General features: G+C 43.4%; 1 protein-coding gene across 1 annotated transcript; it reads left to right on the forward strand.

Annotated features, from left to right (window-relative positions):
- Positions 1-16,636: 16,636 nt before the first annotated feature.
- On the forward strand, positions 16,637-96,796 carry FZL (FZO-like protein). The gene is made up of 11 exons (XM_086799057.1): positions 16,637-17,797; positions 17,934-18,517; positions 34,850-34,918; positions 41,668-41,865; positions 42,024-42,155; positions 52,277-52,363; positions 68,592-69,032; positions 69,886-70,053; positions 95,285-95,530; positions 95,631-95,746; positions 96,104-96,796. Exons 1-11 carry the CDS (start codon positions 17,041-17,043, stop codon positions 96,384-96,386), a joined length of 3,081 nt encoding a protein of 1,026 aa, XP_086655183.1. The 5' UTR covers positions 16,637-17,040; the 3' UTR covers positions 96,387-96,796.
- Positions 96,797-144,179: the final 47,383 nt, after the last annotated feature.

Consider the following 144,179-nt stretch of genomic DNA (forward strand, 5'->3'; position numbering starts at 1 on the left):
CAAAGCAAACGGATTGTAACATGAATGCTTACCCAACCCTTTGGCATCTTCCTAGAGCGAAGGTGTCCTCCACCAAACACTTCATACACACAATGATGTAGAAGCCATAGCTTGTTGCATTAGTGAAGTTCTTTGAGGAACTCGCATAGGTTTTTGTGGACGATGTTGTGGAGTACTCTTCTTCTACCTTGGCCTCCGAGTGCTGCGTTGAGGAAGAGGTTTTGACTGTTGAGGCACCCAAATTTTATTGGCACCATCATAGTAGCCTTGAGCTATAAGTAGCTGATTTTCCACCCACATTTTGATACTATTAAGATATCGTGATTGTGGTAATCTTGGTGGGGTTTTCCTTTGGGTTAGTGTGGAAGGTTTGGGACCCTCCTTGACTTTGGTTAGCACTGAGGCTGCAAGTTTGAGACTCATGGGCATTGTTGATGATGATGAGGTTAGAGTCTCTTGTAGAGTGGATGTCGATGAGACGAGGCCTTTGAGCATGTGGTTGTCTCTTTTGGTGAGGTTTGTCGATGAAGATGCATAGGCTCCAGGATCTTTCCTTTGATTTCCTTGTTAGAGATAGATGGTTTGGCTCTGGGAACTTCTTCAGGAATAGCTGCTGATTGCAAGGTTTCGGCATCAAACTTCATAGGTGAGGATGGGGTTGAAGGAGTAGATGCTTTATCGGAGTCGGTCGTCGACGCACGTGGTAGGTCATTGTGTAGAGGGGCTTTTGTGGAAGAGGCTTGTATCCTTTTGCATTTAGCATCATAGATATCCATTAAAGTTGGATCCTATTCCTTGCAGTATGGTATTGTCAACTTTTTGTCATTGACCATCATGATGACTCTATCGCTAGTAAAGCATAGTGGTGATTGGGTAGCAATAGTTCATTTATGCCCCAAGATCAAATCTGCTTCTAACACATACTCAACCACAAAAAACTTGCAAGTAAGGGGGTTAGTTTCAACATACATTGTATGTTCAAAGTACCCCAAACATGGCATGTTCAAGTCTTGTGTAAATTTTATTCTTTCAGGATGGGCCGGCGTGAGTATTGGTTGACCTAATAAATCCCATAGCTCTAGGGTCATGAGATTGTGTTCTCGTGTTGGATAAAGCTGTGCTTGAGCTGTGGTGATTTTATTTGAAATTTCCAATCCAATTAAAATCCTAGGGATCTTTTTAGTAAGATATGTTGGTAGTTCCAGCTCTTGCAAGGTTTCTTCTTCTCGTAATAGCAATTGTACATTGCCTGCAGGAGTGTTCAAGGTGATTATTTGCATGGATTCATCTAGTGAATACGATGATTCACTTATCTAAGTTCCACCAAGGACGACATCATACTCAAGGGAATCTAGGGTAACATGGAATGTAAATTCCATATCGCCACCATCGATTGTTTGAGTAGTGTATCTAAAGTAACCTGGAGCTTCAATGTTTTGTCCATTGGTTCCTTTTGCAAGACTATTGCTTGTAGGGGCGAGTTTAGGTTGTTCCACGATGACACCCAAGTGTCTACTGTCACAATGTTATGACTAGCTCGAGGGCTAATCAATGTGCGTTTGCGCTTAACATCATTGCCTATAGGGAAATCCAACCATACCATGATAGAATCTTCCAAAGGAACCATGGGTGTTTCGGTTATTGTTTCGGCTTCAGAACTTGTTTTTGTTTCATACTCCCATTCACTTTCATCCTCATTTTGGCTTTTAGCTTTTTCAAGAGTACCCAATGCGTACACTCGCACACTTGGCCCTCAGACAATTCTTAATGAGTTCTGTTTGGAAACTTGCGAATCCTCACAATCCTGTTCTATGGAGTTCGTTATGTTCTTGTATAACTCAGGTTTAGCCCTTAAAGGTGTAAGTACTGATGTGATGCTAGCTTTATCATGAGAGAATATCATTCCTTCAAATGAGGTTTTGAGAGACTGTTTTAATCTTATAAGGGAATTATTGAATTCCTAACATGCTTTCTCAAGCATATAGTTCATACAATCTGTTCCAAATGACTCTTCTGTAGAGAGCATGTTTTCCTCTTGAAAGGGGAAGCAATACTCCTCTTGAAAGGGGAAGCAATACTCCTCTAGGCTTTGTATTTTGGTTGCTGTTTTAGGATTGGCATTATGAGGCTCAATCACAACCGGTGACCTTGTAAGACATTCAACCAAGCTAAGAATGCTCCCCTGAGCTTGCTTTTTGCATTCTGCATATGTCATGTGATCATTATTATCTTTTTGGGGTGGTTTGGGTAGGTTCTAGTTTCTTGATTGGTCTATGTGGTGCATTGAGCAAAGAGTAAGAACTTGTTTCATCCTCACTTAGTGATTCACTAGAACTTGTTTCATTCTCAGACTTTCTGGATGGTCGTAGTGATTGCACTCAACATAAGGCATTTTGTTCCTCACTTTTAGAGGCATTAAGAAAGTTTGGTTTTGAAGGTTTTCATCCTCTCTTAGAGATGTTTGCTGTAAGGTTTTAAGCAAGGCTACATAAAATTCGAGAAATGTCAATTGCGAGATCGATCTTTCTTTTGCCATTGCTTCACTTGGTTTAGATGAGGAACACCTCATAGCATAATCATCTTCTAGCATGTTGTCATCTAAACGTATTGCTTCTTTACAACATTGATCGAATGTTTCCGGATTGGATACAATGATCAAGTTGTAAAAGCTGTTATTCTTCAAGTCCATCATGAAACATCTCTTTAATTGAACATCGTTTAATTTTTCCCATGACTCACAACGTGAGTCCAAGAGTTTTATCCTAAGGATAAAATCTCTAATGGATTCATTTGGTTGACGCTCAATTGAATAGAGTTCTGTCACTGCACTCCACCGATCACCTTGTCTGGAAAAGCCATGTATGACGGTTGATTTTAAGGTTTTGAAGTTGGTCTTGATCACCGGCATCAATGTGATGAACCATCAACTAGCTTTTCCCTTTAGGCATAAGTTCAACGCATGTACCTTAGTGGAGCAGTTGGGATTTCCAAAGGCTTCACATCTCTGTTCAAACATTTGAATGAATTGAATAGGGTCTGTTGTTCTATCATATTTTCCCATAATTTTGAAAATTTGTACGGCCGTATTTCTATATGAGTCAGTGAGTGAGTGCTCTTGTTGGAAGAGACTCAGTGAGTCCTTAGGCCACCCCTCTTCCTAGACTAGTCAGTATGTCCAAGGTGTGGGCATCCAGGAAAGGGTTGATACTTATAGGATTTGCGAGAATGTTAGGTAAGGGACCAAAGCTTGGTGGGATGGAAGTGATAGGGGGTGTAAAACCCGCTGATACGCTTGTTATAGGCATAGGCAATGGCATTGGAAGATGAATTTGTGGCATAGATCTCAATGGCTCGAAGATGTCATCCATTGGGTTTAGTCCTTGTGTGATACCTGGCAATCCCTCTATCGAGGCCATGTCAGTGTCTAAATGCTCCTTAATGAGAAATCAAAGGTTTTTTTTTTTGCTTTTTATACTTTCCTATAGCCCCTTACAGCCTCAAGAGACTTGGTGTAATCTTCGTTGGATCAAACGAGTGTTCGTTCGCTCTAATTAGCTTAGGCGTTACACGCACGTGAACGACCTCTAGATATTTTTCCAGAAAAAGCGTATGCTAGGAACTTCCCAGATGGAAGAGGAGGTCCTAAAACCTATTTTCCATCACTGTCTCAAGATGATTTTTTTAAAAAAATTCTTTCCTTGTTTCGCATGTTTTTGAGGGTGTTCTAAAAAGAATTTTCAAAAATTCTGTATAAGAGAGTTGTTGTATTTTTGGAGTCCTACAACTTTGTTTCCCTGAATCGTCTGTGATTTTGTCGTTTAGGCCCTCAAAATGTAGCCCAAATATGACTCGTCGTCGTTTTGTGATTTTTCGTGATTTTTGGGTTGTTTTTTGCCTCAATTTTCGAGTTAAATTTTGAGGCTGTTGGTCGGAGGCCAAAATGGTTGATTTTGACTTTGGATGACCAAGTCCAAAGTCGAAGAGCTAGGTGTCAACTTTTCGATGAGCCCTAGAGCGCCTTCATCAAACAAGGGTGTTTTTTCTGAGTTTTTTTTTTGGGATCGGACTCCTTTTCACGTTGACGAATTTCACAAGTTTAATAAATTTTGATTTTTTTATTTTTTTAATTAATTATTTTTTTAAACGCCATGAAACCTTAAGTTTTCATGCCGTGAAATGTTAAATGGTTCACACCGTGTACCGGACTTCACGGAATATTAAATCTGATTTATTTTTTTATGCTGTGAAACGTTAAATGGTTCACGTCGTAAACCGGACTTGACGGAATATTAAATCTGATTTTTAAAACGCCGTGAAACCTTAGGTTTTCACTCCATGAAGTGTTAAATGGTTCACGCCGTGAACCGCACTTCACGGAATATTAAATCCATTTTTTTAAACGTCATGAAACCTTAGGTTTTCACACCGCCGTGAGATGTGAAATGGTTCATGCCGTGAACCGGACTTCACGGAATATATTAAATCTGATTTTTTTAAACATCGTGAAACCTTAGGTTTTCACATCGTAAAACGTTAAATGGTTCACGTCGTGAACCGGACTTCACAGAATATTAAATTTTATTTTATTTATTTATTTATTTTTCTTCACATCTGACTTTTCAAGGCCTGAACTTTCACGGTCAGACTTTTTCATGCCGGACTTTTTCACGGCCTGAACTTTCACCGTCGGACTTTTTCATAGCCTGAACTTTCACAGCAGAACTTTTTCACCGGAATTTCTTTCATGGCCGGATTTTTTTTAATATAATCTAGTTGGGAAATACGAATTTCTCTTTTTTGGGGATAAATATTTTTTGAATTTAAAATGAAAGGGGTATAGGCATTTTCTCAAAAAGGTAAGTAGGAATCAAAACCTTTTAATGGCACCTCTTACATCCTTCATAAATGACCCCCAAAATGGACACTTTGAAAACTCATGAGCATCTACTCTCATCAGCCTTAACATTAGTTATGTAAAAAAGTGATTAAGGATTAATCTAAGATTAATTCTTACATTAATTTTTTTCTCTTTTGTACTAATCAAGGACTCTAATTAACCACTAATCCCTAATTAATTCACACAATTGAGCACATTATTGGATAGAACAAGGGAATGCTAATCTTTTTGCATCAACAATTGTGTAAATTAATCTAAAATAGGAGATTAATTAGACTCTTAATTATAGTCTCCTCTTTTAAGATAAAATTAAACAAAGAGAGTCAAATTTCTCCAATTGATGAAAAATTTGATATAATTAGGTGTTTTAATGCATCTAGATGCTCTCAAAGCACTCAAAAATACCAATTTAGACTACTCATATGATCAATTTAGATCCCAATTAATACATTTTCTAAAATTTTTAGCCTCTTGAACAAGATTAATCACCCTTAATGACAAAAACCAGTCCATTAAGAGAAATTAATCAAATTCAAGGGTTTTTTAATGGTTGTAAGAAATTTTTTGAAAGATTAAGCTACTCTTAATGCTTGCTAACAATCTAATCCAAACAATTTCAACAATAAACACACAATTAAACAACTAAAATTAATGATCTTAGTTCTATGTTTAACATTAAAGAGAGCTAACATTCACTAAAAATTGCATTCTATTGCATTGTTTGATGCAATGGATGCAAACTAAGCCTAATACAACCTATGTGCAAGCCCTAAGAACATGAAAAATCATAAAAATAATAACAAAAACAATAAATTAATCTAAAAATTAAGCAAAAATCATTCTTTTCAAAAACAAAAAAGAGAGCTATTCTACACCAAATCTCACACAATTCACCATCAAATCCACATCTTTTTCATAGAAAACCATTAATCAAGATAATAGGAAATGGGTTATGCGTAGATTAGAGGCAAAATGATGGAAAAAGCCAAGGGATGGCTCCCCGACAGCGGCGCCAAAAATGTTATGGCTCACCCTAACCCTCCTTGAAACACATCCAAAAAGAGATTACCTATAGTGAACCGCAACTACGTGACGATCTTCCCAACGGCCGAGCTCGTAACCCTTGAGGACTCCAAGCTCTATAACTCTTTGAGAAACAATTCCACCACGTCTCCCGCGAGCATTGTCACACTGTCGCTTTGCACTACGGGCCCTCATCCCTCCTCTCACCTCACTTCACTCACTAGCATGCATTAGGGAGAGAGATTAGCAAGAGGATTAGCAAGAGCAAGACTCCATTACACAATGGGAGAGTATCTTGTATTATGAGAGAAATTCATTTATGTACATGGCCATAAGTGTTCACACTCACTTAAACTGTGGCTGGCTGCACCGGACACTTTAGGCTCATAAGAGGCCTAATGCTATTACAATGACTACTCTCATAATATATCCATGAAGTACATCACTTAGGACTTCATCCTAACTTGCTACCACACGCTCTTGAAGAGGGAATTGCCATGAATACTCCATCACACCATTACGGGTGTCCATCCAAGTTGTAGCTTTGGACACTATTGTTTCATATCTTAAATGTATGACCCTTTGGTGTATCTACCATGGCTCCTTGATGTAAGATAATGCCGGTAGCTCTTGTTAATCCTAGAATTGGATTAACAAATACCCAAGGTAACACATTTATTTGAGAAGAAGAACTCCCAGCCAAAGCCAACACGATTGACATAGCCAAAAACCAACATTACACAACAGGCTAAGTGAGTTTGTGTAACTCCCATGATCGCGGTCCTTTTATACCCACAAACGCACCAAGGATGCCAACTACCACTGCCATGAAATATTAAGGTGAATCTATCTGCGAACTTTTTGTAGAGCTCCAATCTTCGAATATTGCCAGTCATACGAGTAATTCCCAAGAATGGGGGTACCGCCAAAGATAATAGGTCCAGTAATAAAGCCACAGGTAACGTTTATCTAAAAAAACCCTTAAGTCGGTTAAGTTAAGAAACCATAGGAACTTCATGTGTGTGTGTGTTGAAGCCTAACAAGATAAAGAAAATTTGAAAAGCCCCAAGCTTTTGTAAACTGTTAATGCTTATGGGTTAGGAGTGGAAAGAAAGAGAGTTTAGCAATTATAAACTTCTCTTTTTTTTGGAAAAAACTTAGTGTCTATATTGTTTTGAAAAAAGCTAAGTGAATTAAGCGTATAAAATAAAGCTTTTAACATTTTTAAAGCTTTAAAGGTAACAAAGTTTAACAAAACAACGAAAGAAAAACAAAAGAAAATGACTGCCAATGGTTCGGTACAAATGGCGAGGGGTGAGGGGGGATAAAAGGAGCTTGCGGTTCAGCAAAAAAAACAACGAAGAGAGAGAATAAGGAGAAGGCATAGGCAGGCTCAGCACTACAAGGAGATAGAGAGGGAATATTTAAAAAATAAAAATAAAAATCAGACTTTAAATCCAAACTTTGTAAATCCCCAGGGGATTCACAAGCCATATCTTATAGTATCACGTGAGTGTAAGGTAGGGGGGGTTTGGAAGTGGGGCTTAGGCTTATAAGTTAGGGGGTGAAGGGGATTTATGGTGGTGGGGGGGGGGGGGGAGAGACAAGGGAGCAGGGGGAGAATGAAAGTCGGGATTTCGTTTCTTCTTGTAGTTTACAGTATGTCATCTAGTGGTGTAGTTTGAAAACTTGATTAGTTTACTACTCTTTTAAGCTAACCACACATGGAATAATTTTTGGAGTGTGCATGTAGGTCTTTATGCTTCTAGAAAGGGAGAGTCGGCCAGTCGTGGCTCGGCCGCCTTTGCCTAGGCGACTCTCTCTCTATGCTTACCCACCACAGGCGACTGTTCCACAAGAGTGAGCAAACGCTTCCTCTTGTTGTACTTATATATATTTCATCGGTAACCTTTGGGGCTAAAAAATATTATACTTTACAAAAGTGTCGACTTGTTCAAGAATAGTATTCTTCAAAAGTGCCTTACTTTAAAAAATAACTTTCTTGAGTGTGCAAGCTAGGCTTCTTTTAAAAATAGGTGCAAGCTAGGCTTCTTTTAAAAATAGGTGCGAGCCTTGAACTTTATAAGAGTGCACATGTCTTGAAAAATAAAATATACACTAGGGAGATTTTACATGTTCCAATTAACATATACACATTGTTAATAAATATGAATAGCATCCAAATAGATTTATAGCGCTTATTGTCATAAATCAAATATTATTTATCGATATTCAAAATTTATCATCTCAAAATATATTTCCTAACCAACACCAGCTCGCCTCCATAATCTCGTCGAATGATCTACACTTGCATCAACTAGCCAATCAAGCAATAAATTAATTGATTAAAAATAAACATCTATATAAAATTTCATATCAAGGAGACGATGCAACCAATACTTCCCACACATGTACGAATTCACCCGCGTACATGTAAAGTAAGCTATGATCGCCCAAATTTAGAAAGGTGTCCCAATCTAAACCTATCTACGAGAATTCATAACATAAAAAACCTGGGAATAAAAATATTCCATGAATTCTTTTAACTATCCATTATTACACAACATGGGAATATATATAATATTGCAATGCATACATCCTCATCCATATTAAGTTCTATACCAACAAGTTGGGTAAGTGAGCTCTTCATATAGTTTAAATGATAAATGTGCAGGCATAGAATCTATAGAGTTCATTTTTTTTTCAAAATATTTGAATTAAAAGACTGATTTTGGAACTCTTTGCTTGTGTACCAAAGAGTTTTTCTAGATCTTCCCAGGCCTCAAATGCAATGTCCTTGACACATAAGTGATGAATAAATTAATCATGTAATCCCAAAGGCAATGATGCAAGAACCTTCTTCTCTACCCTCACCATGTGTGGCATCTTCACCTACCTGAACTACAGTGTCACCCACGAGTTGTGTCACATAGTAGAGGTTCCCTTTAATGGCCTACGATGCATGGAGTATCGCCGGCAGCTACGCCTCTCAAATTATGCTGCAACATAAGATTAAGTAGGGGTGGCATCTTGTTGAAAGAAAGTCTATCTTTGTGGTCTAGTATTACATCACTACTCTTGATGAGAAAAGATAAAGCTGCATCACGAGGATCAAATCCCATATATTGGGCATATTTCTTCTTCCACATCAGTCTGGTTTAGGCAGAGTTGCAGGTTGAGGCGAGCGGCCATAAAGCCTAAAGATGAGTGCACTCCAACAATCTCCACCAGGAAAGAAGGTTGGGCATTTCTTCTTTGATATGTTTTCTTCTAATTAGCTAGAAACATTTAATGGTTACATCTTCATTACTTTTGTCATTAGAGATTGCTATCTTATTTATTCCACCATTTTACTTTTTCCTTGCAAGTAGAAAACCATGGATAAAGAGCCTAAGGGACACTAGAGAAGGGTGTGATTGATTACTTTCTTTGGATGTGTAGATTGTAGTAACTTGTTGTGGAGCTACTATTGCCGAGAGAGAGAGAGAGAGAGAGAGAGAGAGAGAGAGAGAGAGAGAGAGAGAGAGAGAGAGAGAGAGAGAGAGAGAGAGTAGTGTAACTATTGAATAGGAAAACTAAGACATGGATGACTTTATTATGATTTATATGACCATAGCTAGAACCAAAAGATATAAATCGTAATAATGGGGAAACTAAGACATGGATATACAATAGAGAGCTAGACTATTGAATAGGCCAACTGAGACATGGATACCCTTACTATCAATGATAAGATTGCAAGTAGTAGCAACACATACAACTAGAAACAAGAAAGGATAAGAATAAAAAGTTTTTCATTTTATAGGCAAGGTTACATCACACCTCTCTCTCTCTAAGTGTGAGGCTACCTTCAACCTTAAGGGAAGATGGTGGGAATGAGCTACTTTACAAGGGGACTAATGTGGGTCACCAAACTGGGAGAGTATTACCAAGATCACATGTATGTGATTTGGGGGTAGGCTAAGATAAATGGATGAGCAACACTAATTGAAGCAACACTAATTGAAGCAATGTATATATCTATTAGAGTGTGTACATTTCCCATATGCAGAAAGCATGTAGAGGGTAGCCAATAAAAGTTAATGTAGTAAGACTAAGATGGAATCCATGATAGTGAGAATACCCATAAGAGAGTGATATCTAGAGAGAATAGAGGCAAAATAATCTACATGTGAATGAACATATGGCCTTCAAGATAAGGCATTTTGGGGATTTTCCAACTAGGATATGGTGTGATAAAACTGGTAGGGTATGCTAATTAGAGAGGTCTAAAAAGAGTTGTGGTGATGGTTAAGATTGACCAATAAAGGGCAAGGCACATTAGATGTTAACCATGCATGGAGCTAGATGAGCTTGAGTTACTTATGTTGAGTTGAGTCTATTGGTTTTCATAGGAGTGCCATGAAGATATCATTGGCATCTATAATGAGGATTGGGTGGAGATAGGACTACAGGTACATAGCCATTGGGGGTGGCATACTACCTTTTAAAGACTCTAAGATATCTTGAGCACTATTAGGGGAGTAGAAGAAAATGTGATGAAAGCATAAGCTTGGCATGGTTGATAGATAAGAGCGTGTATATAGTGATGGAAGCTTCTACATAACTCTACGAATGGGATTATAGATTAGGGGAAACTGAGGATAATAGCATCTACATAGAGGAGGATGATTGGGTGAGGCATAGGCAGTGGCATAAGGCATGCCGAGAGTTTGTGACTTGCTGAGATTCTAATATATCTATTGATGAGGTTAAGGATTTGAAAGAGAAGGTCATGTCTTGGCTTGTGCAGGATGGAGAAGCTGGTGGGACAACTAGGCTACTACTAGACCATGATTTAAAATTAAAGGTTCTAAGCCCATATTCCACACCTCAAAATCTGAGTAGAAAAAGATTAGCCCATATTCTACACTTCAAAATGTGAGTCCAGAAAGATTAGTCCATAGGACTAATCTTTCTGGATTAGCCCATATTCTACACTTCAAAATGTGAGTCCAGAAAGATTAGTCCATAGGACTATAGAATAGATACCAAATGTTGGAGTCATGGTGGCTCATACACAATGGCGAAACTCATGGTTTAGATATAGTCATCATGGTTAAGGTGTTAAACCACAAGGATTATGACTTAGCAAAAAATATTAACATAATGATGCCATAGATGAGGAAAAAACGTGTTGATCTTGTTCATTAGAAGATACCTCTTATATAGGCTGAGTACAATTATCAAACAACATCATTGATGAGGTCACAAGCTTCCTCAATCAACTTCCTCATTCTCTCCTAGATTCTCGGTACAAAAGTCAACATGTGTGGCCCATCATAAATGCTCTTGGCTACTTCTAAGGCCTTGGAACCATGGTGAGAGATGCTCATTGTTAACTTACACATGAGATGCTCTCTCTACACATGAGAGAAAGAGAGAGAGCGATCGGTCAGATTTTCAGCTTGTATAATGTTTGTGTTTGCCCTAATTTCTCTATGGGTGAGCCTGAAGTAGTTCCACCAGTCGTGCTTGAGTTTTACCCCCCTTTCAGAGCCATTCGTGTGCAGACAAATTTTCCATCCAGGTAATGGAGAATTCGCAATCGCGGTTGCGTGCAGATTTTCAGCCTGCACAGTGTTTGTGTTTGCCCTAATTTCTTTGTGGATGAGCCTGAAGCAGTTCCACCAACTATGCTAGCGTTTTACCTGCCTTTTAGAGCCATTCGTGTAGATAAATTTTCCATCCAAGCAGTGGAGAATTTACAATCATAGTCGCGCGTAGATTTTCACCCTGCACAGTGCTTGTGTTTGCTCTAATTTCTCTATGGGTGAGCCTAAAAGCGGTTACCAGCTGTGCTAGAGTTTTACCCCCCTTTCAAAGCCTTTCGTACACAGACATATTTTCCATCCGGGCAGTGGATCCTCTCCTCTTTGTTTGCAAGGTTGAAACATAACTCTTCTCCTGCTTCTCTGGTGGAAGCATTAATTTTCGGTGTTGAGCAGGGGAAATAAGTCAGGGAACCATAGATATGGATTTGTAGAGGCACATGTCTCAACATAAGATGCAGAGAAGTTTGAGGGTGGAGGCCAGAGCCAGAGTCTGAAGATCAGGCTAAAAGGTAGAGATTCATCAGAGGTGAATATAAAGGGAAAGAGGCTGGTCAGATGCTTCACGATACCGTGCTTCTTGATGCACCTCAGGATGAGAACCATGAGGTGGCTTTTGACTTTTGAGTTGCACAAGCTAATCAGATTTTGTAGCCATATGTGATGGCAAATCATGTTAGGGCTACCAAGTTTCCAATAGAGGAAGTGGTAGATGCCCGAGTGGAAACATGGCGGTTTGTGGCACAAGTGGAATCCTTTCATAACAAGGCTACAATTTTCTTTTTTACTAGATAAATTCCATTCTTCTACAAGATTACAGATTGGTTACATGATTTATTAGATGGTAATTTTGTGGAGAAGATCTTTGACGGTCCTCTCAGAGGATTCTATGAGGTTATATTCTCATCCAAAGAAGTTCGTCGAGATTTCTAGATCGATAGTTAGTGCATGTTGTACCCTGGCGCTCTATGGCAGAGTATAGAGATATGTTGCACCATGCATGCCCTATTTGGTGGGAGGTTGTAGACTTTCCATCAACTATGTGGGAATTGTTATCATTGGCCATGCGTACTATTGGGGAGGTGTTGGTGGAGCCTAGAATGTCGTCCAAGAATAAAAATAGGGTTTGCATGTTGTGGGATACTTGGAAGCCTCGACTTCAACAATTGAGGTTATGTGTGGATGGATTTGACCCTTTGTATTTTGAATTAAAGTGGGGATCATTTGCAGGTCATTGCTTCCATTGTGGGGAGATGGGTCACTTCATTTCAAAGTTTCCAGAGGAGGCAAATGCTCAGCCACAACTGAATGTGTCCCAGGGTCTGACTCATAAGGATACATTAAGTCCTACTTTGCCATTTGGTTTGAATATAAAGAAGGGAAAACAAGTTGCAAAATAAAGTGAGCAAGTGATACATAAAGGTAAACAAGTTTTGGTAGATAAACGTAAACAAGTTTTGGCAGATACAGAAGATATACCTTTGCTTGTGGTGGCGAAGAGAGGTGCTCACTAGACGGCTACTTCTAGTGGTAATCAAAATGTGGGTGCTGGTCATGGTGCCTCTTCATCATTTCATCCTAGTGCCACAAGATGGACTCAAGAGAAAGAAAACCAAGGCAAGGTATCACACTATCAGTAGAATTTGAGACCTCGAGTTACGTTAGAAAATCAGATAAATTTTCCTCTTCTATTTGATAAAAAAGGGGCTATGGTCTCAACCTAGTACAAGAAGTATCCAGATGTTAAGTGGAAACACGATAAATCATCTAGTGATGTCCGTACTTTAGGTGGGAAGGAACGGGTGGATATTTTGCTGCGTGAAGAGTATGGGAACAGATGGAGAGAGAAGGCATCAAGGCTATTGTGCAATATTTTAAGGAAAGAGAGGCCGATGGTGGTACCTCTCATTGATTGGCTTTCTGTTTTGATGGATTATAAAGATTGATCTTTGGAATGTAAAAGGTGTGTGTTCACTGTCCAAAAATTATCGCATGTGGTGTACTGTGTTTCAAGGTCAATGGGATATGTTTTGTGCTATGGAGCATAAACAACATTCCATGGTTGGACAAGTATATGATTACAAGGAATTTCATGTGTTTTATAGTGGGCACCCCACTACACAATCAAGGGCAATGAAATCTTAGTTTAAGCCATCATTGGCTATGCAGGATGTTCGAGGGTGGTTCATTGTTGTGGAAATGGAGTTTATGGATGCAACATTATGGCTTGTGGGGTTGTATGCACCTAATGGTGTTGCACATTGTCGTCAGTTAATGGGACAATTTATTGTGTTTGTGTAACATTAAGCCTGGCTTTGTGTTGGAAGATTTTAATGTATGTGAATTGCCGGAGCATGCATCTACACCTCACTCTGTTATGGATGGGCCGGAGAGGCTCAGCTAATCAAGTTTTGAAACAAGATATGTGGTCATGGCTACATCCACATAAGAGAGGATTTATATATGCCTCTTAACAGTACGTGGATACAAGAGCTCGTATGGACCGAATGTATATTTGCCTGCATGATTTGTTTCTACCAGAGATATTGTCCATGCAGGTGAAATATAATCATATTTTGTCAGATCATTTCCCTTTGGTATTGGAGATGCATAGCTATTTTATGGATGCTTATAGGCCATTATTGGGAAAGGCTCCTCTTAAACTTTCTTGGATCATACTATTTTCCATCATTTTATGTTGCATGTGTTACAAAACTTTTGAGGCCATGTAATCTCTGTTGGGGTGTCAGCTTGGGAGTGTTGTATGTTTAATATTCAAAAGCTTGCTTGCCAGTATGGGATTCATAATGCATCATATTTTAGGGAGAAGTTGCAGAACCTAGAATGGTTATTGGTTGATTTGAGCCAGGTGGTTCAAGAGGACGGTTCTTGGCCTGACATTGAGATAGATATTGATTGATTGTCCCATCAGGTTACAGCATTGCATGAGAATGAATACGTGAGATATAAGCTTATGGCTCGAATGGATGCCCTAATGGATTCTAATTGTCCAGTCACATACGTTCTTTGCTCATTTGCAGCAAAAGCATGCACGCGAGAATATTGTCAAGATGCAAGATAGGCAAGGATTATTGATTACTGCTCCTGCTTGTGTTTTAGATGTGTGTATGGACTTTTATCGCCATTTGTTGGGTCCGCAGGAGGTCACATCTCTTGATGTCATTGTAGCTAGAGAGTCTTTGTTTCACCTGGTTCGTCATCACTAGGTATCAGATGTTTCTGCAAATGAATCGAAAAAAGATATTTTTGAGGATGAGGTGAAAGCTGTGTTGAAGCATTTGCCTAAAGGGAAAAGTCCAGGATGGGATGGGCTCCCCAATGAGCTTTTCACGAAGTATGTTGATGAGTTGAAGGCCCCTCTCGCTTCTATTTTTCAGGAGGTGTGGAATACAAGTATCATGCATGCGAGTTGGAATATTGGGCTTGTACGTTTACTGCCTAACATTCCATCCCCAGCTAATCTACGTCAATGGAGACCAATCACATTGATGGGGGCCATGCATAAGATATTTGCAAAGGTCTTACTGAGAAGGCTAATAGGGTATGTAGCATCAGGAAGCGTAGGGCTTGGTGGAAGGAAGTAATCTTACAGGGTTGGTGGTCTAAGATTCCATATCAAGGAAAGGTGTTCCTATGGTGCATGCTAGTTGGAGGCCTACCATTGGGGGACCAGTTGCGAAAGCGACGGATTGCTTCTGGTAATTGTGTGTTTTGTACTACATGCTTGGAAACATGCATGCATCTTTCATTTCATGTCTGGTGGCAAAGAAGGTGTGGGATTTCCTTTCTCGCATATGGACTTCATTGACAGATAAGCCTGTAAAGGTTAAAGCCTGGATTTTTGGCAAGATTCCGAATGGGCCAGATAACTAAGAACATTCAGTTTTCTTTCATTTTTTTAGGTGGCCAGGTTTGTGGCATGTCTGATTAACTAGGAATGCCTTCATATTTGATGCAAAAGTTGGTATTACAGCTCACATAGGTTATAAAGGGATACTATTGTGGCGAGTCTCTTCCTTATGGTGGTCAACTCATTTGGTGGAGAATGACATGGTTATATATTGGATGAGGGTACTTCGAACTACACCTGTGGTTCGTAGTAATTAGTGAGGGAAAGCTAGTACATCACATGGCGGCCATGTGCCCATATGCAAAGTAATTTTGGTAATATATCTTCTATTTACGGAGAGAGAGAGAGAGAGAGACAGAGAGAGAGAGAGAGAGAGAGCGTCTGATGGCTGTCTTTGTGCACATCAGAATAACATCTCCTACAAGCCCACCCTACTTCGTATCTGTCTCTTCATAAACTCCATAGCTCGACTACAAAAGTTATCACACTTAGGCACACACTTAGGCGGCTCCCATTGGAATAGATACCCGGCTTCCATTGTTATCAAGTGGAGGTCTTTGCAGATGCAAAGAGTGAATGTGTAAAGGTTGTGAAGATGTGTGTGAGAGATATCTATACATATATGTTGAGATGTAAATATGGCATAGCAAACACGTAAGTAGAGGGGCATTTTTTATATACATAAAAGGTGATTTCAATAAAATCATTAAAACTAAGGATAAAAAGCATAGGAACGGAAACCTTACCAACATTTAGGTTCAATAGTGTTAATTATTTAATGAAGAGAAAAAGATGGCATGACGGAAAAGGGTCCATGTAGCGCTAAGACAATTTGACACCCACTCACATAAACAAATTAGCATAGCCCGAGTGGTTAGAGCTCTTGGCCGGATGTGTCGGGTTATGGGTTTAAACCTTGTTCTATAGCTTATGTCATCCATGGATTTAAATGAACCAACTTTTGCCGCCTTAGGTACGATGCTTTTTGGCTGCTCACATTTGAAGGTAGCCTTAGGGGCAGGTTCACAAGCAGCTCACATTTGAAGGTAGCCTTAGGGGCAGGTTCACAGCAGCTCGTGGTGGGACAAACCATTTTGAGAATGCAAGCAGTGGGGTTTGAACCCAAGTCTCAGCTAGAGTAAAGCCATTTGTTGATGAACATGACCGTTGCTTTTGTGTGAACGTAATTCTCAGATGTCCGTGCCCACAATGTGAACCGGCACTAAGTGGGTGGACCAAGAGTGCAAAGAATTCGTGGCCAACGTGCCATTTTACCGTCCAAAAGCTGTAATCTCTAATCCTCGAGCGATTGTGGCGAGCTGACGTGTCGTAAAATAGCGTGCTTGTACAGATAAGCTGTGAACATGATGATGGAAAGGTGCTGGAAAATGGCGTCCACACAAGCAGGTGGAAGCACCCCAGCATCATTTACAAGCTTTGAAGAGCTAGCACAGTGTTTTCTTGCCACCGAAGAAATTTGCAATGTGGTCGCTCCAGAATTTGTCTTTTGATTAATGGCACACCTGCATGCTCATTGAATCACCTGGAGAAGGCGCACGTGTGGTGATTCTTCACACACTTGGGCTTGGACCATGAACATCTATCACATCATGAGCACGTACACCGGCTGCTACTTCGGCAGGGAGTAATATTGCGTCATGGCTAGCTGCAGCAAAATTTTAGACATGAGCCACGTGCGTTGCCGTACAGTCGCACGTGATGGTGTGGCTAGGCATGATAATGCCAGTAGGTTGGAGCAGAAATGGCCCAGTAAGTCTGCCAGGATGTTGTGCAGAACTAGGTCAAGGGGCTGGACTAAGTGTCCCCATGCATCAGCTACATCATCCTTGCTTAAGAATCGGATTCTGCAAAGTACAGTCATGGAACGAACCAAAAGCATGCGTACCCGTGCTAATGCACCAGAGCTATGGAAAACAGGTGCTGTTCCAGTACACGCCGCGGACACAGATGTCTCTTCTGCATCCTGGGATGTATCGGACACTGAAGAGGCCGCTTTGGGGCCAGCAAAAGTGCGAGGACAAGGTCAAATCCAGCAAGTTTCGGATCAAGCCGAGAAAGGTCTGGCTTTGAAGGGTATATTTCCTGGAGGCTTGCGAAGGGCTGAGGTCCGCCTTCCCGGCCTTGCCATGATAGTAAGAGTTGGGGATGTTCTTGGCCCAGGAGCAAAGGATTTCTTGGACATGGTGGATTCTGCAGTTGCAGGTGGATTCACAATGGTCGTTCTAGAAACAAGAGGAGGGGCAGGTGGGGACGAAGGCAGTGGTGGAGCCCGCCTGTATGAAGCTGCATGTCTCCTCAAGGCCATACTTCGCGGCAGAGCAGAGCTTTTGGTAGCAGAGCGAGTGGACATTGCGGCAGCAGCTGGAGCCAGTGGTGTACTTCTATCAGATGAAGGTAGAGTCCGATTAAACTTGAAACCTCCTGTATCTATAGTCATACAAGAATCTTTCCTTTTGCAGTTGCAGAGATGATTGACCCTATTGTTTGGTGAGTATATATAGTTTTATTTACAATGTTTTGACATCTGTAGGTTTACCTGCTGTTGTTGCTCGAAGCATGATGCAGAATGTCAGCCCAGAGAATCCCGTGCTGCCTCTAGTAGCAAGAAGTGTGAGCTCAGTTCAATCAGCTCTGCTTGCAACTGCCAGTGAGGGAGCTGATCTTTTGATTCTTCAAGCCCCAGATGAAGGAGACACCAAAATTGTCATTAGTAGTGTTTGTGAAGGAGTCAGCATTCCAATCTTTTCACAAGAATCGGTTGGAAGTCTTCCATCAACTCTTAAAGCTGAGAGGACAGCTTTTCCCTCATTGGAGGCAGGGGCTAGTGGACTTATATATAACGGCATTGACTTGAAAAGTCTAGCTGCTGATGACATAGGGGTTTTGGCTTCGACTCTACTCACTGCCATGAGCAACAGTTTTCAACCTAGGTCTGCTGGTGCTGCAAGATCTTCTCTGCTGAGTGAGGTGCGGAATCTCCCTAACACTAGAACAGCTAAAGACACAGCCACCCCGAAAACATTGTCCTTAGATCTTCAAGTCAGAACAATACTGGATGAAGAACGAAGTTTACTGACATCGTTGATCAAGCTTGTACAAGAAGCATCTCCTGAGGTAGACTTCACCCCCCTTACATACACAAGATTTTGAAGCTATTAATCTTCTCTTTAGAGTACATAGTATGCACCGCACAGATGGATTTATCCCATGTGACTACGACAAGTCTCGCTCTCTCTATGATGTGGGGCTAGGCATGGTCTGAAGCCATGCAAGGATCCGACTACATGTTTCAGATTAAACTGTACTGATACCTGTACTATTATGTTTCCATGGCTTCCAAGGGTGGATAACTCTTTTTAAAATTGCCATTGTTTTTAACATCAAATGTACCTAGATCTCTTTTCTTTGTGTCACAGAGCAATTTAAAAGACGACTCCCATCTAGTATTTGTAAGAGCTAGGGACTGAAGCTGTGGTGGGTAGAAAAAGCTCCTAGTACTAAACTTACAAGTGCAACTTTCTGCTGTCTTCTCTTTGATAGTTCCATCTAGCAGTTGTATGAGCTACGGAAGGTCTTGTAAGCTGCTAATGCTGAATTTCAAGCTAATGTTGACAGCCTTCTATGCTTGAAAGGTTTGGAACAAGGCAAATTTTTCTGTATTACTGCATGAGATTCTATGTGAGCAACACATGGCCCAAAATGCAATCACCTTCGGTAGTTCACACTGTACGCACAAGCACAGTCCCATCAGGCCTGAAGCTATTTAATGCTAGCATCAACTGTAGAGAAAACGTGACAACATTGGAAAGTGGTGAAAAACTGTAACTACAGGAGGATGTAGGGCCTAAGGCTGGTCAGAAAAAAAAAATCTTTAAAAGGTAGAAGCGGGGGGGGGGGGGGGGGGGGGAGGGGGGTGTGGGGGCGCGTTTTATCCACTTTTACGTGATGCCACCGAGGAAGTACCTTGTGGGGTTTTGAACCTAGGATCTCTTGGTCCTAGACAAACACCTTCACCACATGGGCTATCACCTCATTGGCTACCTTTTAAGGATTTTATTCCAAAAGGAATCTGCTCCGAATACAAGATCATGGGTGCCTGGGGTTCACCACTTGTCTGCAACTAACCCATCCAAGTAGCAATGAATACAACCAAACAAGCAAGCCTCCGTGATTCTCAATCGCCTAGCTTGTCAATTTTTTGCTGCACAAGAACCTCCTTGGAAACCAAAAAACAATCCTCGTCGGAAGTGGAGTCTTCAAGATGTCTTCACATGAAGACTTCACACACACAAGTGTGCAACAACCCGGAAAAGCCTCTTTCGTTTAGAAACACTTTTAGGGTTTCATTGGCAACCAAATTTGCAAATCTCTCGTGTAGAACACCCTTTCACGCGAGAAGAAACTGTCCCAAACTAGGGTTTTTTCTGTTTTTAAGGTCTATGCCAAAAATTAGTGTTTTTGGCAGCAATTTCAAGTTTTTGCTAGTTTTCTGGCAATATGTCCACCATATGTGTACACTGTCCTACAACAATCTATACAGTGATGACATTGGAGCTATGTCGACGTCCGTACAGCCTTGGTCGTATAGTTCCAAGCGATGGGAGTGAGAGAGAAAGTAGGCACCTTCTAATGTGTGCATGAGAGTCACCAAGCATGTGTATTTATATGTTGCCAAACTTGCTTTGAGTTGAGCTTGAGGGGGAGTGTTGAGATGTCAAGCTCAACATGAGTTGACACTCACGTGACATTAACATTTACATCACTGGCGGGTTTGGTAGCTAGCACCGACATATCTTCACCAGAGATTCTACAACTGGACTAGACCAACTAGTCCACACCTGGCCATCATTGCTCAGGTGCTTACACTAATAAAAATTCCATAACCTTGATAAGTGTGTAAAATATTGATTAATGCCTTTAAATTCCATAAACTTTAGAAAAGGTGACATCACCCCTCTCTTTGAAACAATTGTCCTCAACTATAAGTGGAGTAAATTTCGTGAATAATCCAAAGATCCAAGACCATCATGTCTCGCATAGTTCAACTTCAACAAAACAGACGCATATTATTCTAGGAGTCCTTGATGTCAGAGGGCATTGGAAAAATGTAGATGAATGACAAAAACGTTGAAGCTCCAAGAGAGATGAGAGAAAACAACAAATCGCTAATGCACTAATCTCAAGAAAAGAGTGGATATAACCAACCCATAGGTGAGGAGTGGACTCCGTAGGCAGAGGACTGATCAACAAGAACGATCAAGGAATGATCATAAAATGAGGAGGGTAGCATGTATATACACTCCTACATGAGCTGGCCGACTGTTAAATTGACGAGAAGTAAACTCGCCTTCTTTGTTGGCTTGTAATGTCAAGGCAGAGTGTCCTGACTGCTTCTTCGCCAAGGTTCTCCATGTTTGGAATTTGTCGAAAGTTTCATCTTTGGACTTGAGAAAATAGGCCTAGGTATACCAGCTAAAATCATCAACCAAGAGAAAAACATAACTGGTAGAACCAAGAGACAGAATGTGCATCGGGCCGCACAAATCCACATGAACCAATTCCAGAGCTGCCGTAGCTCGTCGTGTAGCTTTCTTTGGAAAGGCCTCCCCATGTTTTCCTTTAAGATGAGTGATAAGGGCCCTCACGTGTGCCAACATCTAGTAAATCCATCCACGAGCTGCTCCCGAAAAGCCTTCCGCAAGGCCTCCAAATGAAGATGTCCAAATCTAGCATGCCAGAGATCCCCTGTGCGGGTACCTATGTGAGAGTAAAGAGCCGTGAGTTTTTAGAGGCCATGGTCCTCGATGCCTTGCCAAAGGATCTTGTCACTGAGAGGGTCCCGAATGATCACCGAGTCCTACAAAAATTCCACCTTAGTGCCCAATTTGAAAATCTCATGTGCAGAAAGGAGATGAAATCCTAAAGCTGGCACATATAGCACTCTCGAGGTGTACTTCCTTCCTTTGCCATTCGAAATGAGAGGCATTGTCCCTTTGCCAAGAATGGGGACAATAGAGTTATCTCCAATGGCAACTTTGCCGTGGCATCGCTACAGTTCTTCAAGCCAATCCTTGCGATAAGTCATATGCTGTGTGGCACCGCTAAATCCACCGGCATTGTCGCCACAAGTGCCCTTGTTTGGAGCAATAATCACAAACCTTCTAGTTGCCAGAAGAATTAGAAGTTGAAGATCCCCTTGGCTTTGCATCCTTGGAGTCCTTAGAATCCTTCGAAGGAGGTGCCCCACCATTGCCTTTGTTAGGCTGCCCTCCTCTCTGTCCAATGAAAGCCTGGTTACCGTTCTGGAAATGCCCCCCATAAACACCAGAAAAGCCACCAATAGGAGATGATATATGCTAACACTTGATGCTAATCCATAATAGATAGTACAATGGCTAGGCTAAAACTGGCCAATGTAGCATCATTTCTGTAAACAGAAGGGCAACTGTACACGAAAAATCTTATCAATCATGAAATCTGAAAATACACATAAGCATGCCAGATAAAACCAGATGACAAATCTGCACAGTACACCACACTAGGGGCCAGAAGATGGGCTGACCCCCCCCCCCTCCCCCTTTATGGTTAGATTCCCAAAAAGGAATCTGCTTCCAATACAACTTTGCGGGTGCTCAGGGTTCACCACTGGCTGCACCTGTTTCTACCAATACAATATGAAAACAAGAAAACATAACATAAACTGAATTTACTAACAATTCTCAGCACAAGTGAGCATTCCTGGCATCAAGCACATGCAGGACAACTATGGACAGCCCATAGCACTCCCACATCAGCCCAGGACAACTCAACATCATCGTCTTCTTCGTGTTTGGCGCATAGAGCAAGTCGACCAGCCTTCAATGGCTGTTTACATCAGTCGATCAGCCCCCAGTAGCCACAGAAAGATGCAACCAGCAGCAGTACACAAGCCTGCAAGCCCCCGGTCCGAAGGAAAACTCTCCAGATGCACTCGCCCAGCTCTTCCTCTCTGTTTTTATGATCTGTCCAGCCTTTGTTCAAGCTGTAAATCAGCCGGCCAGCAATGGAGAACATGTAGAAGGGGTCAGCCAGCACCTCCCATGCACCATCTGTTAGGTTTTTGTCGTGGTAGAAGTCTGTAAACAGCCTGTAGAAGCAGTCGACCAGCTCCCATGCACTAGGAAAAGCAGGCGCCTCACATAAAAGTGGAGTCTTACTCAAGATTAGAGCTCCTTCGTCAATTTTAGCTTGACACCAATGTTATTGTTGTAAGCAAGGAGGCTTTTCTACTGAGTGCATCTTCTACCACATTTTCTTTCCGTGGCCGGTACTTAATGTCAAAATCAAATTCCTATAGGGTCTGCATCCACCTTCTTTGACACATGTTGAGATCCCTTTGGGTGAAGATCCACTTCAAACTTTGATGATCTGTCTCATCAGGGTGAATCTCTATCCCAAGAGATAATGTCTCCACAACTTTAGAGCATAAACTACTGAGAGAAACTCCAAGTCATGGACATCATAATTTCTCTCATGCATTCTAAGTTTTTTAGATTCATAGGCTACTGCATGACCTTCCTGCATAAGTGCACCTCCTAGGGCAAAACCATTAGCATCTGTCACTCGCTTTTTAGGTCCTGAAGGGGGCACGTACTTGAAGGAGGTTCAAATATTGTCCAGTGCCCAGCTTTTGGCCGCCACGTGTATTAAATAAGTCCTGCTCGATGTGTAGTCACTTATAAGTTGTCCGGTCACTTATAAGTGAGTGTGAACCTGCACCAATAATTATTAGCATATGTGAACTCATAAAGCTGTAAATTGAGTTTTTGGGGGATACTTACCACCTGCAAAACACATGACCACATGTCAGTCCCAAACAGGTGTGCACATACACGTCCACAGGGTGCCCAGGCATTTCCGGCCCCATGGACAACGCATGCAGAAATCTCAGGCATTGTCCAGGCAAACAAAACAAGTCATCCAAAGATAAAATCAAAGTCATGCACACACATGAGTGCAGCTAGATCGGAAGAAACACCCATCTGCTCAGTTGTATTCAATAAAATGTCTAGGGCTCATGATCCTTCTGAAACCTTCCGAGAACATAAATACAAAAGATCTCCAGGATAGCTAGTCCTATACATAACACTTGAGCAAATCAAGCATAGCTGAATTTGCAATTTCACTCTGACCATCCATTTGAGGATGATAAGATGATGAAAAACTCAGCTTTGTGCCCATATTAAACAATGCCTGCCAAAATAAACTGGTAGTCCGAGGATCTCTATCCCCCACAATAGACTCGGGCATGCCATGATGTTTGAAAATTTGAGCTAAGAATAACTTTGCCATGTGCTCTGGCTTGATTGTTTTCCTCACAGGAATAAAGCGTGCTTGCTTTCTAAAACAATCTATAATAGTCCATATAGCATCATTTTCATGTGCCGATTTCGGCAAATCCATAATGAAATCCATAGCAATGCTTTCCCATGGTTCCTGTGGAATGGGTAAGGGCTGAAGCAAACCAGGTGTCTTGTGTCTGCCAAACTTGACTTTCTGACACACTATGCACTCTCGCACATAAGCTTCAATATCCTTGCGTAGAGCTGGCCAAAAGAAATATCTTTCCAAAGCCTGTGTAGTAGCCAGAATACCACAATAACCAGCATATGGTGGACCTCGATGACAAGCATATGGCGGAGCATGACAGTCTTCCATAACCTTTTGGCGTAATTCACGCACTACACAAATACGATTCTGCATCATTAGAAACCCATCTCTAATCGAATAAGATGAGACAGCAGTACCATTATTCAAATCAGCCCAAATAAGCTGAAAATCTGTGTCCAAAGCATACATATCTCGCATCCCTGATAAGTCCTGACGATAGGCGGTAGTTACGGCATGCATTTGAGGCCTGCATGACAAAGCATCTGCCACCAAATTCTTCTTTCCTGGGGTATGCGAAATCTGAAAATGAAACATGGACAAGAAGTTTGCCCACCTTAGATGCTTTTCCGAGAGTTTAGGCTGTGTAAGAAAGTGCCGTAAACTCTGGTGATCTGTTTTTACCATAAATTCAGTCCCCAAAAGATAATGATTCCATGTTTGAAGAGCATGAATAACGGCTAACAACTCTTTCTCATAAACCTGCAAATACAATTCCGCATGTTGCAAGTGGCGGCTTTCAAAAGCCACTGCATGTCCCTTTTGGTTCAAAATAGCCCCCAAACAATCTCCACATGCATCACACTCGACCACAAAAGGTCTATGGAAATCTGGAATAATAAGAACAGGCCTTGATATGATGGCATCCTTCAACTTTTGAAAAGCTGTCTTTTCGGGATCCGATCAACAGAATGTTACTTTCTTCTTCGTTAGATCATGTAACGACGAAGCTAAGAAAGCAAAGTGTCGAATAAATCAGCGGTAATAAGAGCATAAACCAATAAAGCTCCTAACTTGATTCACATTCTGCAGTTCTGGTCAATCCTTGATGGCTTGAATCTTTGCGGGATCCATGAGTACTCCATCTTTGGAGACAATATGCCCTAAATAGTGAATTTTTGACAAGAAGAAGTCACTCTTCTTCCCATTGATGAAAAGTTTATGTTTCCTTAACTCTTCAAAAACAATGGCAAGATGCTCTTTATATTCAGCCTCACTCTTTGAAAAAATGATAATATCATCAAAGAAAGTTCCTGTGAACTTGTGGTGAGGTCTAACAATTTTTTCCATCATTCTATTGAAAGTGGCGGGAGCATTCGTGAGTCCAAATGGCACAATCAAATACTCATATAATCCAAATGATGTTCGAAAAGCCGTTTTGTGCACATCTTGAGGTCCCACTCGAATATGATGGTAGCCACTCGAATATGATGGTAGCCACTCTTAAGATCAATGCGACTGAAACAAGCAGCTCCCTCAAGTTTATCAAGAATATCATCGATTCGAGGAATCGAAAACCTGTTCTTGATAGTAATCTTGTTAAGGGCCCTATAATCAACACACATTCTGTATGTTCCATCCTTTTTCTGCACAAGTAAAATTGGAGAACAATAAGGCAAAGAATTTGGCCTTATCAACCCCTTCTCAAGCAAATCATTTACTTGAATCATGATTTTCCCCTGTTAGGCATAACTCACCCTATAAGGAGGTTGGTTAGGAGGAGAGCTCCTAGGGATTATGTCAATTCAACGATCCTCTGGCCTCTCTGGGGGTAACCCTGGTAGTGAATCAGCAAAACAATCAGCATATTGACTTAAGAAATCAATCTTGTCTTGATCTACGGGAGTTACAGCATCATGCTCAACATTATCACGTACAAAGACCAAGTAAGAACAAACTGATTTCTTTATTGCCTTTGAAATAGATATATGGCTTACAACGGGTATGGTACTCCTGGTAGGACCCACATCAATACAAACTTCCCTACCCCTATGAGTAAACATAACTTTCTTTTCTTTGTGCAAAATCTTGGAATTCAAATGATAATGCCAACTTCCAAGGCATCCCAAGTATCACATCACATCCCGTAAGTGGTGCCACGAGGAAGTCTTCATGATCCAAATATCCCTGTATCTGTATACGAAGCTTCCCAATGATGGGAGTGACCTTAACTTCCTTGCCCTCAAAGGCAGCATCTGCATGAAAGTCCATGCCCAATTCCTCGAGCTTTAACCCAAGAGGAGTAGCCATCTGTATGGATATGAAGTTATCTGTTGAGGCATTATCAAAAAGGAATAAAGCTGTTTGGTCCTTTAACTTCCCCCAAGCTTTGCATAAGATTCTGCTCTTTGGTTCATGTGCAGTGTTACCCTGAACATCGGGTATAACATTCACACTCGGTTTGGCATCCTGCACATTATTCTTTTTGAGATTTTGGGGGCATTGAGCTTTATGTGATCTTTGCTCCCACATGTGAAGCACTTTCCCTCTCTCATGCAATCAAGAATATGCTGTCTGGACAGCTTAGGATCATCCTTTTTACCCCCCGGCTTCTTTTTTGAGCCCCCTTTTGCATCCTTGGACTCATTAGGCATAAACTTAGGTGGCTGTCCACCCTTTTTTTGCTCATTTCTAGCTCTGAATTTTCCCTTGTATGAGCTGAATTCTTGTCTTTTTGACGCTCCCTCGCCATGCAACTCAGAAATAGTGGCCAAGTATATAAGCTCCTCTAAGGTGTTGTGGGGATACACTGCAAGGCTCTTATGAATGATTCGTTTCAGCCCTGACTCAAACTTTCTTTTCTTCTTGTCCTCACTAATCGTCAATTGCCTGCAAATAGTGCCAATTTCTGCAAAATCCCCAAATTTCTAGTGCATTTATGCACCAAATCTGCTAAAATCAATGCCAATGTGTGCCAATGTTGCAATTGCAAGCTCAATGGTGAAAAGCCCCAAATTTCAATAGGCAGATCTGAGATTTTAACAGGTCAAAAATTTGCAAATCCCACAAACCTGAAATCTTGGAGTTGCAGAGCTGGGCAGCATGTGCAATAGGCAGGTAGATCTGAGGCAGGGGCGTGCAGATCTGAGGCGGCGGTACCGGGGCGGCGCCAGATCTGAAGTGGATTAGCACCGTATAGGCGCTGGCGGGCAGGCGACGGGCGGCGTACGATGCAGGCGGCGACAGTTGCGAACATAGATTTGTTGGGCGACACAGATTTGAGCGGCGGCGGATAGCAACGGTACTTAGCACAGAGAGTACAGGCAGATCCAACTAGAGAGATAGTGTGGCGTGTCTAAAGTATGCAATAGGCTGAAGCTCAAGGCTGAAGGGCTGCAGGGGGCAAACCCTAACCCTAATGTTGGGGGCAGCAGGGTGTAACCTAACCCTAACTAGGCTTTGATACCAATGTTGGGTAGGAGAGTAGCTAGCCTGCACACACACACACACACACACACAACCTCAAGCACAGAGAAACGTGAGAGTGCTAGAAAAGATGTACTCACTAAGGATATGAGAAATGAAAGTACAAGTGAGTACTAAAAAGCCTAGGGCTAAGTGCCCAACACACATAAGTGTGTTCACACGGGAAAAAACCTATGTCCAGTCACAGGGAAAAAGTGCCCGTGAGTAAGCTGGGTTCACACTTGAACTAGCTGGCAGTGGACATGACCAACACTTCTTTGATGACATTTTGGTGTTTTCGAAAAATGAGGAAGAACACAACATGCACTTGAGAGTGGTCTTTAAAGAGTTGAGGAAACACGAGTGAATTCTTTCTTTCAGAGATTCACTATCTTGGTCACATAGTGTCTAAAGATGGCACATGAATGATCCTGCAAAGATCTACAAAGATCCAAGCCATTAAGGATTGGCCGGAACTCAAATCTATCCATGAGATACATAGATTCCTTGGTCTATGTTCATACTACAGGAGTTTCATATTTCACTTTGCAATGATTACTTCGCCAATGCTTACATTGGTATTGAATATGTGAAATATACTCGGTAGGATGTACTCATAATGTAGATAGAAAAAGCATTTGAAAATATGGGGTTTGGGCCTAAGATGAGAATATTATTTATTGGCTTTATGAAGGAGGCACTTGTCGATGTATATTACACGAGGGTCTTTTGGATACTTGGTCTCTAGGCAAATCAGTGCGACAAGGTTGCCCCCTCAGTGCATTGCTCTATGCAATAGCCACTCATCTCATGCTCTTATTAATGGACAAACTGCTTGTAGAGAACATGCTACATGGCATATAGATTTCGGATGTAAATCACTTTGTTAGCCAAGCTTATGCAGATGACTCATTTTTCTTTCCAAGGAATACTCAAGATGATGTTAAAATATTCATGGATGCTCTCGATCTTTATGGTCTCGTAGCAGGTTTGAAAAATTAATTTCCAAGCTTCTACCGCTTAAGCATTGTGATTGGCACTCTATTCTTTCATGGGGGCAGATAATCTCACCAGAACAGATAGTCAAACATTTTGGGTATTCTCTTGGCAAGAATGTCTCTCGGAAGCGAGAACAACAGTGAGTGTTGGACAAGCTGAATTTCAAACTTCAATATTGGAAATTATCTACCTGGCCGTTGCATATTAGTTTGAAAATGCAAACCGTTTTAATGGCGTATATTCAATTTTTTTTGGCTCTTGTTCTGTGGTCTTCAGTAGATTTGGATAGTTTCATGTTTATAGCATTAGCATGTTTGTGGCATACCAAGGTGGTTAGAAAACCCATTAGGCTACTCAAAAAGCATTTGGTCTGTACTCCAAGAATGCATTGTGGCCTCAATATACTGAATTTACACTTTCATGCTATTGCTAGGAAAGCTTCTCTTCTTTTGAGTTTCTTGGAGCGAAAACAACCTCGGAGTTTAATGTTATCAAGTCTTGTTGTAGCAATGAAAACTCCAACCTTTGGGCGTTGGATGATTACTCATGTTGAGGTTATATTTGGATGCTTAGATGGGCGCATTCCTAGATGCCCATTTTCCGCAAAATTGATTCAAGACTGGCAGACTCTGATGGCTCAAATGAAATGGTCTGGTAGACTGCTTGATCAAGGAAACTCCCTTCGCAAAGAGAGCATTCATTGGAGTTGTGCATTTTAGCAACCTCTGGCTCTTTTACAGTCGAGATAGGCTTATTTTCTACCAAAGCAGTCAGATATGTTGAAGATGTGGTGAATGATAGGGACTATGTACTTTCTTTTTTCACAAGCTATGACACTTTACGATCTAGGTCTACATCACAGATCGATATGGCGAACCATACTTCTTTATGGCATGATTTTCAGCCTGTACCTCTAGAATTGAGTCATAGCTTGAAAGATTGGATATTGGTGTAGGCTGTTGTGTGGTGCCCTTTCACAATCTGACTACAGCTAGTGTGTACAAATTGCTTCTTCCTCTACCTTGGATAGAGGCTCATGGAAATACACTACGGCACATTAACAAGCCTTCTGGTTGGTGGAGGGTGTCTCTTTCGAGAGTTATTATATATAGAGTGGCTCTGAATACAGACAAGATTCATCATCATCTTATTAGAGTGTTGAGAGTGAAGAAGTGCAACATAAGTGAGCTGTTGACGATGGAAAAGCTCCTATAGAATGCAGATTGACAACATAAACGCTTGGCTGGATATTCAAATGCAATCAAAGATAAACACTGGATTAAAGAAGCCCAATGCGTGGTTGAGGAAGTCCAAGCCAAACTTGAACCTAATGTGTTGGAAGGTTGTCCTTCCAGCTACCACATGTGCATTAAATATCCCATAAATCCTAGCATAAGGTTCCCAATCCTTAGAGCATAAAGGGTAAAAAAAGACCCTTGGCCTCTCTCATCCCTCTAACACACCCTTTGGTGTGAGTGGGTGCTCGGGATAGGAGGGAGAGAGCCTCAGACCCATAAGAGTAAATTACCCCTCAAACAGAAAGTCTTCTTCTGGAGATGCTGTCATTGGTGCTTAACTGGTTGGTAATTTTCTGGCTGAAAGACGTATTGCTCCTGCATCTTGTAGAAGGTGTTCACATCTATAAGAGACAAGTCTGTCATCTTCTATGGTCTTGCTCCTATTCCTGTGCTCTTCTAGAGAGATTGTCAAGACACCTTCGTGTGAGATTTATGGCCAGATCTTTTGGCAATTTTTTTTTGGTTATTTGGCAACATTTCCCTCACTTTGCCAGAATTTAATACTTTCATTGCAATGTCCATATACTAGGTTTTGGGTCCTATTGTCCATTTATCATGCAAGAAATTAGTTGATCTTTGCCACACAAGATATTCCCTGTTTTGCTTTTTTCAGGAGATCTCTCCTTTTCTCTCTTCGGGATTCTTTTGACCTTGGAGATCTTCCCTTGCACCAGCAACAAGTGTTCTTTGATTGCTTTTGAATTTTAGCTGTCTCAAAATTGGATAGTTGGGCTTGTAACTTACCTCATGTTTTATTTCGATTGTGGGTTTTCTCCTCCACTTGGAGGTTTCCCACTAGTAATATAACGTATTACAAAAGAAAAGAAGTATGTATCACGAGTCAAAAGGCTCCGATTCGCTTCAGTTTTTGCCAATTTCGAACCAGCCATGGGAAAGCATTGTTACGGATTTTATCATGGATTTGCCTTGTACACATAATCGCAATGATGCAATCTATTGTGGAGAGGTTTAGTAAGCAAACACACTTCTTGCTTGTTAGAAAGACCATAAAAGCTAAGCATACGGTCAGAATGTTTATGTCATAGGTGTTTAAGCATCATGATATGCCCAAGTCAATTGTGGGGACCATAGATCCCATGACATTGAGTCTCTTTTGGAGAGCTCTTTTTGGTGAATTTTTCATCAGCTATTTTCCTTAAACAGATGGACAAAGTGAAGCTGCAAATTCAGGCGTGTTGGATTTGCTTAAATGCTATATGGTTGATCAAATTTTTTTTGGGAGAAGTATTTGCCTCTTGTGGAATTTTCATACAACACAGTGCATGCTTCTATAAAAAAGGCTCCATTTGAGATCATGTATGGCAAAGTGGTATTGCCACCCATCCTTTGCACAAAGGATGAAACTTTTGCCACCAATGAATTTGTCGAAGACCTTGATATTACCTTTGCACAGGTGTGGACAGCCATTGAGCATTCCCAAGAGAAGCATAAAAAGAATGTAAATAAGCATAGAAGGCAATTGGATATCAAAGAAAATGATTGGGTATTGCTAAAATTCGAGAAAGCCAGACTTAGAAAGAGGCCTAGAAAAGAGGGGATGTGTCCTAAGCTCTCCACTAGGTACTATGGACCATTCAAAGTCATTGAGCAGATCAATGAAGTGGCTTTTTGATTAGCTTTCCAAATTATTGGAAAATTCACAATGCATTCCATGTAATCCTCTTGCGCAAGTACGTGGGACCTGAGTCTACAGAGCCTATTATGGAAGATCCACTGGAAGTCGATGAGCTCTAAGAGGTGTTACAACTTGAGTAAATTGCGTTTCATAAGGAGCGTAAGCTTGCTGGTGGCAAACTTCAGAGACGCTACCTTGTGAAGTTATAGAACTATTCACCTATGGATGTAAAGTGGATGAAAGAAGTATACTTTCAGGAGTATCCACAGCTCCTAGTAGCATACTTGGAAGCTTTCCGATTGCGGTCAACTATTTAGAAGCCGGGGAGGATGTCACCATTTGGGAACTCTCTACGCTTTCAACCTGTGAACGAGCTTTGGACCTATGGACGAGTTCCATAGTGCACATGATGCCTTATGGCAAGGGACTTATGTCTACGCCAAGGGTCATGTGAATTGGCACCTCATGGCAGGGGACTTATGTCTATGCCAAGGGCCAATAGGCTGGATATGTGATGATGGAGATTTCTGTCCATGCCCATATTTAGAGTACGGTATTGCGGTTGGCTCAAGGTTAATTCTGAGTGTTAGGAGGCAATAGGTTCATACTTTGATTTGTTAGGTCTTCCCTTTACTGGATAGAAACATGACTCTGCAAGAGCATCTGCATATGGATTGAGATTAGCCATTCCTTCAAAGAGAAACCTCTAATGTCATGTAAGAAAACACACCATGTGATGTAACACAATTCAAATTCACACTATGAGGATCAAACGTAAATTGAAGCATTGCTTATTCAGTAGATGATAAGAAAACAATTCTGTTTGCCTTTGAGTCGACTACAAATGATGGCGCCATCCTTCGGCAATGCATTTGTTACATGCGCGGAAGCCTTCTTCCATGATCCAACCCCAAGCCTGATTATGGAATTCTTGTAGATGCTTAAGGAAATGATTAGAGAGAGAGAGAGAGAGAGAGAGAGAGAGAGAGAGAGAGAGAGATGGCTGTTGGTATTCAATATATTACTATGTTACAAAAAGATGTACGACTCTACAACTTCATGAGGCCTTTGGCTTGATCTAAGCCCAAAAGAGGGACTAGATGATGTGTGCAAATGATGTCTAATGCTTATATATGCCTAGGGGGAGGAGGTCAGCCAACAGAAAGGCTATCCGCCTGTTATATATCCATGATTGAGGAAAAACAGCATTAAATGCTGGCGGTTGTTCACAGAAGGGGCCCTTGATGCTGTTCACGCTGTCAACCGTGCCCATATTGCTGCCGACTGCTCATAAGACCTTGTAATATGCTTGCTAATGCCCTAAATGCTGTCTGAACCAAGGAATATACTGAATATGCTGAGTTTTGTGCCATGGCACAGGTGTGCACGTGACATCCCCTCCTGCTAAACTTGTTGACTCGGAGGACAATTTGTCATCCTTCCTTCCTCCTTGGATTACTAACTTGACTTACTGTTTCGATTGCTACATTTTGACACTCTGATTGAACACCAGCATCTATTCCAGTGCTGTCCCCATTCCCGCTATTCCTTTCCCTTAACACAGTGGCGGGTCACTTGCTGGAACTGATCATGCCTGTTGCTAGGCCTTTGGAAGTGATCTAAGAGAGTGATGTATTGGTTCTGAGTACATACTCCCAAAGAATGCCTTCCTCTAGCTTCGCCTATTTGCAGACCACTCCATCTGCTACCTTGGTTGCATTCTTGTAATGGATCTATGCACCTTCTTGGGACTATGCTTAGTGGCTTAGCGTGAATGCTCTAATACCAATGTTGCATGCGCGGAAGCCTTCTTCTGTGATCCAACCCTATGCCTGATTATGGAACACCTGTGGATGCTTAAGGAAATGATTAGACAGAGAAGAGAGAGAGAGAGAGAGAGAGAGAGAGAGAGTGAGAGATGGCTGTTGGTATTCAATATATTACTATGCTACAAAAAGATGTATGACTTTACAACTTCATGAGGCCTTTGGCTTGACCTAAGCCCAAAAGAGGGACTAGATGATGTGTGCAAATGATGTCTAATGCTTATATATGCCGAGTAGGTCAACCAACAGAAAGGTTGTCGGCCTGTTTATATATCCATTATTGAGGAAAAACAGCATTGAATGCTGGCGCTTGTTCACAGGAGGGGCCCTTGATGCTGTTCATGCTGTCGACTATGCCCATATTGCTGCCGGCTGCTCATAAGACCCTGTAATATGCTTGCTAATGCCCTAAATGCTGTCTAAACCAGGTAATATGCTGAGTTTTATGGCATGGTACGGGTGTGCATGTGACAACATTCTTAAGGGGAAAAACTAGGGTTGGATACTTGCTTCAACAAGATGTGATATTTGAATGACCTGTAGAATGAACGAGGGATTACAGTGCCTCTATATGAATGACTTGTAGAATGAGTGAGGGATTACTAGGCCTTTATATGAATCCGTTGGGAATTGAGGAGCCGATCCATATGGCTAGCTCATATCACTAATATTTCTCATAAGACACCTACGTTGCTGGCTGCCACTACCATCCCTGGTTACACATGATCTCATTCGGTGTCCAAACCAAGATGTCGGGTCCAAACCAGGATACCGGGTGCCTGACTGCTCATACATGGCTACTTTGCATAAAGGGGACGTACGAACTAGAGTGGGTCAAAAACCGCATTACAATGTGAATGGCAATTGAATCTCGGATAAGGGATTCTTGTGTTCTCTAAACCTAATCTACATCCACATTCTTGGCCATTTAAGGTTTCCTATGTCTCGACCTGGCACACACTTGAATGTGTATGGATGCCAATGGAGCATAGCTGCTTGTGGCAAGATACTAGGGATTGGGGAGTGAGGTCCTTCGTGATGGAAGCTGTGGATTCAACTCCTAACATGTTTGAAATTGATTTCATCTGCACGAATGTTGTTGTAAATTTGGCAAGCATTGCCCATGGAGCTTGTATGTAAAATTCCTTGATAATACAAATCATATTACAAGGGGGATTGGTCCTTTGCAACCCTATTGAAGTGTCATTTCAATTTTCAGCATTGCTATCTTGTTTTGTGTTGTGCCAAATCACCTTGTTTACGAGATTGTGCTCAACCCGACCGGAATTAGAGGGAGAATTGGTTTCTAATAGAGTCATACAATAGATTGGAACAAGCTTCAATGGAAGCCCTTACATTGTATCCTAACTATCCTAGGATGCTCTTTTAAGAGCAAAGGAAGTAGACTCTTAGTTGAAGAGTAAAGTAGGGAACATATCATGTGCATATCGTGGTTGATAATGCAAGCAATCATAGTTTCATCAAGTGGAGACCTTACATGCGGTTGAACTCCTTGCAATGGCATGTCAAGAATAAAGGAAGTAAATGGACAGATCACATATCCATTGATATCTTGAGGAGATGATTGACCTTTTAATGCATAAAGCACAAATAAATAGTAACAGTCTGAAGTAAATGGACAGAACACATCCATTGATACCTTGAGGAGATGATTGATCTTTTATTGCATAAAGCACAAATAAATAGCAAAAGTTTGAAGGAAAGGACTTCTTGCAATCACAACACAACAGCATCACTATCTGCAAGCAGAAGGAATCAAAGTTTTTGGTATAATTTTTGACATTGATCATGCACATACATCTAATAGGAGAGATGTTCTGGTTTTTACCTACAGATGGAGGAGGTTTCACTGCTGATCGATGCAGTTGCTCAACTGGACGAGCCATTTTTGCTGATGGTTGTGGTATGTATTGTGGTTCTACTGGTTTTGTTGGACATGTTATGAGCAATAGGTTGTTTCGGGGTGTTTTAATTATCAATAGCCTTAGAAGTTAAGCAATGCAAAATGTTTCTTTTAATCAATTTGGATGCCTCTAGGGAACTTAATTCTTGCTTAACCATGTGCCATAATCATTAAATGCTTTCATTAGTGGAAACATGTCTGTATGTAGCTCATCAAAACAGGTTGCTTCTTGGGGATGATTGACATGTTCCAGTGGCTGTCATTTTTAGCTTATAATCATGTGTCCCAATAAAAAAGGTTGATTGCTTCTTGAATGCACATTAAGCTTGCATTAGCTTCAGTGCATTTTACTGGGGTTATTTTGAGGATCAAGCGAGATGGCGGGAAGGAAAAGCAGACAGACGGGACTATGAGGAAGCCCAACGCAAGCTTGAAGAAGACCGGCATTAGGCTGAACTCGCCGCTCGGAATCACCAACGAAATCTCGATCGAGAGGGAATGTTACTTGAATACCAATGGGAAAAGGAGGCCTTGTATATGAAATATCAGCACCGCTCTTTAATTTCCTCACCCGTAGGTGCCACTAGCAAGAATCACGCGACAAAGCTGAGATCCTCAAGACAAAGTCCACGTGGTGGCTTCCCACCGCACGCGTGAGACGGTCACTTAGTGGCAGCATTGGTCTAGTATTCATACAGACCACATCACAGGTGTCACAGCTTTTCGCTGGGATACCTTTGTCCATGACCTTAAGACCAGATTTTTCCCTCTCCAGTATTTGACCAACCTGGCAGATGAGTTCTATGGACTCAGATAGAACGGGTCACCCGTGCTTCAGTTTTCCGGTAAGGTTATAACTTTAGCACAACAGTTAGGGTTATTTGAGCAGGCCAAAATGGATGAATTCATTCGTGGATTGGATCTTAACACGCGTTCACAGTTCATAACTTTGAACCCAACAGATATGATTGGGCTTTGACTCTGGCTCAAAATGAAGAAAAGAAGATGAACGGAGGCAAGCCTAAGCCATCTCAGTCTAGTATCAAACCCCAGCAACAGCAATTTGCTTTGCAGTCGGGGAAAGGTAATGTGTCTTCTAAAGACGCTAAGAAGGATGTCAATTCTAGCTCTAGTCAGGGGGTAAGAAGAATAAGGAATTCAAACCTAAGAAAACTGCTGAGAAAAAGGCTGAAGTAGGCGTCACTGGAGGCTATCTTCCTCTAGAGGAGCAAAGAAAGTACCAGTCAGAGAATATATATTTTTTCTGTCATACCATTGGGCATGGTAAGAAGGATTGCCAGAAATGGCAAACGGAGCAAGCCTCCAAACCACCTTCTTCCACAGGTGTCACAACATCTCCTACTCCTCCAGCCCTGCCTACTACTACCAACGCAGTTCAGCTTTTATCTTCTATTTATCCTATGCCATCCATGATATTTGATGCTAAGGAGGAGGGTGAGAATGATGCTGCACAGAAAAGCCTGACCCGAACTTATGGCTAAGCCAGGGACCGCCAGTTTGTAGTCCTCTTTGACATGGGCAGTTCTGAGGACGCCATCTCTTCCCATTTGGCTACCAAATGAGCTGTACATTAGTGCCTTATCATTTGGATGTGGACGGGTTCACACCTGGTCTTCGCACCCACATATCTCAAAAGGCATAACAATTTTCCTTTGTAGTTCAAAAGGCCTCATTCCAACAAGTTTTTCGTTAGTATGAGCCTATTCTCGATTGGGGGTAGGATACTTTTACTATTTGTAAAGGTTTTCTGAGCCCGTCATGATTCATGGGGATAGAAGCATACTTGGCATTCCGTTGATTTCTCATCTCCAGGTCCGACGAGCTATCTGGAAGGGAGAGAAAGGAGCATTGATTTATGTTCGTGATGAGATATCCTCTATCTCTTCGATAGCAGCTATCTTATCTTCATCCCTAGTCTCACAGTTAGTAGACCTCCTGTCTAGACACCACAACATTATGCTTAGAGACAATCTCCCGCCCAGTCTTCTCCCATCCCGTCTTGAGGACCATCATATCTATTTGGTCCCTGGATTAGAACCTCCTGGCAGCTTTCCCTATCATCTTTCCAAGAATTTAGAGGGCGAGCTAGAAAAGCAGTTATTTGAACTTCTCCGAGCTAGATTCGTTCGGCCATCTTCCTCACCGTTTGCTGCACGCATTCTATTTTTCCAAAAGAAGGACAAGTCTGCACGCCTTTGTGTAGATTACAGGGCATTAAACAAATTCACCATTAAGAATAAGTTTTCTATGCCAAGGATTAAGTACATTTGGAGTGTTTAGATGGTGCAAAATTTTTCACTAAGATCGACCTCAAGAGTGGTTACCATTAGGTCTGTATTTTTGAAGCTAACATTCCAAAAACAGCTTTCCAGACAGAGCGTGATCACTATGAGTTCGTAGTCATGCCCTTTGGGATTACCAATGCACCCGCAACCTTTTAAAAAATGATGTCCAAGATTTTTGAAGTCTTCATTGGTAATGTGTTTTCATATTTCTTGATGACATCCTTATATTCTCAGCCACTGCGGAGCAGCATGAGAAAGATGTGGAGAAAGTCTGGAAATTTTGCAAGATAATGGGTTCTACATAAATGCCAAAAAGTCTATCTTCGACGTTTCAGAGGTTTAATACTTGGGCTATATCATGGGTTCCACTGGGACTCGATTTCACCCCTCAAAGGCTCGAGAGATCTTGGATTGGGACATCCCTTAGCTGCCCAAGAGATTTTTTCTTTCGTAGGTCTTTGCCAAGCCTACAATACGCATGTTCACCAGTTTTCCAACCTTACAGCATCTCTCACCGACTTGCTCAAGGGGGTGAAAACTTGTAGACAAAAAGTCACAGTTATATGCAAGGCACTTGATGCATTCCGTGCACTCGAGAAAGCAGCCTTAGAAGCACCTGTTCTGAAGTTAACATCTTGGGATGAACCTTTCGAGGTCATTATTACTGATGCTAGCAATGTAGCCATAGGTGCAATTCTTCAGTAGGACTAGATCCGTGGCCTACTACAGTAGAAAGTTGGATGTTTGTTCTCTTGAGGCTAACAAAACGACGGAAGCATTTTCCGAAATCATTGAGTCAGTTAAAGGCCGGTTGACCAAAGCAGTGGAAGCTTATAGCAGACAAGCAAATAAATCGAGAGACGAGATGTCCACTTCAAGGAAGGGGATTGGGTCCATTTGCGCATCATGGATCAGAGATTGAAACAAGTAGGCAAACGCTGACCCAAGCTTTCTTTCCGTAGTTTTGGACTCTTTCCTATAGTTAAAAAGTTAAGTGATGTTTCCATGAAATTGAAGTTGCCTAACAGTTGGACAATGCATGATGTTTTCCATGTTTCTTGGCTAAAACCATATGTTGGACCAGAAGTGTTTGATGTTTGAGATGATCAGCAGCCAGACGTGGTAGCCGAATCAGAGATCATTGAGCGTGAGTAGATCCTTCTTCATCGTTGGAAGCATGGTTCCGGTTGTGGATTCCATCAATTCTATAAGAAGTTCTGAGATCGAGATATCCACAAAGCAGTTTGGTTGGACAAAGAGTTCTTTCAAGAGTACCCCCAGTTATTGTCAGACTACGTGGAAGCCATGAACCTACCGCCAAGCTAAGGAAGAGGAAATGTCACATGCACTCTGCACTGTAGTGCATGGTGACAAGATGGCTCATTATCAGTGCAACACTATATAGCAGTAGAAACCTTAAGGATTTGATATTTGTCGTACGCCGTGACCCCATTGTAATCTTCAGTCCTGGATATGTCAGGCACGAGCTACGCAGCTCATTCCTCAGTCTTAGTCAGTCAGTCAATCAAGTCCCTTAACCCACTTGGAGAGAATCATTTATGCATATAGAGTTAGTAGAAGCCTTAGGGTTTGCATCAGAACATGGTTGCATATTGCATATCATTCATCCCATATGCACATAGACCACATAGACCACTGCAGAAGCCTTGGAGTATCATCTAGTATTTTTACCATATTTTACAACATTTATTTCAGCATTATCCAATTATTCTAGTAGTGTAGCATATTATGTAGTACTTGGCAAGCTTCACAGCCAGCCGACCAGCAGCCAAGTTCATATAAATAGCATAGCTAGCATTCCATCATATCATTCATCATCAATTGGAGCAAGCATTTCAGTCCTACAACACTAGGAGCATCATCGCTTGTACCTGCAGCCTCCCATCAGATAAACTCAGCATCTTAGCATTCAGCCAGCAACCTTGCTTCATCCACCTTGCGTTTTCAGCATACAACAGAATTCAGCAGTCATACATCTCATTGTTTTGCTACAGCCACTTTGGTGAAAGTAAAAGGTAGCATTCTCATTCATTCATAGTGCATAACACAGCCTAGAAACAGTCCCAATTAGCCCCTTCTATCAGCATTAGATTTGCAGCCTTCCTACATTCCATTGGAAGAGTGCATAGGCTTGAGATCAGTCATCATTGGTGCTTCTACAGCCGTGTACAGTTCAGCCCGACTCTTGGACTTTCAAAGGTCTTGAGTTTGGCTTATTTACAATTCCAAGTTAGTCCTTCATTCATTGTCTTAAAAGATAATAAAGCAAATACCCCTAGCAATAGGAGGGGGCCCTTCAGTGGGTAATTTGGGACCCAATAAGGTGTACAAATCTCTCTCTCTCTCTCTCTTAGTTATGTGGCTTACTATGAGATACGGGGGAGATTCCATTGCCTCTTCTGAGGGGGATTCGAACCACTCACACAGGTGATACAGTTTGAGGATCAGAGGTGCTTGGGCATGTACTTGATGGAGCTCAAATGACACAGGGATGTTGTGTTGAGGCAGCATGCTGAGAGACAGCCTCGGCTCCGACAAGACACCTCACAGAGAGCCATCACAAATTTCTTTGTGGTACATACATCCACATCGAAATCCACTGCCCACAACAATTCCTCTACTATGACATCAGAGCCCACCACCCGTACCCACGCTTTAGCTCCATGTCCCAGAGGAGTTCTTAGTGAGAGAGCTTGATCCATTGTGCGAGCCAGACGTCCTCGACCCAGAGCTGCAGGACCCTCCACCACAGAGACGGATTCGTGAGGTTCTCCGCCGACATGTCACGCTCCCATCACAGAGGCCTGACATTCACTCCACCATCAGATCTGTTCTGGCCGAGGCGGGTATCGTCATTAGCCCATCACAACATATCTCACTCTACACATGATCATCTGCTGATCGCATGTACTGTCAGATGTTTTCATTTTACTTTTTCTTTCAGTTTTCCATGGCTCAGTCTATCCATGGTACCATTGTATTACTTTTGGTCATATAGGCCCTTGGGGTCTTCCGTAGACATTAATATAACTTTCTTTCTTTCTTTCTTTCTCTCTCTCATATGTTAAAGTTTGAAGTGATAAAGTGGATTGCTAAAGACTCGTGAAACTCAGGATAAAGAAGGCGGTGTGAGACTTTGTGTGACAGGATCCTTCATTATGCATAATTCTGCTGCATGTTACGTGGGGGGGGGGGGTCGTGGAAGATATAACAACATTGATGGAGATAAAGTGACGGTCGTGGCATGACTCAGATGTCAGACAGTGGGGAAGCTTATAATCATGTAACCCAATAAAGAAAGTTGATTGCTTCTTGAATGCACATTAAGCTTGAAATAGCTTCAGTGTATTTTACTGCTTGGGTTATTTTGATGTTGAGGGTTTCCATTCAATCCTGAATAATTACAATGGCTTCATTCTAGTTGTATTTGAATGCAATCTGAGAAAATGATTCAATGAATGTCTAGTTAAATGCATCTTTAAGGCATGGCCCTTGGTGCTAATGTATTTGAAGATGGAAAAGAGGAAGACGGTAAGACGGAGTTTTGAAGAGAGAGAGAAGGGGAAGGTGGGGGATTGTGTGGGGAAGATAAAACAGCATTGATGGAAATAAAGTGAGGGTTGTGGCATGACTCAGATGCCAGACAAAGGGGAAGCTGTAGGCAAGAAATTGATCTAGGTAAAGAGTGTGGAGAAGGATGGGGACAGGAGGAGGCACAGAGTGAAACATGTATGGCAGCATTGACATTGCATGGAGGGTACTGGAATCAGGCTGATTAAGGTAGGCACGAAATATGAAAGGTCAATCAAATCAAACAATAAACAAAGATTCCACTATTTGAACAGTACCAGATATCAAGCTTCTTGAGAGGATTTACAGACTATGGGAGGCACAATGTGAGAGAGAAGATGCAGGCGGAGGCCATGCAAAGTGTAAGGCACACTGTTTAAGCTTGAAAGGAGAAAAGTTAAAAAATAACTGAAATTCAATGGTTTTTCTAGCCTTCCTATTGGAGGACTTCAATTATTTAGGAAAAGATTGGGTAAAATAATAAACGGGGAATTAACTTTTGGAATTCAGAAGCTGGGGAAAGGATTAGGGGGCTTTGGGGAAGGGAAATCATTTTTGCCACAGCTTTGCAACAGTAGGTTCACAGATTATAGAAGTGCGTAGGTAGGTCTATCTCCAATCACAAGTCAAACCAAGCTCCATAGGTTTCACTCCCATGACGCAATTGTTTGGTCTTGTGCTTGTGTGTGGTCAGAAGATTAAGCAAGTTTGGTGTTGTGGGATGCATGGTACATGGATGATACTTGCCCTTACCTTTGTCTCTAAACTTGTGCTACTTTAAAAAAAATTCTTACCATAGACTGTAAGAGCTGCTGACTGAAGTAACAGTGCCTTATCTTGTGATGGACTCAGGGTGAATTTAACTCTGGCAAGTCATCTGTAATAAATGCTCTGCTTGGCAAAAGATACTTACCTGAGGGCGTGTTGCCAACTACAAACGAAATAGCTCTTCTCAAGCATGTGGGTGATGGTGCCAATGGAAAGGAGAGATCAGAGAGGCATCCCGATGGCCATTTTATGTACTATCTGCCAGCAGAACTCTTGAAAGAAGTCAGTTTCATTCCTCGGTTTGTTGACACTATGATTAATCTAGTGTTAGGGAGCATGATGTATAATTGGTTTATAGTTACGCATCATCAGTGCTTTTCTCTTGGTGGAGTGCCCTTGTGTTTGTCTCATGTTACTTGAATTTCTTTGGGTCAGTGCAGATAAACCTTGTTGATACTCCGGGTACCAATGTTATACTGAAGCGACAACAAAGACTCACCGAAGAATTTGTGCCCCGAGCAGACTTGGTGCTTTTTGTCCTATCAGCGGATAGACCTTTCACTGAAAGTGAGGTACTCAATTAATGCTACCCTCTTGCAGTACGAGTCTCATAATCTAATTTTTTAACAAACATAATATCCTTGTCTTCTCATGGTTTAGATACGTAACCAAGAATCATTCATTACAATTTGGTTTATATATCATGGGCATAGTTTACAAGCGTTTCAGAAAGCATGTTTCAAAAACGTTTTGGAAACGTTTCAAAAATGTTTCATACCTTTACGAAATGCTTTGAAAACGTTTCGTACCTTTAAGGGGTGTAAATTGCCTAAAAGATCCCGTAGTTGGTCTAAAAACATGTTAAAATCCTTGTTAATGTATAGAACATGTAAAATTCACCTACCTTTGCGCTCTTCCATCATGAAAATTACACATTTTGTGTTGGCAAAGCTGATTCTTGATTTTTAATCCTCATTATAGATTTGAATAGAGTTACAGCTAGAGAGCCCATGGACCAAACTTCACTCTATAGTGCCTCCGAGGTGAATTTTCTTTGTTTCCTTGTATGAGGCAGGTCAGCAAACACATTAAAAAATGGAGCTCTAAAAGGAGGTATGAAACGTTTAAAATGTTTTGTACTTTTTCTGGGGTATGAAACGGGTTTCTTGGCAACTATGAATTCTTGGGAAATAGGTGAGGTAAGTGGTTTTTTGGAAATGGTGCTGCAGCCATCAAGCTAAAATCTGAATGAGAGATTAATTATTGGCATTTCGTAGTAATAGGAAATGACTGTTTCCTAGCCAAAATGTGGAAGCGTCTTTCCTCTATAGTTGTTGTTTTTGTTTTTGTTTCCTCTTTCCTAATCTCTTCTTAAGAACACACCGCAAGCCCCCGCGGCCCCTTAATTTCTCCTTGATGTTTTGGTTTTCCCCAAATTTCCTCACTCTCTCCTCAAAATCATTATCTGTCCCAAGTTTCTCCTCTATCTCTCACCTTTTTCATTTATTTCTAAAATTTTTCAATTTTAAGCTTTCATCTATACCATGTATATTGTTGAAGACCTGCTGCTTCCTCTGGACTGTCTCCATTGCGGCGGAGACATCAGCCGTTCCTGTTTCCGTTTTCGTAATGCATTTGAACTAGGTCAGATCACTGGAAACAGGATGGAACTTATCTTTTGCAAGTGCTTTTCATTGCTAGGGAGAGTTTCAAGTGGGATGTATATCATAGGGGAAAGATTGAGCAATTGGACAACCTTACTAATGTGTGTTGAGATTATAGATCAGTACATTGCAATGCTCTTTTTAACTCACGAAAGGTGTCTCTGCACTCATCTTTAACTTAAGCTCTACATGTTTTAGCGAGCATGGTTGATAAGATTATTGGACCCGAGCTTTGACAACAGTGGCAGTAGTGTTGATGTTCTAGACCTACGAGAAGTCATTAGGCATGTGTGCCACTTAAAGATCTAGAAAGGTTTCTGTCAGATCTGGAAGGGCTGGTGTTGGCAGGCTGCACGTGACAGGGATACAGGGAACTTAAGGAGAGGAATTTGGGAAAGCATGGTCTATAATGCCTGGTGGGCTCACCAATCAGCTCTTTTGGAAGGGGATTTCTGGCCAGCAGTGTTTCTTGGCAGCATGGCAGCATTGATGTGTAAAGTTGAGCTCATTAGGGGTTAATGGATAGAGAAGTGGCACTTATCCTCCACAGCAGCTGTATGGTTGCATTTTTTCTTTCTTTTTGTTTTTTTTCCCAAAAGAAAGATCCTTCTAAAAACCAGCTGTTTGGCTGAATACAACACTGCTAAAAAGCAGTCCAAATATACATATGAGATAAGGAAGGGGGGCTCCCTTCTTGGCTCGCCTCTATCGGAGGGAGGCTGCAACTGGAGGCGGAGGAAAAAGCCACACTGGGGGCGTGTAGTGCCAAGAAACTACACTGTATTACCTGGGTAGGATGGGTCTGTGGGTCTAGGCATGGAAGAAAGCCTTATGCCGCTGCTGCATGCGCTTTGAATCACCGGTCAAGTGATTAAAACGGCCCCGAAGGGTGTGTACAAGGTCCACAGAATGGATGACCTCAGCCGCCGGGGGTTTGGGGGGGGGGGGTGCTAATCAAGCCGTTGATGGCCTTGCTGCACCGGGTACGCCAAATGTGTTAAGCTGCTCACTGCAAACTGGTCCTCAAACCAGTGCTGATATTGCAGAGGGGGGTCTTTGAGAAGACTCATCATATCCCTAGTGTCTAGGGGCGTCCGTGGGTAGGAAGATGCGTGGAAATGTTTCTGATTAGGAAATCCTTCCAGGGTTCCTCCGCGGGCTGCAGTCCTTGCATGATCAGCTTGCGCCAAATGGGCCCTGCTTTGGGTCATGGGATCTATCATGTCGAAGGCATCCTGGGCTGAATCCATACATGCCTCGCCACCTTTGCGTGAGCTGGGTGACCATCTTCTCCAAACCAAAAGAAGTTCCGGATCAAACGCTGCACCTGCCCAATGCAAGAACGATGGAAGGCCCATCATGAAGTGATGTACCACATGGTAGCTAGAAGAACCAGGTTTGGTACTACGGCTTGCCCTGCAGGGTAGAGCTCCAATATAAAAGCTTCCTTCAAATGCTCAGGAGGAGCAGGGCTATCTGTTGCTATGTGAAATATCAATGCCCATCTGGCATCAAAGATACCGCACAGCCTTGCTGTGAGGGATCCATCTGAACTGGGCGGCAAGTCAAGCTGGGAGTGTTACTAACCTAGAAGCCACACGGCTTGTGCCAGTTGATCCTCGCCCCTGAAGCTAGGCAGAATTCCTCAACCCCTGCTGCAAAGCGGCGGAGTCTGCAAAACCTCATTGAAAGCTGCCTGAAAGTCTGCTCCCATGAAGTCCCAATGGAGAAGGAAGAGGGAAGCGGGCAAACCATCCTCTCCTGTGCACTTCCTGCGCAGAAAATGGCTGAACATGCCTTCAAACTCGCTATCAAGCCGCCTCTTGCTGAGGGGAATCTGTATAAGCAGAGAGCTGTGAAAGGTCAAGGCTACCTCCTGGACCTGCTGAACATGCCTCCAAACTCGCTCTCAAGCCGCCTCTTGCTGAAGGGAACATGGGGAGTCCTTGTCGCAATCGAAGCCAGAGGGTCGTGCACTCAACGGCCCCATTGGGGGCATAGATGTCGAGGAGCCGAGTCGGGCTTCCCCAATATGTAGAACCTGGCGCGATTGGGGATGATCCTGCCTAGCTCTTCCACTAAGGAAACAAGAGTCTGGCTCACCAACATGCATACTCCTCCCTGGTTCCTCTAGGGGCCAAAAGCTGGGACCAGAATGTGTGGCTCCTGCTAGGAAGAATCTTCCCGCTGCAGCTGTCGGTCCTGCCTGCTGTGAGATGATGCTCCTAAACCATGAGAATATCACGATCACCACCAACCAGTAATGTATGAAGCTCCTCTCGGATCCTTTGCATGCCTCACTGAAAGTAGGCATGGCCCAGGCTCCAAATGTTCCATGAGGCAGTGATAGGAGGCCTGCCTGGGCCAAGGTGGCGTGGAGAGTGATCATACAGCCGCGCCACAGAGGGGGCTTGGGCATCATCGACCCGGCCAGCTGTGCCCTTCTAAGCAAGCTGATTGTTAGAGGACTTCTTTGAGGCAGCGAGCCATGGAAGGATTTCCTCCTGGCCAAGTTATTCGCTTGTACACCGAGTCTCAGGGGCCCTTGGCCACAGAGCACTAGATGGATTTTGAGGACAGATTTGCAGCCAATCTATTTCGAGCTTGGGATCACCTCAGGCCAGCCCTCCAACAGTCTGTTTTGGTAGCCTCCCAGAGCGTCTCTGACAGCCCTTGATTTGGAATCCGTTTGTCTGTTTACCTAATGGTCACATGCTAGGGGATCGGCCTCATGTATCCTAGGGAGCATTGAGCACGAGCCCTGCTAGGTCCCTTGGAGATTGGCTTGCATTCAGACAGCGCCTCCGAGTGGCACAAGAGATGCATGACTGAGATTCGAGGCACAGACCCAGTGACTCAGCCTCGGCATCGACTCTATCATTCCTCTAGAGTGGCTGACCCTGATCCCTGACCCTATTCCCCCGCAGAGGTTGGGAGTGTTTATCGGGCATGATATTTTCTAGTTCATGGCGTGGTTGCTTACCTTTTCGATTGGACCTCATGGTAGATTAGTGAGATGAGAGCCCCCTTGGAGGACTTCAGGGGATGCATGTTATAGATGGTGAGGGTGATGGGATTCCAGGCACATTGACCCACCATCGGTTAAGGTGGCCATGGAGAGAGACTGGGATTTATGGATTTGGGAGACCCGAACCATCACGGGCCTCAAGTGGCACCCGGGGGAGTGGACTTTGCGTGATGGGAGGAGACTCTGGGTTCCCCATTTTTTGCATACACTGCATGGCTTGGCCATAGAATCCAATTGCTTGATAACGTGGGCCCTCCGGCAGCTGGAGGACACTGGCAGTCTTAGGGCCTCTCACCGCACTTTTTGTCAGATTTGTGGAAGAGGCTCTAGGACAGTTTTCGACCTCGGAAGATTACTCTCTTCTTGTGGTTGCTGGAAAATATGAGTTTGGCAGTGGGCATGCGGTTGGCCATTAGGGGTCGACCAACATCATGTTTGAGATGTGGCCATCCCCAGGAGTCTCAGCGACATTGTCTTTGGGATTGCCCGAAGGCTCAACAGGTTTGGCAGAGGATTCTCCACATTTTCACTATGGACAGGGCCTCTTCCCGTACTATTACATGGAGCACTGTCGCTTGGGCCACTCAGGGCGACGATGTCATGGCTTATGAGGAGGAAGGTGGGGGCTAGCCCTTCAGGTCTCTCACCTTTGCATTTCGGTAGTGTGAGTCCCAACCCCATCTACTGGTCACTAGACTCCTAAATCGAGCTAGAGATGGGAGATTTGTAGTAGCATTGCGGCATGGCGCATCTGGAGAGCTTGATGCAGCGAAGCCATCGAACGCACCAACACCCCGCCTAGGGAGTCCAACTGTGTCTAGTTGGAGGAAGCTTCAGGATGGTTTTGAGCGTGTGTGGAAGCGTTGGAAAGTCTTCTTAAGGCTTTGGCAACTCAGTCCTTTTCTCACAGACCACATGTGTGGTTATTCCCTCCCCCACCTATTGTATGAGATAGCCTTCTCCTCATAGAGTGGCTGGGGGTGAGGCAAGCGCAGAGTGGCAGATGAAGGGGAGAACCTGAGAACTTGTGTTGTGGGGGGCCGAGGCGGGGATTTAGCGGAGCGGCAAGAGTGGGTCAAGAGGAGGGACAAAGGGAGAGAATAGGGGGAAAGTAGGAAGATGGAAACAAGAGAAAAAAGCGAGGGAAAGAGCTTTCACCCCGAACGTTGGTATGGGAAGGAGAAGGTTGAGGGGTTTTGGGAAGAAGAGTGCGCCGCGCGGAGAGGTGCACTCTGGAGGGCCGCCACGGGGAGAGGAGTGTGCAGGAGGAGGGGAGGCAGGCAGGAGGGGGGTGATGGGTTGCTCTTTTTTGTTAGGCCCTCTGTGCGAGCCATTGTGTGGAGAGTGATGCTAAATGGTATAGATATTGTCATTGAAATCGGGGGACCAGGAATGATGGACCAACACTTCAAATATACTAGACAAAACTTTGAAAACACAGCTGAAGAAACACAAATAAAATAATGATACCACACTAAGCCGGAATGGCCGCCCCCCGTAGGAACTTCTTTAATACGTAGAAGCTTTACAAAGAATCCAAAGTGAGGGTGCAGTGCAGAAAGCACCATATTTTCCACACATGTCCTGGTCAGCTTTTTTCACAAAGCATACAAGAGATTCTGGCAAAGCCCTCTTGAGAACAGACAGGCCAAGTTGGTGCCACAAATCAATCCCAAAAACAGTCCTGTTCCGTGCGAGGTAACCCAGAGGACAGCTCACTACTTTACGGCCAGTATTGAGAGAGGGAGAAAGAAAGAAAGAAAGAAAGAAAGATTTTATTAACGTCTTCCAAAAGACCGAACTCGGCCTATGAGACAAATCGGAGTACCTGTATGGGGTATCCTCTGTCATCCCAACAAAATGAGAAAGTACTGAACAAAAAAGCTGAATCTGGGTGTGCAGGGGATGGAGCTCTACTACTAGGAGAATGCAAAGCTATATGCATGGAGTATACAATCATGAGACACAGCTGTACGACCTGTTTGGAGAGTAGCCTGTAGGGAGAAAACACTCAACTGTGCTGTACGAGCAGTTTACAGGCCGCCAAATATAGAAGACAGTGCTGCTGCTGTATGGCCAGTCTTCTGCAGTAGCCAGCTGAGAGACAGAGACAATACACACAGTGGCTGTCAGCCAACCTCTGGGAGACCAGCAAAAACACCAGCTTAGCAATGTCGTTGGGAGAGATACTAGGTGTAACAATCTATATGAGTTATTACCGTTTTTTGCTCAGGCCGTTGTTGACACTAGCAGCTGTGGCATGAGAGTGAACATGTAGCCCAGTAGACATTGCCACCAATTGTAGTGCTGCAGCCTCCGGCTTCGATGTCGAAGTGGAGGCCCACACGTATTCCACAAGAGGTAGAATCTGAAGGCGAAGATGACAGGCCTGCTGAATCATGGAGGAAAGTGCCATATTCGAAGTGGGTGAAGTAGGTTTTGAGGGAAAGCCCTCCCATGACGAGCTAGCAGGCTAGATTGATTAGCCGAGCAGGAGAGAGCACATGCACACATTATCAATATGGCCTTGATGGCTGAGATAATGAAGGTGCAAGAGCCAGCAAGTTGGAGGAAGTAGTGGCAGAGCCAAAGTGGAAGAGCATGATTATGTCTCCATCATGAGGAATGACACTTGGGATCTAGTGGACCGTCTGGCCGTCCAGAGAGATGCAAGGTCATTGAACCAAGTGGGTTTGGATGGATGGTACATTGTAGAAGTACAAGGCATGGCTAGTGACAAAAGTGCTTTGCATAGGTCGAGGGATTTGCCTTTTTTTAAAACCACAATTCGTACATAACTAGCTTTGGTTGCTCATGGAAAATGGCTAGTAATGTAGATAGATATGAAGTCTGCCTTTTTGAATGGAATTCTTAAGGAGGATTTGTATGTTGAACATCCCCTAGGATTTGTGATGCCCAATTCAGAAGGCAAGGTATGTAGACTTTGGAAAGTAATGTATGGGCTGAAACAAGCCTCTCGAGCTTGGTATGAGCGGATCGACTTATATTTCGTGAGTATTGGTCTTTTTAAAAGCCCATCATATGCAAAATATACATTTTCTCGCCAATGAGGTGATATATAGCTCAAGTGGTGAAGGTGTTTGCCTAGGACCAAGAGGTCTTGGGTTCAAAATCCCGTTGGTGCTTCCACGGCGGCATCGCCTACAGGTGGATAAATAAGCGCCTACAAGTGGCTGTCTACGGATGGTGAAATTTGGTAACTATGGGAGGATCTTGGGTTAAAAGGCCAGTAAGTACATGATCATCATCAATTATGTGGACGGCCTCATTTCGACGGGGAACCACGAGGAGAAGGATCCAGTAGGCTAAGGAAATGTTGTGTTCAGAGTTTGAAATGACATACCTTGGACTTATGCATTTTTTGTTTGGGGATTACATCTTCATTCTCAACAAAAATATGTAGGAGAAATACTAAAGGCATTGGAATGGCCGACTGCATGTTAGTTGGCATCCTATGGAGGTTGATACGAAGTTGTCTGCAGAAGACACTTGTCAACTTGTGGATACAGAGGAGTACAGGAGATTGGTGGGGAGTTTGATCTTCTTGTGGTGCAATACACGGCTAGACATCAGTTTTGCAGTTGGTGTATTGACTGAGCTGGTTCTCAAATCTAACCCGGAGAACCATTATACTGCAGGGATACGTGTGTTGAAATACATCCAAGGTACACTTGGGTATGGCATTACCTACCCCACGGGCAAGTCTTTGATTGGATATCGTGGCTCAGATTGGGCAGGAGATTGTGACAGTAGGAAGTCAGTTTCTAGTTATTGTTTTCACTTGGGTGGTTCACGCTTTGAGCTTTGTGGGTGTTGGTGCGTCATTCACACCTTAACGATGACAAAACATTATCTTGTAGGTGTTGAATTTCAGTCAAAGCCGACCATGAGAGTCTTACCTTCTTTCAGATGGAGACTAAGGTGCTTCAAAAGCATACGAGATGGGAAAATTTCTTTTCTATGTTTCATTTTCAGACTTTATGCACACCTAGAAAGAAGAGTGTAGTCGCAAATGCCTTATCCAAGAGGCCTCAGGAGTCAGGTTTTTGCAGTTTCAATTACTCATTAGGACCTTTTGTTTGTGGGACTCTTACTATTTAGATGCTAATTTTTCCCTTGTATATCCAAGAGGCCTCTGGAGTCCGGTTTATGCAGTTTCAATTACTCATCAGTACCCTTTTTTGTTGGGATTCTTAGTATCTAGATGCTAATTTTGCCCTTGTATGGACAGCTCTATTGCAAAGGACAACAGATCTGTCCTACACAGTGCAAGAAGGGTATCTTATGATGAGGAATCATCTTTGAAAATCTCAATGTGATGGAGGAGTGTCATGCACCTCCGCATGTAAAGCTTAAGAGTGATTTTGCCAACTATGCAAGCTTTACAACGGTATTTCTATTAGCCAAGCATGCAAAGGGATTTTGAGGAGTATCTGAGACATTGCTTGCTTTGCCAGAGGTGAAATTTGACAGGTCTAAATGTCGGGTTTACTACAGCCATTGTGTATTCTTGTCAGCCTTGGGAGTATAAAAAAAATGAATTTTGTTATAGATTTTCCAAGATGCATGATGCCATCTGGACCATCATTGTTATGTTTCCTAAAGACATATGTGGTTTATCTTTATTGGTGAGGTTAGCTTAATAAAGGGTTAGCCCTAAGTTATAATTACAGAAGTTTATGATAATAATGACTGTAGACCCTATACTATAAATACAGGGTGTGAGGTTCATTTATGATTAATTGAAATTTGGTAGTCATCCAAAGCTTTTGCCTTTGGTTGTGCCCTCTAGCCGAATCTCCTGAAGGACACCTTGGAAAAGGTTGTGGTATGGGACATGTAGCTCCCACTTGGGAGATGCTATGCTCTTGGTGCCTAATTTGTGCAAGATTCAGCTTAATGGAATGTGCGAGTGAGCACAAGATTAATATATGTGCAAATGTGCATAAAGTTATTATGCGCAGATTAAGGCTAGAGAACAAGAGCAATAAGAGCCAGCAGTTACAAATAAGAAGCTTTGTGTTTCATAAAAAACTGATCATTGACAGGTGCATTTCATCCCTATTTGTAAGCTTATCAAGGAAAAACATATGGTTTATATATACTGGCACAAGTGTTTAAGTGTCATGGCGGCATATCTGAGTCTATTGTGGGAGATAGGGAAATGGCTGTCGTGGAGGGAACCGGGGGGGGGGGGGGGGGGGGGGGGGGGGGATGGTGCGCAAAAAATAATGAATTGGATTAGCTATGAAACTTCAAGCAAGAACTGATTCATTGACAGGTGCATTTCATCCCTATTTGTAAGCTTATCAAGGCAAAACATATGGTTTGTATATTACTGGCACAAGTGTTTAAGTGTCATGGCGGCATATCTGAGTCTATTGTGGGAGATAGTAGGGAAATGGCTGCCGTGGAGGGAACTGCCGCGGGGGGGGGGGGGGGGGGGGGGGGGGAAATGGCGGCGTAGGCGGGGCGCACAAAATAATGAATTGGATTAGCTATGAAACTTCAAGCAAGAACTGATTCATTGACAGGTGCATTTCATTCCTATTTGTAAGCCTATCAAGGCAAAACATATGGTTTGTATATTTGTGGCACAAGTGTTGTGTTTCATTAAAAACTGATTCATTGACAGGTGCATTTCATCCCTATTTGTAAGCTTACCAAGGCAAAACATATGGTTTGTATATTTCTGGCACAAGTGTTTAAGTGTCATGGCAGCATATCTGAGTCTATTGTCGGAGATAGGGAAATGGCTGCCGTGGTGGGAAAGAGGAGGGGGGGAGGGGGGGGTGAGGAGTGACAAAAAATAATGAATTGGATTAGCTATGAAACTGCAAGCAAGAAGGCACCCATAAATATGACAAAAACAGCTTTTGATGAATATGTATGACCTTTTTTCTGTTTTTGTTCTATGATAACTTTCAAGTGAAAAACTTTGCAACTCAAAACAAGTAATTATCATTTGGTTTTTGTGCAGATGGTCTTTCTTCAATATATTAGGCAGTGGGATAAAAAGATAATCTTTTTGCTGAATAAATCTGACATATACTCAGACAAGAAAGAGGTATGCTTGGCTTGGCCATTTGTAAATATGAACATAATATTGCCTGATCGTTTTACTTGATATCTATCTACAGCTGTTTCTTTTTCCAACTGAGTAGGCAATCTTATCAAGCAGTTGAAATCCATGTCAAAATCATGATAATTTGCACTCTTGTGGGTAAGCAGAGTATAACTCCCTCTATTATCTAGCCAATGTGTTGAGTTTGGATCACCAATACATGGAAAAATTGCCCATAATGAGGCTCAATTAGAAGCTATGGACAGCTCTCCATTTAGAAACCTTAATCACTGATGTGGTGGACAGGGATGGCACCTAGTTTATTTTACGTGTCAGGGCAGTACCAAAACTTGAACCTACCCCTTCAACCCACCCATAGTTTGGTAGATCTTTTTAAAGTGGAGTGCTCGCCCTGGGTAAGTCTGCTGCTGTCAACCAACTGAGCTGCCGCCGCCTCTTGAAGTGCCCAATCTAGTCTTAGCACAATGAAGTAGTTTTTTTCAGTGCTTATGCACCATGTGCGAGATGGAGATTTTAAGACCGGCCTTCAAACCAAGAAAACCTTGTAGCTCTTCTGGTCACACTTATTATTCTCCTCGGGCCTACTAGTTTCATCTGATGCTAGCTCTCTATATCTGCTCGCTAGATCTCAAATGCTTGGATTGAGGAATTGGCACAATGAAATTGTGCACCATGGGTATATACAGTTCATGGCTAATATCTTAGCCACCATTCTTTTGTTGTGTAGTAAAGACAATTAACATGGTGTTGAGTGTGTACTAAAATTAATGTATTTGAATTATGAATTGTGCTAAAACCACTTCGTTGGTTAAAATGGTTTCGCTCGCCCGACCTACCGTAAAGCCCTTTGCCATCTTACTGGCACCTCTCTTTGGCAAGACGACGTTGGAACATATAAAGTGGCCTTACCTTATGCTTAATGTCATATTTGGGGAAATGTAGAACTTGGTGTACATACTTGCTTAGGACTAGTAATAATGGCCGGACTTAAGTTTTGCTACCTATCCCTAGGGATACCTAAAGATTATCACCAACTTGCCTTGCATCTGGGTGCAGTTCAGTCCTGAATGTACCACTAAACCTCGCACGCCACCTTCACGGCATATCCAGGACTATCCAGACCTCTCCGTAGTACTGATAGCAGCTTCATCACCGACTTGGGTGATGCAAGGATGCGATCACCATTAGGAAGGGGGGTATGTTTACCACTTTTTCTGGGTAACATGGTTTTGCGCGCCTGTTCTAGCAAAAAGCTCTTTGCCATCTTATGGTAAGATGGCGTTGGAACATATAAAGCGGCCTTATCTTGAACTTAATGGCAAATAGGGGAAGTCTAGAACTTCGTGTACTTAATTGCTTAAGACTAGTAATAGTGGTCGGACCATTTTTTAAGTTTTGGTCGACCTAGTGTGAAAACTTAGTCACTTGTCGATGCGGAGCACCTTATAAGACTAAATAGCGTGCGCTCTGAGCTCCCCCCCGCTTGTTTTTTTTTTCCTGTGTGACCCCACCCCCTCCCCCCCGCCTCCTTCCTGCCCCCCTACGCCCGCCGTCCTCTCTCCCCCTTCGCCGTTTCGCCCCCCTCCCTTGCACACCCTGGTCGAGGTTGCTGTTGTTTGCTTGTCTTTTTCCGGAGCGGTCCTTTAGATCCTCACTTTGATTGTTGCAGTATTAGAGGCCTCCACCTTGGTTTGCAAAATTGTTGGTAGCCGCCCTGCTCACGGACAACTCAGAGATCTCTTACAGGCGAGCCTCATTGGTGAGCTTGCGAAGATCGCAGACATTGAGCCTCTAGGGCATGGCTACTACCAGGTGGAGTTTGACATATCAGCGGCGTCAGACCGAGTCATGCAGCTAAGCCCCGTCGCATTGCGTACGCCGCAGGCCTTCTTTGCACGGTGGCAGCACGGTTTCGACCTTGCGTCTGATCCACTTGTTGGCATGTCGGGCTTCCCAGTGACAGTTTGCTTCCTAGGCCTTAGGAAGGAATACCTTCCTCTTCTTCCGGTGATTGGTGGTGCCATCGGGAGAGTGATGGAATCCCCCCCCCCCCCCCATTGCTGCCTCAGCCCTCGTGCGAGCAACTGGGATTCTATCCATCCGCATCTATGTTGCCTCGCCAGATTCTGTGCCACATGTCATATTTATTCCATGCCTTCGGGGAGACCCCATCCTTCCGCAAGTGGAGTATTCAAGCCTTCCAAGCCAATGTTTCATTTTCTTGCCCTCGGCGGCGGTTTAGGAGACTGCCTCCAGTGGTCTCCCCCCCCCCACCCCCTCTCCTATCCCGTCTTGATCTTCATGAGGGGGTAGAGAGAGAGGCAGGCTCTCAGGCAGCGGAGCACAAGGTCGCGACTGCCGGACGACACAGTTGATGGTTGGCCTGCGCTCAGGCTGTCAGCCCACCACCAGGGCAGAGCGTCGTCGCCAGGCTGGTAGAGCCTAGGAGGATTCAGTTCTGTCAGAGAACATTATGAGCATTCATTGCAGCACCCACCTATTGGCGCGACGAGCCCCTCCAGTTGTTGCTGAGCGGGCTCCTCTGGCCCCTTCATTTTGGCGGCCAATTCCCTGTGAGATCCCTCCCTAGATTCTTAGTGCCTAGTGAGGCTAGTAGACCCCACTGTGCCCCCGATGAGCCTCTCCTAGCAGCCTTCCTCCTCGAGGGATGTCTCCCAGTAGCACCCCTCTTCGGCCTCTCTGCCCCCCCACCCCCACCCCCTCCTCCATGCTCGCCCTCGTCTCTACCCACAACATTTCTTTCAGCCCCGTCCTCTGCATCAGAGCCCACCCTCCTTCCCTCCCCCCCCTCCTCTCTGCTTCTTGAGAGCACTCCCGTCGACCCCCAACAGTCCCTGACCCAAAGCAAAGATAGCCGGCGAGTTCCACCTGCCGCTTGATTCACTGCTTCTTTGAGCCATTGGAGATGACCATTGCCGCCTCTCTGGTGAGGGCTTTCCAGCTGGAGTCCCAAGGTGGGCCCGCAAGGATCTTGGGGCAGCTTGTGGATTATAGTTTCTTCCGATGTGTCCCGGTAGAAGGGACATATATGTTTGAGGAGACAGTAGCACCTATTCGGGTATGTGTGGTTTTTAACCACTCCAAACCCTCTACGCTAGAGAATGGCGTGATGATCTTCTCTTTCCCTTTGAGTGCAGCCCTGGGGACAGAGTGGGATTTAGAGTCTGTGACTTCCACCATCCAAGGCTAGGCAGTTGAGCTCTCCCATCATCTTCATGACCTTTGCATCATCGACGTACTCACCCATCTTTGGCGATTGACTAGGATGGAGCTTGGAGGCTCAGGCCATAGAGACCAGGACGGGGAGATGGTGGCCTCCAACTTAGAGGTGCTGCTTTTTGTATTCATGCATACTTTTGTCGCAATACCTCTTCCCCCTTCATATAGGTACCTGCATTGTGATTGATGGAGTCTGGAGTACGCATACTCTCGCGCTTGGACATAGTGGCGTTACATGGAGGACATGATCCGCACGCACATGGCGCGCCTTAACCCTAGGACGGATTGTGATTATTCCCCATCTAAACCCTCGCCCAAGACCCTTCGAGTGGAGGGCAGTTCCGTGAGTTCCGCCTCCCACAGAGATTGATATGTGGATAGTCTCGGGGAACATACAGGGTTTAGGGGGGCCTAAGTGCTTTCAGAGACAAAGTGTCTTCAGAGGAGAGCTTTAGAGAGCCATAGTGGGGGGATCTATCGACATTCTTTTCCTCCAAGAGCATCACCTCTTTGAGGGGCACTGGCTGATGCGGGAAGATTTTACTTGGCATGAGCCATACTTTCTGGTCTTCATCCTTCGGCCCTTCAAGGACACAGTGGGGAGTTTGTGTTTTTGTCAGTGAACAGCTTTTGCCGACAGTGACATGTTCAGGAGTTATAGTCTAGGGGCGAGCACAGTGGGTTACCATTTTGATTGGAGAGGATAGCGTTGGCTTCCTCAATGTCTATGCCCTGAACGTCATTGCGGGTAGAGCCCTCTTTTGGAGCACAGTTCGGCTGGCCCTTCCCTAGTTCGGCTGGCCCTTCCCTAGGCTGACTTTTGGTGCATGGGTGGTCACTCTAACATCATACATGATAGAGGCTACAAAGGATAGACTTGGAGGAGGCAGGACCACAGTCTCACGAGTAGAGTACTCTACCATGGAGGAGATGATACTGGTACTTAGGGGACAGGACCCTTGGCATCTTCCAGAGTTGTTTGGGCACAGCCCCGGGAGCATTAGCTTCTCGCGATCGGATAGGAGGAGCATTGGCCCCAACCTCTCTAGACTTGACAGGTTATACATTGATGAGTGGGCTTGGAGCCGTGGGGGCATGATTGGTATCTTGGCAGGCACTACTTTTTCATATCATGCCCTGTTTATTCTGTCCCTAGAGGACCCATGGAGGCACGAGAGGCATGCAAGCTCTAGGATTCCGGACAGCCTCATTCAGGACCCCAAGATCTTCAAGCTGGATAGAGAAGATTTGGGCGGGATTGGACTCTACTAGGCTCTGTTGCGTGCACATTGGATGCTAGCCTAGGGGTGATCAGCGGTTTCTTGGAGGAGGCAGCCCAGAGTAGATTGGAGGGCTTTAGGGAGCAAGAGAGGAGTTTGAGGAGGGGTTTGGCATCTTTACAGCGGCTTCAAAAGCGTTCTATAGATAGCCCATGGATCGAGAGTTAGCTTGCTGCCACCCGCACGGAGATTAGATCCATTGAGGAGAGAAGGGTGGAGTACAGATACCACGCTAGAGCTTCATTCTGGACTCAGGCCAGTAATAGAGGTACATGAGATTTCTTTGAGATAACCGCCTCCCACAGGAGGAGAGATCGTATTAGCTGGTTGCGTGGCCAGGATGGAGCTATTGTTTCTGATCTTCCCCAGGTGAGAGCCATTGCCATTGATTTCTTCAGATCACTTCAGGTGAGAGCCATTGCCCCATTATCCCCACAAGTGATGGATGTGCGCGAGAGGGCCTGGCGGCACACGATAGAGGTGGTTGCCCCCTCTCTTTGGTCCTCCTTATTGACTTCATTCACTCTGGAGGAGTTCGCGGAGTCGGTGGTGGCGCTACCCAGGGGCAAATGCCCGGGGGCGGACGGGCTTCCAGTCTCTTTCTTTCTTCGTCTCATTGGGACCTCTTGAAGGGCATTCTTCGAGCTTCCTTCAATGAGATTATGATCACAAGTGCCATGCTAGAGAGGCTCTCAGAGGGTTTGATACACTTGATTTACAAGGAGAGTGGTGACAGATTGGAGATCCGGCAGCGTGGATCCATCACTCTTATAGGAACCGCCTATAAGATCCTGGCAAAGGCCATCAGCAGGAGACTTTAACCCCTTTCTCTCGGACTTGATTCAACACACTTAGACCGGCTTTGTTCAGGATGGGAGCATTCTGGACAATATTTTCACCTTCTGGGAGGCAACGGCTTCTGCGAGGAAGGGGTAGCAAGACCTCATAGTGCTACTCCTAGACTTTGAGAAAGCTTATGATAGGGTGGATTGGAGCTTTCTGGAGGGCATGATGAGCCGGATGGGATTCCTTGTGGAGTGGATTTGTGGAGTCTTAGGACTCTATTCAGCCAGGTTCTCATTCAGGGAGACCGTGGTGACAGGTTTCCCCTTTCCCACTTGATTCGGTCCTTTGGCACTTTACCTCCTCTTATTCGTCGCTAAGCCTAGGAGACTAGACTTCAAGGATTGCATCTCCCCCTTTGCACATAGGAGGAGCTATTTGACTCAGAGTTTGCAGATGACACATTAGCTTTCATTTCCGGAGATGTGGGGAATCTCCAGAGATTTGTGAAGGTGATCGAGGTTTTTTGTCACGCATTAGAAGCACATATTAATTGGCACTAGTCGTGTGGTTTTTGGGTAGGCTCTCCACTCGTCCCGACTTGGCGCCCAGTTGAGGCTTTCTAGTGGATCTCGAGGGGCACTGCAGTTCGCTATCTTGGTTGCCAGGTTGGTATTGATATCTTTCTTGAGCAGCAGCTCGCCCCTCTTCTTCTGAGGATTCGAAAGGAACTTTTATACTGGAGTTCTGTCAGGCTCTCCCTAGTAGGTAGAGTGGTGGTGGCGAACTAGGTTCTTCTTGCCACCATGTGGTACGTCACTTTGTGTAGGGCCTTCTCTCGGGCATGTTTTGGCTAGGTACAACGGTTGATCAAGAACTTCCTATGGGCCGACAGTGATGGGAGGCCAGCCAGGGCCAAGGTGGCATGGAGATTGATTATTCAACCACATAGTAGAGGGGGGCTAGCCTCATTGACCTGGCTATTTAGAGTTGTGTCCTGTTGGGCAAGCTGATCATTAGAGGACTCCTTCTTGGTGGTGAGCCCTGGAAGGATTTTCTCTTGGCCCGAATTTTAGCCCGCACTTTGAGTCTAAGGGACTCTTGGCCATAGAGTACCAGATGGATTTTCACAGAGATGCGGGCCCGCAGTTTTAGCCTAGCTTTTGAGGACAGATTTGTAGCCAGCTTACTTCGAGCTTGGGATCACCTCAGGTCGCCCTTAGGCAGATAGCTTCGGCAACGGCTTTGGTGGCCTTTGATCTGGAACCCTCTGATCTGTTTACTCAATGGCAGATAATGTATCATGGGGCGCCTTGAGCATAGGAACAGTCAAGTCTCTTGGAGATTGGATCGCACATAGGAAGTTAGCTCCGGAGGCGCAAGAAAGAGGCTTGGCAAGGGTCCGAGGTAGATCCAAGCTCAGCATTGACATCAACTTAGCTATCCCTCAGGAGTGGCTGACCCCTATCCCTAACCCAACTCCCCTACTAGTGTCACCAGATGTGTTTACTAGACATGACATTCTCGTGGTGGTCCATGGAGCAAATGAGGGCTGTGGTCTGCTCACTTTTTCTATTGGATCCCATGGCAAACTAGAGAGATCCGAGCTTCCCTTAGAGGATTTCAGTGGCTGCACCTTGCAAAGGGTGAGGGTGATTGGTTTGCAAGCATGGGAGTGACAAATAGACCCATCATTGGCCAAGGTGGCTAGGGAGAGCTTTTGGCGGCTATGGATATGGGGGTGCCGACGTTTTATGCGCTTATAGTGGGATCCGAGAGAGTGGACTTGGCATGATCCCACGGATCAGGAGAAGAGTCTGGATGCCCCCCCCTTCTTACAGCGTGGCTAGGCGGTAGGATCCAGATGCCAGAGATTAATGGCACCTCGGTAGCAGCAGCACATTGGCAGTCACCGGGCTGCTCATAGCGTTTCCTTTTCAGATTTTTGGAAGAGGCTTTGGGACAAGTTTCGGCCTAGAAAGATCACCCTCTTTCTTTGGTTGATGGCACACAAAAGCTTGGCGGTCGGTACTTGGTTGGTAGTTGGAGGTCAGCCAGCAGCTTGCCTGCGGTGCGCGGCCACCCTCAGGAGTCTTAGTGACATTATCTTTGGGATTGCCCGAAGGCTCTGCAGATTTGGCAGTGGATTCTCTGCATCTTTACTATGGATAGGGCCATGACCTGGATTATTACATGGGGAACTGTCGCTTGGGCCATAGAGATTGGACGTGGTCAGGGCTTACGAGGAGGATGGGGGAGGGCTAGCCCTTCAGGTCTCTCACCATCGTATTTCGGTAGCGGATTCTCTGCATCTTTACTATGGATAGGGCCGTGACCCGGATCATTACATGGGGCACTGTCGCTTGGGCCACAAAGATTGGAGTGATCAGGGCTTATGAGGAGGATGGGGGAGGGCTAGCCCTTCAGATCTCTCACCATCGTATTTTGGCAGCCCTTCAGGTCTCTCACCATCGTATTTCGGTGGGCCATCCTCAGGAGTCTTAGCGACATTGTCTCTGGGATTGCCCGAAGCTCTGCAGATTTGGCAGTGGATTCTCTGCATCTTTACTATGGATAGGGCCGTGACCCGGATCATTACATGGGGCATTGTCGCTTGGGCCACAGAGACTGGAGTGGTGAGGACTTATGACGAGGATGGGGGAGGGCTAGCCCTTCAGGTCTCTCACCATTGTATTTTGGCAATACTAGTCACAGCCCCACCTACTGACCAGTGGCGACCAAGCTCATGCCAGAGATGGAAGATTTGCAGTAGCATCGCAGCGGGTAGCTTTCTTGAGGCTCTAGAGGCCTGGTCCATTCCTCACAGATAGAGGTGGTGACCCCACTTGGCATTATCGACCACCTGTGTGGTTATCCCCCCCCCCCCCCTATGAGATAGCCTTCTCCTCACAGAGCACGCGATAACTCCCCCCCCCTCCCTCCAACATTAAGCTGCCCTCTCTCTCTCATGCTCCCCAAGGTGCACCCCATGCTTATGCTGCTGATGATGATCAGATAGGCCTACTACTAGTCTATCTTTTTTTATTTGTTTTTTTTTCAGTTTTGTTAGTCTTATCCTTGTTCCAATACCACATGGAACTCTTGTACCACTTTTGGTCTCATAGACCACTTGGGGCTTTTGAAGACGTTTAATATAACTCCCTCTCTATTAAATATGGGGGATATTCCACTGCCTTTTCCGAGTGGGATTTGGGCCACTTGCACGGGTGATACAATACGAGGATTAGAGATGCGTGTGCATGTACTTGATGGAGCTTCGATGATGCAGTGATATAGTGCTAAGGCAGCACGCTGTGATAGGACGCATCCTAGAGAGCCATCACAGATTTCTTTGTGGTACATGCATCCGCATCAGAGTCCACCCATTGCAGTGCCTCTGCTTCGACATCAGAGCCCACCACCTATACCCCTACTCTGGCTCCGGCCACTGAGGAGTTCTTAGTTAGAGAGCTCGATCCACTCTATGAGGGAGATGCCCCCAACCGAGAGCATCAAGACTCCCCACCACACACAGAAATCCGGGAGGTTCTTGCCCGACAAGACATGCTCCCATCACAGAGGCTTGATCCTCTTTCTGCCCTGAGATTGGTACTAGCTGAGGAGGGATTATAGGATAGGCCCCTCTTTCTGCCCTGAGATTGGTACTAGCTGAGCAGGGATTATAGGATATTCATCTACTATCTAGATGTATACACACATTGATGTGTTTTTTTTTTCCAAGATCCTCCACCACACGGACAAATTCGGGAGGTTCTTGGCTGACAAGACATGCTCCCATCACAAAGGGCTGACCCTCTCTTTGCCCTGAGATTGGTACTAGTTGAGGAGGGATCATTGGATAATCATCCTCTATGTGGATGTATACACACATTGGTGTTTGTTTTTCCATTTTTCCATTTCCTTTTCAGTTCTTCCATGGCTCAGTATGTCCATGGTACCATTGTCCTCTTCATCGTCTCATAATAGGCCCTTAGGGTTTTTTGTAGACATCTTTCTTTCTTTCTCTCTCTCCCTTTATGGATGTGTGTTAGAGTGAGAGCTTTAGCTTTTTGGCAGAGATACATGGGTACAAGGCTACAAGACACACAAGCTTCCAGAGGACCTACTATGGAGGAGGCTAGGTTCCACAGACATAGGGTTTATTTCTGCTTTGTGGATTTTTGCAAAGCTTTTGACACTGTCCCTAGGGCATGCCTCCTTGGGCATTTGTTGGGTGTACCCTCAGAGATGATATGAAGCATCACAACACTTTATGAGTGAGTTATTGGCAGGGCTAGAGCCCACCAATGGGAGCTCTTTAGCACGATTGGGGTGAGGCAGGGATGCCCCCCCCTCTCTCCGATTCTATTTGGGCTTTACATTGACAAGATCTATGACTTCATTGACAGACTAGATGGCATAGGTTCTCCCCTCGTAGGCACCTTGATCCCTCTCTTGCTATATGCAGATGATATAGTTCTCATTCAGATTTAGCCAAGGAATTAGTGGGACGTCACGGTCAACCTTGGGTAAACCAAGGCCGTGATCTTTAATACTTCTCACTTCGTAGCATTCAGGCATCAGTTCGCTTGCATGGGAGAACTGGTGGACATTGCCACATCATATATAGCTGGGAGTCACCTTCTTGGCCTGATCTTCACCATGTTTCAGATAGTCCAAGCTAGACTGAAGATAGGATGTAAAGCCTTAGTACTCCTCGAAAGAGAGTGCTTTCAAGCACACTTTGAGGAACCTAGCACAAAAGGATGGCTTTTTGATACACAGGTAGCTCTAGATGTGATGTATGGGGTCTCCTTCTGGGGCCAGACCTTGGTGAGGAGCATTCAGAGGCTCGAGGTCATGATGTTCTCCTGCATGATTTGGAGCGAAATTGAGAGGCTCGAGGACATCATGACTTCGAGCCTCTCAATTCTCCCTCAATCCTCCTCACCAAGGTCTGGTCCCTTGTCATGACTTCGAGCCTGTGGGACCAGACCTTGGTGAGGAGGATTGAGAGGCTTGTGGTCATAATATTTTCCCGCACAATTTGGAGCAAAATTGCGGTACCACACCGCATCATGTAGGCAGAGTTCGTGCTAACCTCTCTGATGGTAGATGCACTTTTCCAGACTTTGACTTACATACACCACCTTTGCACCCTAGACACACAGACTACCGAGGCTATTTTGGGAGTCCAAGTACCTACCACTTCACAAGAGCCGCTGCTTGTCTTAAGAGAAGACCCAAATCAAACAATGGTGAAAGCTAGATGCACTTTCCATCAAGTAAGACATGTTGCCAGAAGGCCTTGCAACCATTGGGTGGGATGAACCAACCACCCTTAAAAGCTGCTTCTTGTCTAAGGAGATAAAAATGACAGCTAGTAGACCAGGGTTATGACCGGGTTTGGTATGCCAATCTCCCATTGGCTCCTTGCATAGGGGCTTTAAATGGATCACCTACCACCTTTCCAGTATAACCTAGGTTCTCCCTCGCATCTCACCCATATCAATGAGATCATCCGATTGGATCTCACCTACCTGCATACCCACACCTTTTGGCTTTTGCCCTCAGAGCTTCCTATTGTTAGAATATTGTGCATCTCAGTGTATTGGGGTTGTGCCCATTTTTGGGTATTTATGCTTTTTCCATGATTATTTGGGTCGTGGAGCAGTCGCCAGCTCCCAAGCACAGTCGCAGGTCCTTGCTTCCCTATAATGGGCCTCCTCATATTCACTTGTTTCATCCATTCCTAGCACATTGTAGTGCTCTCTCTTTGTTGGCTATTGCCATTGTAAAAGCCTCATGCTATAATAAAGATGATCCTGCCAACAAGTGCTATGTCCTTTGCTCTCTCTTTCTTTCCTTGTCTATGCTTCCACCTGTGCATACTCCAATATGGTATCAGATGACTAGGTCCTGGCTGCTCACATCTGCGTTTTGATTCCCTCTCGTCCTGCGTTTCTGGCTTCAGAAGGTGGCTGCATTTTCTGCTGAACCTGTGTTTTCTCTCTTCACATCAGTGTTTTCTCTTCTGGAGGTGCTCCTGCACTGTGCAACCCCTGCAAGGCAACAAGATGCAAGTCCAAGTGGCTGTGTTGTTTTTCCAGACAGGGCAGAACTGGAGGTGGTTTATTCGCCTGTGGTGCAACCCGACAAGTGGCCCCAACATCCCTACTTCTTCCCCGGCCTTCTCTCCCTCTGGTTGGGTGTTTTTGTGTGTTTTGGTCGACTGTTTTGCTGCTGTCCAGCCTCTTTCTCTCTAAGATTTGAGAGGGGGCTGATTGATCCTCATGCTTCACTTCGTTGGAAACCCTATATGAACAAGGAGGACAAGTTGGACGGAACCAACTATGTCCATTGGAAGCTGAATATGCGGATTTGGTTCATCCATAAGGGTTTGTATGAGATCGTTCAGGGCAGTGAGAAGAAGCCCAAGCGTCCTCAGAACTTGAGGCATTGGACCCAAGTTCAAGAGGATCAATTCCTTGCGGAATTACAAGACTGGGAGGATTGTGATTTGAAGGCGCACTGAGTGCTCATGCGGACCATTACGAAGGAGGTCTCACCGGCCATGCAAACTCTTATCATCAAGTATGTTCGAAATTGGATTATCTCTATGCTCGAGATTCATCGATGTGGGCAGTTACTTTGCAAAGGCAACTACCATCTGCTATTTTCTATTGGCAATTCTATTCAAGTCATTCCTCATGAAGGCCAAGGTTATCCATGACTAGTTAGGCAATTGGTGCTGCCTTGTCCTCTGCTTAGTTGGCTGCACTTATCCTCACTAAGCTTCCCCCGGTGTATGATGTGGTTTCTCGGGCTTTGAGGTGCCAAGTCACAACCACTTAACTCGATTTTGATGATTTCAGCTCCCTGGCTCTATGCCAAGTAGGATGCATAAGATTGTGGGCTGATCGACTGCATGCAAGGGTAGAAGGAAATCTTCTTGGGACACCTTGTTATTGGGTTGCGGGCTCGAATAGGTGTTGAGACAACCTCGGATGGGCGTGGAAGTTGTGCTAAAACCTACGTTGTATTGTTTAGGCTAATATTGTCCCAAGTCAGTTGATGTGGTCAGTTTGGTCCATCTGGACTAGTCGTAGGGTAGCCGACTTGGGCTGACCTACAATGTGACCAACTCTAGGTAGTATATATAATCAGGTTCAAGCTTTCTTTGTTATATTGAGATCATCAGTTGAATTGTATTTCACTGTGTTTGCTGCCTTGCTAGTGCATGATAGTCTCAGAGTTTACCTAGATGGCCATCAAAGCTCCTTGCTGGAGGTCGCAAGTGGGTAGGTGCCATTGTCAGGCGTTTTTCTGAGTGGTCTTTTTGGTTAGTGTACATATGGATGCGTGGCGTGTGTAAGGGTTTTGCCTGTGAATGCGTTGGCAGAGTGATTTTTGTGGGATGGTTTTGTTTCGAGGCTTGTCTGGAACGAGGTCTTCTGGAGGTAATATCAGCCGTTTGGCCGCTTGAAGTGTGTGCACGTCCAAAGGATGAGTGGGCACTAGCCGGTTTGTGTTGAAGGTATGGCATGATGGGCAATAAAAGGTAATGGGCCAAGGTCATAGGAACATTTGTGTGAAAGGAATAGCATGGTGGCTATATTTTCAAAAAAATAATAAATAAAATATAAGGATAAACCTGGCCAGCTATTAGAGTTGGCGTGGAGCTTTACTACGCTGCCAACGCATATTCCAGAAGACGGTCGAAGCTGGCGAGTCGGCAGCGTGCAGTAAAAGGTGGTCGGCCGAGTTGTTTTGCGGGGGGCTCTCTTGGGCATAAACTGCAGGCCACAAAGGATGCGCAGCAAACAGGGTGGCTGCAGGTGACGATGGGGTGATGCGCAGCTGAGGAGCCTTGTATGACGGGGCTGACGGGCAGCAAAGACGGATGGGGCCTCCCCGTGTGAAGGCGAGTGGGCAGCCGACGGGCTGGTGTAAAGAGCAGCTGAAGCTGGCAAGCGACTGGTTAAAGGGAGACCACCGTGGAGTGAAGAGCTAAGGGGCTCTGAAGGATTGCAGAGAGAGTCGCCTGGGGCTCCCTCTGGCGCAGCTGCAAGACAAAGTAAAAGGAGGCTGTGAAGTGCGTGTGCAGCTGACGGGCTGAAGGTCTGCAACGATGTGGAAGCTGCCGGTCGACTGGGTGACAGGCTGGCGTCAAGCGTACGAGGGCTGGCGACTTGTAGAAAAGCTTGCATGGCCCCCCCCCCCCCCCCCCCCCCCTTGTGAAGTGTAAGGGGTTTTGAAGGGGCTGAAGCGTAAGGTGTGTTTGGGCTGCTGGTGTGACGACTGTGGGAGCCAGTGGGAGGCCGCCTTTGAGGTGTGGACAAGTTGGGGGTGCAGATAAGCTGCACGTGATCTACGAGGCTGGTGTGGGCCCGTAGGTGAAGCAGTCAGAGTGGACAGAGTGGGTGCCGAGTGAAGACAGAGACAGGTATTGCTGCTTGGTGGTGGGCCGGTAGCAGGGCAGATAAGCTGCCTGGGTTTGTTGTGACTGCTGGCAGAGGATCAGCACAGAGACAGAGAGACAGAGAGAGGAGAGCGTGGAGTGAAGCTGCTGCTGACGACACATGCAGAAGTGATGGGCTGCAGAGGACTCGAGGGTTAGCTGGTGTGGACGCCTTCTGGAGAGTGAGTGGCCGGGTTCATTCTGGTGTGATTGGTACAGCAGGCAGGCGAGTGGTTCGTGGTGATTGGGGACGTGGTGTATCCTCGGCAGGTCTGAGTCAGTGTTTTGTTATGGTTGTGTGAGTAAGGCTTCTGTGTCGAGAGAAGCTTGTATAATGTTTTAACTGGAAATATATTGCTGGGTGTTTGCTTTGGTCTATGGTGCCCTTGCTTTTGCTGTCTGTCTGGCGTGGGTTGGGTGGTGAAGTGTGAGAGAGTGTTCCAGCCGGTGGCTGGTGGTGCCCCCGTTTGTGTGTTATTCCAAGTTTGCGAGGTGGAAGAGCTATAGAGGCAGGGTTTTCTTTCTTTTTTTCACCTCACACCATCTGTTTGTAATTCGCTTTGCTAAAATAATTCAACATTGTTCTCGATCTCTCTTGCATTAAGTTCTTTGTCTTGTGGAAGATTTCGCTGTTTGTATGAACGCACAAGTCGTATTTTCCTACAGTAGTCTCTTTCCTAGAATATTTAGCCAAGGAGGGACCCCCGTCCCGAAACACAACATTCTCCCCATGTTCTCTATGACTTCTAGAAGAGGATGTGGAACTTCTTCGCATGAAAGATCTTGTCTTGTGGAAGATTTGGCTGTTTGTATGAACGCAATAGTCATATTTTCTTACAGTAGTCTCTTTCCTATAATTTTTAGCCAAGACGGGACCCCTGTCCCAAAACACGACTTTCTCCCCATGCTTGCTAGGGATTGCCGGTTGACCGGCCACTTGTGGCAGATGTGCACCCTTGGAGTCTCAGCAGCACAACCTTTTGGACTCCTTAAAAGCTCAACATGTGTGGTCACTTGTTCACGAAGGACCTAGTGGTGGTTCATATTGTCACTTAGGGCACCATTTCATGAGCCATGGAGGTACGGTTGATGCTCCTGCACAAGGATTACGAGTGCCATGCGCTCAGACTTGCATTTCTGGATCATTGCGGTCGCTGTGGTGGAGGTCTTAATGATCCCTTGAACCCCACCGACCCACACGAATTTGCAGTGGGAGCTAGTTTGGAGGGTAGTAGCCTCGCACATTTGGTAGGGTCGTTGCAACAAGGCTATAGAAGATCTCTCCCCCCCCCCCCCCCTCCCCCCCCCCCCTCTTTTTTCATTTTCTGTGCTTGCTGGTAGAGATCATACACTTCATCCGGAGACATCACTCGCACTCATCGGGGATGTTGGGAACGCCTGCAAGGGATCTGAGAGATGATGCAGCAGCGACTCGTAGCCTTTCTACACACTTGAAGCTCGAGTCCCTCTCTCACCCAGGGCAACGGTGGTATGTTCTGGCATTACAGGCCCGTGGTTTAGCTTCCTCCCTCCCCCCCGGAAAGGCGTTGTTGGAGAAAAGCCACCTTTGAGGCAAGGGAAATTACAAATGTTTGTTGATTTTTAGAGGCTTAGATAACCATTTTGGGGAGCTTCAATGTAGCAATGAAATGGACCGAAACGTTTCATAAAAGTTTCGTTTAACGAAACATGGTTTTTATCTCATGTGTTTTCCCCAAAAAAAACGTTATCGCTTGTGCCGACTTTCCAATTTGTGGCACACGTTTCGAGGCTGCTGTTTGCGCATCTGTCCCGACTTCCGACTCCCGCCCAGCTGCCGTCGCCTCTGTACCCACTGTGTTGTCACCTGTGTAAAGTTGGCCGACTGGTCACGAGTCACGACTGCTGTCCACGGTCCACCGAATACTGCTGCTGGGGGTAAGCCAACGTTTGCATATATTTCTATAGACCATACTATATAGGCTGCTCTAGCCTGCTGCCTACAGCCTTCTGCCCTTTTTTTTGTGCATATGCTTCTATATATGTGCAGCTATAGCCTCTTGCCCCATAAATTCTATGGGTGTACTGTGTTGGCAATAGTTGGGGAGCTTGTGGTGGGGTATGGAAGACAATGGAGCACTCAGAGTATGAGTGGCAGCTTGATGTGGTCTTTGAACATGAGTTAGAGGACACAAAGGGCTACACTAGGCTGGGAGGAGAGATGGTAGTTAAGGAGATTTGTTCCCTAAATGTAGAATTGTGAAAGTTATTTCAAATTTTCACTGTTTGTACATTGAAGCAAGGTTGTTCTACTCCTCGATTTCATCAATATTTCGAAACTTAGTTTGTAGTGTATAAACCTTAGAGCTCATTAGGTGTTCCAAGTGTTATTAAATCTTTCAAAATTTATTGGAAAAATATTTTTGATGAATTTTAAATAAGCATTGTTGATTTTTTTGTCTGGCAGCTAGAAGAAGTGGTAAAATTTGTGAAAGACAATGCCCAACAGTTACTGAGTGTAGAACAAGCAACAATTTATGCTGTTTCAGCTAGACAAGCTTTTCAAGCAAAGAGGGAAGTAAGTGGTAACAATGGCAATTTAAATGTTGAAGAACTATTTCAAAACACCACATGGAATATGAGTGGTTTCAAGGAGCTGGAGAAGTTCATAGAAGACTTTCTAGGCGGGTCATCTGATGCTGGTGCAGAGAGGCGGCGGTTGAAACTGGCAACTCCGTTAGGGATTGCATTGGCATTGCTAGAGGTTTGCGAAAGACAACTTTCTATGGAGGAAAAAAGGGCTGAATCAGATCTGGAGGTTCTTGATGGACTGCTCAAGCAGCTTGAAAATCACCTAAAGGCTATGGAAAATGATGCAATGATGCAACGCCAACAACTATCTGCTCTGGTACACTCTGACCCTCTGGTACAGTTTGAGCAGTGCATTTCTTGATAGAGGGAAAAGTTTGAATTGCTTTGCACTGAGTGCCATTCTCTATTATGGTTGGTTCTACAATTAAGCTGCAAAGAAGCGAACAAAACTTAGCAGGGTGTTGTATGTACAGAGGTTTAAATGTAAATATTATCTTCGGCCTTCACTTTCTTGGGCATTGATGACTGGATAGGAAAATAAAGCAGGTCTATATTGGAGTTGAATGTCTGGAGCTTTTAAGTATACTACTTGGAGTTACAATCGCAAGAGTATATGACTTGTTGTCCAGATTATAGACTCATATTTGAAGACATCACTCCTATTTGTGAGACTAAACATGAGATGCCTAGCTCCTGAGAGGGTTTGATTAACTCATGCCTACGCAAGGGAACCCTGGCATCCTATAAAATATGCCACTAAATTCTAGCAAGGCATGCAGGCTTTGTATGTGAGATATATTGTACATTGAACAATGGCACTCCACAGGAGTGGTAGCATCTTTACAATTTTTCGATTAGGATGGCTCATTGGTCCATGACGTTTACACTTTCTTGTAGCTAGAAACTTTTGCATTACCAGTTTGCATCTCCAGCTTAATGAGTCCTGCATGACACAACTTAACAACATATTCCATTCATTGTACTTAGCCTTTACACCGTATGCAGACACCCTCTGGGAGAGGTAGTATCTTCACAGTCACTCTATTAGGGAAACTCATTGCTCTGTAACTCTCTCTTTTTGGCAGTGGCAATTATTATGAAATTTCTGGTAGCTAGGGATGTTTATAACAACCTTACAGTTGCTTACCATCTTTTTTCCTGAATGGTAGATTGATGCAGCAAAAGGTCGGGCGGAGAAATTTGTGGATTCAGTGTTGCGACTTTCTAATGTTGATGCAGTGGCAAGATATCTTCTAGGAGGTGATCGACAAGGCACGATGCCAGTTGCTGGTGGTTTTGATGACCAAGTTTTCGGATCTGTACATAGCGATTTGCGGGTAAATAACTGGGTCACCTAGCTCAAAAGTATCTCATTTAGTAAAGTCTTGACATCAAAATATCACTTCTTTATAACACTGCTTGAAAGCAAGTGCCTGCATAAATGTGTAGGCTGCAACACTTCAGGAAAAATAAATCCACTACAAAGTTTCCCTTGTTTTCTGTTCTCAAGTCATCCTCATCTCAACTCAGTTTATTGTAGTATTCCAATATCCAACATTTGCCTTAGTTGGCCTGGAATGGGATTGAGGAACGCAAGAACACATGCCATGCATGCATGCGTGTAATGATTATATATATATATATATATATATATATATATATACATATATATATATATACATACATATATCAGAGGTGATTTGCATGATCCTCAATCCATGGAGATGGTAAGAGTAATGTGTAAGCCTTGGCCATAGACAAACCGGCAAAAGGTACGGGAGTACTTCTTTGAAGATGCCTATCAAAACACCAAGTTTGAACTCTGTGTTTCCTCAAGCATTGGGACTGGCTGAAAGGGTGCATCATTTTAAAGTTGCACACACACACATATAGGTGTGTACGTGTGTGTGTGTGTGTGTGTAAAATGTGTGTGAGTTTGTTTGGTTTGAGTGTGTGTGTGTGTGTGTGTGTGTGTTGTGGTGCGTGAGTTGGGTGTTGCATAACTATCTGTGCACCCCCCGTCTTTGATCGCGAGTGCCCAAGAAGGGCTAATAGCCTCCCTTGGTCATGCTTGAGCCCTTGCGACCTGCAACTGCCTTACCCCGGGAAGTACTTTAAACTTTCCTCCCCCAAAGAGGTAGCAAGGCCCAAATCAGAATCAGGATACTGGGAGATTCAGAAGTGAAGAAAAACCCTTCCCACAGAACACTTTCTCAGGAGCCCCACCTCTTTCAAGTATTCAGAGGAATGAGCTCAGAAGTGAGAACCGGTGTTTTGGATGCCAAGGTTTTGGTCACCAGCAGCTGAAAGACTGCCCGACTCCTGCCATGTCAAGGGGACAGGGAAGTCAAAGACCAAGAGTGCAGAGACCAGCCCCTTCCTATCAGTCAAATCAGGGTTCATCTCGTCAAAATCAGGGAAATCCTAGGAGAGCTCTAGCTCAGCCATCTGCCTCTGTCCAGAGTAGCCTCAGAACTCCTTCCCAGAACTGGGGCAACCAAAGAGATTGCTTAAAACCCTAATGCAGCCATCGAGCTCCCTCACTCAGCAAATTTGGGAGTCCCCGCTCATAACGGTACCTATCCAGCCTTTCCTGCCCTCATTCTCATACCCGTGTGTGTGTGTGTGTGTGTGTGTGTGTGTGAGAGAGAGAGAGAGAGAGAGAGAGAGAGAGAGAGAGAGAGAGAGAGAAAGAAAGTTATATTAACGTCTACGGAAGACCCCAAGGACCTATGAGACCAAAAGTAATACAATGGTACCATGGATATATTGAGCCATGGAAAATTGAAAGAAAAAGTAAAATGAAAACATCTGACATTATATGTGATCAACAGATGATCCTGTGTAGAGTGAGATATGCTGTGATCAGCTAATAATGATACCCGCCTTGGCTAGAACCGATCTGATGGTGGAGTGAATGTTAGGCCTCTGTGATGGGAGCGTGACATGTCGGCAAAGAACCTCATGAATCCGTCTCTGTGTGGTGGAGGGTCCTGTTGCGGGACGTCTGGCTCATAGAATGGATTGAGCTCTCTCACTAAGAACTCCTCTAGGGCGTGGAGTTGGAGCATGGGTACGGATGGTGGGCTCTGATATCGTAGTAGAGAAACTGTTGTGGGCAGTAGATTCCGATGTGGATGTATGTACCACAAAGAAATCTGTGATGGCTCTATGCGAGGTGTCCTGTCGGAGCCGGGGTTGTCTCTCGGCATGCTGCCTCAACACTACATCCTTGTGTCGTCTGAGCTCCATCAAAAACATGCCCAAGCACCTCTGATCCTCAAACTGTATCACCCGTGTGAGTGGTCCGAATCCCTCTCGGAAGAGCCAATGGAATCTCCCCCGAGAGAGAGAGAGAGAGAGAGAGAGAGAGAGAGAGAGAGAGAGAGAGATTGTATGTGTGTGTGGGTGTATGTATATTCTGTGCAAGGAGCATCCCTTATATGTGTACTTCTTCTTCAGAGCGGATTTCCTCCTACATACGCACGAAAGACATGGGGAATCGGGTAAATGAAGATGGCCGTGGGTTTTATAAGGTCTTGCTTTCGGCCAATGACGCAAAAAATTAGTTGTTGGAGATGTCTCCTCTTATGTTCAACACCTAGATGGTGCATGTGTTGCCTTGGTCGCTCACAAGGCATTTCCAAAGTTTGATAAGACATAAATGCCCAGTATGGGTCGAGGTTGTTGACTTTCCCCGCATGTGGAGACATTTGTTTCTTGGAATTGCAGCAAGATTGGGTAATGTTACATCTCAACAAGGCCAATGCACTCCCCCAAGGGGCTGTAGGAAGGCTGCAAACTGTGGCTGAGAGATGGGCTGAATTGGGATTGTTCTAGGCTGTGAATATGCAAGATGAATGCATGAATATGCTGGGTTTACCTTCACCGGGGAGGATGGAGCAAACGATGATGTATGCGAATGCTGAAATCTCCTGTAGGCTGAGAAACGCAAGGGACTGAAGCGCTTCTTCCTTGGCTGATTGTTGCTGATGCGTTTTATGCTGCTGAATCCTCTATGCTTCAAGGGATGATGATCCAAAGGGCTGAATGCTGAATCGTTGATCTGAGATGCAATGAATGATGCAAAACGATGCTATTTATATGGAGTATTTGGCTGGTCTGTTGACTAGAGAGCTTTCTCACTGTCGTATTAAATGCTACATGACTTGTAATAATGCTGATTAATATGCATAAAAATATGCTAATAAAGTTCTAAGGCTTCTGCAATGGTTTACATGCACATGGGGATGAATGCTATGCAAATGCAGACCATGATTTGATGCAAAACCTAAGACTTCGACTGACTTTACATGCATTGATGAGTCTCTTCAAGTGGGTTAAGGGACTTGACTGACTGACTGACACTGTAAGGCTGAGGAATGACCTATGTAGCTCGTGCGTAACATATCCTGGACTGAGGATTACAATGGGGCCATGGCATACGACATTTTCATATCCTAAAGGGTCCTCCTGCTATACAATGATGCACTGATGATGAGCCATCTTGTCACCATGCACTGTTGTGCAGAGTGCATGTGACATTCCCTCGTGCTTAGCTTGGCGGTTGGTTCATGGCTTCCAAGTAGTCCGCCAATAACTGGGGTACGCTTAGAAAGAATTATTCGTCTAGTCAAACTGCTTCGAGCGTATCTCGATCTCGGAACTTTGTGTAGAACTGATGGAGTCTTCGATTGCAACCATGCTTCCAACGATAAAGAAGGATCTACTCAGGCTCAATGACTTCTGCTTCGTCCACCATGTCTAGGTGTTGTTCATCTGAAACATCAAAAATTCTGGTCCAACATAGGCTTTTAGCCAAGAAACATGGAAAACATCATGCATCATCAACCTGTTAGGCAACTTCAACTTCATGGAGACATCGCTTAGCTTTTTAACTACAAGAAAAGGTCCAAAACTACAGAAAGAAACCTTGGGATAACGTTTGTCCACTTGTTTCTATCTTTGTTTCATTATGCGCAAATAGACGTAATCCACTTCCTTGAAGTGGACATCTCGTTTAGACTTATTTGCCTGTCTGCTATAAGCTTCCTGGGCTTTGGTCAAGCGATATTTAACTGACTCAATGATTTTGGAGAATGCTTCCGTCGTTTTGTTACTCTCTAGAGATGGAGACACCATTCTCGTCAAAAGAGAAGAGAAACGACGACCAAAGGTTGCCTCATACGGAGTACGTCGGACACTGGATGAATGAGTATCGTTTAAGATGGCTTGGACCAATGGAAGAAAATGTTCCCATTTGGACTACTAGTCATGATAGCAGAGTTGATGAAGCTATGAGTACTCTCGGAATCCACCAAAATGTGTGCAACTCTCCCATTGATGGTACCCATCAATCTCAAAGTATTTCGGCTCTTGCAACCCGCCAAAAGCTCTTGTGAAATGGAACATACAGGAGCTGTATTTTCTGCATAGTTTGCACTTTTGGGCATATCATCACGCACAATGCATGCATGATTCCTTCCACCGGGGTCAAAAGGAAACTCATTCTCTTCTTTAACAAAAGAATGATCCTGCAAATCCTCCCCATGCTCTTCATTGCAATCTTGAAACTCTTCCATGTCATGAGATGGTTTGGAGTCATCATCCTCATCCATGATAATCATAGTAGCCACCACTTTCTTTGACTTGCAAATATGCCTGCTCTTCTTGTTATAGCCGGTTACATCAAAATACTCTTCCATTGCCTCAATCCATTTTTCCACTGCTTCTCCTAATTGTTCCCCTTCACCCTTGAAGGGACCAGGTTGGGATCGGTGCAGGGCTTTACGAACGTCCGGATCTAACGCTTCATCATCGGTAAGAGGATCCGGCTACCTACCACGACCCGCGCGTCTCATGATTCTGACAAAACGATATTTTTGTCAACTTAACATTGTCATTAGATTTATGACTATTTAATTTTTAAGATTTATTTCTTAAACAAATAATTATTCCATCATGATTCTTGAAAACAAGATTCACTCTGATAATTTTATTAACCACCGATGTTGCTCAGTGCCCTAGGGTGGTGTGTGTGCTGCTGCTATGTGACTTTGACAGGAAGGCGCGTTCGGCCCCCCTAGTGGGCAGTCGGCCAGCATAAGGAAAAGCCCACGGCTGATAAAAAGGTCCACGACTGCATAAATGCAGTCGCCCAGCAATCTGGTGCCCAAAACTGATCAAAAACAGTCGGCCAACAGCTAGAGTGCCCACGACTGATAAACATCCAGTCGGCCAGCACTGTACTGCTCTTGGCACGCTCTGGCAGCCCTCCCAAGCCTCAGAAAAATACGGAGAGTGGGGAAAAATGGGAAAACACCTCATAAGGGCGGGCACACCCACAACAAAGGCCCTGGTGTATAAATCTAGATAGGAGATGACTTCTAACACCCCCTCTCAGCTCCTGGCTGTGTAACCAACCACTGGGAGCTGGGGTGCCGCCTGAGCAAATCCTGAGAGCGACTTCGTGAAGAGGTCCACCGTACTGTCCTTCGTTGAACAGAACTCCAGCAAGATGTCATCAGCAACGATCTGTTCATGAACAAAGTGCCTCTGGATGATCATGGGTTCCTCCAATGGAAGCCCAAACCTGCAATGTAACCTCCTCCTGCTGCTCCATAAAACTGCTCCTGGGCCTGAAGTAGATCCCCTCGTGTCCAGATCTCCTCCCCAAACTGAGTCACTCCAACCGCGGAGTCGGACTCCATCCAACAATCCCCCTCCTGTGTACAAGAGTCCATGATCCTTCGCATGCTGCAGAAACCACAGGAAACGCAATCCTGCCTCACAAAGAGACATTTGCAACCATGAGCTCAACCGCCTCATGAGGAAGCTCCCGTCCAATCCGGTGTCCATCAACCAGATCAATGAACCATACAGCTTCTGAGTCACAGAGACATCACACTGCTCACAAGGATCTGTTATGATGCACAAGCAAGTCCTAGAAACCTTCTGAAGACCACGCAAGGCCTTCTGAAACCTGTCAACCACCCCCTCTGAATCCGGAACCACAAAGCCTGGAGAAACCACCTCCTTCTGCAAGTAAGCACCTGTCACCTGCCTGGCTTTCCGAAAGGTCCCCGTGGAAAGAACATCCTCAACTACTGGAAGTTCTATGTCCCGAACACGACGAGACATCAGAGCATAAGTGACCTGTTCAGCTTCCTCTGACTCACGAACACAAGAACTACCAACATCAGTACTGGAATGTTCCTGCCAACTGCTGCCATCTACTGGCAAGCTATCCACCACCTGGTCTCGGAAAGCTCACACCTGCAGCGTATCCACACTTGCGTAGCCATTACCAGACTGGCACCCATCACAATCCTGAGGACCTGGGAGAGAGTGCTGAAAGCCTGTAAACTCCATTCTCCACTCCACCTTCCCAAACCACTTGGCCTGTTGCTTTGTCCCGGAGAGCAACAAAATGCTCATCAAACTCCACCCGTATGCCAGTCTTGCAAACCTGATGCACTGACAACAAATGAAAACCAAGTGCCGGAACATACAACACCTGGGAGGAATGCTTCCCCCCTCTGCCATCGGGAACTATCTCCATCCTGCCCTCACTGTGAACTGGGATAGTGGACGTATCCCCAGTAAGAATATGACCAAAAAGCCTGCAGAGATCCTGTAAACCGGAACGGGAAGGAGTCATGTGCTTGGAAGCACCACTATTGAGAATCCATTCCCGAGTATCCGTTGCGGAGAGTCCTCCAATCTCCTCCCTGCCTGAAGAAAATGAAGCATCGGTGTCCATCACCTCCAGATGCACAAAAGCCGGAGTCTTCATGATTGTTGAGGAATCTTCACCCTTCTCGGTCTTCCGCTTGGGACACTGCCTCCAGTAGTGACCAATCATTACAGGTCCTCTCTGCCTTGAGTTTCTCGCGGTCAGCGTCGGACTTCTTCTCAGAAGACTTCTCCGATGAAGCCTTCCCTTTGCCCGAGTTACGGCCTTTCGACCGTTGGCCAGTAAAGGCCTCCGAACCTCCACCCTGAGGAGGGTTCGTGAATCGTTCCTCTTGGTCCAGGACCATGGGCACAAGCTCCTCCCACGTGATGGTGCTGAGCCTGCCACTGGTAATCAAAGACGAGTAAAATGCTGAGTACGAAGAGGGCAAATGTGACAGCAACGTGATGGCCATGTCCTCTGACGATATCTCCTTCCCAGCGTGAAGAACCTCCTGCTGAAGAGCCTGCAGCTTGTTAATATGCTCTCGCATCGTCGACGACTTTGCAGGGCTCATAACCCGCATCTGTACTTCCAAGGAAATCCTCTTCATGGGCGATACCCTGTTGTAAAGTGAGGCCAAATGCGCCATATACCTCTGGCCAGCGTCATGTGCTTTACATGATTAATTACTTGTGGTGTGCAATTGAGGAAAATAAACGAACGGACCCTGGCGTTGACACGATCCCACATCTGTGTCTGGGCCTCCCGGTCCTTTCGGATCGACGGTAACTCCCCTTCCTCTACTTCCGGCCGTGGAACACCAACAACGACGAAATCGGCGAGGTCGTAAGACTTCAGAACGGATTCCATCATCACCTTCCATATGCCGTAGTTGCTCCCGTCCAACTGACGGTCCACGGGGAACGTGGGGGGTGTCGGGATCTTCACATGTCTCTCGGCCATCTCATACAGATCTGCCATCGCGGGGATGTACTCTGAAAAGGGTGGGTGGGTGGGAACAAAGAAGAACTAAAACTTGCAAGTGGCTGTCCAGCAAATCAGCCCGCCTTTCTCTTGCTTCTCCTCTTCCCGAACAGTCCAAAACAGTCCACCAATCAGCCACAAAACAGCCCCCCTCTTGCTCACACAAATCCCAAGACCTATCTAGAGCCTAGGCTCTGATACCATGTCAGAATACGCAGCGGAGATGATGACCAAATCTGGGAACACGAGCAAAAACGCAGGCAGAAAAACAGCACAAGAGAGAGATAGATGTAGGCGTGTAACTCTGCTCTATATACACAAGAAGATCCCGAGATATGAAACAAATGAGGTATGGGGGCTGAGGACCTATATATACCCCCCTAGAGGGCAGTCGGCCAGCATAAGGAAAAGCCCACGACTGATAAAAAGGTCCACGACTGCATAAATGCAGTCGGCCAGCAATCTGGTGCCCAAAACTGATCAAAAACAGTCGGCCAGCAGCAAGAGTGCCCACAACTGACAAACATCCAGTCGGCCAGCACTGTACTGCTCTTGGCACCCTCTGGCAGCCCTCCCAAGCCTCAGAAAAATGGGAAAAAATAGAGGAAAAATACGGAGAGTGGGGAAAAATGGGAAAACACCTCATAAGGGCGGGACACCCACAACAAAGGCCCTGGTGTATAAATCTAGACAGGAGATGACTTCTAATAGGGGGGAGGGGGGGGGTGTCCCAACTTCAGCCCCTAGTGCTGTGTTTTTGTGCAAGTTTTCATATTGTTGTTTCAATGGTATCGAAGTATGATGATGATGTTGTCTAATGCTATGTATGATGCCATGATGTTATGTATGGGATAAGGTTTTTTGCGCACACACTTCCGTTTTTGTGACAAACTCCATATTGTTGCCATGCCATTCAGCATACTGCTACGTAGCCGCCCGTCATGCCGTCGGCTATCATTATCTCTATTCCTAAGGTTTTAAACCTTGTGGTTTATTAAAAGGCTCTTTACTTTGTAGCCCTTGTTCACATGCAACGCCACAAACATTACAATTTACCACATTGGCTCTTGTTATCACTAGTCTGTGGCTACTACACCATCTGTCCCACCTCTCAATGCTCACATCAAGACCATCACATAGTCATACCCACATCACCTTTGGGCCATTGATAGATGTTTCCGGAGAGCAATACCTCCAAGTGTTACTTCATTACGAATTCCATGTCTGAGTGTAGTAAATGATCTTCGAATGCCATCACCCATTGAGACCAAGAGTACACCATACGGAGAGTTACAAAGGAATTCTCATCATCTCTTGAACCATAGCCACACGCAACAGACGTATGCTATTTTTGTACTATGATGAGAGTATGCAATATTCCAACACACCATGCAAGCACACTTGTAGATGATTCATACCACTTTGTCACTTGCAAGCAAGAGACCCTACTACTACTCCAACAATCACACCTAGCAAGATCAATTGAGTGTACCAAGGCCAGATACACATGCCTTGGCCTCTCCTATACATGATTTTGGGGTTTGCGAATTTCTCCTAATAGCTTTTCGGGCAACTGTTTTGGCTTTTTGGTTGTCTTTCTCCTCCACTACCAACTTATACAGACTTCCTTTATAGGACTAGATTCTGGGCATTGAGAATCAGCTCGTATTCTTTGGAGATTCGTTTAAGCTCTTTGCTTACTTCGCGAGAGCACAATCCCTCCGAGAATCTCATGAACACGGAGACCTTTCCTTGCAACAACTAGAGGTGTTTTCCCACTATTTCTGAACTTAGTAGTAGCTGCCCCACTCTGGGGCAACTATGAATGTACATTGATTTTTCTAATGAGACTTCACTAAAAAAAGTGTGTGTGTATGTATTTGTAGAAGTATTTTCGCTTTGTTTCCAAACTTAGTATTCTCTGGGACAACTATGAATGTACATTGATTTTCCTAGCGAGACAGTGGTTTCACTCAAAAAAGTTTGTATGTGTATGTAGATGTATATGTAAATAAAAATGTATGGCTTCAGTCTTTACTGGGTGGAAGTTATGTGGAGGGGGTGTATTACGCAGATAAAGGATTTTATGAAGTGTTGCTCATTGAAAATCAGTATAAGCTGCTGACGCTGGAAAAGTCACCTTGTACTTTGGAAATCAAATGGTGCATATCTTACCGTGGACGCCAACCAAAGATTATCAAGGACTCATCAAACATAGATGCGCAGCATGGGCGGAAGCAGTCAACTTTCCCAATTACATGATGTGAGAGGATTTGCCCGGGCTTATGCCCACCTTGTCCTTCGGGTCATAAGAACAGGGTTTGTATACTTTGGGACACGACCTAACCCACGCCCTCGTCCATTGCAGTGTAAGTAGATGAGGTTCATATGGGTGAAGCTTACTATGAGTTGAAATGGGATGTATTTGGTAGTGCATGTTACATGTGTGGTAAATTTGGTTATATAGCGACTCAATGTCCCACAGTGTTGCATGCTTCACTGCTTGCTGCGGTCTCATAGTCGACATCAAACGCCAATGTGAAAGTTCAGGTGCCTCTTGTCTCGCAGGCGGTCAAACTGATAAGGCAAAAAAACCAGCCTCATCTCTTGCAAATGCAAATGTATCGTATTCACAAATTGTGCAAAAAGCCAAAGAAAAGGAAAAAGAAAAATTGGCAAATGATGGTTGGCAAACACCTAAAAAAACCATGTCGCAGTGAAGGCAACCGTTGCCAACACAAAACTGGCCCTTGATGCTTCCTCCTTCCACATGGCTGCGTCAAATTTGCAAAACAATATTATGGGCAAGAAGTGGGAAGAAATGGTGGAGCTGCATAGAGCACAGACTCTTATGGAAGTGCAAGATATGGAATTGCAAATGCAAGCACATGAAGATGAAATGCAAGAAAATATGTTGCATAAAGGGGAACACATGCCAATGGTAGATGCGTGAGTAGGCTGTGTCATCTACTTTCTTGTACATTTCTCATGGTAGTCCCTCTTAAATGTTTTGCGTACAATGTCAATGGCCTCAATGGCCTCTGTGATGTAAATAAATGGAGGCATTTTTGGTGCTATGTAAATATGATGAAACCAGATATAGTTTGCTTGCAAGAACATAATCAGAATGAGTTTGTAGGGCAAGTAGGTCACTTTGCTGGTTATGGCAGCTTTTATGCAGGCCTGGGTGCATATTCAAGAGTTGCCTTGTTGGTCAGACATGAGTTACAACCGATTTTAGTGTATAATGACCTAGATGGTCACTGGTTGGTGGTTGAATGTCTGATTTATGCTGAGATGTATGAGTTTGCAGCTCTTTATGCGCCAACTGCTTCAGCCAAGAGAGCAATGTTATGGGCAGAGATTTGTCACTACTAGCTTGCATAATACTTTCTTGTGTGGGGATTTTAACAATGCCCCTCAGCAAGGGGATAACTCATCAGCAAGGGGATAACTCATCTGGACATTCGCATATGCTAGCTTCTGAGAGGTTCCGTTGGAATGCAATGATAAATACTTTACACGCTGTTGATTTGTGGACATAAATGTGCCCTAGGGTGTCTAGCTTCACTTTCCACCACATGGCTTTTCTCAATATCGAGCCTGCCTGGATAGATGGTATTTCTTACATATGTGAATCGATATGATGATTTTAGATGCAAAATTTGGGTAGATCACTCACAAGTGTTATCTGATCATGTACGACTGTGGATGGGGCTATACTTTGGATTGCAATTAGATGATCGTTCTTTATACCGCCGTCGTGCGCTTCTCATCAATAATTATTCTCTCTCGCATGACATATTCCATAATTTGGTCAAAGAGATCATTACACCGCTTAAGTTGCACATGTTGGAAAGTATGGATGTGGCCTGGTATTGTTTTGTTCAGAGGATCCAACTCATCATTAGAGACTATGGTCGCTGGTATATGCATGAAGAAAAACAGAGAGTCCATAATACAATAGCGACTTGTTAAGATCTGGCGGAGCTTGCTTACATGAGGAATCTTTCGGTGTCTGAAGAGGAGGATTTATACAATGCAAAACTTGTTCTTGCTAAAAATGACAGACGTAAGCTACAAAAATGGCAAGTCAAAGCCAGGCAACAGCCATTCAAGGATAAGGGATGCTCCCAAAAACTTCTCCCAAAAAAAACGCCTGTGTAAGACCTTTGCTGATTGGTGGCCAATAACTCTAATGCCAGTAGTTTACAAATTGGTCGCCAAAATGTTGGTCAATAGGGTAAAAGGGGTACTTTTTGCAGGCTTATACGAGGCGCAATCATAGTAACATAAAAACCCGTTTTGCCCTCTCGAAACGGCACGAAACGTTTCGAAACAAAACGAAACATGTCCATCGAAAAGGTGTTTCGCCCAAATGTAAAGTGAGGTTTTAAAAAAAAAGGACGAAAGGTTTCTTTTTGCAAATGCGATTTTTGCTGTCGTTTCCATCTTTGTTTGCTGCCCATTTGCCACTTCACGCATTTGACGCTTCTTCTCGGCCGCCACAACTTGTTACTCTACCTCTTCTCCTCGTCCACTCCTCCTTTTTGCTCCTTCACTTCTTCTCCTCCACACCTCCTCTTCCTCTTGCCTTTTCCTCTTTCTCTCTTCTCCTCCACGGTCCACCCCTCCTCTTCCCTCCTCTCTCTCCTTTTCTTGTCTTTCAACTTTCTCACCTCCTTTCCTTTTATTCTCACCTCCCTCTTCCCTTCCAACTTGTTTCTCTCCTCCTCTCTTCCTCTCCTTTTCTTGGCCAAATTTTGAAAATACCAAAAAACCTACTCCCAAAATCATGAATTTCATACCCACTAGTCCCAAAAAATGTATCTTCATCTTTTTGTTGGCTATGTTATAAATTTGGCATGTGTATATAAGAAGTGTCATTTTGAAACCTTTGCGTTTCGTCCAAAACAGAGGAAACCTTTGAAACGATGAAACGGACGAAACGTTTCATGTTACTATGGGCGCAATATGGTTTTTTCCGAGGCAAGCTACACAATTTGAAGGCCTTAAATTGAGATTCAAATTTCTCCTCTGCAAAGGAGAGAAACTATGGCAAAATAAAAATCAAATGCATTTTGGACACATTTCTCTGGATGAATACGCCTACTTCTGACGCTTGTTGAGACAGTCTAGACCTACATGACTACCGAAACTAACATCAAATAGACGACCATCAATACATGGCCTTCTTTGATTGCTTCTAGCCAGTGAGTTCCATGGGCCCTATATAGGGACCTCAGTTGTATATGATGTTTTGTTTGTGGGTTTTGTGGGTTTTCACCTCGGGATGAGGTTTACCAGTGTTAATATAATAATTACTAAAAAAAAAGTTGTGTTTTATACACTTTTTTTTTTTTACTGATGATATATTACTAGTGGGAAACCCTCAGTGCGAGGTGAAAACCCACGAAGGAATATGCACCGTACAATGGTAAGTCCGAAAAGGACTCATACTAGAGTTCCTCAAAAACAGTCAAAGAAGAGTGAGAAAGTCTGCAAATCAACATCTTGGCTTGCATAACAAATGCAGTGTCTGTCTCGCAAGGAGAGCTTGAAGGAGGAGGTGTCTGACATATGTTGTCCGAACATGAATCGGTTCCGATCGGTCCAAATTGTCCACAGAGCCCCAGGAGAAGAACGCAGCATACAGCCAGAGCGCAACTGTCACCACTCCAAATATCTAGGATTGTTTCCCAAAAAAGGGTGCGGGAAATCTAATGCGCAAGCAAGATGAAACCCTGTCCATGAGCAGTCTGGAATGTAGACAAGTCCAACGAAGGTGCAACAACGTCTTAGCCTGCACACCACAATGGCGGCATGATGAGGCACAAATACGCCGTGAGTGCAGAAGCACACCCACTGGGAGAACTCCAAGCATGCATCTCTAGAGGAACATGCGTTCTTTCAATGGCAAGACGCTCCTCCAAATCACTCTTAAACATTTCCTTCACCATAGTAATGGTTTTTGTAAGTGCCATAGATCTTTACATACAAGCGTAATCCGTGCCGGTGGGTGCAGCCTCACATATAAATTCGTAGCCGATATAATATCCAAAGGTACCCCCAAGACTTTCGAGTCAGCCAGGCGGTCATGCAAACGAAGCTGTAGTATTGGTGCAAAGGGGGACCACAACTCATATATCTGTGTCAAGTATGTGTAGATACATATAGGTACAGGGGTGCATGGGATTTTCGGTGGAGCTCCAAGTGTAGGTACAGGTGCTAGAGTGTGGGAACCAGATGTTTGTGAACTGGAAAAGTTGCATATTTGGCTTTTTGGTCAAGGGAAGGGAAAGGAGCTTTAGGGTTTACAAGGACCCAAAGTGTTTAATCTAGGAGGATGGATTCACTTAGACGCCTATTAAAAGCATGTTTGTGAAGAAGCACCTCAAATACTCTCGTATGTCAACGAAGAAGAAGAAGAAGCTTTGGAATACCAGTCACAAGATGGGTGTGTTGGCAATGAGTGGGATGAGTTCATGTAGCTTGTGTTTGAAGAGGATTTATTAGACACGGTTGAGGATGTTCCTTTTTAAGACCAAACTGTTATAGTGCCATGTGTCTCAACGGGAGCCGTTGCGCTGGCTATTTTGTAGCCGTTTTATGACCGTTTTAAGGGCCGTTTTTTGGCCATTTTTGGCTTGCCTTGTGGCCCATGTGACGTGACATGTCACATGTGTTTAGGCCTTTGCATGGGCCATTCCTATAAAATGCCCACTCCCTAAGCTTCTCTCAAGGCTCTCATTACTCAAGAGTCAAGACTCAAGTGACCATCAAGCACCCCCCCCCCCCTCTCTCTCTCTCTCTCTCTCTCGCCTTTGCATGGCCTTTGCATGGCCCATTCCTATAAATTGCCCACCCCCTAAGCTTCTCTCAAGGCTCTCATTACTATCAAGCACACCCCCACCCCCCCCCTCTCTCATAGTATGCCGAGTATGCCATGGGGAGCCAGAGACAGAGCTGCATTATATATGCCATTGTACTGCATACTATGAGATACGTGGTCGTTTCCACTGTTTATTCAGAGAGGGTTTTGGACCACTTTCCAGAGTCATGGGGTACCAGGACCAGAGGTGTTTGGGATTGTTCTTGCTTGAGCTGCGAAGATATAGAGATAGCCTGCTTAGGTGCACAGAGAGCCAGACTCAGAGGCACATTACAGACTTCTTTAGTCCAACCATCACTGCGCCAGATGGACCACAGCAGCAGCAGGACATGGATACCGCCTACACTAGCGGTACACTGATTGATCGTGCGATTGAGCTTGGGTGGTCCAGACGCCCACGACTACGGAGGAGGGCATCCCAGCATAGACGGAGGTTGCAGCGGCGGATTCGGATTATTCTTGCGAGACATGCGGGACACCCAGTCAGGGTGCTGACCACAGAGGATATTGAGGAGATCCGCCAGCGTCCGATGCGGCACATATTAGGAGATGGAGGCATCTCCATAGTGTACCCCCCCGTCCCACATGATATTGTATCCCCTCACTGTACTCCACTCACCTCCATAGCGTACCCCCCCCCCCCCCCCCCCCCCCCCCCCCGCCCTCACTATATTCACACCCTATAAGGGTTTCTGTTTACCTTCCAATTCCAGTTTCATTTTCTAGGTGCCAGTAGTATCATCTTTATTTTTCATTTTCTGGTTTTTTATCCAGACACTGTATCAGATCCACCATGATGTAACTTTTTGGTCTCATAGGTCATTATGGCCTTTTGAAGACGTTAATATAACATTTCATTTCATTTCATTTCTCCCTCTCAACTCTGAACTTTCAAGCCACTCTCTCCCCCATAGGCCATCTCTCAAGCCTCTCTCTCTCTCTCTCTCTCTCTCTCTCTCTCTCTCTCTCTCTCTCTCTCTCTCTCTCTCTCTCTCGCGTGTTGCGCGCTGGTGTCCATGGTGTGATGCCTTTGCTCCTTCGCTGCTCGCACTGCGCGCTGGTGGTCTCCCTCGCTCTCTTGTGCTGTTTGCCGCTGCCCTACTTACACTGCACACATGTGCTGGCAGCGCTGCTGTGCTGACCTGCTCGCTTTGTACACAGGCGCACTTCCACTCACTGCGTGTTCCGCCCTGCGCCCCTGCTTCCGTGTTGTACACACGCGCACTTCCACTGCGTGTTGCGCCTTCCCTTTCCCCACCTGCCCTTGCTTAGGCCCCCAAGGCAGCAACTAGGGGAAATAACACAATGAACCTACAGGAGCTGGACGCATACATCAAGACAGTGGAGGACAACACCAAGAAATTACTGGACGAACAAAAGAAGGTGCTGGACAGGGTCCTGAACCAACATGAAAAATAGTTGAAGGGCCTCCGCAAGGAGATACAAGGAAAGAACAACAAGATTGAAGAACTGTCAGCCCAAGTGAACCACCAGGAAGAGGTGATTCAGATGTTGAAAGAGACCCAACTACAACAAACAGGAATGCCAGAAGCTGCCCCAATGATAGGGGAACTCCGGGCAGAAATGAAAGCCCTAAAGGCTACGGTCAAGGACCACACAGTGGAGGAAGGGGAACTGAATATTCAGGAGGGTTTAAGGACTGACTTGGAGCAGTTGAAAGCTGCGAGTGATAAGCTGCGGGAAGAACTGCAGACCACGAAGAAAGATTGGGTGGAGGTGGTGAAGAAGCACAAACCCCGCAGAGCATCATACATGAGACTCTCGAGGAGGAGAAACGCAGGAAGGATAGGACCCTCCATGTGCGAGTACGGGGGCTACAGGCGGGGACTTCCCCAAAGGAGGATGCCATGACACTTTGCCAGATGCTAGGAGTGGACGGGATCGCCCCCCCTTTGTAGACACATGGAGGGCAGGAAAGGATATGACACAAGAGCGACCCCTCATCATTAGATTCCCTGATGCCACCAGCAGACAGGCCTTCTTAGACAGGCGGGCTGCCCTCAAGGGCACACAGGTGTACATGGGAGATGATCTCACTCCAGCATAGGTGGCACACCGGCGTCGTGAGGCGATGGTGGCTGTTCATGAGGCCCGCAGAGTAGGCAAGTGGGCTATCTACAGGGATGGTAGAGTCATTATCACTAAGCGCCATCCCAAATAAGGACGCGGGGTCGAATCCAGGAGGCTTGAGCGAGATTCAGGTCCTCTTTGATCACGAGCTTGACCTTGTTTACTCCAACCACATCTACTGCCAACTCCAGGATGTGGAACCTACTGTCCCCCTATCCACCCTCACAACACAACTCACCACCATACTCCACACATCCGCCACAGCTTCTTTCATATGCACGCGGCGGTCTACCGCCAAGCCACCTTGCGGTTCCATGCCCCATAACTGTTGGTATGATGACGAATGTCGGGCCACACGCTCCCATCTTAAGCATGAGGTACGGATTGGGCAAATCATGAAACGCCAAGTGCAACGGATTTCTCAACGGCTCACCCGACGCAAGAAACGGGAGTTCTATGCTTGGAAAGAGGATGAGTTATACCGACTTTTCTTAGGGCCGAATTGCAAAGAGGCATGGAGGAAACTCCGAGAACATCGCCCTCCCACATCTATCACCTGCCCAGACACATGGCACTCCTATGCACGCTCCCTCTATCATATCCCCCATCAGCCACCCCTACCCCTACCCCCACCACCAGACCCCCGCCCCACCACCTCCACCTTCTTCACAAAGGGCATGGTCCTCAAGGCCATTTGTAGACTACGCAATGGGCGAGCCCAAGATCATGAGGGACTCACTGCCGAGTATATCTCGCATGCCCATGATACCCTAGCGCCCCTACTAGCCTACATGTTCAATAGAGCCCTTTGTGAAGGATTTCCACCCTCTTGGTCCATTAACACCATCACCCCCATCCTCAAAGCCGGAGATCCACTTGATCCTAATAACTACAGGACAATCATGATTGGTCACACATTGGCCAAGCTCTATGGATCAGTGCTAGAGGCGGAGCTGAGTTCATTTGCAGAGCGCCAGGGATGCAGAGCCTCAGGATAGACTGGCTTTCGGAGGAGCTACTCTACCCTTAACCACAACTTCACCCTCTGTGCCATCATCGAGGAGGGTAGAGCACGACACCAGAGGATTTACTGCTACTTTGTGGATTTCCGCAAAGCTTTTGATATTGTACCCTGAGCCCGCCTCTTACACCGTCTACAGGAGATCGGAGTCCCATCTGACATGGTTTGGAGCATCATCGCCCTATATGAGTCTGTCACCGGACGAGTGAGAGCCCCAGGAGGTACATCACAGGAGATTTCTAGCACCATTGGGGTGAAACAAGGCTGCCCTCTATCACCCACTCTTTTTGGCCTCTACATTGATGAAATCTCGAGCTTCATTGATGAATTAGGCGGGGCTGGTCCCACACTGGCAGGCATATTGATCCCCATACTACTTTATGCAGATGACATCGTCCTCCTCTCAGACTCAGCCGAAGGGCTTCAGAGACAGTTCGATGCCTTACATGACTTTTGCACTCAGCGGGACCTCTTTGTTAACCTTGGTAAAACCAAGGTAATGGTCTTCAATACCTCCTGCCCCGTCACATCCAGATTGAGCTTCACATATAGAGGGGATCCTGTGGAGATTGTCTCATCCTATGTCTACCTTGGTGTCACTTTCAGTGGCCCACGCTTGACCATGCTTCCCGCAACACATGCCAGAGTGACGCGGGGATATGCAGCCTTGAGCTTACTTGAGCGGCAGTGCTTCCAGGCACATTTCCAAGAGCCCAGGACGAAGGGCTGGCTTTTTGACACCCTGGTCACACCAGCCTTGATGTATGGAGTAGCTTTCTAGGGGCTAGATTTATCCGATGAGGATTGGCAGCGAGTTGAGAGGCCCCAGGTCATGATATTCTCCCATATGATCCGCGGCAAACCATCAGTCCCACACCAGATTATCCAAGCAGAGTTTGCTGTAGCCCCGATGGTAGTGGAGGCACTCTTCCAGACAGTCACATACCTTCATCGCATCAGTCACATGGATCCCCATAGGTACCCGAGGCTTGCCCTGGAGTCCTCCAGACAGTTAGCACTTGAGGGGCACTCTGGAGTATGGTATGCACTGGTTTCCACTTGGTTCTCAGTATACGGGCTTTGCATGGACCACCTACCCCCCCTTCAGTACAGTTTGGACTCCCCTTTTTTCCGGCTATCTCACGAGGATACCAACCGGTTTATCCGATCAGATCTTCTTAGCCTCTACACACATTGCACATGGATCACACCACTAGAGCTCCCCACGAAGATGCACTTTTACAGAGACCACTTGCTCACACTCACTGAGGATGGATTCATCCAGCAGCCGGGCTACTTGAGTGTTCACATGTCCCATGCTATGCGGATTGCGATTGGCCAGATATGGTTTTCTTCCCACCGCCTGAGTGTGGAGACAAGTAGAGCTGAGCGCATCTTCAGAGCTGGGAAGCTCGTACGGACACCCAGAGAGGAGAGGATATGTCGACTATGCCACACAGAGGTTGAGATGGAGGAGCATTACATATGCCGTTGCCCAGTATACTATGAGATTGGCGGGAGGTTTCATTGTCTATTTCGTGAGGGATTCGGTCCACTCTCCAGGATCATTGACTTCCAGGACCAGCGTTGCCTGGGCCTCTTCCTGCTTGAGCTCCGCAGACACAGGGACACCTTCTTGAGACACAGGCCCCAGCCACCCTGCCCCATTCCTCGGCATCCAACCATCACCAGTTTCTTCCGGACCTAGGAGGTGGAGGAAACCGACATAGTGGATCTTGTGGACCCTCCACGAGCTGCTCTGGACCTACCTCGCAAAGAGGAGTTACCTCGGACCGAGCCTCTGCACTCCAGCGTGCCCGACGCCCTCGACCCCCCCGTCGGCCACGATCACCTCATTAGCTCCAGATCCAAGACATGCTCCACCACCATCGAGCTACCTTTCCACGTGACATAGTTGTGGGAGACCTCTCGGCCATACTCGTCAACCCCATGCTTGGATTTTTGGAGAGTGGTATACCGTCTACTCAAAGCTGATGTTGCTCCCATGTTTTTATGTTCTTAGTTTTCCATGACGAGTTTCCATGGACAGTTTTGTATCACCCCAGTGAGATAGTTTTATTTTCCAATATATCTTTCTTTCTTTCTCTCTCAAGAGTCAAGACTCAAGCCTCAAGGACTCAAGCCTCACTCTCTCATTTTCTTAAGCCTCTCTCTCTCTCTCTCTCTCTCTCTCTCTCTCTCTCTCAAGCCTATCCATCTCTTGAATTTTCTAACTTCTCTCTCTCTATTACAATGACGAGGGAGAAGATTGAAGCCTTCAATGTGCATGCTATCCATGTAGAGAAAGCCGATGGAAAGTCCAAGTTATATAGGTGGACTTGTAAGTATTGTGGCAAACAATACACAAGTGGAGTTACTAGGCTTCTCCAACATCTTGGAAAGGTGGGGGGGCAAGTTGCACCATGCAAGGAAGTCCCCCTTGCCATATCCGATGAGATCTTCAACAAGATCAAGGGTGGATTGGGTGCTGACTGTGATAGTGGTAGAAGCTCAAGGGCGGATGATGAGGTCATTTCCCCACCTTGTGATACATCCTCCCCTGCTGCCTCCATCGGTGCCGCTTCCGCCGGTGCCGCCTCCGCCTCCTCAAAGAGACAAAGGCTTGAGTCTCCCATGAGGCAAGCCACTCTAGCCCAAGCCACCGGTGGGTTCTTGTCTATCACATCTGCGAGAACGGCAATGGCTAGCGGATATAGAGATTGCCCGCACCATTATTGAGTGCAATCTCTCATTCCATGTGCTTGAGGTGGATCAATGGAGTCTTTAAGACATCGCTCGCTGAAGCTCCGCCCCCCCCCCCCCCCCCCCCCCCCCCGCTCGCGCTTCTGTCTGCACTCCCTTCTCCCTGCCCACCTTCGCGTTTTCCCCCCTACGCCAGCCCTCAGGTTTGCGCCGCCCCCCCCCTCACTTGGCTTGCCTGCGTTGAAGCGCCTCCCCCCTCCACTGCTCTTCGCTGTCGCCCCCCACCCTCCCGTAGCTTTTCGCCATCGCGCCCACTCCCCCTCCTTTTCAGCGCCTCGCCCCCCCCCCCCCCCCCATTCGCCAGCTCTCGTTCCCCTTTTCGAGCTGCTTCCACCCCCCCCTCCTTGGGATCCGTCTTTTCCACCTTGCCCCCCCCCCCCCCCCCCCCCCCCCCCCCCAATCCTCTTCTCTCTGTTTTTCTCCGCCCCCAAGGTTTTTTTATTTTTTTCCCTTTTTACTTTTCGCCTTCCCCCACCCTCGTGTGCAGCTTGGTTCGTGCAGGTTCTCCATCTCCGCTCCGCCTTCGACACAGCTTCAGACTCTGATGGAGGTTCCTCCCGCCCCGCCTTAGAGGGACTCATTCGCAGCCCCCTCGCCCGCCCCTGAGGACACTCCCATCAGGCTTTCTCTTTAGCCGGAAGAGGAAGCGAGCCTCGCCGCAAAGGTGGAACGCCTTCAGGCACATTCCACCATCTGCCGTATAGTCGGCACTTGCCCCAGCAGAGGGGAGATCCGGGATCTTCTCGAGGCCCACCTTCTTGCAGACGTGGGCAAGATCCTGGACGTACAGCTTCTGGACCGTGGACATTACCAGATCGAGTTCGAGACCCCCCAGAGCGTGGCCAAGGTCCTTGCCATGAGTCCCCTAGACATCAGGGGTGCTCGGGCTTTTTTCAGACCTTGGCAGCCACTGAGGATCGAGATGCTTGCAGACAGACTGTGTGGGCCCATGTGCAGAGGAGGGTCACAGATCATATGCGTACAGTTCTTGGTGCGCCTCTTTCAGAGATTGAGCTTGCCGAGGCCTTGAGGGTCCTGCCGGACATAGTTGCCCAGGGGAGGACGGGCTGACGCCGGCCTTTTTTATGCGCTATTGAGACCTTTTGAGGCCAGGCCTCCGCATGGGCTTTCAGTATGTTCTGGACACTGGGGTGATGCCACAGAGCTTTTCAGAGGGCTTGATCTTTCTTATCCCCAAGGGGGAGGGAGTATCAGATGATATTCGGCATTGGAGGCCAATTACGATCCTCAATACTGTCTACTATGTCTTAGCAAAGGCCTTGAGTTTGAGGATCCAGCCCTTCCTGGGGGAGTTGATTCATGCTACCCAGACAGGATTCGTCAAGGAGCGCAGTATCCTTGACAACATCTTTACTTTCTGGGAGGCGACGGCCCGAGCTAGATTTCTTGGCGAGGACTTGGTCGTGATGCTTCTCGATTTTGAGAAGGCATACGATAGAGTTGATTGGGGTTTCTTAGAGGGCACTATGCTTCGCCTGGGCTTTGAGCCATGATGGGTCAGAGGGGTGGCGGCTCTGTATTCCACAGCTCGTAGCCAGGTTTTGATTGCAGGAGGACGGGGGCCGAGTTTTGAGCTGACCAGATCAGTCCGTCAGGGGTGTCCCCTCGCCCCTTTTCTTTTTCTCTTCTTTGCGGAGGCTATGAGCATGTATTTGATGGCAGAGGAGGTTGGTTTGAGAGGACTCCAGCTCCCAGTCTGGGGGGAGGACCTGCTCGATGCTGAGTTTGCAGACGACACGGGCTTATTTTTGCATGGCCAAGAGGCCAATCTTCTTCGGGCAGAGCAGTCGCTCCAGGTTTTTAGTGCAGCTTCGGGAGCATTGATCAATTGGCGCAAGACAGTGGCCTTTTGGATCAGTAGTGCTCCCACTCCGGCATGGAGCGCGGACCCCAGTTTTAGATGGATTCCTCCTGGCACAGCAGTGCGGTATTTGGGATGCCAGATTGGACTAGATTTGTCACCTGAGCAGCAGATTGCCCCGCTTCTTCTGAGCATTCGGAAGAAGCTTTTGTATTGGAGTACAGCTCGACTATCCTTGGCTGGGAGGGTGGTGGTGGCAAATCAGGTGCTGTTAGCGACCATGTGGTACATTACGTCTTGCTGGATCTTCTCGAGCTCTTGCATCCAGCCAGGTACAGAGGCTGATCAGGAACTTTCTTTGGTCTGGGCGGGACGGTCAGTCAGCCCGAGCAAAGGTTGCATGGGCAGTTATTACACTTCCGCTGGTTCAGAGAGGCTTGGGCATTATAGATCCAGTCGATCAGAGTAGAGCCTTATTGGGAAAGCTTATTGTTCGGGGGCTGCTTCCAGGCGCTGAGCCTTGGAAAGAGCTTCTCTTGCAGCGGCTGCAGGCTCGGTCTCCCCCAGCAGGGGGTACTTGGGCACCAGAGATTCGCTGGATCTTCATAGAGATGAGGAGGATAGGCCTGAGTAGAGGATGGGAGGACAGATTTGCTTTGAGCATCTTGAGAGCTTGGGAGCTGCTGAGACCGGGGCTCTCTCAGCGACCTCCTTCTAGTGTTGAGGAGCGGGCCAGACAGCCGCTCATCTGGAGCCCAGCAGTTCGCACAGAGCAGGGTCATATGCTGGGTTCTCGGCCTCGTCTAGCCTGGGGACCTTTAGCGGCAGGCCCAGCACGTAGTTTTGGAGACTGGCAGGCCTTCTGCAGTCTCCCAAAGGAGATCCAGGTGGAGAGGCTGAGTCACTTTAGAGGGGGGTTGATTATGAGGGATGATATTCAGGAGGCACTCACAGAGGAGTGGTTTAGTGGTTCACGCCTTTCGAGCCAGTGACCCCACGGTGGATGGGAGCCTTTACACAGTTGGAGATCCTGATTGCTGTCAGAGCTTGCACTGAGGATGGCAGATGCCTCTACTATGAGATCCAAGATGAGGGCAGGCAGACTTCAGAGAGTGGAGATGGAGTCGCCTTTGGTTGCAGAGTGCACCTTTCAGAGGATACGGGTTGTGGCCGCCGCTTCTCGGAAGTGGCATATTGACCCCGACCCTGCTGATGTGCTCCCGGATTGGCGCATATGGGCATATGCAGCGTGCCCCTTGGCCCGGCTACAGTGGGACCCTGGGGAGTACGAGTGGCATGATCCTTATGCATCCCTTGAGGCCACAGAGATCACCTTTTTCCAGTATACTGTTCGGCTGGGGCGGCATATTTTGACGGCGAGGAGGATGGTCTCTCCAGCTGCAGCGGGGCATTGGCGGCTACAGGGACTCTCACAGGAGTTCCTGGAGGATTTTTGGGCTCGGCTCTGGGCTAGTCGACAGGCCCGCAGGATCTCGACTTTCCAGTTGGCTGGTCGCCCACAGGGGCTCAGCAGTTGGCACCTGGCTTGTTTACAGCGGTCTTCCGACGGCCTGCGTCTGGTGTGGCCACCCTATGGAGACACAGAGACATTGCCTTTGGGATTGCTCTCAGGCGCAGTAGATTTGGCTGCGGATGCTGCGTATTCTGGCCCCCCTCTCTCCAGAGGGTATGTTTACGTGGGGTGCCGCTGCTTGGTCGACTTCGTCAGGGCCTGCTATGGGCTATGAGATGGAGCAGGACAGTCAGGCCATCAGATTCATTAGGGGCCAGCCTCGCCTGGTTCCGGCACCGGATTTCTCGTCCGCCAACTGGACACAGGAGAGGGATTTACGATGGGAGCTCCTCAGCAGCCTCACCATCTGGTTCACCTGGAGAGCCCGGTGTTTCACGGCCTTTGAGGGGAGACTGGAGCCACCAGCAGAGACTGTGCGGGGGATTTGGCAGGAGTTGATCCACACCCTGCGAGGACAGTATGACCGCATCCGGGGCGACTCGGATGAGGCGATCTTGCGGCGCCAGGCTTTTCACACCACCTGGCGCAGAGGCCCCTTCTACACCTCACACACGGGATCCCCCCGTTGGCATTACAGGCCACCTGTTTGGCTTCCCCCCCCCCCTATTGTATGATTTAGCCCTGAGTCCTCTGTACTGATGCTTGTATTTTGTAGCACCTAGGAAGAGTCTCCCGGGCTGCCTTGCTGTATTCACTGCTCTGTTTCTCTTATGAGCAGGAGAGATCTTTTGTAGCCCTACGGGCGTTTTTATTCAACTAATGAAAGGATCTTTTCTCGGAAAAAATAAAGGTAGATCAATGGAAGTCAATGGTGAAAGCCATTGCAAATGTGGGGCCATGTGAAGCCAGAGCCTCATTTTGGACTCTGGCAGGAGACGGGGTTACTCAAGAGTTCTTTAAGATTGTAGGCCCACACAAGCAAAGAGAGGGTATCCGCAAGTTAAGAGGCTAGGATGGATCCATTGTTACAGACCCCCCTCATGTGAGAGCTATCGCCACAGATTTCTTCACGGGTACCCCCATTTCCTCATAGGTGTTGGATGTGCGCGAACGGGTTTGGCGGCATACGAGAGAGGTGGTCCCACACGCTCTTTGTACTTTCCTCCCGACCCCCTTCATGTTGGAGGAGTTGGCAGAGGCTATTGTAGGCATATGCTCACTCATAGTAGTGTTCCTGTTTCTGCAGCTAACCCTATTCTGTGTGTGAGTGTGTCGGTCCAACAATTGGTATAAGAGCCTGCTGTTGGCGCAGTCCCTTTCCGGCGCTTCACGTCCGTTCCTGGACTGCACGTGCGTTCTGTCCCTCACCTGCTTCATTTATCTAGATGCTTGAATGCCAGATTTCCAGGTGCACGTTTCTTTCAACATTTTTGGATATTTGACAGATATGAGCAGAGATTTGCACATATGGCTGCTTTTTTCCAATGGACGCGATTTTGAGCTCTGGACAGTTTGGATTGCTCGTAATTGACTGGTTTTCCAGTTGACCTCAATTGAGTATCAGTATTTCCATCAATCGTTCTGACAATCTCTACATGATTGCTATCAGCTACAACTGTTAAATCAATCTCATCTGGATTTGTTTTTCTACAGTTCTTAGTTTTTGCCTCATCTGTGAGACCTCTATTGCTTTGACGGGGTCTATCACTGTACATTTGACCTAATAGAAAAAATGGTTTTTACCCCCAAAAAAGATGTGTGTGTGTGTGTGGGTGTGGAGAGAGAGAGAGAGAGAGAGAGAGATTTTAGCATGCTCTTATGACTTTGACTTACTGAAACACAGAGACTACTGGAAGACCACCGTTCTTGGCTCAAGGATAATCTTGTACAACGAGTGAGCAGATATCGAGAGCTTGTCACAACTAGGTGGCCTAGTATGAAGCTCAAGATGAACGATACGGGGCTGACAGATCAATACAAATATGTTTATTCAAGAAGTCAGGTTCAGGAGAAGGACTCTATTGATGTCCTGGATGGTTTTGATACACAAGCCGCCAAAATTGTACTCGAGCAAGAATTAAGAGATGTGGTATGACTACTAATAAACTGCAAACGTAACTTCTTATGTTTACTTTTCGGACTACCTTCCTATGTAAAAGTTGGCATTTAAGTTGTAATGCTTGCTTCAGATTTTTGCTACCTTTGGAGGTCTGGGTGCTGCTGGTGTGTCAGCATCCGTCTTGACATCGATTTTACCAAATACATTGGAGGATCTAGCAGCTCTGGCATTGTGTTCTGCTGGAGGGTAAGACTACAAAACATGATGCCTCTCTCAGGCCTTTACAGACAGATTTCATCTGCCTGTTTCTCATGGTTGGGGGATCTGGAGCTGGTACAATGGGTAGGGGGATCTGTCTGTACATGTGATAGGCTTTTGTACATGCTCATATCATTGAATAGGGGAGTGTTCACCCATCTGTTCCTCAGGGTTGGGGGATGTGTCTGTAAAGACCATACAATTTGATAGACTACTCTAGACGCTCATAATCATCATTTCAAGCATTTGCGATAATCATCATTCGAAGCATGTGATTATCATGGTTTGAAGCATGTGACTACGGTCCAAACAACGTTTTAACATCCAATATTGACAATTTTGCAGTTTGGTGGGTGTTTGGAATTTACCGAAGCGGCGGGACGCAGTGAAAAGGAAGGTCCAACAGGTGGCAGACTCATTCGCGAGTCAAATGGAGGCTGCAATGGAAACTGAAGTGAAAGAAACCATAGATCGACTGCGACGGGACGTTGGTGAGCTGATGCAACCCTACCTGGAAGCAGCTCAAGCTGAAGCAAAGAGAGTCAGGAGTCTGCAGGATCGAGTCTCGGAAGCAAACAGCCAAATCGAAAGCCTGCGTCGCAGAGTCCAAAACCTCGGCGTATCTTAGTGATTGGAAATACCGATACTGGTGGAATGTCTCACATGAGCATGATGATGCACAAGGGTGCAGTATTGGGTGCCCCTCTGTCAAAGAATATGGTGCCTTAATAGGACTTGCGCCTCAGTAGCGTGGTTACTCAAGCTGTAAACCTGTGGTCTTCTGAGCTGCATGCAATTGGATTGCCTTGCTCCAAGAAGCATCTATTGACAAGGAATGAGAACGCCTGCGACCATTCCTGCATCTTCTTGGTAGCTAAGCTACCTATGTATAATGAGCCTTTCTTAGTTTTTGAACTAGGGTGCAGGGAGTATTTTTTTTCACTTGACCACTTGAATGCCTAAGTTGTGTGAGTAGTGTGAACAAACGAATTGGCCAATATGGACATTTCTCTGCTTAACATGATATGAAATTCATTCTTTTTGTACCCCTTTTCAGGACCAAGTAGAGCATAATGCTATGGTTCTATCCATTGCTGATTCTATATGAAGCTGAATACTTGTATTCAAAGTCTGTTAAGACTCGGGATAAGAAATTATACAGACCGTTTTATCATTTAAGTTATGCCTGTTTTCATGATAAAGAGTTTAATGTCATTAGTTTTCATGCTTTACATTCATGTATCATACTACTATTGCATGAAGCAAAATCATCTTAACATGTAATATGAGCTGCTTTATATTTTTTTAATGCATTAGTTGTACTACTTGCATGTGGAATAAATATTTTGTGTTAATTATATTGGCCATCTTGGAAGAATAATGTTTCTTGATTTTTGTATTTTAAAATCACAAGAGGTTAGCCATTTGACCTCTTGCCAAATTTCGATTTCCATGAAGCACATGGTAAGCATTCATATACAAGTGAATCATAATAAATTTTACCTACAAGGAATAATGTTAAAAGTCTATATCGATCCTTTGGATCTTACTTCTAACAAGTCCCAAAAGAAAAGATGCAACAAGTCATTTGATGCCTTGTTGAAAGATGGAAACGTTTGTTGGAGGCAATTCGAGAACGAAATGGATGGTGTGGTGGATGGTCCCATGTGTGGAAACATGGGAAGTCAAAGAGCCATATATAGATTAGAGTGGCACTTTATCATAGTCATCACCCTTGGCCCTTAATTATGGGTGGCAACACACCGGGAGATGGAAGCCTAATGGGGGGCTTGTTGCTATGCTCAAGGAGGTTTTGTGTGGTTGTGCTCGTGGTGGTCGCCTCATAGTGGTGTGTTGTCTGGTCATCTCATGGCGGCCTAGGTTGTGTTTGGGCATGGTTGTGTTGCTATGTATTCTCATATGATGATATCCTTATGATCATGGGTGGTCGTCCCCATGTTGGTATTTTTGGGGGGCAACGCATGAGATGGGATCTCAATGGAGGCTTTGTTGCAATGCCGAGAGGGGTGGTGATTGTGCTCATGGTGGTTGCCTCTTGGTGGTTATGCATTGCCTAGTAGTCTTGATGGGTTGGGTTGTGCTTGCACTTGGTGTTGCTGTTGTGACTTTTTACATGGTATTAGAACTCAAGCTTGTGGTCGTGGGTTGCCATTGCTCATGTCTTTGGGTGGCTCAAATGGAGGAGGGTGTTGGAGGTAATTCGAGGCTTTGTTGCAATGCCGAGAGGGGTGTTGATTGTGCTCGTGGTGGTTGCCTCTTGGTGGTTATGCATAGTAGTCTTGATGGGTTGGATTGTGCTTGCACTTGGTGCCGTTGCTGTGACTTTTTACATGGTATTAGAACTCAAGCTTGTGGTCGTGGGTTGCCATTGCTTATGTCTTTGGGTGGCTCAAATGGAGGAGGGTGTTGGAGGTGATTCGAACAAGAAATTGATGGAAGGTGTGTTGAATTATCCCACGTACGAAAACATATAGGCTAGAGTGGCACCTCGTATTATAGTCATCTTATTATTGATGGAAGGTGTGTTGGATTATCCCACATATGAAAACATATAGGGTAGAGTGGCTAGAGTGGTAACTCTTATTATAGTCATCTTTGTAGGATAGCAAATTGGGAGATGGGAGTCTGCCCAAGGGTGGTCACAGTCATGGTGATTGTGCATTGCTCGGTCGTCCCATGACGCCTTGGGTTGTGCTTGGACTTGGAGGCATTACTGTGACTTCTCACAACATTGTTACGGCAAAATGCCTTGTTCATACAAAAAATTCCATGTAGTAGAAAAGAGATGGCTTTTATGTAGGAAAGCACAAGATATATATTATACTAAGTTATATATGTTAGCATATTGCATATATTAGGATATATATCCTAGTAAATTGCATGTATAAAATATAGGAAAACACATGATATATATTATACTACGATATAAATCCTACCAACAAAGCCTCTTTGAAATGGTAATGTGGAGGATATGGAGGACTTTCGACTAGAATAAAATAAAAAGATGTTCAGAGGATTTGATGTAGCTATAACTTTAGAGGAATTACTCTATTGCATAAACTAAAAATGAGAAATTCGGTATCAACAATAGAGAAAACCAAGTCCTTGTAAAATGTGTAGAACAAGAGAAAACCAAGAGATTAAATTTTTTTCTAAGGAGCACATTGCTTTATTTGAACTTGAGAAAACCAAGTCCTTGCAAAAATGTGTAGAAAATCAAAGACAAAAAGAGTTTATAAGTTATCGGCGACATGAGTAATTTATACCTCTAAAAAATAGCCTTCACAATTTTCTTCAAAGAGGGTATGTAGTTTAAGAAGAAAATTCAAACTAAGGAGGAGTTCGAAAAAATCTAGAGGAGATCAAAGCTCACAAAAATGGGGAAAAAGTGCTAGATTGCAAGGATACAAATCAAGCATATTGGCGCCATAGAGCAAGAAGCTAGTATTTCATTTATGAAAATTAGATGTTTCATTTTTATTGAATGTGGATAAATCCTTCAAAGAAATAAAAGAAGATATAGACGAGGTTCCTATTGTTCTATGGTTCAAATATTATTAGATAATAAGAGTTAGCATAGAGTCTCCATATCTCCTCCTCCTCCTATATTGTGTATGGTTCCAAGATTGTTTGATAATAATAGTTAGCATAGAGTGTCCATACTATTTTTCCTCCTAATTGTATCATGGCTATATATGTTATGCCCCATTGTTCCGGCTCTCGTCAAAACTCTCATTCACAGAAAAGCAAGACTATTGTGGGGAAGTTACCTTGCCTCCAAGCCGAGGTCTCTTAAAGCCATCCAAGCTTGCATAGTGGTTGCTAGCTCCTCTCCTTTGAGCTCTCCCATCCAAGTTGTCACCAAGGAAGCTGCTTCACCTCTTGCAAGGACTCGCTCTCATAGAAAGGATAGATAGAAACATGTGCTAAGAATTAATTAGCTTCTACTCTATGTGTGTGTGTGTGTGTGTGTGTGTGTGTGTGTGTGACACACACACACACACACACTACACACACAAAAACAAGAGCAAAGAGGAATTAGATAACAAGAGAACTCAATTAGCACAAAGGGGGATTATGAGAAAATGCTTACAACTAGCCTTTATTCACACTTAGATGGCCAAAACTCATAAGCTAACTATTTGTGCTTGGTCATGGACAACTTTCTCATAAATATTAGAGTGCCTTTTCATGACAAAAGGGGGACAAATTTCTCATAATGCTCACAACTAGCCTTTATTCATACTTAGATGGCCAAAACTCATAAGGTAACTATTTGAGCTTGGTCATGGACAACTTTCTCATAAATATTAGAGTGCCTTTATTGTGGGGAAGTTACCTTGCCTCCAAGAGCCGAGGTCTCTTAAAGCCATCCAAGCTTGCCTAGTGGTTGCTAGCTCCTCTCCTTTGAGCTCTCCCATCCAAGTTGTCACTAAGGAAGCTGCTTCACCTCTTGCAAGAACTCGCTCTCACACAAAGGATAGATAGGAACATGTGCTAAGAATTAATTAGCTTCTACTCTATGTGTGTGTAAGTGTGTGTGTGTGTGTGTGTGTGTGTGTGTGTGTGTGTGTGCACAAACAAGAGCAAAGGATAGATAGGAATATGTGCTAAGAATTCATTAGCTTCTACTCTGTGTGTGTGTGTGTGTGTGTGTGTGTGTGTGTGTGTGTGTGTGTGTGTGTGTGTGTGTGTGTCACACACACACACACACACTTACACACACACATACAAGAGCAAAGAGGAAATAGATAACAAGAGCTCTTGTTTGTGTGTGTGTGTGTGTGTGTGACACACACACACACACACACACAAACAAGAGCAAAAAGCAAATAGATAACAAGAGAACTCAATTAGCACAAAGGGGGATTATGAGAAAATGCTTACAACTAGCCTTTATTCACACTTAGATGGCCAAAACTCATAAGCTAACTATTTGAGCTTGGTCATGCACAATTTTCTCATAAATATTAGAGCGCCTTTTCATGACACTTATTTCTACTTTCATGTATGGCAGAGACCATCTAGTTAACCCAAAATGGGGTTAATATCTCCCCTACCCATATACCATCTTCAAAATCTTGTCATGACCTAAAAGCCTGACCTCCAAGTTTACCATTATATATACACACAACTAGAATGCTTGGGTAGCCTTAACCTCTTGGTTGCTTGCACCTATGCGTTGTCGACGTGATTTGAAAGAATGTGTGTCCTTCTATTCATGTATAAACATCTTGAAGCACTTGAATGAAGATGGACACGTCAACCCATACCATTTCTGCAACACGTCCTCTTTGTATGTGTGTCTTTCTCAAGTTTATATATGAACAACTTATAGAGCTCGAATGAGAATGATTTGAAAGAATTTGTGTCCTTCCATTCATGTATAAACATCTTAAAGCGCTTGAATGAAGATGGACACGGCAACCCATACCATTTCTGCAACATGTCCTCTTTGTATGTGTGTCTTTCTCAAGTTTATATGAACAACTTATAGAGCTCGAATGAGAATGAATATCAAGCCTGTGAGGAATCGATGGACTTCAACAGAGATCTTAGAGTACATCGCAAGGTAGATAATTCCAAATTCATTACCACATTTGAATTCGAGTTAAATGTCATTCATCAAGTTATAGGATTTTCATGCTCGTTTGTGTGAGGAGTCAAGTTATAAAAAAAACATACATAAAGTATGGCGGAGAGTTGGCATAGAGAGAGAGAGAGAGAGAGAGAGAGAGAGAGAGAGAGAGAGAGAGAGAGAACAAGCATGAACAAGAACATCAAGCCTATGATTATATTTGAGGCAAATCAATCAGAGAATCTGCTTCATTGATGATGATCGCAATGGGGGTAAGCAAGCTCTCCTTCAAGAAGACGGAGATCATCTGCACATCATTGGCCTGCAAGGTGAAAGTGGTGCAAGGTGAAGGTGGTCACACAATAAGGCCCAAAGCCTCTGCTAATTCTAGCTTTCATCAGCATCATTCATGCCAAAAGGTAAGTACAGAGAGTGCTGTTGTGACTCCTTCCATAACCTATTTATGGCAGCCATAACAAAGGTGCTCTTCATGCTTTGTTGTTGTGACCCGCAGAGGATGGAATATTTGCCCATCGTTAGATCCTTCAATAGAGCATCTACAATGAGAGGAGCCTAGTAGTTAAGGTTGGGATCCATTGAGAGGCCAGCCGTGAAACATCATACTCCTCTCTACGGTGGCTGCATCATCATCAACGACCAGACTTTATACTTATGCCCTGCAACAAGAGTGGAAGGTTGCAAGACTAGGACGGGAAGCTCCTCCTCCTCCGTGATAATCTCCATCACCAACATTTCCTCCTCCATAGATGATACACGATGGCTCTTCCTCCAAATGGTAGAAATGCAGCATGACCACTTCACTAGGACCTCGATTCATATTGAACTTAAGAATTTTGGGGTCTCAAAATGTTCCTTTGGTTAGGGATTAGCACCATGATCAGCCTCATGAATATGCTTTGCGACTACTATTACTACTAGATTGGGTATTGTTTTCCATGCTCATCGCATTGGTTGCTTTTGCTCTTGGATAGTGTTGAATATGGCTACTGACCTGCTATGCGTAAGCATCCCATTCTAGCTATATTCCAAAGTTTTGCATTGGGGGGTTGTTGACATCATTTGATTCAATCTAACCTAGCCTCCCCTTAATGCACTAGATGCATCCTCTTACATCTTTTGAAACTATAAGTAGCTATATATATTACCAAGTGGATTTCTAACAAATATTGTTGTTATGGGTTGGATAACCTTGTGTATTTGACCACGCCCATAGAGTGCCTTAACCTACCATGGCATCAACTCTATAACATCTAGCATTGGCACTATGATTGGGTATGTCATTAATGGCATCTTTCACGAGCTTGCATAAGCCTATCAATAAATCCTTGGTATCATATTAAAAGATGTGATCTCCAGCAATGCCTTGATCTTGAGTTTTAGCTTGAGTAGTGGGTTTCTCATAGTATCGTAGTCTTCTAACGGTAGAACTTACATGACTTCTTTCCATTGTGCACATCATGCAGAGCAACTTGTGTAGAACTTGCAACATTGAGAGGTTCCTCAACCTACTTTTCTTTGGGGTCTAGTGGGTTAGTGGGAAAACCATCATGTGGAGAGAAATAAGTGTTGGTTGTATGAGTTTTATTGGCATTGTTTGGTTTTAATGGCATTGCTTGGTGAGCGGGGAGTTGGGGTTAGAAGGTAGTAATTTATTTTCTTAGGGTCGCATATCATCTGAATCTCCCTCCTCATCCTCCCTAGGTTGTGTTCGTGTTGCTTTTTGGATTCAAAAAATGATTCTAGGGAAGCCCACTCACTCTAATTAGATAAGGTAAAACCATTAATTAATCAATTAATCCCATATATCATTAGATGATTGTTAATATATTGGTGTAACTTAAGAATCGAAATCCCATTTTGAGGAGATACAACTGAGCTAGAAGCCACACATACAACACTATAGGCTACACAGCTCACACACAACCATATAGTGTCAGGGCTCGAACCCATAGGATGGGTCATGATGAGTTGATCCACTTTTGTGATGAGTTGATCCTCTTGGTTATGGTGGGTCATGATGAGTCGATCCACTTGGGCAAGTGCCCATTGACTACTAAGAATGCCATTTGGGGGGGAGGGGGTGTAAAAGAGAGATTTCCTAAAGTTTAAGATATATATGCGTGTTGTATACTCTAACCACCCTTGTGTTGTGTCATCCAATATAGTGGAGTCTTGAAGTACTCTACACCAAAATCTAGAGTTAAGTACTACTAGATGAAATGGGTAAGAATATATAGTAGTAGTATTAAAGCGATATAGATTTGCATGGAATATAGACATTCTAACGCTGGGGTCAGTATATCTCTCTGTATTTTGCCTTATAAACGCTATATTCCCTATGATTAGAACCTCAACAATGTTAAATAAAAGGGATAGAGTCTATGGAGGAGACCTAGGAGTTATCGGCAATGTAGCAAGTGTGGAAACTTTATTAATGACCTTGTACATTCTCTTGTTGGTGGGTTATAACTGTATAATCATGTATTTTCTAGACTAAAGAAATTGTGTTATAATTATCTCTCGAGTAGCCAACTATGCTATACTTATCTCTCAAGTAGCTGAGTAACTGTGTTATAGTTACCTCTCTTGAGCTGCCTGTAATTTTGCATCTCTCTTATTTGCTAACTATAGGCATGCTCTGTGGATGCCTACATTTATTCTTTTGCTTGGGCTAGCTCATTTTGAGCCTTAATTGCATATGCACGATGTGCATCATGATGGATGTTTAGCATCTGTTCCTTTTTAGCATGAGCATTTGCCATCTTGTCCCATAAGTTCCTTATGGCATGAGCATGTCTTTTGTTTAGTATTTCTCTTTCCTTTTGGAGATTACTGACATGCTATCTTAGCATGGCCTCTTGTGCTTCCATATCTAGAGAGCTCTTCTCCTCATAGGAAGCCAGTGCTTCTTTCACTTGTGTGTAAGCTTAACTGGCATATGCTAGAGGTGGCCTCTTCTTTCAAGTGAAAGCTCCTTTTCATGATTTACTCGACTTTGCTATGGTATTTTTGTGTGTTTTAGTTGATTTTGCAACTTTCATACTTGTGTCATGTGGACCTCGAGCTCTTTCTCTTGGGTGGATGTAAACTTTTAGCTTTTGCAACTTTTACATTTATGTCTTGTGGGCCTCGAGCTCTTGGTCTTGGGTGGATGCAAACTTTGAGCTTACAACAAGGTGGTTGTTGTCTTTAACTCATATTTTATTATGGGCCATGGCTTGGAGACTTGGCTTCTACTATCTTCTCTCTATAATGGTCCTTGTGGGCTCCATTTCTTTTTCCTTGAGGGTGTCCATATAAGCCTTATCTATTACATATTAACCATGGACAACCAAGGCACAAGGAGAGGAGAGAAACAAGGAATCCTCGATTTCTAAAATAAGCTTTTGGCTTTTTTTTCGTCAAATGCTATAACTGGCATGAAAAACTACATGGTTGAATCAAGGAAGAAGTTTTTGAGGAAAATAGGAACACAAGTTTGCTTAAGATCATGGCAAATCCAAGCTTCTTGAAAGTGTTTTATAACTCCTCAAAGAGTTACAAGTTCGTCATTAGCCTGTCGATCCTTTTTGTTAGGATCCATCATCATTTCCTACATTATAACAAATTCTCTTTCACTGAATTGTGTTGACCCTATTTGTATGGTTCCTTTTTCCAAACCATTCTGAAATTGGACCATGGTTTCACCCTTGTCATCTTTCTTAACTCCTTTGGCCTGTTTTAGAAACTGAAATTCATATTTCTTAACTGAACATCTACCTTGCCTTTGTCTATTATCGAGCTTGACAATGAGTTAAAACTTTTTAATAGGGTCACTCTATACATCCAGGTTGTACACTAATCATGCAAAGGCTTCTAGCAGGATTGTAGAAGTTGACGTCTCTCCATTTTATTTATAAGCTAAAGGTTACATTGGTGCAAGCAATTGAGCTATTATTTTGGGCAATGAACATCATGATTCCTTAAATGTATGCAATGAGCATCTAGCCTAAGAAAATAAAACCACATAAATAATTTAAGTCATTTGGCTAAGCTAGTGTGTGCACTAGCTTATCCAAAGGTTACCTTGGTGTAGGCAATTGAGCTATTATTTGGGGTGGATGAGCATCATGATTCCTTAAATGTATGCAATGAGCATTTGGCCTAAGAAAATAAATTTAGATAAATAATTTCAGTCATTTGGCTAAAGCTGGTGTGTGCACTAATTTAGTGGGGCTTTCCCATATGCATATGTGCACTTTCGTGTGTGCACCAATTTAGTGGGGGGTGCACATGTGCACCCCCCACCTCCCACCTGCCCCCTCCCACCACACCCCCCCCCACCCCCAATATCACACATTAGGGTTAGAAAAAGAAAATTTTCATTAGAAAATATTTTAAAATAAATGGACTAAATAAAAAAAAGTTTAAAAATTAATCGCCTTGCAAATTGAAATAAAGCATGTGCCTTAGTACTTGTAAATAGGAGATTACATATTATCTAGACTAAGGTTGAATAGGTAATGTATAAAGCCTAAGGTTTAATTTTTAAGATGTAAATTAAATATAAGAGAATGAGAGAAGATTTAGAACTAATAGAAAACTTAAGCCGTGCATGAGAGGGAGTTAACTTCATGAAAGGTCTAGATGCATGTAAAAATGGTTAATTGCATGAAAAATGAGCGGTTGCATGAATATTAAGGTTAGATAGATTTTAGATGGGCTACATGAGTAAGTCATGTGGGAGTGTATTGGTAGTCCCCAGTCATCATTTTTAAGTATAAAAAAGGACCCCCTATTTCATTGCAAATACACAAGTTTTTCTACCATGCTGGAGAGTACATTTTGCATCAATTTCAGTGTCTAGACTAGGATTTGTATAAGCCTATTGCATTGGGTGCCTACATAATACTTTAAATCACATAAATTCTATACCTTGGACTTTTTAGTTGCATAATTGGGAGCTCAAAAGTAGGTGCATTTTTTTAAAGAGAAGGGAGCATCAACATTATCCAAATTAGCATCTTCATTAACCCCCAAGGTAGACTATCAATGTATAGCATGTACAAATAATAAAATTTCATATCTTACTTATTTTTATAAAAGTGAATGTTTTTAATCATTTTTTAAAGTAAATTATATAAATTTAATGCATAGCACCCTAGACAGAGGTTAAAACCACCTTAGTTTAAATTTTTATACGTTTTGAAGGGCTCAATTATACAATCTAGGATCTTTTTTTCCAAAGGATAAATCAAACTTAGTAAAGTTAGGATATCTTGTTAATTTTTGGATTAAATTGAATATCTACACATAACCCAAAACAAAGAGCCCAAAGGTCCAAAATATTTAGATAGACCTTAGCAAAATGAAGGCTTGTGACCTTAGGTTATCATGTAAATTTATGAGTATTCTTCTAGACCCAAATTAATCCAAATCATGGATACGCTAGGATAAATTGACTAACCCTAGGAAATCAATTAGAGAGTTAATCTTAAATTAACCCGTACAATTATAGAGAGAGAAGCATTAGTAAGTTCTAATTCATCCTAGAAATCTTTTTGTGTGTGTATTAAAATGCTTATTATTTCAACTTAGGATAGGACCTTAGAATGGCTATTAGATAATTGAATTTTATTTGGAAAGATAAGATAAAATTCATGAAAATTTTATAAGATTACACAATAACAAAAGCAGGGATCAACACAATACAAAGCATTGAATTGCAGAAAGAAGTGAGGAGTAAACAATATTATTGCTTACAAACTGATGGTCCCCAGGAGCAGAGTGTCTAGCTTACAAGTGTGCTTGAACACGATGAATTTAATGATAAACTAAGGCTACCAAACTAGTATATATATAGTACCCCAGGGTCGGCATGGATGTAGGTCATAGCCACATCGACCAACCCATGGTTTGGTCCAAAATGACCACCCAACTATATCATCCCCGACTCATACCATATTAGAGTTTAACCAAAAAATTTAGGGACTTGACAAAGCTCCCATGGCCATCTGAGACTATCTGGACCCTCAACAAATGGGCCCCATAACCAAGAATAGTGTGTCTTTGATTTGTTATCTAGCATTCACTAATGTGGTCACATAGCTTGCACAAAGCATGCATCCTACTTAGTAGGGTGCCAAGTCTTTATAAGATGTCTCCTAACCATCTGGCCACATTTATAGTGTCTAAACTCAGAATTGCCAGAGGTGTTCAGGTGCTCACCACAACAACTACTCCTCATCTCGTAAAAGGGGCCTTACAAAATAGAGCACATCCGTTTCACGAGGGTGGAGCATTAAACAAATACATTTTCAATGTCCCCCCTCAATTTCTTGAACTACTTCTTTGATCCAATGCTGAGTCGACAAAGATGGCATGGCAAAAAATCTCTCCCTAGAGCATTTGTGAAAATTTCTACATAATTATCTATTATCAGGGGCACAAGGTCCACCTCTCTATCCATGATAAGCTCATGCACATAATGATAATGTATCTCAATGTTCTTTGTGCGAGCATGAAAAATTGGGTTCTTATCAATTTTCATGCAAAATGCATCTCTAATGTTCTTCGTAAATGTCCTGAACTATCTCTTCGATCCAATGCTAAGTCGACAAAGATGGTGACCTAAAAAATCTCTCTCTAGAGCATTTGTGAAAATGTATGCACAATTCTCTTTTGTTGGGTAGTAGATAATCTCCACCTCTCTATCTAGGATAAGCTCACTCACATAATGATAATGTATCTCGTGTGAGCATGAAACATCGGGTTCAGCAATTGCTGTGCAACTTTGATTGTTGCACAACAACACTACCACTCCCTTTCGAGCAGGTATCCTAAGATCCTTCTCAACTAGACTGCTTCACATGAAGTAAATCATAATGTCTTGTACTTAGAAGAAAGTGCCACTATAGGCTGCTTCTTTTGCTGATCCATGATGTAATTCCAGACCCAGTAAGAAAATAGTAACTAGAAATAGTTTTTTTGCTACCACAATCTCCTATCCAATCTGAGTCACAAAATCTAGTCAAGTAATTATCCAATTTGTAAGTGGTGCCAAACCCAATGGTACCTTTAATGTACTCAACCCACATCCCTGCCTTCTAGTGGTTTTGTATTGGCGTATTTGAGAACTTGATAAGGACACCAACTGCAAAGCTAATGTGAAGCCATGAATTACACAAAAAGACCAAACTCACCCCACCAACTTTAGATACTCCTTCATATTGACAAGTAGAGAAACTTCTAGAAAAAGCTTTGCATTAACCTCCTTGTAACCGGCAGTGACTTGCACTCAACCATGCCAAATGCCTTCAAAATTTCTCATACATGCTTTTATTGAGAAATGAAGATTCCATCTAACTCTTGCCAGACCTCAATCACCAAACATGAAGGCATAAGCCAAGATATGGCATATCAAACTTTGAACTCAACATCTTTTGTGTCTACTCAATCTTCTCTTGATGGCTACCCATCATAATGAGGTTGTTCTCATGCCTTGGGTAGAGTGTGTAGAGAAAATATATAAATCCACATATACCGATCTTTTAGAAAGACAAATACTTATAAAGAAAGCATCTATCCGCTAGTACCATTCCCGAGGGGCTTGTTTTAGTTCGTATAATGCTTTTCAAAGTCTGCATGCTTTATTTTCTGAACCGGGTATCTCAAACCCAAGTAGTTGTTACACAACATAAACCCAAGTGGCTGTTACACATAAACTCTTCCTTGATATAGTCATTAAAAAATTTTGTTTTCACATCCTTTTACAATACTTGCCACTTCTCATGAGCATTCAAGGCCACGTCTCATTTACAGCCAAGGCTAGTACTATACGGATAATGGTCGACTGAGCTACTTGATGTTGACACCAAGTATCTTATCTTGTAAGAAATTTTGTTTTCACATCCTTTTACAATACTTGCCACTTCTCATGAGCATTCAAGGCCACGTCTCATTTACAGCCAAGGCTAGTACTATACGGATAATTGTCGACTGAGCTACTTGATGTTGATAATGGTCAACATTTTACTAAACCTACTTGATGATCCATAAGATCATAAGTGTGGTTTCTCAAAATTGAGTCTTACTCTGACTCCATGGTCCCCCCTGGTGCTGCTGCTAATGCTTCCACGGTACTTATCCGATGTAGAGACTTGTACTTGGCCTTCCAAACCTACTTGGTGCCAAAACTTTGTAGGATGATCCACAAGATCCCAAGTGTGGTTTCTCAAAATTGAGTCATACTCTGACTCCATGGTCCCCTGCTAATGCTTCCTCTAAGCTGCATGGATCTTATACTTTCATTATCTTAACTATCAAGGCCATAATGACAATGTGAGTGGAGGTCCTCTTCTGCTCCCCTCTTTTTCTCCTCTCTTCTCTTGGATCTATGAACGAACATTTGCTGGCTCTTCTATGATTGTCAATGGAGATTTCTCATCTAAAGGCTACTTTGCCCATTTAGGATATGAGCCCTTTTGTGGTGTTATAGGCTTCCCTTCTTCATCATCTATGATGAATTCACCTCTTGTGGAATTGGTACTATCACATGTCACACCTTTGATATTATAGGCTTCTCTTCATCATCTGATGAATCCACCTCTTGTGGACTTGGTACTATCACCTTTCATGTCTATGTTATTGTAGGCTTCTCTTATTTATCATCTGATGAATCCACATCTTGTGGAATTGGTACTACTGTCACTTCTTCATTAAAGAATAGGGTGGACAGAGCCTTGTCCTCCACCTCCGATGAGGTGGTTGTTTCTGTTTGGGCTACTTCTTCGTTTTAAAGAATAGTGTGGATGGAGCCTTGTCCTCCCCCCCAATGAGGTTGTTCCTCAAACACCACATCTTCTTTGCCTTTGGGTTATATATTCTTGGTAAGCCTTTGACTCCATAATGTACCCCTAAGAAGATACACTTTTTTCTCTTGTAATCCCACTTGGTTCTGGAGATGACTGGGAAACATGCACAAAAGAGTCACAGCCAAATGTCATGAAATATGCACCTGATGGTATCTTACCTCAATAAGCTTCTTGAGGTGTCATTGCCTTTGTGTAACTCCTGTTAAGAATATTCACAGGAGTGTGCCTCGACCCAAAAATAATTATGTAACTCTTTGCCTTTTGAGCATACTCTGTGTGCCATCTCCACAATTGTGCGAGTCTTGCACTCTACAACGCCATTTTGAGAAACTATCAAAACCATTTTGTTGCGAAGTATGAGAAACTCACTTGATATGAATTCTTTTTCTAGATCTGTTCAGAACTTCTTCATCCTCTTTCTTGTCTCATTTTGTACCAAGCTATGCTATATTTCCAAAGGTTTCAACCTTATCCCAAAGAAAATACACCCATATCTTCCTTTTACAGTCACCAAATCAAGAAGTAGGAAGAACCACCCAATGTAGTGGTTGGCATTTTACCATAAATATCTACATGTACAAGCTCTAGAGGAGCCTTTGCTATGCTGATGTTGCTTTCCCATCATATAAACTTCACACACATTTGAGATCTCTCAAAAGGCTTGTAGATGTGCCACAATCATAGACTAGTGTTCTTTTTTAAAACTTGTAGATGTGCCACAATCATAGACGAGTGTTCTTTTTTAAAACTTGAAGCATGTAAAAACCTACAACTTTGCGTTTAATAGATACACCCACGTATGCATGGAGTATTCATTACTAAAAGCCACAAAGTAGAGATATTCCCTGATCAATGGTGTTCCCATAGGATCACATACATCACTATGTGTTCCCATACATCACTATGTACCCCATAGGACCATATAGAACACTATGTATGAGCTATAATGTTTAGACAACCTTGATTGATTCATCTTTTAGGAATGATACCTGTTGTATCTTGCCCAAAATACATACATTGCATCTTGTTTGGTCACATCCGTAACCTCTACACCTTGTTCGTGCTTTGGCTTCCTTTTCAACGTGTTCATGCTTTATTGTTCCCATTTATCTTCCCTTTGAGGAGTGTCTAGCAAATCCCTTCAAACTTCTGCAAATCCTTCAAAGTTGATGATGGAGGAAATAATTGAGTATTTCCTCCCTAGTTATGTCCATTCCCAATATTTTTTGGTTAAAATACTCTTTTGTGTCACTACATACATTGCATCTTGTTTGGTCACATTCGTAACCTCTACACCTTGTTCGTGCTTTGGCTTCCTTTTCAACGTGTTCATGCTTTATTGTTCCCATTTTCCTATAGCCTCATAGTCCTTGATGATGTTGGAAATGATCTTTTTATAGAGTGGCATTTTTTCATTCTAGAGATGGAAACCTTGAGTACTATGCAAGGGAAGCGGCTTGCACAGAGAGAGCAAGTGGCACAACCACCCCCACCCACACATAGAGTGAGAAATACTAAGTACGCACAGATGGGAAACCTTTAGTATTGTGCAAGGAAAGTAGTTTGCATAGGGTAGGTGACACACCCACCCACACATCCACACAAAGAGAAAGACTAAGTGCACACATAGCAACCATAGATCCTACATTGTATATAGCACACACACACACATAGAGAGAGAGAGAGAGAGAGAGATAGAGTGAGGAACAAAGGCAAACTACGTCGGTATGAGCAATTGAATGGTGGGGTCAAGTAGTTACATGAGGAGTGGCTTCTTTTCTTTCTTTGGAATTGGGGTGGGGAGAAAAAGACCATTTTTGAAATGAGAATTGAGTACATTACAAGCACCTTATTAGCATGGTCGCGGACATTACTTTGTAGTCCACCTTGGCATGCATACACCTTATTAGCATGGTCGCAGACATTACTTTGTAGTCCACCTTGGCATGCATACACCTAGCTCATAGTGGTTAAACAACTCTAATCCATTACCACATCAATTGTTTTGAAGTAGAGTTCTACATTGGAACTAAACCTGCATCTTGCAAGTTTGTGACCCTTTTATGTACAAAAAAATAGAGCATCATCCTTAGAAGGGGATGGAACTGATGGTGTAAGTAATAATAAGAGTCGCTACTACAGTCAAGATTCCTCACCGTCATACCCTTGTGGACAAGGACACCCCCAAACCTTTCAGCATCCCAAGCCTCATCCTTCCAAATACATGCCATCACCTTAGAGGTAAGGGATAATAAGAATCACAACACCCAAGCTTCCTCACTACCATCATACCCTTGGTGGACAAGGACACCAAGGACCTTTCAGTATCCCAAGCCTCATCCTTCCAAATACATGACCTAAAATCCAACACTCCTCTCGCCCATCCCCTTCTAGACTTTATGGAGATCCAAAACCTTGCCCCATAAGAGATGGAGACCACCTCCCAAGCCTCAACCTTGACTTCAAAAATCCTTTAGGGAGCTCACTAAACAAGAGTGGATACCAAGGGTATCATCCTAGCTAGCTAAGGAATGTATGATGCCCAACCAAATACCTGGGAGCCACTATTTAGCTAGAAGCCTACCCATGAGTAGAAATCTACCAAGAGAGCACATTAAGAAGAGTAGAGTTTTACACAAAACTTGAGACCTGTTGGCTCTCCATCAAGATGCTAGAAGCTCAAGGCTTCTACAAAAAGGAAACCTTTTTGTATAGGTCCCAAAAAGTATTCGGTTTTTGTACCATAACCTCATAAGCTAAAGAAAGTTAAGTGGTGGGCCCTAAGTTGCTTAGGCTCTTTCCAATAGCCCAATACCCCATTGGATCTCAATAATGATACATAAAGCTTAAGTCTTCTATAAAGGGAACCCCTAAATTTGGGTTCCAAGGTTGAAAGAACCCGCACCATCTATAATCATGCCCAGATGCCAGATCAAAGTTAGAGTGGAGACCTGGAGCCCTACCTCCAATGCCACCCTCACAGCTTAAGTAAGAATGGAGAGTAGTGGGGCTACTATAGTGACCCTACCTAATTCCATTTCCATCTCCACTTTCATCGAGGAACAGCCACCCATGATACCAAAAACCTAAGAACAGCCACCCATGATACCAAAAACCTAAGAAAGTTGTGCATAAACTTTCGTGGTATAAGAACAGCCACCCATGATACCAAAAACCTAAGAACAGCCACCCATGATACCAAAAACCTAAGAAAGTTGTGCATAAACTTTCGTGGTATAAGCCAAGCGACCCTAAGGTTCAAAGGGTGCATCACGATCCCACACAACACCCCTTTGTATTGGAATGCCAAAGCTCAATCAAAGATACCAACAAAGTTGAAAATGGGTCGGTGGCATCATCAAAAATTTTATCATGGATGGGCAAGCATTTTTGTGTGCATGTGATCTCATAATTACATCCATTAAATCCACCTTGATCTCAAGCATATCATACAATTTTATCCATTACATCCACCTTGATCTCTTAAGCATATCATAAAATCTTATGTCCTACATATAATCTTTGCCATCTAGTAGAGCTTGCCATGGATCTTTTAGTGCCTTGGGGTTGCACAAATTCTTGAGGACTAGCATGGGAGCTCACATGGGATAAGGAACTCTTTACTAGCTCAAGGTTGTCAAGATCAAAATATCACTATTATATGTTGAGAATTATGTTCACTCTTGCTCTTACCTAGTCACATCCTCATGGCATCTTTTATCATAATTCTCAACATATCACTATTATATGTTGAGAATTATGTTCACTCTTGCTCTTGCCTAGCCACATTCTCATGGCCTCTTTTATCATCATAAATCTCTTTCATAAAAGGTCTTATTTTTGGGATCTCGAGTTCAACTTGTGTGGACATATGGATAGCATGCTAGGATGATAGCTCCACACTTATGCCATTGGCATGGTTGGTGAGATTATGGGTAACTACTGCCAGTGGTTTATAGGTTATGAGACAACCACTTTGGTTTACTTAAGTTATGCATAGTTATAGTAACAACTAACATAGTTAGACTAACACTATGGAGACTGATCTTTTATGTTTTAGTTATAGTGCCAACTCATGTAGTCGTCGAGTTCACACTATAGACTAAATTTATAAGCTTTAGTCCTGGAGTAATATCCCTTATAACATGTACTCAAATATTTATGTTATGGTTGAAGAGAATAGAAGAAAATAGAGTAGTATCCCTTATAACATGTACTCTAATCTTTATGTTATGGTTGTAGAGAAGAGAAGAAAATTCAACCATCCATCTTCCTTGTGTGCTCATCTACTCTTATATGTGTGTGTGTGTGTGTGTGTGTGTGTGTGTTTACTTGCAAGGAGCTTAAGATCACCCCCTCACCCACATTCTTGTGAAGAGATCAAGAGGCAAGCAAAGGAAGTGGTACACAAGTATGTGCCTCTCTTTCCCTTTGATTTGGAAGCAAACCTCTGCTAGTCCAGAGTAGTAGAACACAATGGTAAGGTTCACTATCACATTATGAGCCACCCTTTCCAAATTTGGATTTGAGGCCATTTCGGGCTATTCAAGGACATTTCAAGCCCCATTTTTTGGCTCTTCGTAGAAGTGTTGATTTTGATTATGTATGCCAAATTTTTTGTTTGGTGCATAGTTATGTGAGAAATTTAGATATAGAACACTTCGAGGTAGAGAATCTAAGATTTGCAACTTGTTGGTGGCATGCATGCCTATATGACTGGTTCACATATAGAAACAATATAATAGGTCTACAGTATCACAGGAGGTGACTGTTGGAGATTGCATCTTTGATGTAAGTGTGGAAGTTTTTACAAGTACTATTTGGTAAGATGCTGCAAAGTAATCATATCTGACAATCTATCCTAGATTATGAGCGAGAAGCTAGATAAGCATAACTTCCAAGCACTGAAGTTAAGGATGAGAAACTTCCTCATGGGAAAAATGATATTGGGAGTTTATTTCAGGGTGATGAGAAGAAGCCATAGCTTTTGAAAGATAATGTCACTCCTCAACACAGAATGGCATGAGAAAGTTAGCAAGGCAATGTAATAACTGTTAATTAGCATGTTAGATACTATGATTGGTCATACATAAGATGCAATGACACCTAAGGATGCATGGGATATACCTTGCTATATAGCATTAAGTACCAAGGTAAGAAAGCTACACTGAAAAGCAAGAGTTGCACAAAATGTGTAAAGGAATAAGTTGAGTATCAGTGATTACTAATTGAAAGTGAAAGGGCTTGGAGATACCCTTGCCTATTGGAGCTCCAATTGATAGTGGACAGATGACTTGGTGGTGTCGGTCACATTAAATGGGGTATGATCAGTTTCGACGAACTTGGGAAAACTTCCAAACTGTGAGGAGCTTATAGCCCTTTTTTATCACATTAAGGAGATGAATATCAGGAGTAAATCGTCTTTCAAAAATATGCATAAGTAGGCCTCGTATATAGACACATGTAGAGGTATAGATATATCTTCATTTAGAGGTCAAGGTGTAGGTCATTTTGGAAACATAAATCATGGTCACTACTAATAACAAGAATCTAATGCACACACAAGTGAAAGAGTCCACTCTAGAGGCAAAGGGGGCTAGTAGAGAAGCTGAGGTAGATGGTAAACAGAATCAAAGTAGAAATACCATGGAGTGCTTTTATTATGGCAAAGCTGGGTATATAGTATAAAAGTGTCTATTGTCTTTGCATGTATGATTTTTTAGCCATACACAAAGGTTCTTTAATTCCATCTCTGTAGCCTCATGGGATTGATCATTTTTCCATTGTCAACCTTTCATCTCAATCTCCTCCTACCATTGTGGAACACACTAACTCATTGTTGAGCGTCCGACCAAAGCTGACTGGTGTGACCTACGAAACTAGCCAGAGAACACAAGTCGACAGTAAAAGGCCAGGATAGCCGCGCACAGATTGCAGCACACATGCACACCTATTGTAATCATATGTACCTTATTTATAATAGTTTAATAGTAAAATGAGTCTTGTAATAGTAAGGACCATGACTGGATGGGACAAGAAGAAGATCCTTCCAAGATAGTAAAGAAAGAAGCAATTAGCAGTTATGAGATAGATATATAGAGGGGCAGAGAGAACAAAAAAGACAGAGTTAGTCTGAAGTAGAATAGCATTGTACAAGTTTAATAATAGTAATATAGAGCCCTTGAGCATTATTTATTGTGTAGTGTCTGAGTGAGGCAGTGAGAGAGTGAGCTTTTGTAGTTCTATGTGTGCATTCTTTGTTTAGGTTGACAGCTTGTGAGTTCTGAACCCATTGGGCTTAGGCATCGAATAGAATTACTTCTAACCAGTGGTATTGTCTTGCCCATCGGATTGACCACCGACACTTTGGCGATCTTGTTGCTTTCAATCTCACCATTTCTCTCATGAAAGCAACATTCTAGCACAACACTCCAAAAGGGGAGAGGAACTTCTTACATAAGCAATAGCAAGATGACTCATTACCCAGTCTATGTGGAATCAATTGCATCAGTAGCACGCCCTGCTCGGCTTGCCAAACGCTCCACATCTCCCCACATTATTCATCAACATATCAAATGGCTCACCAAGGCAGAAACAACAAATACATAACCTACAAGAGCAAGAAGGTTGAAGACCCTGACACCATGGCTCACCAAGGCAGAAACAACAAATACGTAACCTACAAGAGCAAGAAGGTTGAAGACCCTGACACCCATGTCACGAAATTTGAGGACACACACACACACACACACATATATCTATACATATGTGTGTATATATACACATACAGATATACATACATACATATATATATATATATGTATATATACATACAAATATACATACATACATACATACATACATACATACATACATACATATATATATATATATATATATATATATATATATATATATATATGTACATACACACACACATCTCTCTCTCTCTCTCTCTCTCTGTCTCTCTCTCTCTCTTAACCACTCCGGTTACATCATTTTTCAAGCGGGGTCACGCTTCTTATAACTTATCTTTTTGTAACCCCTCGCAAAGTGATAATTGATAAAAGAGATATGAGATGACCAAGCTTACGACTTGTGTAATGCTGGTCGTAGCAACAAAGAGATGTACATAGAGCTAGAAAGCTAGTTTTGAGCTCCCAATTGTAAATGGGTGGCCAACCATTGTAAAAAGTGAGCTCATGTATATAAGACATTTTATGGAATATGAAAGGGAACAATCCCATTTATCTCAATTGAGTTTCTCTCTCTCTCTCTCTCTCTCTCTCTCTCTCTCTCTCTCATGGTTGCTTGCTTGTGATGTAGATGCTTGTATGCTTGATTGTTGTGTGTGCATGTTAGGGATGGTGTTAATCTAGTTTCTCTTCTCCTCTCTCCCCTCTCTTGTCTCTCTACCAAGATCCATCTTGCATGCATGTTGGCATGGAGTGAAGGTAGATCTTTCCATAGCCCCCTCCTTCTTTGCTCTTCACCTAGCTTGTGAATCTCCACTTGGGTGACACAAGTGTGGTGGTGGAGTGAGCTCCTAGCGGCCTCACATAGGGGAGTTCCTTGCCACATGTTTGTCCCTTCTCTCGTGCCCTAGCACACGTATGCCCTTGCCATATTTGCCATGCCCGTACCATCTCCTTTCTGAAGCATATGCTTGTGGCAACCTTGCCACACCCGAGTCCTCTATATAAAGTGTACAACCATACCATCTTAAAGCATACGGCCCGTGTCCTCTACAAAGCATACACCCATTCCATCTTAAAGCATACGACCATACCATTTTCCACAAAAAAAATAGACTGATCACGGGGGTCCAACACTGTAATTCCACACATTCATGCGCCTACGTTTGAAAAAATTAGTGCGAAACAACCCTCTTTTTGACGATATAAACTCTCTTGAAGATCTCTCACACATAAGGTCAGACCCATCGGTTAATTACAACTTGGAGCCAAATGGTGCGTCTTTGACAGCACTAGTGATAGCAAAGATCATCCCAACATGGGATGAGTTACTCCTGACCTTGAAACATGAGAACTTGAGGCTCAGTGTATGGATAGACCACCTATCCAAGGGCAAGCCCCTACCTCTCCTACACATTCACAGAGAAGCCTTGCTTTGAGGCTCCAGAACTTTATCCCTAGGAAACACACAGTCGGATGAGCCACATCCCAGGGCGAGAGGTATGGAAAACCAACAAGAGAGCCCACGCCGACTTTAGATCCTAGAGCAGAAATAGAAAAAAGTGAGAGCCATCAAACCCAACCCATCCACACTAGTCTAGAGGCCCATGTCCATCTCAGGGGTGGCTAATTCATACGGAGCCCAGAGACCCATACTAAACCCAAGGCCAGATCTAACTCTCTAAGGGCCCGAAATGTCGTATCAGAGACAAAGTGCCTACCCAGCCCCGTGATATAAGCCTGGGCCACCTGTATATCAACAATACCCACCTCGATGAGCATACCCAGGGTATCACATGGGGCCACATGAGGCACAACCCAATCCTCCCATGAGACAAGGACCCCCGATGGTCTACTATCCACCTAGCCCATAGCTCCTCGACCCATCGTTCCCCAACCAACACCCATTCCAGCCATGGTAGGACTAAGACCTGAAAGGTTGAGAATAGCCATGGAAATAGGGAGGGGGTGACTGTTGGCATCACGTCCCCAGCACCAGCTCAACCAGTACCAAGAGCCAAACAAGAGCGAAACAAACTCGCAAAAATCTCTAAATTAATCACTAAGTTTGATGGGACTGGAGACCCCATCCCACACTTAGAGATAGTTAACCATATTTGTGAAGCCTTTGGCCATGTGGATGACCAAGTTAATGTGAGTGTCTTTGGCCTCACCCTAGATGGTAAAGCCAGCCAATGGTTTAGGTCCTTGAAAATAGAAGATAAGTCCACCTTTAAAGCCTTGAAGGAGGCCTTCAAGGTTGGATATTCTTGTCAAGGAACCAAACAGATTCCTATTAACCAGCTACATAATGTTAAACAAAACCATCCGAGATTACATCAACAGAGTCAGATATTTCCATTCCTGTTGTAGTGCCAGAGACAAGTTCTTTGATGAAAGGCTAATAGGGAGATTTCTGGAAGGGCTAGAGGACATACCCCTACACAATTCTTTGTATGCCTTGGCCCATATCTCCTTCAAGCAATGTTGTAGGAGTGCTATGGACTTCGAGCACAACTTCAAGGGAACACGTTCCCTAGAGCTCCACAAGGGTACATTAGAAGCCTCATTCAAGACCACTAGCACCAAATTTGAAGGAAAGAGCAAGGAGTCCACCTCTGGACAATAGGTCACGAGCCGATGCATTAATGCAGGAAATGACCCAACATTGGAGAACCGGCCAAGGCTGACGAAGTGTTCACATATGCGACCCTGTTTCACCCTCTATTACACATATAAGGGCTGCTCAAGCCCGTGCTCTACCTCAAGCCCTGTGCCTCTACAAACCCAAGGCAGCCGCTAGCCTTGCCAGCACCTGCACTTCACAACGTACCTCAACCAGGCTAAGAGTGGCCCAAAGAGGAATTATTTGGGTACCTGAAATGCCCTTACCACCCCTAGTTCTCCCACCTCAACCCCCATTGCCCACGAGTCACACCTATTTGTTAGCTAACCCTGATGGAAATTTTTGAAGAAGGGGACAAGGGGGAGTTCCTAAAGGTCCCACCTATGAGCCTCTGGAGACAAAAAGCATACCCTCCCAAATTCTAAGCCACTACATGATGGAGGGCTACAAATGTTCCCAATATACTTAGCCGCCCCAATTCCATGGGGTCGGCACATGAATATAATGGCTAATCAATAACCCATGCAATGCTACCACTGTGCAGGACCTCACCGAGTGGCTGAGTGTCCAATCAAGAGGGATGACAAGTACCTCTATAGGCACTTCCACATTAACCCCTTTATGCACTGGGTGTGGGATACTGGGTGTGGGATAGACCACATGTATAAGGATTGTCCACTGAGACCAGGGAGGACAACAAGAAAATCTCATGAAGCTAAGAGACAGCTTCATCCATACGGTCCCTCTCTCAATGCCGTAACCATATTGTAGAACAAACAGAGGGCTGCAGCTCACGCTGCAACAGTAGAGGCATCAACCTCACAAGACCAGGGACATGCAAAGGCCTTATCTTCAAGGAATGTCCCTCAACAAGCATGAGCAACTAGACGTTCAAGAAAGAAAACCACGAAAATCGGCAAAGGGGATAGCCGGGTAGTTATTAAAAGTGGTTCAGAAGATGGCACGACCACACATGCATCAACCTCTTTGTGAGAAGGGGAACATCTGCTACCTTCAGCCACTCGAGATAAGGAACCGATTGACACTAACCAGCTCCCTAAAAAGCTTGCCGAATATCCTAATCCCATTGAGGAGAAGGAAAGGCTCTTGGCAACCCAAGAATTAGTCAGGGATTGCCAACCTCAGATAGAAGATGAGCCTCCAACTGCTTACCTTGAGCCATGCCCTTTGGTCTCCAACATGAGACCTACTGAAGAGGCTCAAGTATATGACCAGTTACCCACTCATAGGCCAACATAGGCAGCAGCACCCACTGTGACAACTACCCCAAACCGAGTAGCTGAATATCTCAAAAACTTGGGAGATGACCATCTCAAAAGAACAGACACAGAGGTCCCCATCTCAAAAGAACAGACACAGAGGTCCCCATCCAAATACCTTATATAAATAAGAGCTTGAGGCTACCTTCCTCAACAAGGAATAGCCTATTCTCCTAGAGACATTGTAGTTCTCTCTTCCTTCCTCTCTTCTCACATCCAGATCCCCATTGGCACCTTGCTTCAAGGTAGCCCAAGCTTATGGAAGGATCTAAAAGATTGGATGGAGGGACGCCTCGGGGCAGGCATATAAGAATCCATAGAGCTAGATAGCTCTAATGATACTGAGAGAGACAAACTCATTGAACCCCATGAAATCACTGGCACACCCATAGTTTGAGTCAATAAGCTTGGAAAATATTTTGAAGGCGACGAGCTCAATGCTACATTGCCAATAACCTTTGACATCCTCTAGGTCACAACAATCCTGGATGGGGGGGTAGGAGTGAGCATTGTTACCAAACAATGCTGGGAAAAATGGGGAGCACCCGCCATGGATGACATGACATTACTAGTAAAACTCATTGACAGATCCACTACTAGACCCATTGGTGTATTGAAGGATTTAAAAATAAAGATCCCAGGAACCACTTTCCACCACACCTTTGTGGTGATGATGAGCTTCTCAGCTAGTTTCATATGACTGCATCCTTGGGCGACCTTTCTGATAGAAACTAAGATGATCCATGACTGGGATCCCAACCATATATACATTCAAAGTAAATATCAACCTACGAAAATGGAAGGTACATCCCATGAATGACAAACCCTTCACAGAGGACTCAGTTAAACAACTACCAGATCCACTATAGTCCAATTGTGTCAAACGTGCCATAAAACAATAGATGATGAAAAGGATAACGAGGAATGCACTCCTCCAGAAGACTCTGAGAATTGGATGCATATACTTCCTACCTTGGACATACTTCCAAGATGCATAGGCACGAGGTTTGCCATAGCTGATGGGCAGAGATCACATCTCTGTACATGCTTAACATTGCACACCTTCCTAAGTGATGTCTGATGTCTCCACTCATGAACTTAAACAGGCCGATAAAACGGAACCATCACAAGGAACATGCTCACACAGAACTTGCAAACCTGATGGATTCTCTAGGTAAGAACGCTATGTTTTCCCTACCGATTCAAACACCCACTGGTTAAAATACATCGGGGCGATTGAAGCACATAAACACTTCAACCAAATATGGAAAAAGGAGTTCACAAATAAATCTCTCCTGGTCCACACAACCAGCCCAAGCAGATGGAACCTATTGACCACAAAGCCAAATCCCAAAATCTTTGCCACTCACCGTGCAAAGCACACAATAAGAAGTTAGCGCTGGTGGAAAAAGAAGCCAAAAGTTAGCGCTGGTGGAAAAAGAAGTTAGCGCTGGTGGAAAAAGAAGCCAAAAAACTGATAGAAGAAGAAAGCGCTAGGGAAGAAGAGACCAAACAAGTGCCCCAACACTTCAAAACCTTCCAAATGGCCGATAGATTTATGCAATATGAATTGGCCCAAAGGTCACACAATAGACACACAGGAACCTCATATGATGGTCTAACCAAGGTGAAGGAAATCAACCTAGCAAGCTCGGGCAAAGACTCGAGGCCAATATACATTGGGGATGACCTCTCTACCAAAGGAAGAGATTGAACTCATTGCTCTACTCACAAAATTCCAAGATTGCTTTGCTTGGAAGTACACAGATATGAAGGGTGTGAAGTAGTCAAGCACACCATTCCTATGGTCGATAGAGGGAGATCGGTCAAGCAAAGGGCTTATCCTATGAATCCAAAGTATTCCAAGATGGTTTGGGAAGAAATTGATAGAATCATAGATGTCGAATTCATCTATGAAACAGAGCACATAGAATGGGTATCACCCATAGTGATAGTAACCAAAAAGAATGGGAAGGTAAGAGTGTGCCTAGACCTCAAAAAGGTCAATGCCGCCACCATACAGGATCACTATCCCTAGCCCTGTACAATAGGAAGAATCACCAGATAGTTGCTGATTTTGCTTGAGTTTGACTTCATTGTCACAGTCTGGAAGGGCTCACAACATGTCTTGGGGCAGACCATATGTGAAGAATCCCCAACGGCAAGCCACCCTGGGAGTTGATGATGATTTACTAAATGTCACCCTGTTCCAATTATGTTTAATTCTTGAATGGGGTGAGGAGGTAGCACACTTTCTAGCCAATGGCTTACCAGTTGACCCCCTCCTCAACAAGGACCAGGCGCATGATGCCTCATTAAACAGGCAACCCCCTACCAACTCATTGCAAGCCAACTCTACAGGCAAGGGAAAGACAAGATTATCAGACACTGTGTCCATGAACACAAATATGTCTTCCTTTTAGAGCAAGCTCACTCTACCTGTGCTAGGGGGCACTTCGCTCAGCAAATATCACTGCACGCAAAGTCCTCACAGCTTGGTTATGGTGGCCCACCTTAATGGCTCATGATGCAGTGGAATACATCAAGTGGAGCAATGAATGTCAAGTTTCACACTCTACATGGATGACTTTCTCTAGTTGACGGACCATCTAAAGCAATTCTTGTATACTAGTTCCTATATGGTCAACAAGAAACTAAAACCGATGGTGCCTGCCACCAACATTGACACTGAAGGGTTTGATGGGCTCATGGAATCAGCTAAACGAGCACAATGCAACATGGGATTGGATAAGAAGTCAAAGAAAAAGAACAGCAACAAGAAGTATAACTCTTCGGATAGCGACTCCAAAAACGAGTCAAAATTAGAAGACTCAGAATCAGAGTCAGATGCTGAGGAGGAAACCAGACACCAGTAAAAGAAGAGCAAACACAAAGATAAGAAGGGTGAGGTGGCAAAGCTTGCTGTACACTCTGGTAAGATCCCTAACTCCTCTAACTACAAAACATGTCTTCTACCCGATCTGCAAAAATGAAGGATATCTGAAAGAGGAATGCAAGATATAGCCTACCTGTGCCATCTGCCAAACCTGAAATCCAATTACCGATACAATGTCAAAAACACAGTAGGAGCAGTTGTCAATGCAGTAACAATAGCAACACCCATAGCTGCTATACCAGCACCTTATAGACATTACGATGACCAAGGGCAAGGTCAAGGAAGAGGTGCTATTGGGAAGTTAGACGGGTTCCAATGTTATTACTCTCGGAAGCTTGGACACCAGTGAAATAACTGTTAGCTATTTCAAAATCACCAACAAGAGTTGTAAGAAAATGTAGGAGGGGAGGATGCACTAGATAAACGTCCATAAACATCATCACATCAAAGAGCTAGAAGGTGTACAGCTATCATCACCAGATCCCAAAAGGGAAAAGAGAAGCTGGTTGTGTCAAATAAACTAGCCAATCAGAAGAAAGGCAATGTGGAATGGGAAAAACAAAAACAAGTCAGAGACTTTATAACAAAGGAGGTGCAAGAAGCACAGAAAGGAAATTGGAAAAAAAACCTTCAGATTGGACAAAATCCAAGGGGAACAAAGGGAAGCCTGGAGGAGGAAAAAGAGAAAAAGTTACGAGAAGATAAGCCTTGCAAGGTGAGAGGATAATCCCCACATGATGGCCATGATGGTAGACCAAGGGAAACTATGACGAGAAGGTAAGCCTCGTAAGGTACAAGAAAACGCTGACAAACCAAAGGAAGAATAGGAGCCCAGGAAGCCACAATCAGCAAAAGACAGTTTTCTCAAGAAGCAGGTACAACTTGTCCAAGACCAATAGAATGGAGTGGGAACAGACAAGTCCACAAAAAGAGTTCAAGAGCAGCAACAAGAAGCAACAGTGAGGGGGAATCCTTAGACATTGCAGAAAGAAGATAGCATCAAGCAACAAAACAAGTTCCTCAACAAAATCGCAGGCCACAGAAAAAGGCAAGACAATATGACATATGGGAGGATATGAAAGGGTTAAAATGGGCATATCCCTTGACTCTTATACTTAGTGCCCAACTACATGAGGAAATTGTTGAGCAATCTGCTAGGTCCCAAGGAAGAGCACATCAGCTTGTCTGATTCCTCCGGCAATGAGTCAGAATACAAGTCAGTCGAAACAACAAAAATCATACTAATAGACAATGACGTACCCCAAACAATAGTAACATTAAAAGGGAAGCAAATGCAAGGAGCGATACTGGATGGAGGCTCACAAGTAAACATATTGTCAGAATCCACAGCAAAAGAACTCAGCCTCACAAACTATGACCATGCTCCTTTTGCTGTGAAGATGGCAAATCATCACAGAGTCCAACCCCTAGGATTAGTCTGAGGAGAACACATTCACATAGCTAGATATGATTTCCCTATCATATTTCTTATTCTCCAAATGGAAAATGAGGGATTGTACCCCGATGCTGCTATGGGAAGACCGTGGCTCTGGCAAGGCAAGATCAAACACGATTGGCATAGGGAGCAAATCACAATCAGTAAAGGGAAAAAGAAGGTAAAAATCTCCACAAATCCTAAGAGGGAAGTCAATACCTCTCTTAGGCCATTGTATGCAGAAGGAATGAATATGCTGGGAGGAATTGAAGAGGATGAGGAGGAAAGAATCCTCAGAGAAAACCCACATGTCAAATCCTTATTCCAATTGGACATAGAAAAGATTTTGTCCCCCAAGTACTCAGTGGAAGTACTAAACATCCAACTAACAGAAGAAACTGCAACTCACATAGAAGCAATATCAGAGGAGTAGTAGACAAGAGAAGTAGAATCTTTAGGGAAAGAAACTATAACCAATATAGAAGCAGTGTCAGAAGAGCAGATAGTAGAAGCTGAAGCCTCAGGGAATACTAAAAAAGACTTATAATCCATGGGCTAAAAGAATGGATGGAAGCAATGCACTGCTACAAAGACAGGAAGCAACAACAATCCACATGAGTACAAGAAGAGGAGCTCATGGATCTCAATCTAGGGGATAGAGGAGCAATCACAAACATTAGAAATCAGTGTAAAACTATAACAAGCAATGAAAAACAAACTCCAAGAACTACTGATGCAATATAAGAGTGCCTGCACAAGCATGCATCTTACTTGGCAAAGTCCCTGCACAAGCATGCATTTTACTTGGCAAAGTCCCTGCACAAGCATGTATCCTACTTGGCAAAGTCCCTGCACAAGCATGCATCTTACTTGGCAAAGTCCCTGCACAAGCATGTATCCTACTTGGCAAAGTCCCTGCACAAGCATGTATCCTACTTGGCAGAGTCCCTACATAAGCATGTAGCCTACTTATGTAGATGATCAGCCAAGTCTACATTGTTTTCTCCTAGCCATATAGCCACACTTTGCCACCATCTATTGTCTAAATTGGAAATTATTTCACGGGTTCTTGGGTGCTTTCACCAAAATGGCTACTTCTCATAAAGAAGGCCTTACAAAATAGAGCACATCTGCCACTTCGCAGAACAACACAAGAGTGGAGCATTGACTAAATGCTTCTCCAATAGGAAGGAGCCATCAACTTCCAACAAAACAAAGGGGAATATAGATGTTAACTGGGAATCCAAATGCTAGTTAATCAGCCATAGATCATCATCATGCACAATTGGGATCTAGGTATCTAGGAATCCAAATGCGAGTTATCATCCATAGAGCATCATCATGCACAACTGGGATCTAGGTATCTAGGAATCCAAATGCGAGTTATCATCCATAGATCATCATCATGCACAATTGGGATCTGGGTATCTAGGAATCCAAATGCGAGTTATCATCCATAGAGCATCATCATGCACAAGTGTGTATGTACGACATAGCCAGTTGAGTGTTGTAATAGAATGCACATTAGTATTCTCATAATCTTAATCTTGTAATGATCAGCAAGGTGCTGAGATGAACCAAATGTTTTTCATAGATAAGTGTTCAGTTGTATAAGTGGAGATGGAGGAGAAAGTTAGAGCAACAAAAATTAGAGCTTAGAGCTTAGAGCTTAGAGCTTAGAGTATTCTGCATAGCAATACAACCATCTTGTACATAATCATGTAATAGTCTAAAATATATATTAAAAACCATTCTAGAATTTACGTTAAAAACCAATTTGGAATGTACATTAAAAACCAGTTTGGAATGTACATTAAAAACCCGATGTGAACTATACATTAAAAAGAAGTTTTGGCTCTTAGTCTCTTCCATTCTATGTCAGTAATGTCTGAATAAGTGCATTATATTACTCTCTTGATCCCCTCTTGTTAGTGCTTATGCACATTTAGTGGGCATTGATAGCCCATGCTAACTTAAGCAAAACACACATGCTTATATACCAACTTCTCTATCATCCTTACTATGGTATGAAATGTGTAAAAGTGGACCCTTTTCAAGGTTATGTCTAGGATTGGATCCCACTTCACTTATAAGATCCATTGGTACCATCTTCCCATCCTCTTCTACAAGTTGGTCACCATGTATGCATGTCCTCTTCTTCAAGTTGGTCACCACTAGCACCACCACAAGTTGGGAAAATGTATACATGTCCTTGCAATCCAATGTTTCTTCCAATCCTTTCCCTTCTTTCTAGATTTCATACAATACAAGCAACGGAATTCTATTGTTGTTGATAATTAGACACACAAAATATGCACTTTAATTTTTTGAGATCTCCAGCTACCTAGTACTCACCAAAACTATCAATATGCAAAACTTCCCTATTGTTTTGATGTCGCACAATATTAGGGATCTTTGTCAAATCAAAAATACCTTTAGAATCTCAGGGTCCTCCTTTGGCACCTCGATATGTCGTAAGCCTTCATATATCATTCTTTAATTGCACACACTAAAGTATTTTGAATGCATAGGCGGGCTTAAACTCAGGATTCACTATTCACATGTCAAGCTAACTCGCTCAAGATTTTGCCTTTTACAACTTCACTCTCATCTAGTTTGAAACAAATTGTAGCTTCTTTCCTTTGCATTCTTCAATAGATATGTCATAAAACTTCACTATTTCTACTTGCAACTTACATACATATAATACAAAGTTATTGTCTACATTCAACTTTAAGGGCACCTCTTTTGACCCGTAATTAAAGACATGCATGATGTGGCATAAATATATGGGCTCACCAATTAATTCTAAGACCTTAGTATTTAGATATTTTTTGTTCTTGCAATAAATGAAACAATTTTTTAGGAAGAGGCAACACCCGTTTTCTATTCATCATGACCTTGAACCCTACATCCAATTATTTATAGGTCATAGCATAGGATTGGGAGCTAATCCCTACTTTGTCACATATTCCTTGAGAATCTATGTAGATGTAAAGGTATTGCTCACCTCTTGTAAGTGTTCTCTTACAAAAATCAGCACCAAGTGTTTTAAACTTGGGATATATTCTAGTGTAGACTTAACCATTCCTTTTGTGAGAACCTTTGCAATTACTTTATCATTTTTTTTTGCTTTTATTAAAAAGGATATTCTTCATGTTGTTTTAACACTGTGCATAGAGTTGACAATTGTATTATTTCCCAATTCCTTTGACCAATTAATGGATTGGTTTTAGTATCCTAACCCACTCACGTGCATCCCTTGTTTTCTTCATGGGTCTAGCAACTATTTTCATAAGAATTTCTTGCATCTTTTTATTTTTCTTCTCCAAAACTTGCACTTTCCTATACAATTCTTCGTTCTCTCTACTTGCACATCATGCACTACATCTTGCACAACATGCATCACATCTTGGAAATTATAACACTCTTTCTCCTTACTTCTCTCAATGAATTAGTAAGCTCATGAATCCTTGCCTCCTTTCCCATCATCATGCATTGAACATATGTGTAAATGCTATGAGCTTGGATTGCAGGCCTCCTAGTATACTTCGACAACTTGGTATTACCCTAGCACATATACCTTATGAAGAAAGATGTAAGTTCAAAAACCTACAAAGGCCTTTGGAAAAGAGGATTGAGTGAAATAAATCGACCCATCAACCCAAAGATCTACATGTTTTTTTCTTGCATCTCTCTCTTGTTACATCATCGCTAACCACTAAACCTAGTGTTGTCCTCTTATAGGAGTGGTGCATACTCGGCCTCTAATTGGAAGTGTATGCCTCTCTTTTGTTTCTTCCTACATTATATATGCAAACACCATCATTTTTCAACCATAAAGTTAATATTAGTGCACAATAGTAAAATAAACTAAATTTATGGATTCAATAAGCTAATCCCTATACATAATATTATTCAATAACATTAAACTATAATAACAAAAATATATATGATAGTAACATAGTATTTATCCATCCATTACAATAATGAAATTATAGAACATCAAAATAATAACAAAAATCATAGTAATACATTAATCCATAAAAGAAATCTTCTTCAAATTCTACATTGAACCACAACTATAAAATACATTAAACCTAATTAAAGACACATTACACCAAATGACAACCTTAAAAATTTGTTATTTAGTAAACCACAATAATCTAATTGACATAACTATGAATTAGCTTAGCATGAAATTTTGGTCTTATACCATTACTTATGCCATAAAAGCATCATTAAACATTGTAATGAAGTATATTTGGTTGCACATGCACATAACAGGCACTTGGGCATAGGTTCATTTACATGTGTACTTTTAGGGGACCTTGGGCTATATTAGGCATAGGGCTCATAAGCATTATACTTTTTTTAATCACATTCACTCTATAGACATCTATGTCTTCTTGGTGCTAATGCCAAAGCTTTCATGGCCTTCTTGGCTATTGCCTTAGTATGATAACCCACACCCATGTTGTCACTCCATGCTTTAAGTGGGCAACCCTAGTTTCTTGCATTGGTATCTGAGCTCTTGGCTTAAATATTTGCTTAGAGAGTGATTAGATGATAATCATTTTTGGATTATTCTTAATTCAATTTTTAGAATGCATTTTCTTGATCTTGATTAGTGATAATCATTTTTGGATTATTGTTAATTCATTTTTTCTTAAATGTATTTTCTTGATCAAGATTAGTGTTAATTATTTTTTAAATTGATTTTTACACAATTTTTAGATTTGCTAATTTCTTACTTTGACAAGATTAGTAGTGAAACTTGTGTTAATTATTTTTTTAATTTGTATTAATCACTATTTTCAAAATCCTAATCCACTTTACTATTTGATTTCTTGAACTTCTTGATCTTCTTGATCTTGATTTCTTGAAATTTTCTTTATTTTCAAAATTAGCGTTTGCAGAGATTTTAGTAATCCAAGTCAATATTAGATAAAATGGGAATGTATTTAAAAAATTTGTTTTGGCCATAACTTGAACATGCAAACTCCAAATTTGTCGGACAAAGTAGATCTAGATTCTACTTTTCAAACTCTTTCCAATGATATGTCACATGAATATGTTTTGACAAACTTTTGGATGAGTTTACCATACCCCCACTTTTTTCATGGGAATGGGATTTTTCCCACTTTATCTAATATTGACTTATCCATATTGAGTGATTTTCTTCTACTATTTTACTTAGAGAGCCTATAGTTTTAAATATCAATCCTTAAGGCCTAATTTCTTCAAGATCAAACCCTAGATTCCCAAATCTTGAGTTCTTGGAGAAGCATTGCAAGAAGAAGATTGTGGTGCAGAAAATCAAGGTTGTTGTGTAGAGTTTTCAGATTATCGTGCAGAATATTCATATTGTTGTGCAGAGTATTCATATTATTGTTGTGCAAAGTATTCAGATTGTTGTGCAAAGTTCTCAGATTTCTGTTTGCAGAGTTACAGAGTGTTGTGCTGAGTGTAGATTCATAGAAGTTTTTTGATTATTGTGCAAAATATTCATATTGTTGTGCAGAGTTTTCATATTACTATGTAGAATGAATATTCATATTGAAGTGTAAAGTATTTAGATTGTTGTGTAGAGTATTCAAATTGCTGTGCGGAGTTCTCAGATTTATGTTACAGAGTTACAAAGTGTTGTACTGAGTGTAAAAAATCAAGGTTGTTGTGCAAAGTTTTCAAATTACTATGTAGAATATTCATATTGATGTGCAAAGTATTCAGATTGCTGTGCAGAGTTCTCAGATTTGTGTTGCATGCATAGAGTGACAAAGTGCTCTACCGAGTGTAGATTCATAGCAATTTCGAATAGATTTCAGTGCAAATTTTAGTACAATTCAAGATTAATGAAGCTGGAGTAAGTACACAAACTTTAACTTCATTTCATGTTTCTTGAATATTGTGTAGCTAAGGCTTGCTCAGCAAGCAACAAATTGAAAGACAATGATGCTTGGTGAAAGATTAAGTGCATCTTGATAACTTTTGACAAAGATTGCATAACAATTGCAAAGAAATTGTGAAAGCTTCAAGAATAGTAAATTACAGAGAACAGCAATGAAATGATGTAGTTCTTAAGTAAGAAAGTTTGCATAAATTAATAAATCTTTTCAGAATTGTGTAAAAGCAAGATCTTATCATAGATTAGTGTTAATCTTTCAAACATTAATGCTAAACATACTTCTACAACTGATATTGATCAAGCTATACCAGTTCTGATACAAAAGTATACAAGCTTTACAATTTCAAGTGCAAAAGTTCAAAAAGTTGTTGGTTAACATTGTGTTTGCAAGTATGGCCCTGCTGGGAATTGAACCTAGTCCACTGGTGTGAGCCAATGTGCCCCATACACCACAGGGTTCTCCTCCCTTGCATACAAGGTTTCTTGAGTGTGAAGATCTCCAAGCCGCATAGTGCAGAGTTTGGTTGAGAAAGCAAACAGTTTGTAGCTTGGATTTTGGCATCATTAAGCCTTGAGTTTCCAGTTCCCTTCAAGGATTTACAGCAAGCTAGGAAGCATAGGGGTATTCTAACCTAGCTAGACAAGGGTGCATCAAAGGGTCATGAAAATAGTAGGCAAAGCCTAACATCATCATAAATAACCAAGCAGCTCTTGACAAAAGTAACAAGTTCACACATAGTCTCTTCATTGAGCTTTTGCATCTCTCAGACAATGGTTGCAGAGCACCATTGGAGTGCAAACATGGTTTCTTAGTACAATTTTGGAATAGCTTCACTACCTTGGTATTGGTTCAAAGGCTCAGCATATTTTTCCCATTTTAGCATCTGGTAGGTCGATTTCAAAAGATCCTTGTAGTTTCTCCTTCTCACCCTTGACTGGAGTTTTTTCTAGGTCCTTGTTTGTACTTCCATCAACTCTACCAGAGCCTTTCTTTGGGACATGTCTAGAGAACACATCAAAGATTACTCTATACTCATTTGATATATCGAATTATACCATCGTGCAAGATGTGGGACTTCCGTAAATTGTCCCATCTCTGACCTCAAAGTAAGTGCATCATTGCTCTTTATCACAGTTAGTGAAGCATAAGTTTATCAGAGTCCCATCTCGGCACCTTGCTTAGCTAAGCTACATCACCTTTGCTGCAAAGCTCAACTAAGGCAAACACGGCTGTAGTGGAGTGGTTAAAGTGGACAATGTCCCAGTCGATGGTGCGGGTTCGATCCGCGCTCTCTACAGTGTTGCGCGTCCTTGTATCTGGAGTCCGGTGGTGGTATATAAACCGGTGTTTCTCGCCAAATTTTTTTTTTTTAAGTTCAACTAAGGCAGAGCATTTTCCTAGCGTGCAGTTCAGTAGGCTCTGAGAATAAGCATCTGCAGCTCTCAGCAGCAGCACTACAAGCTGCGTTTGCATGTTTCACCAAGTGCAACCTTCTCAAGGTCTACGAAATCTGAGACCAAGAATATCAAGCACAGTGACAACATTTCACTTGATGAGGATGACCTGCACACGACCAACAAAATAAGGTGGAAGAAAGACCAAGGGAGGTATTGTGTTGATGTTAGCTGTGTTGGCCACTGCCGCGCATAGTATCTAGTTCTTCCTGGCCACAAGCTGCAACACACGACATAGCAGCATGCCAGCCGCATTTATTTCAGCAGTGGTGAGCGTCATGGAAAGAAGCAACAGCCCATCATCACAGTCAGCTGAGCAGTGTAGTATTTTTTTTTAACACAATAAAGTGCAGCGCAGAGAATCCAAAGCACACATCATTTGACTCTAGCGCAGAGGGAGAGAAACACGATCACAACAGACGTCAATGCTCAGCAACAGTTTTTTTTTTTTAATACTACAACAAAAGGAGCTTCATTGCCTTTCAGGCTCAGCACGCAAAACAAAACAAAAAATGAGAGAAGGAGCCACCATCATTGAGCTCTCTAAGCTCTCAGGAATTGGCTGCTTGCGTTTAAAGGAAGGAGAAGGAGAGAGGTTTTTTTTAAAAAATTGGCTGCTAGTAGGGAGGGTCACGTTTTGTTTTTTACTTTCCTTTTCCTTTTAATTCCAACTTAGGGTTTAAAACCCTTTTCACACTTTCCATCTTTCACACCATTCCCACTTTGTCCAACCCATTCCTTTGGCCCATACTCTAATTATCCACACTTCATCCTATTATTTTGACCAACCTCTTTACCCTTTCACATTCTCTTGAGGTTTTGGACTACTTCACACACACACAAACCATTTGGATTGTTGGGGAGGTGTCACACAATTTCGTGCTTTTATTAGTCCTTGTTCACATACATTGGTGTATTGTGGGCCTTATTCATACGCTTAACAGCACTTCTGGGAGGAGTGTTATGCGTGCAAGTATGGGTTTAATCCATATCATTCCACCGAGGATGATAATGATGTTCATGCTATGACTATGGATGATTATATGGGTGATGATGATCATAGTTATCATTCATGGGATACATTTTGTGAGTTATGGCATGACAAGATTAGATCCTTGGAGGACATGTATCGAGCATGCTTCCACCTTCGTATCATCATGGTGTTCGCATGGGACTTGATAGCTTCCTACGACCTACCCACGACATCGACTAGCCATCATCTCATTGATTCTCATTTACTTAGATCAACTCATTCATTGTATTATGATGGGGACGATGAGGATGATGATTTATTGTACACACACACATGATGATATTGATGTATTGCACACATGTACATACACATAATAATAGTGATACACGTGCACATGATGCCACTGACACATATGCACATGATGATGATGTATGTGATAATGATAGTGAGAGTGATGTGTGTGAGTTAGATTATGTGGTCATGATCTCGAAAGCAGAGATGGCAGCGATCATACCGAGCATCGACACTTCTATGCCTATCATCTTTCCTGCAGATCATAAGGATATTCTAGTTGATCGTGGTGGTGACATTTTAGAGGATCGTGTGCATTTGATTAGTGACATATCCATTAGCGCATTTGGAATGGGTGTATCCCATTAGCACACTTGAGGATAGTGATACTCTGCACATACGATTCACAGAGACACCTATGATCTAGAGGGTAGAGATGGAAGCGAGCATACCGCGAGCATCGACACTTCTATGGCTATCATCTTTCTAGTGGATCATGAGGATATTCTAGTTGATAGTGGTGACATTTTAGAGGATCGTGTGCATTTGATTAGTGATGCATCCATTAGTGCATTTGGGATGGGTGTATCCATTAGCACACTTGAGGATAGTGATACTCCGCATACAAGTCATAGAGGTACCTATGAGCATAGGCCTGAGTTACTAGTGTTAGATGCATCAGGCTATTCTTTTAGGATTTCTATTGGTGGAGATATCATTGATAGGACCACTACTCTTGGTATTCATAGCATTCATGGCAATGTTGTGGATAGAGTTCATGTATTTGAGCAGTCAGGGATAGTGCATGAGAGTAGTGATGATTTTTCTCAGATTATACCTCATAGGAGAGGTAGGATTGTGCATATGGTTCTAAAGAGCTTTGTATCTGATTTGGGTATTTTCCTAGATCCAGTGATTAGAGAGATTGACCTTTCTTTGGATATAGGTCATACATGGATTCCATTGAGGGATGCAGACCATGATCATGATGATGATTTTAGAGATTATGAGGATGACATGGTCAATGATTTGATGGTTAATGATCATATCCATAGTAGATCATATGGTATAGATCTTGAGAGATTTTACATTTGCTAGACATCTCCTTAGATCCTATACTATTGGAGATAGATTTATAATGGGATTTAGGTCACATAGCGGCATCATTGATGGAGATAGACCATGTTTATGAGGATGACCTTAGAGGCCTTGGAGATGTCATAGATGATGAATTAGGAGATGATACCATTTATCTTTCATGTGAGGATACCTCTTCATTTTTTAGTGATGACTATGATGATGTTGATATCTTGGATGATCATACACACATAGAGGGTCTTGTACATGGAGATATTGTGCATGGGTCGGATCACACTCATACATACATTGATATGGTAGATCATGCCTTTGAATTTTCAAGTAGTGCTACATGGGATGATGGAATGGGTTTCCATTTGATTCTACATGAGGCCCTGACCTCGAGATGAGTTCATTTGGCTCCCATGGGTGTCTACATGATCCTATTATCTTTGGAGCCGGGATATTCATCTTTGGATGCATTCTATGCCACTTGAGATGTATGGTGGATGATTATGTGGCATGACACTTAGATGAACTTGCAACACACCTTTTTCTTGGCCTACAGGATGATTCTTTTGCACCAAATCCATTTCTCATTCCAACCGTGTGTGATGGTTACATTTGGTAGACTCCACGGATGTCAGATTTACATTATGGTCATGAGGATAGACTAACGATTTTTCCTTATGACCTAGGAGCTACTATTGTAGCATTATATGGTAGTGATGTGTGTGAACACACTTAGGACCGCCAGGGCACTTTTTCCCTCACTAGGAGGTTTTTTCCCCCATGCGTATGTAGACCCTCTTATCTACTCATTTTGGGGTGTGTACTTATCTTTTATATCTGGCACACATTTGTTCATTCTAATCTAGTGCATTTGTGTGCTCTCAAGCTTCTCTATCTTGTGTGTGTGCATTGTTGTAACCCTAACCCTAATTCTAACAATTGGTATCAGAGCTAGCTTCCTTGACACTTGATCTAGTAGTCTGCCTCCCTCCTCACGACCCTGTTTTTCTGTCTCTAATTGAGATAGCCTCTTAGGAGAAGAAGGTATATGCTATAGTGTTTTGTATACAAAGTATACAAATTTAGATGGGGTCCATGGTACGATTTGGGCACGTTTTAGTACCACAAGGTTTCTGCAGGCGTTGTGGTTCTACTCAATTTTGGGTGTTTGGGCTATGTAGGGGCAAAGATTTGGTGTGCAGCAGCATCTACAGTGTCTTCGACAACATCGACCATCATACTTTTGCTAGTAACACTCTATTCTCTACTCTCTATTATTTTTCATACACTTGACAGCCATCTAGGGTTGCATTCACTGAGTACTTGCAATGTGTTGAAAGATTTTGCATTTAGTAGAAAGTCATGGTTGGGAGTAGTGATGTATTCAACATGTTGTCTGCTGAGGACAAACTTGATGGGACTAACTACCCATTGTGGTCCTATATGATGAGGCATATATTGGTTGCTAAAGGACTTTGGAATGTGGTAAGTGGTAGTGAAACTCATTCTGTTTCACAAGTACCAGTGCAACCAAGTGCTGCAAGTACATCTGAAGTAGAATCTGATACAGATGTGGCTCCTCCACATGCAACACTAGTACCTCCCACTACTGCTCAAATGAGATGGGATGGAAGAGATGCACAGGCACACGCATTGCTTGTACTTTCTATGAAGCGAAGCATTATTCCTCATATTCGGTCATACAAGACTTCAAAACAGGCATGGGATTGCTGCATTATACTAGGTGCGCAATGAAGCACGTGTTGCATATCTAACAATTGGAGTCTAAGCACATGAATGAGGGAGACTCAATGGACAGCTTCTTGACCAAGATCAAAGATTTTAAGGAGCAGCTTGCTAGTGTGGATGAGATATATCCTAATAGTACATTGGTGCTGCCCACTGCCCACAGTTCTCAATACATTGCCGGATTCTTATCAGAGTTTCGCCTCTACCTTAGACTCATGATGAAGGGAAATCTAAATGCCCTTACATTTGATGAGATGGTTTTTGTACTATTGCAAGAAGAGCAGTCTAGGCAAAACAGATCTGTTATGCAAGTTGGTGACCAAGATTTTGTTGCCAATCAGAAAGGCAAAGGTAAAGCTTCTTCGTATGGTGGCTATAAGCCAAAATTAGAATCCTTAGGTAAGGATGCAGAGAAAGAAGGTGATAAGCCTAAAAAGAAAGACAAGTGTCACTATTGCAGGAAATCAGGGCAGAAATCAGGGCACTACACAAATGAGTGCAAGAAAAGGCTAGAGAAGGAGAAAAAGAAAGAATCGAGCATGGCTGTGGGTGGCTGATGCATCTGCACCAAGTGCAGAGAAGAAGGAATCTACAAGTTTTGCTCAAGATGATTGGGCATGGACTGTACATTGTAATTATGTCCCTTTTGTTCATGATGTATACATGTCAGTGGGGGGGGCAGAATCAGATGCTTGGTACTTTGACAGTGGTGCTAGTAAGCACATTACTTCACCAAAAAAATTGTTCTCATCTCTGGAATCTGTTCCAAGTGTAGGAACTGTCACATGTGCAAATGGTTCCTCATATCCTATCAAAGGAGTTGGTAGAGTTGTGCTCACTACTGCAAATGGGAGTGCATTTACTCTTTCTAAAGTTTTATATGTGTCAGGCATTAAGAAGAACTTGCTTGTCAGTTTTAACCTTAGCCTTGTTAGGCTTGACAGTGAAATTTGTGGATGACAGATATACAGTTCAGGATACAAATGATGGTTATTCTATCATTGCCTTAGGTACCTTGTTTCATGGCCTATACAAGATGGATGTATTTGAGAAGTTGCAGCGTGATGCTTGCTCAGTCTCTATGACTCATGCTATGAGTGATGCAAAATTATGGCATGCACGATTTGGCCATCTGAATTATGGCAGTTTGTTATGGTGTCTGAGTTGCCAACTCATTAGGAGAAATATAGACTCTCCATTTTTCCCCTTAAGGAGTGAATAAAAAAAGATTGGCATGACCAATGAGAGAGCTAGGATTATAGATCCATGTAACATATATCTTTTTGTCATATCTTTGCTTAAATCTCTTAAGACAATAAAATAATAGAGCTCATATCTTTAAAAAAAATAGAGAAATGTCAGATTTCATATCAGATTCCATATCTTTCATGTTAGATGTACCTTGTGGTCTTCAGCACATGGAAGTTTGAAAAGCGAATTTCATTTTTTTTTCATTTTTTATGTTTAACTTTTTACTTTCCCTCCTTTTGCATTTCACTATCTTTTCATTTTCCCCCCTTTTTGGCGGAATTCAATTTTGCCATATCTTCTGCAACACTGGTTCTTTCTTCACGAAAATTTACATGTATGTTTTTCTCCACCATAGCTCTCTCCTCCTAAAGTTTCATCTCATTTGGACAAAACATCTATGAGTTATGACCGTTTTCTCACATGAACTTTCTCTTCTCTACACAACAAATAGCTATCTTGATGTGAAGTGGCATCAAATTCTTGTGAGTAATTATCATATGTTTAGGGTTTGTCTATGTTTTGTCTTGATGTGAGTAATGATCATAGGTTTAGGATTTGTTTATGTTTTGTCTTGATGTGTTGCTATTTATTTTCACAGGAGCAAGGTTGTGAGCAACAAGGTTGTGTAAATCAAAGCAGTAAGTTGCTGTTTATTTCTTGTTGTTTTAATCTTTATTTGTTGCTTACAATCTTCTTTGCACAGTAATGAGTTGAAGTGGCATAAAATACCACAGTAATGATCATAGGTTTATGATTTCTTTATGTTTTTTCTTGATGTATTGTTGTTTATTTTCATCATTAGGGAAAATTTGGACTCAAAAAGAGACCTTGTAAGAGATCCCTTGGGATGGTGATGTGGACAAAGCAAGCCAATAAACCCACATATAATATTGGAGGGTACGTGCGTCATTTTTAAGTTCTTTATTCCATTAACTGACATGTAGGGTGTTTTTTAATTCAAAACAATGCCTCTTAAGTATAGTTTTTTATTCCCACTATGGTGCCTTATTTTATTGAAAAAAGTCACCACTCTCTTTCTTCATTACACTTTTGAATGGAACCAAGCCAACTTTGCTTACCAAACTTGAACCAAGCTTCGTCCCTGCAACCCATCATCTTGCATTGTCTCCCTCATGTCTTCCCGACTCCACAACCACTACTCTAAATCCGAATTGTTTTGAGCGGGAAGTTTTTTATTTTCTCTTCTTCTCAAGGTAGCAAGTTTTGAAAAAGGATGGAAAAGTATTTGTTCTTCATGCGCCATACCTGCTTGTGCATGAATAACAATCCCATTTCTTACCTTTTTCAAGTGAGGGTTGTGCTTACAAGTATTGTGTACATTTTGGTGCATCCAGGATACCAACAAGTTTGTTTGATGGACAAGGCGGTATTATTTAGTGATGTTGTCTTTTGGTTTTGATAAGCAATCTTCTTCACAGGAGATAAGTGTAATATCTTTGGTTTCTTTTGGTTAAAGTTTGAGTTCATGATGCTTTTTGGTGTTGTTAAAGCATAGAACAATGCAATGGAACCTGTGAAACAAAAGAAGAAAAAGGTGGACATCCACTTCCAAGTAGAAGCCGATTATGCTCCCTGCTGTGTAAGAGAAATTGATCTAGGCCACCATGCGAAGCCCACATTATTGAGCTTCGAAATGAAGGAAAGAAAAATATGGACCTATGGTTGGATGGTAGTATTTACCCACCAGATCCAACCTCCTCTCAATCTCCATCATTCTTTGGGTTGACAAGTTTCTTCAAGTTTTTGTGTGAGGGTGAAAATGGATTGCTTGGATATTACAAAAGATTGTTTGGCCAATGTCAAAGTATCTTTGAAACACATTTGAGTGATAGAGATGCTAGAATAAAAATGCTTGAAGGTGCGAATTTTTACTTGGCATTGATCACAACAGCTTTGCAAGCTTCATATGAGGACAAAGCAAAAGTTTGTTCTGGGTTACAAAAAGAGATTGATCATTTGCAGGCAGACTATTCGTAAGATGCAGGACACTATTAAAGAGAAGAATGAAATTTTGGCAGTTCGAGAAATCAATAATTTCACATTGGAGAGTGAGAATGCACACCTTCGAAAATAACTTGAAAAGTTCAACAAAAAATTACAATATTTGAAAGACACGCCATTGGGTGCTCGATTACGCAAGAGATAGATCAACCATTGGAAGAACTCAATGTTGGAGGTGGCCAATGGAAGCATCGTGTAAAAGCTTGCAGGTATTGGGATCTATAATTTCTTTGAGCACTCACTTTTCATTTTCATCTTTAGTTCCTTTTTTGGGAGATGGGGGATTGGGTGTGTGGGTGGTATAGTTAGATGATTGATGGACTGAAATAGCTATCGTTGTTGCTTCAGGATGGTCACAGATGTTGTGGGTCCAAAAGAGCAAGGTTCTGATATATTTGGAAAAGTTCTAACAAAAGACATTGTGGAGTCAACAATACATCATCCTAAGTTTGCAAGACTTCGATCAGACATAGCGAAGCTGGAAAGGGTTAGCATGACTTTAATGAATAGAGCTTTGGATGCAAGTATCAGTAATGCTGATGAGAGGCACTTTAGTGTACAATCCGAAAATGAGATTTGGTGGCTGGCTGCATTTGAGGTGACGTGCTATCCATTTTTAAAAAAAGTATATTATGTTGCTATCCATTAGATATTGTAGACAATTTAACTGGCCTCTTGTTAACAGGTTCCAACAGAGACCCATAAAATTCTAAAGTGGTACTTTAACTAGACTAAGCTTCCTTCCACTATCCAGCAGCAGTCGAATGGCGAAAAGCTTTATGTAGAAGGATATGGTGAATATGAGGTTGAATGGCACCTGGCTGCAGATCTTAAAACCTTGAAATGCATGTTTGGTATTTCCCAAGGAGCAATGGCCAAGTATCCTTGCCTGTATTGCATGACCGAACGAGGTGTCTCCAAAGGAGGAAAAGAGAAAGAATGAAAATGCCTAAATGCAATCAGTAATAGGCATGAAGCCCCAAATCGTGATGCTCCAGGAGTGGATCCTAATTGGGATCCAATTTTCACTATCCCTTTGATCAGAGTTCATATTTGTGTTTTGCATGCACTCGTTAGAATAATTGAGAAACTAGTCTACATGTACATCGAATTTTCATGGAATATGAAACCAACATTAGAGAGTGAAAGAACTATTAAAAAAATAGAGCAAGTGCTTTCAAATGCAGGTTTACATTGTGGTCAAGTGAAGATTGAGAAGGACTTGAGAAGATCAGGGAAGACCGGAAATGTTCCTAGCAAACCATGTTTTGGAGGTGCAAAAGCCAGAAAGTTCTTATCTAATCATACCCAGAGAGGTCATCTGGGTACAAATTTTGAGGTGTGGAGGAAGCTTCATGCAGCTATACCTGATCGAGGCTCTTCAGGACAAGCAAGGGTGGCAAAGGCCAAAGCGTGGTTGGCACTTGATCGCCTAGCACCTTTGTTGCAAAAAGCAAGGTTTGAAGATGGGGATGTTGAGAAATTTGAGGCAGTTGTGACAGAGTTCTACACTAGCTATGAAAAGGCATGGGGTGCGACAAACTTGACACAATACATGGTTATTACTTGAATACCTACAGCTTTATTGTTGTTCAAAATATATTGTACGATACTAAATGTCTTGTTGTTGTTGAGCATTTGTAGCACATTTTGCATGCACATGGAACCTTTTTTGCAGAAGAGTTTGGAAGCCTTGGGATTTGGTCTACCCAAGGCATGGAAAGATCTCATTGGCAAGCATGTTGTGCCTATCAAAGGGCCACTCAACATGGAGGAGGAGTGAAGAAAAGTAATCCCATGAAGCAACTATGTCAGTGGTGGTATAGGCAAATTCAAGTGAGGGTTCGTGTGAAGATCAAACAGTCTAAATCAGCTTGTGTCATGTGCAATAAGAAAGATGCAGTAGACGATCAATATATGTCTCCTCACAGGGAAGGTAGAATCATGCTGAATGGCTAAGACAACGACAAAGACAGGGCAGAGTGTGAAAGAAAATTGATCATTGAAATACATATTATAAAACAATGATGTAACTGTAAAAGATTTTAAAAGAACAAGAGCTTTCATCTATGTCCCATATAAATGTTTTCAATATATATACATTTCATAGTTTTTAATGGTAAGCAAGAAGAGTATTGAGAAATATGAAGAAACTTCTTAGCAACTGGAACAATCTAAATCTGTTAATCTGGAGCAGAGACTTCCCCCAGCCGAGCTCTTTTTGATGAAGTTTCTACAACATCTTCTTCATTCTCTATCAATGGCACAACAGGGACCATTGGCCTTGCTGTTCTAAGAAGATGCTTCTTCCCGCAATCACTCAACAGATTAGGATATGTGATTCCACATGCCAAGCCGTAAGCAGCATATGTTAAATAATATTTACATCTCAACGAATATACTCCAGGTCCCTCACCAAAAATTCAAACAGCTGCTTGCCGCTCCAGAAGTATTGCCTTGTTTGCATTCAGCCTTAAGTGATAGCCACCTAAATACCTGGATAGAGTCCTTATCGCCAACCATCAGAGGAAAACTTGCATTGTCCTTGGAGAAGCTAGCATGAAATATCACAATTTGAGGGAATTTTAGGCGATGTATATATGTTCCTAGTGTCGAATCGTGGCCCAATCCCACCATACGCTTGCCTGAAGCACGTTTGAGGAATGTGTCTTCATATATTTCCAACTGAAAAAATAAAGGAGCATTAGCCAGAAACAACATCACCAAACATTTCAGGACAAAGTTGATAAAGCCAAATCTGCAACAAAAGTACGAAAACACCCAAAAAAAAACCTCTTGGTTCTCATCTACTTCAAGCAAGGCGTCTTGCCATAAATTAGTGCTCGAACTAGGAACGGTTTCCGCTGTCTTACTTGGCACATCCCTAAACCCTCCCATGTTGGTAATATTTAGTCTTTCCCTTGCTTCTTGTAGCTCTTCCTCTGTGGCATTTTTTCCTTCATATTTAAGGGCATCAGCATAGATCATCTTTAGTGTTACTGCAGCAGATAGGAACTCGGTGTCTTTCACATGGCTATCCACTAGTAAGTACTTATCTATCCCATCGTCATCTACAAAATTGTCATCGACCTCTAGATTTTGGGCTATGAAAGCTATGCAATGGTCCTCCCTTAAGTTAAATACATGTTATATGTCTGTCAGCAATATATACTATGAATCTCTTACTTGGTAGGAGGGGAGTAATGGCATTGGAATGGGGGAGAAGTCATTTGATTCAATCACAAGCTGACCTACATCAGTGTTTTGTTCTCTCACTGCCTCAATATCAACCACCGAACTGAGCTTCCTCTCTTCTTCAACATTGAACTCCTCAATCACATGAGGAGTGTCCTCCTCTTCAACAACATCCTCAACGGTGGGACTAGCCTAACGAGAAAATGTGTCTTCACTTTTATTTGTCGCATGCGGCTCTGTACATTCTTCATCTATTAATTGCACGTTCATGTGCAAGAAGCATAAGAAGGCATAAGAGTATTCCATCAAGCGGCATTTTCTTTTGTGAAAAGGGCATGGCAAAGCTCTCTTCTTATCACATGTTACCTTGTGCCAATCCCTGTTTAACCTCTGCTTCTTCTCCGACGACACCTTGAGATTAAAATGAATGTGATTTTTCCCATCAATCATCACTGGATCTTCATTTGTGAGCTCATCAAACTCTTGCTTTGCCTCTTCAAAGTATCCGGGATGGCTAGAAAATGTATCCTCCAAAGAAAAATCGCAATTGAACATCAACGAAATCGAAGGGTGCAAATCATGACGTTGACATTTGTAGAGGAAGTCATACAACAGAGTTGCAAGTGTTTCTTTAATCTCTTTGTCCACATCAAACTCGACTTGAACTTGCGCCATGGCTAAATTCAAGGGTGTAGATAAGACATGGAAAATATTAGTTCAAGCAATGAATCAAGAGACAGTCGGTCTTAAACACCAAATCTCTGTGTGGTGAATGGATTCAACATAACACGAGAGGAATCCAGGTATTCCTCCTCGCGTTGTAGTGAATCTATTTTCCCTAACGCAAATAAAATTGCAGCTTCGTCAAGGACCTCTTCTCGCGTTATGGTGAATCGATTCACCATAATGCGAGGAGGAATATTGTGCTTCCTATGGGACCTTCGCTCACATTATGGTGAATTGATTCACCGCAACATGATGACTTTTTCATCCTTTGGTGCCGCCTCTCACGTTATGGTGAATTACGAATAAAGATACTTCTCAAGTACCCATACTGAGAGAGGAGGTGTCAAACGAATTAAAA

This window comes from Cibotium barometz, chromosome 1, assembly GCF_041138505.1.
Source record: "Cibotium barometz isolate CiBa-2024 chromosome 1, ASM4113850v1, whole genome shotgun sequence".
NCBI lineage: Eukaryota > Viridiplantae > Streptophyta > Polypodiopsida > Cyatheales > Cibotiaceae > Cibotium > Cibotium barometz.

Bases quoted from the DNA above. Each gene is read 5' to 3' on its own strand.
- FZL (XM_086799057.1), top strand. From the start codon at position 17,041: ATGGCTAGCTGCAGCAAAATTTTAGACATGAGCCACGTGCGTTGCCGT. The intron at 17,798-17,933 runs GTAGAGTCCGAT...TGACATCTGTAG, and splicing joins TGTACTTCTATCAGATGAAG to GTTTACCTGCTGTTGTTGCT. The intron at 69,033-69,885 runs GTACACTCTGAC...CCTGAATGGTAG, and splicing joins GCCAACAACTATCTGCTCTG to ATTGATGCAGCAAAAGGTCG.